General features: G+C 44.7%; 2 protein-coding genes across 10 annotated transcripts; both read left to right on the top strand.

Moving 5' to 3' along the window:
• Positions 1-1,138: 1,138 nt before the first annotated feature.
• Positions 1,139-71,973, top strand: SYT17 (synaptotagmin 17). Of its 9 annotated transcripts, none has more exons than XM_044978696.1 (9): positions 1,139-1,662; positions 5,703-5,780; positions 10,531-10,548; positions 12,116-12,264; positions 19,616-19,764; positions 20,196-20,815; positions 39,500-39,620; positions 40,436-40,591; positions 70,698-71,973. In XM_044978696.1, the coding sequence occupies exons 2-9, from the start codon at positions 5,766-5,768 to the stop codon at positions 70,892-70,894; spliced, it is 1,425 nt and encodes a 474-aa protein (XP_044834631.1). In that variant the 5' UTR covers positions 1,139-1,662; positions 5,703-5,765; the 3' UTR covers positions 70,895-71,973. The 9 variants fall into 9 exon arrangements, 8 of the variants coding, with proteins under 8 accessions (XP_044834631.1, XP_044834632.1, XP_044834634.1 ...); XR_006572278.1 differs by lacking the exon at positions 5,703-5,780 and adding an exon at positions 45,357-45,470 and having other exon boundaries at positions 70,698-70,828; XM_044978697.1 differs by lacking the exon at positions 5,703-5,780.
• A 2,045-nt stretch (positions 71,974-74,018) lies between these two features.
• On the top strand, positions 74,019-87,860 carry CLEC19A (C-type lectin domain containing 19A). Its single transcript, XM_044981136.1, has 5 exons — positions 74,019-74,173; positions 82,143-82,308; positions 84,647-84,740; positions 85,920-86,052; positions 87,004-87,860. The coding sequence occupies exons 1-5, from the start codon at positions 74,059-74,061 to the stop codon at positions 87,081-87,083; spliced, it is 588 nt and encodes a 195-aa protein (XP_044837071.1). The 5' UTR covers positions 74,019-74,058; the 3' UTR covers positions 87,084-87,860.
• Positions 87,861-121,896: the final 34,036 nt, after the last annotated feature.

Below are 121,896 nucleotides of genomic sequence, written 5' to 3'. Positions count from 1 at the left end.
AAAATTATCCAGTTCTTTTAAAGATCCAGTCACAGCACCTGGCTTGGATGTTTCTGTTACAATGAATTCTACAGCTTAGGACTTGTTGATTCAATCCTTGTTTTTTGAGGGGGGAGAGCAATAATAATGCAGGTTGCTGGTGTGAAATAGTACACCTGTGACAATAACTGCTAATGATAAAAACCTGATATTTAGCTACCTTCGCTTCTCCTAAGACCTGTTAGTTAATTGCCCCAGATAAGGTTTTACTAGCACTGTAGTGTACTGCACTCTACCAGCATTTGTGATATGGGTGTGCTATGAAGCCAGTCTAATCCAGATGTAGGGTTGTGTCCTCTCAGTTGATTCATAAGCCTGGGAAATATTTTCCAGTTCCCTGAAGTTCTGCATTTCGTCCTCTGGATGTCGCTGTTCTGCTTTTCTGCACAAGACCTGTTGCAATTGCAGCTTTGACACTTGCTTTCCGCTTCAAAAGGAACCTGCGCTCCGCCTCGTAATGCAAACACATACAATCCACAGACTAGTCTTCTTCATTTATTAATGAATTCTTTCCATTAGCTCTACCGATTAACAATACCACTTTCCCCCAATTACAAAATGCAATCACCCTATTGCAGAACAGCTGTAGTGAAATACTTTTTCTAACCCTTTGTAAGAGGGAAAAGGGGGTAGGTATAATTATATTGCAAGCTAAAAATAGAAGTGAGAGGTGTGTGCTGGCAAATCAAATGGCTATTAAGGTGATAGTTCTTTCAAAACCTTACACTGAAAAATGTGCATTACACTGCAGTGTTCTCTACTCATATTGACATCAGCTTCCTTGTGTACATGAAATGAGTTTGCACTGCACATGGTGACAGCATTCTCTATAGTTTTGGTAGGTTCCCTAGGTATAATTTATTGCAGGTCCTTCCGTAAACTCATAATGAAAGAGTTTCCTTCAGTACACCATTCCCTTTCAATATATAAATATCTAATCTGGTCACATATAATTTGAAATAAGAGCGAGGTTTTTGGTTTGCTGATGGAAAATCATCACCAATAGGTTTCAGACACGTTTTGCTTCTTGTTCTGTGACAAAAAGGACCCTCCTACATGCTGCTGTTTCAAAGTCTCTTGTCCATCTGGTTGCTGCAGACAGATGGATGATGCTGTTTGCAGAAGACACTTCCCCCGGATTCATCCTCCGGCTTTAAGTTGGAAAAACAAATTCAAGCAGAGATGCACTGAGAGAGGGGAATCCAGATCTCTGGAAGTGCAAAGGCTGCTGCAGCTGCTGCCCAAGAAGGGGAAATTCACCACCAGCCTAGCATAGGGAAGAAGGAAAAGAGGGAAATCAATCATGCAGCAAGTGACAGGCTGACAGAACACATCCCTCCCAGCCCAACGCAGCACAGAGAGCCTGGGAACCCAGAAAACCATACAAGAAATATTAGAAACAAACAAAATAATCAACGCCTCTGTGCTCAAGAAATACTGTGAAGGAAACAGTGATCATTACGGAGAGTCAGTGAGCAGCAAGGGGGAAAAGGAATGAACAGTGCTCATCAAGCAAGCAAGTCATGTCTTTTTTTTGTTGTTGAGGGCAAAGTGGAGAGAGACGCCATGCTCAGGCTGTGCTGGGAACTAATGTGATACCTATTGAAGATGGCGTATATACAGGTAGGTCTGAACAGCACTGGGGAGGAAATGTCCTCTTTATCTGGGGAGGGGGACCACAGGGACACTGGGTCTGCTCTAACCAGGTTTAGACTCAAGTGAATTTACTAGCTGCATGTTCATCCAGCCCAGGCTAGTGATTCCCTCTCCCACTTAATGGGAAACTTGAGAGTTAGTTACAGAAAAGGTTAAGTTCTTTAGTGACAGATGCAACCTGGAGCATTATTATTTGTTCTGATTTTTGCATTCAATAGTAATATTTGCTTCTAATGTATTTAGAAACAAGAACTGTGGTTTACTGGCGGTTGACAATACTAAGTAGGGTTACAAAACAATCTCTTCCAAGATAAGTTTGGGGAAATCGTACTTGTGACTGGACCTTAATTAAAAAAAGTAAATAAAAGAAATTGAATGCAACCCTTCTAGCTATGTGTTGGGTGCATGTTCTTTTAAGGTTGTGTTGGTACAAATCAGTAAAACAAAAGGAAACTAACATAGAGTGTGTGTGTGTGTGTGTGTGTGTGTGTGTGTGTGTGTGTGTGTGCTAGTGAGATTCTGTGGGTATAAGAGACTTACATTCATTCAGACATACACACTGTGTATGTACAAAAACAACAAGGAGTCTGATGGCACCTTAAAGACTAACAGATTTATTTGGGCATTAGCTTTCGTGGGTAAAAAACCTCCCTTTTTCAGATGCCCAAATAAATCTGTTAGTCTTTAAGGTGCCACTGGGCTCCTTGTTTTTGTGGATACAGACTAACACGGCTACCCCCTGACACTTGACATTGTATATGTGTGATGTTGGTATCTCTGTGCGATTATCTTTGTGTGTAGCTATTATTTATGTGTATGAATGTCTGCATATATATGTGTGTGTGGCTGAGACAAATGTTCGATGCCTTATTGCGCGGTGTGTGCAACTGTGCCCTGAGTGAAACAGAACAACAGTTTTCGCAGACGCCTCTGCTGCACTATGTGCCATGATCCGTCTGTTAACTCCAGGGTTCTGTTTCTGGGTCTGGAGTTTGGCATGTGAGCAAGAGCAGGCTGGGAGATAGGAGTCAGAGCAGCCAGGAGTGCTTTAGCATCGACTCCAGCCCCCATCCATAGTGTTACTTACCATGGATGCATCTCCTAATTGCTGAGCTGAGGGGAGCTTGCTGCTGCTGGACAGCAGGTGGATATCCAGGCAGAGCAGCCCCCGGGGATGCAAATGGAGGGGGCCTGGGACTCAGCCAGAGGGGCATGAAAGGGCAGAGCTTCCTAATATTGTTGGCTAACCATGGGACTCGTAGCCTGCAATCCTGTGAAATGCCAGCATGGAAGTGCCCCTCAGGTCACGTAGGGCCTTGAGAACCACACTTATATAGCCCCCTTAATCTGTGAACACAGAAAGGAGGACTGTCCCCCAGCATGCATTCAGTGAGCTCTGTGAATCCAAAACCCAGCCGTCTACACACACTCACTGGGATCTTGTGGATACACAGACAGAGGGGCCCAAATACCCACATGGGAGTCCCCATGCAAAGGTTAAAACAGGGCTAGCTTAACACAGAGGAGGCTGAAAATGGGGTCCTAACTTGCATATGTGATACCCTCCCATTCGGGTACCCCTGCAAACAGAGTATATATGCCCCTGCCCCCTACACACTGGGTACATTTCCTAGAGTACATTCTGCATTGCAATAATGGGTATGGCTAACCCAAGTGTTTAAAAATCATGAGTCAGATCCCCTAGACAATTGAGAGATTATAAATATAATAAACGTTGGGTTCTTTTTATTTGCCTTCTGGCATTTAGGAGTCACATTTTCAAGCATTTCTGGACAGCCCCTAGGGCTAGAAACTTACTTTAAAACAACAAAAATGAAAGCAGTGATTCTCAGGGACTAACAGGAGAGCAGCAGCTGGAGCTGGAACAGGAGTGAGGGGCTGAAGGAAGCTGAGGTGAGCGATGGGGTGGGGATCCCCCAGCACCTAACATGCAGCAGAGCCGATGGAACTACCTGCCACCAACACGTGCTAGGGGCTGGGGGCAAGACAGCTAATGTGTGAAACCCTGGAGTTAGCAGCACTGGCTTAAGGTCTTTTTTCTATTATGTGACAGGCTCCTGGTGAGTTCCCTAGTGGCATTTCAGGCTGGATTCCCTCCCTGGGTGCCACATGGAGAGTGACACAAGTCCCACCAGTGCATACGTTCTGGGGATTCCCATCTCTTCCCCCCTCCCTCCATCGCACACATTAGCTGACTGGTCCCCAGCCCGTGGCACATGTTGGTGGCAGGCAGTTCCATCGGCTCTGTTGGACATGGAGGTGCCGTGGGGGGGATCCCCCCCATCGCCCAGCATCAGCTTCCTTCAGCCCCTCACTCCTTTTCCACCCTGAGCTCCCATCCTGTGCAGCAGGCAGAGCCACAGCCCAGATTTACAGGGCCCTCCTGGGGGCCTGCCCCCCACCCAAGAGCGCCCCCGCTCCCACCAGACGCAGGGCTCTCACCATGCCCTGAGCCTACCCAGGCTCCACGGCCTCTGCGAACCCACTAGGAGCCTCCGCGGCAGCCTCCCTCCACCCCCTGGCGGCTCCTCAGGGCGGCAGCACCAGCCGCTGCCGCTTGGCCGGGCGATCCCCTCTGGGCTCCGGCTGCCCAGAGCGCAGGGGGCGCCGCTGCTGGGGCCGGGGCTAAGCCCCAGTTGCTCTCCCTGGCGGCCCCGGCGAAAGGCGTCGGGCCCTGGCTGGGTCTTGTTCTGCGCCACGTGTTGCTCGCTGCAGGCGGCGGCGGGCGGAGGGGGTGACGGTCCCGGGCGCGGGCGGAGGCGGGCGGAGGGGGTGACGGTCCCGGGCGCAGGCGGAGGCGGGCGGAGGGGGTGACGGTCCCGGGCGCGGGCGGAGGGGGTGACGGTCCCGGGCGCAGGCGAGCGGAGGGAGTGAGGGTCCCAGGCGCAGGCGGGCGGAGGGGGTGACGGTCCCGGGCGCGGGCTGCGGCGGGCGGTGGGTGTGAGGGTCCCGGGCGCAGGCGGGCGGTGGGAGGGACGGTCCCGGGCGCAGGCGAGCGGAGGGTGTGAGGGTCCCGGCTGCAGGCGGGCGCAGGCGGGCGGAGGGAGTGACGGTCCCGGGCGCAGGCGCGCGGAGGGTGTGAGGGTCCCGGCTGCAGGCGGGCGCAGGCGGGCGGAGGGTGTGACGGTCCCGGGCGCAGGCGGGCGGAGGGAGTGACGGTCCCGGGCGCAGGCGAGCGGAGGGTGTGAGGGTCCCGGCTGCAGGCGGGCGCAGGCGGGCGGAGGGAGTGACGGTCCCGGGCGCAGGCGGCCGGAGGGGGTGACGGTCCCGGGCGCAGGCGGGCGGAGGGAGTGACGGTCCCGGGCGCAGGCGGGCGGAGGGGGTGACGGTCCCGGGCGCAGGCGGGCGGAGGCGGGCGAAGGGGGTGACGGTCCCGGGCGCAGGCGGGCGAAGGGGGTGACGGTCCCGGGCGCAGGCGGGCGGAGGGTGTGAGGGTCCCGGGCGCAGGCGGGCGGAGGGAGTGACGGTCCCGGCTGCAGGCGGGCGCAGGCGGGCGGAGTGGGTGACGGTCCCGGGCGCAGGCGAGCGGAGGGAGTGAGGGTCCCGGGCGCAGGCGGGCGAAGGGGGTGACGGTCCCGGGCGCAGGCGAGCGGAGGGTGTGAGGGTCCCGGGCGCAGGCGGGCGGAGCGGGTGACAGTGCCGGGCTGGGAGGTTGGGGCTCAGGGAGGCTGCCCCGAGAGACGCGAATGGCGACCCCGGGAAGAGGGAGGGCTGCGGCCGCGGCAGCCCGAGCCGGGGAAATCCCCCCCGAGCCATGCCCAGGAGGGTGCAGCGGGTGACGGGCTGCCAGAGCACAGACCTCCCCGCCCAGCGCGGCACAGAGAGCCTGGGGCCCCCGACGAAACCTGCCCGAAATACCAGAGAAACAGACAGCGCCGGGCTAGAGCCCGCTGGGGAGGAGACGCTGATCCGCAGCGAGCAGCCAGGGGGAGCGGGGAGGTCAGTGCTCATCTAGCAAACAAGTCACGTCTTTTTTTGTTGTTGAGGGCAAAGGGGAGAGAGACGCCATGCTCAGGCTGTGCTGGGAACTAATGTGATACCCAGTGAAGATGGCGTATATACAGGTAGGTCTGACCAGCACTGGGGAGGTAATGGTCTCTTTGCCGGGGTGGGGACCACAGGGAAACCTGGTCTGCGCTAACCTGGGGTTGCACTCAGCTCAATTTGCTACCTGCATGTTCATCCAGCCCCCCTCCTGCTTAACGGTAAACTTGGGTGTGCGAGTTAGTTAGCTGGCGAAAAGGTGAAGCTCTCTAGTTACATACCCAACCTGACACATTAGTGATTCGGCTTTTTGCATTTGTTTAATAGCAGCAGTCAGCCAATGCATCTTGATTCAGACCAGAACTGTGGGTTGGAGAAGGGTTTGGGGGAATGGTACGTGTGATTGGAACTCACCTCCTTCTTAAGAATGAATCTGAACATCCCCGTTTGTGTGAACTTGTGTGTTTGTGCATCTGACTGATGGTGTATGTATGGGATGGACTGTGTGTCTATGGGGGGTGTTTGTACATAGGCGTGCTTATGTTTGTATGTGTGCATGGGATTGTGCACGGTCTGTGCGTGTGAATGTCAGCATATATGTGAGTTCTTGTGTGAGTGTGTGTGTGTGTGTGAGAGAGAGGTTTGTGATGCCTTCGTGCAGAGTTGCATATACCGGGCACAAAGAGAAGCAGAGCAACAGTTTTTGCAGCTGCCTCTGCTGCTGTTCTGTTGCAGTTCAGGGATCCAGCTGTTGACTGCGTGTTCCATGTCTAGGACTGAATTCAGAGTGGGAGCAAGAGCGGGCAGGGAGACGGGAGTAGGAGCAGCCAGGTGTGCTTTACCAAATCCTCCCTTATTCATCCAGCTGGCGTTACCATGGATGCTGCTCCCGAGCTGAGCTTAGGTGGCTGCTGCTGAGGGAAGAAGACTAGGCAGGGCAGCCTGTGAAAGGGGTCTGAGAGGCTTAGGAATCAGCCAGCCAGAAGGTCATGAAAGGACACAGAACTTCCCCCAGGGCGTGAGATGACCTTGCTACTCACACCCTGCAGTCCTGTGAACCACCAGCAGGGATAGGAAGTGCCCCTCACACTGTCACATGGACCCTTGAGAACGCAGGCTCAGGAACCCCACCTACATGAGACACCCCCCTCCCCACCGTGGAAGCCTAGAAATGGGGGCTTCCACACATATGGGAATCCCTGCAGAGATTGAAACTGGGGCCCCTCTCACCAATAAAGGGACCTGCTGTGGGCACAGACACAGAGACCCTTATCTCAATGTGGTATACTGACATATTACCACCAACTATGAACCCCAAAACAGGGGCCCACTCAACTTGCCCCAGGCCATGAAAACAGTACTCACTTACAGCTGTCCTTACTTTGAGGGGCTCTTGGAAGCTAGATGGGCAGGGGGCTGTGAACCCCTAGGTTTGTAACTACTCTCAGCCTGGTCTGTCCCTTGTGTAATTGTGCCAGGGTAGAAGGAGCTCTTTGGTGGATAGGCTGTTGTATACGAGACCCTAATGCTGTAAACTGGGTCCCTGGTGCATAATTCAAAATGTAATTTGACCTGCTCCCCTGAATGAGTTTTGATACCCATGGTTTTATGGTTTAAAAACTCCTGGAAGGTGTTAGCCAGGAAATCTGGCTTCTTATCTGAGCCCTGACAATGACTCGGTTTGGTTCTCCACTGCCTTGCACAGTCACTAACAATGGCATCTGTGCACAGTGGATGTAAAATGCTGTTGGGTAAGTCATCCTCTCTGTGACTCAGTTTCTCATCTCTGAAATGACAATAGTGACCTACTTCCCAGGGGTGTACTGACTGCAAATTAGTTAGTATTTAAAAAGTGCTTTGAGATCCTGGGATGAAACATACTATGATGATCCAAAGCCCAGTGAAGTCAGTAGGGATCTTTGCATTGATTTCACTGGGCTTTAGGTCAGGCTTTGTGTGTGTGAAGTATTACCATTTATTGTTTAAAAAGTACATAAGTGATTTAGGAGCACAAGGCTCATTGGCTTTCACCTTTGAAAATTCCACCCTTAATGTTAAGTATCAGAGGGGTAGCCGTGTTAGTCTGGATCTGTAAAAGCAGCAAAGAATCCTGTGGCACCTTATAGACTAACAGACGTTTTGGAGCATGAGCTTTCGTGGGTAAATACCCGCTTCGTCGGATGCAAGTCTTGCATCCGACGAAGTGGGTATTCACCCACGAAAGCTCATGCTCCAAAACGTCTGCCACAGGATTCTTTGCTACCCTTAATGTTCTTTGCCCCATATCTGTAATATCAGTGGTGTAGTACTGGACCCCATCATCCCCAAGTGACCAAAGTGTACAGAAGCAGAGGGGACATGTATATGTCCATACATGCATGTATGTACATATATTCATGCTAGAAAAAGCGAGCCCCAGCTGGGCAATATCACCCACCTAAAAAATGCTGGTTACACTTGATTTGGAGGATGCAGGGAACTGCTAAGCACAGCAGCATATGGGGCACAGGGAGTGTAAAGGCAAAGATAGCAAAACAGCCCCACGTATGGCAGATTCTGGAAACCAAGGTATCAAGGAACAGCTGTCAGCCAGGTCATCAAGCAGCAATGACTATGCAGGGGCCCTAGGCCACAATACACATACTATGTGTTGTTTTGTGATGGGGGGTTGTTCATGGCACCAGGACTCCCAAATGGATTATGCCCAAATTGAAGAGTTGATCTTGAATTTGCAGATCTGGTACAATAAGCCTAGGCTCAGCAGCAGTGACTTGAGCGGTATTCCTTTTGCATTCCCAGTGGAGTAGGCCAATCTCATGGTAGACCCAGTCTGCCTGTATGTGCTGGGTTTGTTATAGTGTCTGTGGTCTTAAACTCCAACTGAGCTTACCCAGCACCTGCTGGCGATCATTTGTACTCTATAAACCTTTGTCATTCCCACAGAGCTAGCCTGCCTGCTGCATGTGACTAGCATGGACACAGACAGCTGTTCGTGTTTGCTTTTATTTCATGGATCTGTGCATTTATGTATTTTATGGCACTGGCTGTTCATTTGCTTCTGCTGTGCTATGGTGATTAGTTCCTGCCTGTTGTCTCTGTCATCACTCCTGTGTACCTGGCTAGGGTTTCTGGGGGAGTTTGATTGAGCACACAGACAGGATGGAACTCCACTTGCTTTATGATGGAGTCTGTGGGGAGCATTGCTCATGTTCCTGGGGTGCTGGCTGCCCAAGGTCCTATTTTATTTTAAAGCAGATCTAGCTTGTTTTACTTGATGCCTCTCTTCCACAACTGATACATTTTAGCCAGGAGGATTGTCTGATGCAGGCCTGCCTGGAGTTACCACACCCCACTCCCTGACGCCACATAGCCTTTTCTCACAGGACATGCTGGGTTGTTTGGCTGCAGGGCATAAATCCAATGAACTCATTTTAATGCAGTGTAGGCATTTTAGTGCAGGCTTGGAATAAGCCACACCAGTTTTGGGTGGAATTTATTGTGTAAATTGAGGGATGACAACCCTGGGGTTTTTAAAAATGATTTTTGGGTGTAGCCATATCAAAATACAGTGCTTTTGTCCTTGCAATCCTTACCTCAGACAGGTGGCGGTATTTTCACTAAGCAATGGTCTGTGAGAATGTGACGATGGATGTTTGTGCTAAAATGCTTTCTGTGGAAGCCTTTGTAGAGCTAAATTTCATCTAATCTAATCTAGTTCCTTTTAAAAAAGTTGTATTGTTTATGTTTTCCGTAGAGAATTTAGCCAATAGAAGCAGTATACTTTTGGGAGAGCAAGCCCCTTAAGGAAACCATCTTTAAAGGAAGGCACATGAGATAGAAAACTACTAGATATGATCAGGGGTTAAAGATAGTGAAACAACCACAGCAGAGATCCAAACTTTTTAAAATAAGGTTTTTTAATGAATTTCGGTGAATTTGGTGCTCATGAAAGTAAAGGTGCTAATAGTGCTAGTTACAGCAGGAATAGTGCAAACAAAGTGAATAAGAGTGGAAGGATGGTGCGATTAAAGTACTAGATTGGAACTTGGGAGATTTGGGTTCTCTTCCTGGCTCTGTCACATACTTCTTGTGTGACCTTGGGCAAGTCACTTCAGCTCAAAGGGCAGTGACCTTGGGTGACTCAAGTTTTGAGCACTCACCTGGGGACACTTTGGGACTGATTTTTCCAATACTGAGGACCCACCACCCCAGTGGAAGACAATGGGAGTTAAAGGTGCTCAGTATCTCTGAAAAATCAGGCACAGAGTGTCTTGAGTTGGGCACACAGAAATGGGAGTACTCAAATTTAGTGTCCACTTCTGAAAGTGTTGGTCTTAATATCTCTGGAGTTGCAACCATTTTTGCCAGAACTGAATTGAGACCAAGGTCTCTATTATCAGGAGCTTGTAGCGTATCTATGACCTGGATGTGGTTTGTTACTGATGCAGTAAATAGTTGTATAAATCAAGTAATTTCCTAGGGACACATGAGGAGTGTGGTTGCACATGATGTCTCCTGGGAGGAGGATGGTAGCAAAAGCAATACATACGTTTCTCTTGCTGTAAACAGGGGTGAGAGTGGAGGGATCCTCCTAGGGAAGGGTGAGCAGCAGGAAGGGAAGGGGAAAAGAAGATATTGTTGCTCCCTCAGGAGATTCTTCCCCCTCCCCTAAAATTAGGTAGGACAAGCTTGGGAAATAGCATGTCCTGAGAAATTAAAGAAATTGTTCTCTGGCCGGTGCTAATTTAGAGTTATTTGAGCATTGCTAAACTGGTTTTGTCTCTTTCATTTTATTCCCCTTTGCTTCATCATGGATATCTAAAAGGACAGTTGGAACCGATAAATGAGGTGAGTTAATCAGATGATTCATTCGCTATTCTGTCTCATCTCGTCATCCAGAGGAGATTGTCCTGCATTTTCTGAATCTTTTCTAATGCCGTAGGTATAGATGGTACGCCAGATTCCTTGCTTTATGGCTTTTCTGATTTCTGGGGTTCATTTATAGAAAAACTAATTTTTTTGAATAGCAGGAAAATTCAGTTTTTTTACAGGTGTGGAATAAAAATTTGTTTTACTATCAATCTGCTACTGTCCTTCTCTGCAGCCCTGTGCTCCCTGGGAAGGCCTCCCAATGAGTGCCGACTGTCTCCCTATAAAGACAGTGTTGAACACTGCAAACATGATACAGTTCAAGAATTTCTGGTACAATTATAAAAAGCCTAATTTTGACTTTGTGAGGCTTTCATAATGCAGTCTGGGTTTTCACCTACCACTGAAAACAGATAGCTAGAATTTGTCTGTGTGTGTCCTATGTACTGCTCTGCGAGCCTTCTTACGACCACTTTCTTCTCTCACCCCCCCCCCCCCAACCTGGGAAAGGTGGGTAGGGGTGGATGGGGAATGAGCGGAACCCTGGCTTCATGCCTCCTCCCTCTCTCTCCAGTGCACCAGCAAGCTGAGCTTAGAGGGTGTGGTGGGAATAGGGTAGTTATTTGTTGTTGGTATAAGCCACCTGCAAGTTTATACCCTCTTGGAGTCAGGGGAGATTAGGAAGGGAACTGTGGCTTCTTCAGACACAGTTCCTTTCTTGTGATGCACTCCCCCTTGCTATAAATGTATACACCTAGCCTGTGTATATTTGTTTATAACATTATAACATAACATATAATATAATAAATATACACATTAGCCTGTGTACATTATTACATATAATGTGTGTACATGTAGTAAATGTAATAGCACTGTTAGATAGTTACTACTGCCACCATACAAAATTCTGTTCTCGAGGGCACTTCTGTACTTACTGAGGGCAAATAATGGGTTTTTTTAAAAATCATTAGCTTTTTCATAAATTAGTCAACATAGTAAGAGCCATGGAAATATTTTGTACCTAGGCTGATACATTTTGCTGACAAACTTGAGGCTGTAATACTGCATGTATGGAGCATATGGTTACATGCATACACTATTAAAATACATTCGTATTGTTGCATTAGGTTTTTTCAGCTGTGCAACAACTTGTGAATTAAATTGAGGTTTTCACTAATCTTTAGTTTTTTCTTCTCTCTGCCATGCATTTGTTGATATATTAGTTTGTTAATGTGAGTGAAATAATGGGCATGTTTCTGCTCTAGCATATTGTTATGCCACAGTGTTTTGTAAATCGCTCTCTCGCCCACGTACATAATAATTCTATAAAAGAAAATACCTGCAGTGAATGTTTATTTCCCTGCCTAGTTATGGCTTCAGTGCGATTGTGCCAGTAACTGCACGGCACTTGTCTGTTTATATAAATGAAATAAATAGAGTTCCAAATGTTCTGCTGCAGAGACACAAACATAAATACAGCTGAGTGTTATTTCTCACCAATGATCTACTGGTTGTAATCTTATTCTTTGGTTTCCAATGGCCCTAGGGTCTGCTCTCTAGACTCTCGGATCTCTTGCTGTGCAGATGGACTTGTAGAAATTGTTGTCAGAAGTGTTTTGACTGTAGCTGTTGTCAGTCGAGCGAAGATGAAGTTGAAATCCTGGGACCTTTTCCTGCACAGACGCCAGCCTGGCTGTAAGTTTAGATGTGCATATTAAGCAAATGTTATCTCCAGTGTATAGCAGCGTGACAAAGGTAATGTTATTTTGGCTGTGGTGAGGGCATAAACATGAGGCCATAAGAATCCAAAAATGCCACACACCTGGCTAATGGCATACATACAATAAGAGACTGGTGGGAAGAGTCAGTGTTAGGAGTGGAAACAGTGTATATAACTATATAAACAGTGCATATAACTGCAGTAAAGCTAAACAACATGTCCTGCTAATTCAGGTAGCTGGAGTCTTTGAAATATAGCTACCCCAGTGCTGAAGTCAGAAACTATCCTGCAAGCCAACACAGCAAGTTGGTAATTGGCCTAGCTTTGTATTCCATGCTGAGAACAATACATTTCATTTGAATTCTTGCTGAATCTCTAAATTGGACTATGTTATTTTGAGCACTTTAGCCCTCCGATTGCTGTAATTTTCCAGACTGCCATTCAAGTGACTATGTAGGAGGATCTATATTTATTAATTATTATTATTACTTAGAGCATGCACTGTATTTTCTGAACACATAACATACAAGGTTCCTACCAGAGGATCTACCTTAACCATAGACAAATGCAATACACCAGATAACTGTTCAGACAAATAGGGATTCAGGCACAGGCCCCAATTCAGCAATTTGTTGCATGTTGGTGGACCCCTGCACCCATGCAGAGCCCGACGGAAAATGGCTGAAATAAGCCTTAACATTAGCTATTTCCAGGATAAATCTTAGGGCTTAGGGTTGGCTGTAAGATATTATTCTAGACAGAAAGATAGCATACAAGCAGCACTTAGTGAAACTAAACAATATCTACTAGAATGTTTTGAGGTTTATAAGAGTAAGAAATAGATACTGATCTTATTAATGTTATTTTAATTTAACCGGGCTAAAGGGGGGGAACTTACAAAAACACCAAGGTGATTTACGAGAACATATCCCCTAGAAAAACAGAATTTCTAACAGGACTTGTGTTCCTGTGTCACTTAAGTGCTTTTAAAATCTGATCCTAAAACAACAACAACATCAAAGCAGTTTACTAGGGAGGCCAGTATTGTTATCCCCATTTTGCAGCTGGGAAAACTGAGGCGCCGGGCGGCAAAGTGACTTATCCAAGGTTACTCAGGAGACCACTGGCAGAGCAGGAGCCTTAGTGCCAGTCCAGTGCTTTATCTGCAAGGCCACACTGCCTCCCATAGAAGCAGAGTACTTGACACTCAAGGGTTAAATGTGCAATGTGTTTCTGAAACCACAACAGGTGAGGTGCCTCCTTAATTGCTTCCCTAATGCATCACATTTCGCTGTGTTGCTGGAGGATAGATAGGAAGACACATGATCAGTATCATCCTTCCCTGGGAGCTTCCTTGCTTTCATTTTTTCCCCTGCCAGATCTATCAGGTTTGTGTGTAAATGGTATATAAAATTCATCCTTTTCTGTTTGAATTACAGCATCTTGTTTATTGTTTTGAATTAGTGTAGAAAGACAGTGCAGAGAGATTAGCAGTAGAGCTTTATAGTGGTTCTTAAGCAGGGAGCAGTTTTTTAAGGGTCAGAATTATGCTTAGAAACTCATTTATCTGCAGCTAATGGGAATTGGAAATAAAATCAATGCTAAATAAGGAAACATCGTCTGCAGGTGAACAAAATGATGAGACAGCTTTATTGGACTTAGAAAGATACGCTGCAGAAATGATCAAGTACTTGGGGACAAGCGGCTAGGAAGGGATGAGGTAGAAGAAATCTTCACCTGATCTGTGGAGTGGCAGGCCCTGAGTAAGGTTGCCAGGCATCCAGTTTTCGACTGGAACCCAACTGAAAAGGGACACTGGTGGTTCTAGTCAGCATTGCCGACCGGGCTGTTAAAAATCTGTTCAGTGGTGCTGCAGGTCTAAGGCAGGCTAGTCCCTTCATGTCCTGACACTGCGCTGCACCCTGGAAACAGCCAGCAGGTCCGGCCTGTAGGCAGGGGGGCCATCGCGCTCTGCATGCTGCCCCCGCCCCGAGCACCGGCTCTGCACTCCCATTGGCTGGGAACTGCGGCCAGTGGGAGTTGAGGAGGCAGTGCCTGTGGGCGAGAGCAGTGTGCGGAGCCTCTTGGCCCCCTGCTTAGGAGCCAGACCTGCTGTTCTCTTCCGGGGTGCAGTGCGGAGCTTGGACAGGCAGGGAGCCTGCTTAGCTGCTTAGCCCAGCTGCACCCCTGACTGGAAGTCACCCGAGGTAAGCCCATGCCCCAACCCCGAGTCCCAACTTCCTGCCCCAGCCCTGAGTCTCCCCCCCCCCGCCCCAAACCCGGAGCAAACATAATGTTGGGGATCATTAAGAAAGGGATAGATCAGTGGTTCCCAAACTTGTTCCACTGCTTGTGCAGGGAAAGCCCGTTTACCTGTCGTGTCCGCACGTCCAGCCAATTGTGGCTCCCAGTGGCCATGGTTCGCTGCTCCAGGCCAATGGGAGCTGCTGGAAGCGGCACGGGCCGATGGACGTACTGGCCGCTGCTTCCAGTAGCTCCCATTGACCTGGAGCAGCGAACCGCAGCCACTGGGAGCCATGATCGGCCAAACCTGCAGACGCGGCAGGTAAACAAACCGTCCTTGCCCGCCAGGGGCTTTCCCTGCACAAATGGCGGAATGAGTTTGGGAACCAATGGGATAGCTAATAAGACAGAAAATATCATATTGCCTCTATAGAAATCCATGGTACTCCCACATCTTGAATACTGGGTGCACATGTGGTTGCCTCATCTCAAGAAAGATATATTGGACTTGAAAAAGGTTCAGAAAAGTGCAAAAAAATGATTAGGGCTATGGAATGGCTGCCATATGAGGAGAAATTAATAAGACTGGGACTTTTCAGCTTGGAAAAGAGATGACTAAGGGGAATATGATTGAAGTCTATAAAATCATGACTGTTGTGGAGAAAGTAAATAAGGAAGTGTTATTTACTCCTTCTCATAACACAAGAACTAGGGGTCACCAAATGAAATTAATAGGCAGCAGGTATAAAACAAACAAAAGGAAGTATTTCTTCACACAACGCACAGTCAACCTGTGGAATTCCTTGCCAGAGGATGTTGTGAAGGCCAAGACTATAACAGGGTTCAAAAAAGAACTAGATAAATTCATGGAGGATAGGTCCATCAATGGCTATTAACCAGGATGGGCAGGGATGGTGTGCCTAGCCTCTGTTTGCCAGAAGCTGGGAATGGACAATAGGGGATGGATCACTTGATGATTACCTGTTCTGTTCATTCCCTCTGGGGCACTTGGCATTGGCCACAGTCGAAAGACAGGATACTTGGCTAGATGGACCTTTGGTCTGACCCAGTGTGGCCATTCTTATGTTCTCCTGCACCCTAAACCCCTCATCCCCAGCCCACCCCAGAGCTTGTACCCCCAGCCGGAGCCCTCACCCTCCCCTGCACCCTAAACCACTGCCCCCCCCAGAGTCTCCTCTCACACCCTGAACCTCTCATTTCTGGCCCCACCCTGGAGCCCACACCCCCAGTTATAACCCAACCCCCTGCCCCAGCCCAGTGATAGTGAGTGAGGGTGGGGGAGACTAAGCCACCAAGGGAAGGGGAATGTAGTGAGTGAGGGGGTGGGGCTTTGGGGAAGGGGCAGGGCTAGGGTTTTCCGTTTTGTGTGATTAGAAAGTTGGCAACCCTAGCCCTGAGGCAGTAATTCCAACGATCTCTGATTCTCCCCTGTGGCCACTGGGGCTGTGTAGTGGTAGATCACCACCTTTGGGCCCCTGTTTCTTCTCTGCCTTCCCCCCCGCCACCCGCTAACCCACCTGTGTGGTGATTCTCCAGTTCCTTTGGGAGCTGGACTTTGCAATGTGCAGCTGATGTGGCCCCCCTTTGTGGGCTCCAGAAGTACTCCCTGTCCCTTCCACCTGAGTCTTGGATCCGCTCCAGTTCCACTGCCTCTAGGATCCCTCCTGGTTAATTTTTGCAAAAAATAATAATGAAAAAGTTATATTAAAGGACCCTGTTCTGCAATCCTTTCTTATGCTGTGTTACATATACTCAGACCAGCAGCCCTCTAGGGACTATCAAAGTCATCAGCTCCCATGATATTTCTACAAATCTTACAAGTTTAGGGTTTGTTTTGTTTCTTTAAAGATTTTTGTCTCTAGAAGCTGGGCAGCAAACTGCTTCAAAATGGCTGCTGTCTCCTATTACTTTTCATATGATTGAATCCAAGATGCCCTCAGCTAAAATGGCAGCTTTTGTATCCTGTATGTAGCCCAGGCAAGAGACAGTGAGGAGCTATGGGAATGTATGGTGGTGGCAGCTGAGGAATATGGAGGGGGTGAGGAGGGAGGGAGGCTGAGAGATAGACTGTAAAGGAAAATGGGCATAGGGAAGGAGATTTGGGGGTGTGCTAATATGGAGGATATGCTGGGAGAATATGGGTGACTGAGGGGAAAGGGAGAGAATATATGTATAGGAGGTAAGGAGACTGAGAGAGGAGGGCTGGAAAGATGGAGAGGAGAATGGAGAGGTACAGAATGACACCTCAGGAGATAGAAGAGAGAAGTAGTGCCCTTTGCCTGGTCTTGTTGTTTTGGGTGCAGGGACGTGGGGAGGTTTCTAAATGTTTGGAGTTTGCATTACTGCACTCATCATGTGAGTAAGTGCTACTTGGCATGAGTAAAAGTTGCAGAATTGGGCTGTGAGTGAGCTATTTTAATGCGTATGTGTATTTCAAAACTGCTCCGAGGTCTGGTTACACTAATTGTTTTTGCATGGTAGATGTTCCCACACTATAGTGCTGGGCAGCAGTATAACACCCTGAATTAGGACCTGGATTTAAAAAGATCCACATTCTGCCTCAATGCATTGAGTTTGGGGAACAAGTAAATTTCTTGAGTTGCCCCTTCTCCCCCTGAAAAGTATCTAAAAATTCCTAAGGGCTCACAACTAAGATCACCCAATCCTCTGCTCCTTGTCCACCTGACACGGCCATAGCTGTCATATGGGGTGTGCTTTCTCCCCCACCCAGTCCTTCTCATGGTCTCTCGATGAATGGGAGCAATCTTGTTAATGTCTGCATCGATCCTCCATTCTGTGTATCTGCAGCATTCCCACAGTCCGTAGTAGAAGCTCTGGGTATGCTCGGAAGGCAGGATTGGGCCCAACTGATGTGAAATTAAGTAATTTCTTACAGTAGATGTTGACTTTTCACACTTCCTGAATTTTTACAGCACCCTACAATGTCAATGTTAAAAGAAGTATGTTTATGTTGCTGAAGCAAATCTAATTGTATTGACTTGCACACACGGCAAATCCTTATTGTTATTTCATCATGACTGTTTGCTTCCTAGCCTTAGCAAAAAAATTGGCAGGGAATTGGGGTGCTTGTCAGCTCTGCATATTTTGAAATCTCCTATATAAAAACTCGAAGATAAATACTGTGTGTTCTGCAAGGTTAAACTGAAATTAGAGCTCAATTCTCCTTATCAGAGGTTCTGATTAAATATGAACAGAGCTATTCCAAACACAGCCAAAGTTTATTTGAGGAAAAATTATTGTGGTTCAGTAGCAATTTCCCTGCAAAGGGTCACCTGCTTGTTACTTAATTAATTCACTGTTATGTTTAGCATGTGTAGAATATCCTTAATGATTTTTTTTCTGATTCTTTTTGCCCCTGCTTTGCCCCCATTCTGTAGGCTTAATTTGCAGGCATGTGAATCATAAGAAGTATGTTCAGATCCTCAAATCTGTGTCTTGGGATGAAAAGCAGACTTTTATGCTCCAAAGTATTGATTTTTATACTAGTTGAAGGATTTAAGCAACTGCATTTGAAAGCTGGGTATTGTCTGTCCATTTAATGTATGTTTTTAATTTGCTATCAAAAATCTATTAAATGTCAATGGACTGTGAAGCTCAGGTGGATTCAGATCTCTAAGCACCACAAGATCCAGCTTTGAACTTCTTCCCCCAAACTTGGGGGAGAGGTAGTTTCAGATCTGGAATTCCATTTTTAGTCTATTCCTAAGTTCTGGTTTTAGATTTTTGAGTTTACTACTTGCTACAGAATATTGTTAACAGCCTAGTTTCATCAGTGGTTTGTGAGGGAAATGATTCAACCTATTCATTTTATACCTGACATAGCCAGAAATATAGAAAGAATGAGTGAGGAGCAAAACTCAAGCACTGCTCCTATCTGATTTGCTTATTTCATGCTGAACTTTGCTGTGCCCAATTTCTATTTTCTGAGTGTTCTTTTGTCTTGTGGCTTAACCAGAAAAGTGTATTTTATCTTGGTACACTACAAAGAATGAAATACTGTTTAAAAAAAAAGTGAGATTCTGATCTCAATTATGTCAGTATAAAATTGTTCTTCCATTGACTTCACTGGATTTATTCCAGACTATCACCAGTGCAACTGACATCAGAATCTTGAACCATAGATTTTTGTTCCTGTCTGCTCTTGCTCTTCTTTGAGGGGAACTTAAGAGGTTCTGATTTGTTCTGTTTAATGTGAGTTGCTCCAATTTGTGGGAGGCCAAGATTTTCACTGAACTTACTTTATGTAGAAGATTTAAATTGACAAGGGGATTGCATGTGGACTTTTGTATGAGCCCATTCTTATAATCACTTTGTGCATTTTAAACCTTCACGAAGTTTCAGTGAGGGGTGTGTAACCTTTCTTGCTTATTTAAATTCTCCCACAAATAAAACAAGATATAGCAGAATTATTGTCCTATCCAGTTATGCAAAAGAGTGAATAAAAAGGGGACAGGAACTGCTTAAAAGGTATGTCAACAAATCGTGCTTTACAGGGCCACATTTCCAAACTTTATGGCTCATTTACCACCATATATTAATATTAAACATGGTGTGAAAAGATTGATCATGGTTATTTCCTATGCTATTCATAGTGTGACAATCCAATCCTAATGAAAGCCGTAATTCCAGCACTATACCCTAAATATACAGCAGTAAGTAATGGTATAAATATTTTCACTACATATATCAATAATGCCGCAAGGTCCATATCGCCTGGATGTATTCAAAACATGAGCATATTTATATAGATGTGTGTTAAAGTGCATACTGGTGTATATCCTTGCTGTTGCTAGTAAGCTTCATTACATTTTAAGAAGTCTGAAAGACAAAATAAAGGATAGAGAATCCATGCTTTGTACGGCCCTGAAACCACAGAGTTCAGCACTCTTCTGTTTTCCAACTAGATCTGCAGATCAGCTCTAGCATCCATGATATTCATCCAGGGTTTAAAGTATCAGAGAAGAGGGCTTTTTATCCTGTTTGTTACGTGTACAGTACACTTACTGGATTCAGACATCCAGAGGTCTTTCATTTTCACAGGATAAACAATCAAAATGAGGACAAGGATGGAGATTCTGATAACACAGCCAGTGAGCCGCCTCCAACTCCTCAAGACTCTTCTCCTGACAGAAGGCGATCATCTTCAGATACATCACGGTCTGCTTACAGCCTCACAAGGCGGATTTCAAGTAAGGCTGTCAGCCATACAAAATTAATGTAATTTCCCAAAGCTTAGGTTAGTGCCTGCTTTTAGAGAGAGATCCAAGTCAAGCCCAAGGTATGTTGATTGAAATCTTAAACTGTTCCACAAAGAGACTGTGAAAGGGGCCAAACTTATATTTTTGCTAAAGGATGAATGTGACAGAATCACAGAGTTAGACGGGGGCAGGGGAGAGAAATCTGTTTGATGTTTTCACTTAATGATTAACTAGTTATGATATTATTATTTGTGTTGCGATAGCCCCAAAGACCCCAATCATGGGCCAGGACCTCATTGTGCTGGGTTTTGTACGAACAGAACAAAGTCTCTGCCCCACAGCTCTTACAGTCTGTCTAAGTTGGGATGTAATAAAATCTTTCCAGTTACTGACCTTGCTATTTGTATGTTTCTTTTGCCTAGGTCTAGAATCAAGAAGGCCAAGTTCTCCACTAATTGACATTAAACCTATTGAGTTTGGAATTATAGGAGCTAAAAAAGAAATAGTTCAGCCAACTATCCTGAGAAAAACATATACCCCAGATGACTATTTTAGAAAATTCGAACCAAGACTCTACTCTCTTGATTCTAATAGTGATGACATGGACTCCTTGACAGATGAGGAAATCTTGTCGAAGTATCAACTGGGCATGCTGCATTTTAGCACACAGTATGATCTGTTGCATAATTATCTAATAGTGAGGGTAATTGAGGCTAGAGATCTGCCTCCTCCAATTTCATATGATGGTTCAAGACAAGATATGGCTCATTCCAACCCTTATGTCAAGATCTGCCTCCTTCCAGATCAGAAGAACTCCAAGCAGACAGGAGTAAAACGCAAAACCCAGAACCCAGTGTTTGAGGAGAGATACACCTTTGAAATCCCATTTTTAGAAGCCCAAAGAAGAACTCTACTTTTAACCATAGTGGATTTTGACAAATTCTCACGCCACTGTGTCATAGGCAAAGTGTCAATGCCATTAAGTGAAGTTGACCTTGTGAAGGGTGGACATTGGTGGAAGGCCCTTGTTCCCAGTTCACAGGTAATAGAATTTATCAGACAGTTATATAATATTTCTACTTTGTTTTTGTGGTTCCTTTGCTTGTTTGGGGTTAATGAGAGGTTTTTAAATAGCCATGATCATATATGCACAAGGAAGTAGAGAATCAGGCCCTTGATTTCTCAATATTATTTATTTATTATGATGCAGATGACTAAGTTGTTTTTTTTATAATAAAGCTAGTAGCATGATGAGATTAACAAGAACACTTTTTGTAAACACATAGGGAAAAATTCTTTCACCAACCAAAGTGAGTGGCTCTGTGGGTGAAAATGAGACCAGCGTTTAGCTCCACTGATTAGAGTCTGATAGTGGAAGGGGTGGTAGAACAGGTAAAGGGCTCTGTGTTTAAATGCGCAAGCATTTAACCAGCCTTACAAGGTTTACCTTGCATCCTATCCCTTGTTCTCCCAAGTCTGTATTTACAAATATGCCCTCAGATACATGTATGCAGTTCCCATTGATGGCAGTGGACATCACATTGGTGTATCTGAGGGCAGAAGGCCAATTTTTGTTCTCATTTATAGCTGTGCAAACCCATTGCAGCCCTGCATTTTTTTCCAACTTGCCTTTTTGTGTATGATTAATGCTTGTCAGCACATTCTGACACAATGATGTATATCGGGGTAGGCAACCTATGGCACATGTGCCGAAGGCGGCACTCAGGCTGATTTTCAGCGGCACTCTCACTGCCCAGATCCTGGCCACCAGTCCGGGGGGCTCTACATTTTAATTTAATTTTAAATGAAGCTTCTTAAACATTTTAAAAATCTTATTTACTTTACATACAACAATAGTTTAGTTATATATTATAGACTTATAGAAAGAGACCTTCTAAAAACGTTAAAATGTATTACTGGCACACGAAACCTTAAATTAGGGTGAATAAATGAATACTCGGCACACCACTTCTGAAAGGTTGCCGACCCCTGATGTATATGATATAACAGTGTCATGTTAATGCAAGTTAGGGGTCTGAGTATGCAAGATGTTCACTGCCTTCATGTTAAACCCCTTACAGGATCTGGTCCTAACATGTCTGGTGATAAGAAAGTAATAGTATCTACTTCATGCTGGCCTGCATGCTATGGGATCATATCCGCTGCTGATGTAAGTGGGTGTAGCTCCATTGGCTTCAGCTGACTTGTGCCAATTTATGCCAGCTGAGGATCTGATCCATAGGGTGCAATACCACAAGTGTTTCACATTAGTGAAGAAAAGTTGATGGATTCTGATTAATTACAAGATACATAGTGCTGTGAGGTGCATTTCAGACTACAGTGTGTTAGAATTTAGCCCAGTATATGCATGCATGGCTAGTCTGTGTGGGGATGATGGAAGGAGCCTCTTCCACCCATGGATTCCTGGGCAATGGCTGATCCTTGTGCACGAGAACCTCTTGAGCTTAGTTCTCTCAACATGCAGTCTTGCCCAAAAGAGGGTGAGGTAGGGCAGGGCATGCTCGGGATCATGGCCCTCCTCCCTCTGCCCTTCCAGGAGTGTGGAAAGATCTCTTCTGGTCTGGGCTGTCCTGGGGATTCCAGAGGTATTAGGCCCAATTCACTCTATGGTGTTGTTTTCACTAGTGCAAAGTGATTCTAAAACGCCACCGTTCTGGTTTGGCAGCTATTTGTGTCCGCTTTGCACTGATGTGTGTGCCAGCACGAAGTACAGGGTAATGGTGAATCAGGCTCACTGTGCCTACATCAGGCGGAGCTCCTGCTGGGGCAGTCTGCCTCCCTACCAGAGAGCATCGGCTTTATACAGTCTTCTAGTCCACATGTATTGCATTAAAGTAAGTCAGTCCAATTCTGCTCTCACCAGGCCAATTGAATTTAATGACGTTGCATAGATGTAAGCAAGAGCAGAAGTTGGCCTAGTGTCTGGAAACCTCTGTGATAATCAAGTATTAATTAATCATTACGTTAATGGACAAGGAGAGTTTTGCTGATACATGCTATCTCTGAGTTGGCAGACAGAAGGCTGTATAAAAAACCAAGCTACAAGCAGACTGATATATTTCTATTAGCGTAGCAACTGAAATGTCATGTGGTACATGCATGTTATGTGAAGAGCTGCACTTGTGCATCTTACTCTTCATTTGCTAATTTAGGGCCTGATCCTCAGAGGTGCAGAGCACCCCAAACTCTACATCATAATCCTGTGGGCCAGATTCTCCTCTCTGTTACACTATCATTGTAACAGAGGAGAATTTGGCCCCCAGTATCTGAATATGACTTTTAAAAGACCAGCTATGCTTAGAATTTCTGCTGAGTTTAAAATTCAGGAGTACTTGAACCAGAAGATTTGAGCCCCAGTGGACCAATAAAATACTGATTGTGTTCCTGAATGGAAAATTGAAGTTAATGGGCTAAATTCTGCCCTCATTTACCACTCAGCGACCCCATTGACTTCTCTGGATGCTTCTCCTTTGATAGTCAGACCATGCTGTGATTCTGTAGTTCACTTTTCACAGAGAGAGCCATTCCAGCTTGGATTTTGCGAGGCCTTTGAAGCTAGAGTGGTTCCTTTTCTTTAGTTGGGAAGTAGTTTTTGTTTTGCATCTTTCCTCCATCAAGCCTGGCTTTCATTTTAAAGGACAGTAGCCTAATCCTTCTCTTACTGAGACCAACTGGTGTTCCGGGTGCTCAGTACCTTTGGAAATCAGGCCCCCAAGGCAGCCAAAACTTTGGCCCTTGGGATTTAATCTAAAATGTTAAACCTCAAGAGATACTGAACCCCTGCACTACTGTAGCCATCAGTGGACTGATGAGGGAGGGAATGTAGCCATACCACTTAGTGTTCCAGAAAGTCTGGGCTGCAGTGCATCCCTTAAGCATCCCTAAGAAGGCCATTGTAAGCCAGAGGATTACCCAAGGGGAACAAACATCCTCAGGTCAGATTAACTTTCAGTCCTTTGGAACCTGGGACAGTCCTAGTGCTACTGTGTCTGCATGTCAGGTTGATGAATGAGAGTTGTTTTCTTTAAAAATTAAAATGTAAGGACAGTTTAAAATGTGTTTCGAGCTAAACAGGAGTCATCACCTGGTCCATACTACGTGCAGCCTAAGCTGGAATGGAGTTGTCAAAAGCACTGGGAAGTTGAGGCCATGGATTTTTTTTAGATCATTAAGTTCAATAAGTCTTAGTGGTATCAATATTCCTGCAAGAAACGTAATGTCCATCAGAGTCCATATGCCCTAGCAGTTCCACAGAATTCTTTTTGTGACCGGAGGAGGGTGAGGGATCAGGGAACAGCTGTTATAGGAGATACACGCTGTGTTGGTCCCAGGATATTAGAGAGACAAGGTGGGTGAGGTAATATCTTCTGTTTGTGAGAGAGACAAGCTTTTGAGCTACACAGAGCTCTTCCCCAGGTCTGGGAAAGGTCCTTATACTGTCACAGCTAAATACAAGATGGAACAGATAGTTGAGCATAAGTCAGTGGTCCCCAAACTGTGGGGCATGCCACTCTAGGAGGGGCATGATGGAAAAAGTTTGGGGACCACTGTCATAAGTAGTTAGCACATATTCTAAAGGATCATTCAAGGTGAAGTGGCCTGTTAACGCCCTTGTAGTCAGGACAAAAAGGGGGGTTAGTGGGTTTAAGATTGTTGTAATGAGGCATAAATCCAGTATATTTATTAAAACCGTGATTTTTAGCATCTAGCAAAATTACGATTTTAAGCCCCCAGGCTCGTGTGCAGGGTTCCTTTGAGGATGAGGACTGATAGGTCTGATATAAAGTGATTGCTCTGTGAAAAGTGTTCACCCACAGGCGACAGGGTGTTTTTGTCTTTTATCATTTTCCTGTATGAACTCATTTGAGAGAGTAGTGATTGTCTGGCTTCACCCACATAGTTGTTATTGGGGCATTTCATGTACTGGGTGAGGTACTCCACATGTTGTTGTGATAGCACTTGAAAGGTGTGTTTGAGGAGTGGGGTTGATCAATGAAGCAGTGGAGATGCAGGTTTTGCATCTGTTGTTCTGATGATACCCTGTCTGGGTTCCTGTGTGGGGTGGTAGGTGACAACTCAAATACCACAGAATATGCTCAAAGGAAAAAGTCCAGGATATACACCTTAATACACTCAAAACTGCCTTCACCAAACAAGAACAGTCCACCAGAGAAGTAGATCGCATCATGGAATGGACCACCCTAATGCCACGAGAGAACGTGCTTCAATACAGAAATAAAAACCCCTCTGACTGCACACCCCTCGTTGTCACCTACCACCCCACACTGGAACCCATGTGAGGTATCATCAAACAAGTACAACCCATACTCGAAGGGGACCCCATCCTGAAAGAAATCTTTCCTGAACCCTCTCTTCTTGCCTTCAAACACCCCCCACCTCTCCAAGCTCATCATTTGAAGCACTACCCCACACACCAACTCAGAGCACCACCAGGTCCTTCCAGAACAACAGATGCAAAATCTGCAGACTCGTGATAACGAGTGTTTTGTGCATGAATCAAGGGAAACAGATATTTAAATAAGTAAAATATTAATTCATATTAATTTAAAGTACGGTCTTAATATTTTGTAGTGAAAGGGTAAGGCGTATGCTTGCAATTTGTATCTATTATTTTTATAAACAGAACGTTCCATCTGCAGGATGACAAAAATGGAAATGAAAAAAAAAATAGTGTTGCTTATACCTGTGCTAAGGAAGCCTTTTCTGCTCATCTTATTTTTTAAAAGTGCTGAGTTTGACGCCGAGAGGAAGTTTCCTGTAAGATTGATGAAGAAGAAAGTTCACTGTCAGCCTTTTAAAATTTCTTGTTAACTACATTTAAATTGAATTTGCTCCAATTGTATCTTCCAAACGAATTCTAGGAATCTTAATACATTGGGAGAAAAAAAATCTGCTTACAATGGAGCGAAACTTGATTTTGCATAAAGGTATCCGCAGACACTTACAGAATTAAGTAGTGATACAAAACAGGTGTGGATTCTTAGTTGCAGTTAGTGGAGCAATGATAGTTTACACCAGCTGAGGATCTGCCAAAGTATGAGAGAGAAAGCAACGAATGTGGTGAAACTTGTGTGGTGAAAATTGCTGAAACAGTTAGTCATAAGACCATTAACAGAAGGAGAGAAAAATGAAAAGGCATAGACGAGGAATGTAAAGATAGAAGGCAAGATGTCTGTTTTATGGTGACATTTAAAAATAGACGGAAATTTCATGAGCTGGAAAGATACAGGAAGGCTGGTCCAGATGGCAAGAGCTACAGAGAAGAGAAGTGAGTAGTGGTGAGAAAGAAAAAGCAAAGAGGACAAGGGTTTTAGAAGTGGATCAGAATGGCAACTACTTTGTGCTTACTGTGGCCAAGTGTAAAGTAATGGAGAAGCAGGACCAACGGCTGTGAGGCAGTGTAGAGTGAAGCAAGTCCAGGGAGGGTTCCTTTAAAAAAGGAGCGCATCTTTAGAACGGGGTCTGGAAATGAGCAGAGCCAAGGGAGTGTGGGCACACATTTTGTTGCAAGTGAGAAGGTGGATAGAAGCAAATGCATGTTTTCTCTAAGTTAAAGGCATGATCCATCTCCTATTGAAGCTGATAGGAGTCTTTCTACTGATTTCACTTGGGTTTGGATCAGGCAAGCTCTTTAGCCCTCACAAGATTCAGAATGGAATATACAGCTTTTAATTTCTAGGGAGCTGGTTCAAATCCAGCCCAGATCAATAGTGGTCAACATTTCTTACCGTTTGGCTGCTTGTTAGTCAACAGCATGTACAATTATTTTGGCTCAGTTCCCAGGCCAGTGAGCAGGAGTCCACATCCAAGAAACCACCATCCCAGCAGACATTTTTGTTATCTGAGATGCTCAGGATTGAAAGTGCATGAGCACTGTTCTGTCTCCTCGGCCCATAGGGGAGATCCCTCCAGCTCAGCGTTGGGGCACGTTGGCAGGGCATCACTCATATGCCGTCCCAGGATCAATAGAGGGCTTCATATTCACCCAGGCTGTTGACCCAGTGCCTTTCACAGACACTACATTCACAAGGAAGATAGAGGGCTTGATCCTGTAAGGAGTGGAGCACTCTGGCGCCAGTCCGGTGAAGCACTTACACCGGTGCTTAACTTCGGTGGGGCTATTGAGATGCGTAAAACTGAGCATGTGCTTCAGTGCTCGACTGAATTGGGGCCAGAGTGCCAGCACCTTGCAGGATTGAGTCCAGAAAGAGGGCCAGTGATCTGCCAGTTCAAATAGTACCAGAGCCAGAAAATATGAAATATTTTACCCTCCTTACATAACTTCATACAATGGAATTGCCTGACTATTGTAAAGTAGGTTGAAAGTACTTGCTATATCTATGCTCAGAGTCTCACATTTCTCTGTAAAGATTGATTAAAATAGAGTGTGGTGCACCCCTAGTTTTATCAACACATTATTATTTGTTGAGGGGTGTGTGTGTGTGTGTGTTTATGAATAGGTGAGTTGAAATGTTTTGGACCAGTGTTGATCAGAGCTGAGAGATCATTATTCTGCATGTGAAAATCCATGTCTTGCTGGTGTATGAAAATTCATAAGAACTCCTTTTCCCCTCCCCAGAGATTGTCATGGAGCTACGTCTGATAAAAGACAGGCGGTACTTGCTGTACCTTTCCTTTGAACCTTCATACTGCTAGTACATTTGAGTGGCATTCACTTTTTGGGAACATAGGTTCATAAGTACAGGGCTCAGTGGGAGTCTAATGGGCTTCTTGCTTGAATGTTGCACTCAGCCTTAAAGAAATTGCTTACAAGAGATTCAAGCTTCCAACAGCTCTCTGAAGCTCTAGTTTTGATTCCTGACTCAAGAGTAAACACAAAATATGTGTCCTCATTGCTCCTCTCTGACCTTAACAGAGATATTGATTGGTAAAGAAGAGGGGTAGAGAAGTTAAAGACTCAGTTTATAGGTCATTTATGAGCATTTCTTTAGCAACTTATAATGAACTCTCCACCGTTTATGTCATGTGTTTTGGAAGTCTTCTCTTGTGAATCTACTGAATTCATTCTTGGCTGCAGAATTCCCAGACTTTTCAGTTTTGGGTCTATCGAGCTGCAAGTGCCATTCTGTGGAAATGTGCACATCATGTGCACTTGGCTGTAATATCCATCATTTTAAAAAAAAAGCAGGTTTCCATAATGCCCTTCACAGATAGACGAAAGAAGTTGGACGGAAAATTAAAAACCAGTAAAACTGATCATCGGACAGCTGTTTCTTTGGCAAAAGTTTTGAAACAGCAGTTGGTTCAGAGATTTGTGCATCTGCATAGAAACTAATTCCACAAACTTGGCTGAAAGCCACTGAGCATGCCAGAGACTCCAGTCAGTATTTTGAACATGACCCAAACCATAGCAGCTGTTGAACTAAACAAGTGATGCAGCACTTCCAGTGAGGGAGGGAAACCAGGGTTCTGTTGCTGAGTCCTTCGCTCACTAGACAGTGAGGAGATGGGAGAATTGAATGCTGGGGTTAGCTAAACTCTCCTCAGCCAGGGTGAGGGAGAGGAAGGGGAGTTCTTTTTCTGCCTTTTAGCAATGCTGTCCCTTATTTAACCCCTGGGAGCATATGCTGTAAGTGGCCTGCCCTCTGAAGACAGAGCTAATGGGATTAGATACATGTAGTTGAGACAAGGCTCCAGTGTGTGTTGTGGTATGGGGATTGGGCTCCAATGTGGTGGATTGCAGTAGGAGAAAAGGTCCTGTGAAGAGCTGTGGGCTCACTTTCTACCTGAACTTTTCCTCCTGTACAACTCTGACCCACCTATGCTGGAGGAGGCCTCCCAACCTCATCCTGGGACCACGAGGAGGCATCACAGAACAGCTGCTTCACTTTCTCTGTGATGATAGGGGGAGTAACTGAAACTCCCTGTAAGGAGGGAGGATTACAGGGCCACTGCTAGTTGGTATGTGACCTGAGGGATATATATACAGCTAGCCTGGGAGAAGGTCCCCCCCCCCATGAGGTGGAAGTGGAGCTGAACAAATGCTCCTTCTGTCTAATATTGGTTATATGTGTTGCCTGATCCTATTTAATGGTTAATAATGATAGTATTGATTGCCAATTGATCCTGATTAATGAGCTGAGGGTAAAGAGTTCTTGTCCCAGAATCTTGTCCCAGTATTCTCTCCAAGTAAGGCTGGGGAGAATAAGTGACTTGTACAAATTCTAGAGGGATTCACTGGCAAAGCTAGTGGGACCGCAACCCAGATCTCGTGTCTGTGTTTTAACCAGGCATTGTGCTCAGTACCCCTAACCATAGGTGGGTAAATTGTTGCCAAGGCATACTATATAGCAGCTCAGACCTGCAAAAATCTTTAGTCATTTACTGTAGGAAGCTGCAGGAAGCCTGTGGGAACAGGGTGTACTAAAGCAGCAGTGTCCTTATATACCCAAGCAGGTAATGCCAGGGATAACCTTGAGGAGGAAAATCAATTTGAACCTTCATTAGAAGCACAGTATAGATCTGCACACTGATGTAATGCACTATGTACCTCTGGAGCCTTTAAGCTGTAGAACCCTGGGCATGTTGTAGTGATCTGAAACCGTCCGGAAGGCCTGTGAACAGTGCACTGTACTGATCCAAACACGATGTGCTAATGGCAAAATTAAACTCGGCTTCCCTCGAGACAGCCTTGCTGTGTTCCAAAGATGGCAGAAAAAAGTAGTCTTTTCTGTGAGGGTTAGATTCAACCCCAATGATAGTTACAGAAAGCTCTGCATCAAAGACAACCCCAAGGTTACAGACTCTAGTAACAGGCTGCATAATGCACCCATAAAAAGGAACTGTGAAGGATGAAGCAATAATCAGAACTTCAGGAAAATAATGGGCATCCAAGATTGGATGTCACTTAGCTACCTAATCTAACAGGAAATTGCTTTCCCAGGGTCATCTGGGATCAAAACACAAACCGGTATTCATCAGCATTACAATTGTAACTGAAATTATGCCTTTAAATGATGGTGCCTAAGGGAGACATATACAGCAAACAGCATAGGTTCAAAAACTCATGGCCTGCGGTATTCTCTAGTATCTCTTAAACAGAACTGGAAACATACCCACCTGTAATACTGAACGATATACCTGCCTTGTATCTGAAAAAAACGAACATTCATTTAAAGGGGGTAGTAAAGATTGCCACATACTGGTTTTGTTTGTGGTTTTAAGGTGTAATCTCTTTTCCTTATGCATCAAGTTAGGCATTTAAATTTACAAACTTTGGGATGTAAATGTATCCCTGGATCCCATAGTGGGGAAATATTAGAGGTTTTGCCATAACTACTACGAGCAAAATATAAAGTGGACCTATACAAGCAAAACCCACAGCACTTTAAAAGCACCATTAAAAGGTCTTTGACAAACACAATTTAGACTCTTCTCTTCCTTGAGCACCAATAAAATAAATATGGCACCTAATACATAAGCTTCCCCCTTCCTTTGTTCAAACCCTGCACTTATGTGGAAGAGAGAGAGATGTCTTTATCAAACCTTCTCTATCCTGCCTGAAAAGGCTTCAGTGTTGTAACAAAAAGATGCTTAAGTGCACAGAGTCACTAGGGAAAAAATATTGTAACATTTCCTCTATATATGATATATATTTATATAATAAAAGCAAGGAAACCAAAGGGCTGATGATTATGGAATCATGCCATATTTATGCAGAGCATTGAGAGGGAGCCCTCCCAAATTTGACAGGCACACAGAAGTGAGAAACATTCCTCTCCAACCAGTTATGCCAACCTGAATTGGCCTGAGGCTTCTAATTTGCTTCCCACCAAACTAAGAAAGAACCCCTCCACCAATCTCGTCTGACTCGGTCAACTCTCCCAGCTGACCTGTTGTAGTAAAAATAGCCATCTCACATCAACTGCTGACTTTTCCCAGTTGTCTCCATTTTACTGGCTGAACAAATGACTCGATACAGCACCCATTCTTCCTAGTGCTTGGGATTTCATCACCGACACAAACCCTTCCATTGGCTTCTCTAGTTCAGTGGTTCTCAACCAGGGGTACACGTAGGTCTTCCAGGGGATGCATCAACTCATTTAGATATTTGCCTCGTTTTACAACAGACTACATAAAAAGCACAAGCGAAGTCAGCACAAACTAAAATTTCAAACAGACAAAATGAGCAAGTAAGCAATTTTTCAGTAATAGTGCACTGTGACACTGGTATTTTTATGTCTGATTTTTGTAAGCAAGTAATTTTTAAGTGAGGTGAAACCTGGGGTCCGCAAGACAAATCAGACTTCCGAAAGGGGTACAGTAGTCTGGAAAGGTTGAGAACCACTGCTCTAATTAGACAGAGTGTCAGATATCAATGCTCAGATTCAGCAGTGTGGACTTGTCTTGCAGAGAGTATAGGAGAGGCAGGAACTAAACCTTGAGCAGTTTTAACTCTTGCCAGGGTTTTTCTGGAGCAACTGATCCATTTGTAACTCCGTTGTTAATTGGACGCCATGTGGAGCTATTGAGGACTGTGAATGACAGGTGACCAACAACAAGAATAAAGTTAGCAAGCATGGTTCAGCATATGAAGCTGATTAATGAACAATGGGTTGATCAAATCTAAGGCAGCAGGAGAGAAGTGCAAGGTTACAAATAAATTCAAAGAAAAATTTTCAGTGCTGAAGTGTAGTCATCTGGTCCACCTCCCTGCATTGTGGCAGGATTTGAACAATCCAGCATTCATATTCCTACAGCGGAGCTGAAAATATACATGGATAAGATCAGATATAGTTCACTGCTGAAGTTAAATGCCTTTTCAAGTCCCTGAGTCATTTGTATGGTAGGCTGTTCAGTGACCTGCATTCTGTTTTGAAAATGCTGCTTGTCATTCTGGAAAGCACATTACCAGCTGTGCTGAACAATGAGACAGTTAAGACTATTACTTTTTGCCATTTTCCAGCAAACCCATCCTGATGTGGTCTTTGTGGGTTGGATTGCACATTATTTCCTTCACGGGAATGAATGAAAACATGCAGTGTTTGGACATTGCTGACAGTAAGTTGGAAAGCAGTGTGACACAAAAAGGCCTCAAAGGAAATTTAGGCAGATGATGCCTGATCCCAAGCCCATTGAAGTTAGTGGGAGTCTTTCTGTTCAATTCCATGGGCTTTGGATTGGACCATAATGCACAGTAGTTTGTAACTCATCACCTTCTGTCTAAATATTGCATGCAAGACTATTAGTAAAATATAGACCCAGTTCTTCACGGGGGCTTTGCCCCATGAACAAGTCAGGCATGTGCAAAAGGGCACGACTGAAAATCAGGACCTTACATTATCTTTGTGCTAAGCGAATCCGGGATCATACAGTAGGCAGCATTGTGTGTAGTTCACTATAGACCAAGTTTTTTAAAAAAAATTCAGAAGTGTTTTGGTTAGCCGCACCTGCAAAACCTGCATTTTCATACATTTGTGTGGGTAGATACCTGACTGCCTCATCTGTGTGCACAAATCTGAGCTTTACACTCACACACCAATTTTGTGTGTGCACAAAATGAAACAATGCTTAAAGAAGTTCCATTTTTGAATATGCAAATTTAATTTTATTTAAAGCTTACCATGAATACATGGAGTCCCTACCCTGTCTTTGACAGAGCGCCAGGCCCTGTTCCATGCCCACACTCACCGCCCTCTCCCTTCTACTTCCTGGCTATAATGGTGACTCAAAAACAATAAAACCACATAAACTTTAGCATAAGGATAGCTATTCCTAGGAGTTTCGTTTGGGCCAATGAGATACTTTAAACTCTTGTAGATCCTGATTGAAACTAAATGGGTCCACCTATTACCAGGACCCAGCAGTAATTCCCCTGAATCTTGGTGCAGATATTTAGTAGCTGAGCCTAGGGTGACTTGAAGAGCCCTGCATTTCTGTACAGCAGTGGTTCTCAACCTGCAGGCCTCTTGCGGCCCAATCAGCACACAGCTGCAGCCCATGTGACATCCTCAGGGCCATAAGGGCAGTATATGTATTGTGTGGACGCGGCCCACATAACACAATGGTAAATAGGTGGAGAACCACTCCTGTACACAGTCTTAGTGTCTGCCCTGCATCTTATATTTATGCTTTGATGGATATTTACAAAATTAATTGTTTGGTGTTACTGATTGTTAGTTACGCTACTGAGAAAAGTTATAGGTATCTTACATTATGTAACACAGTTTTCCAGTTTGTGTTTTCCAAACATACTGGAATTTGCAAAAGCTGAACTCTGCAATGAATCAGATTAAACAATGACTGCAAGTGACAAATAAGAATGGATATGTTACAAAAACCCCAAAGCAAAGTAGGGTTGCCAGTTTTTGAGTGGAATGCCCAGTCAAAAAGGGACCCTGGTGGCTCTGGTCAGCACCGCTGACCGGGCTGTTAAAAGTCCGGTCAGTGGGGCAGTGGGGCTAAGACAGGCTTCCTGCCTGCCGTGGCTCCCGGAAGCAGCGGCATGTCCCTACTCTGGCTCCTATGCGTCGGGGCAGCCAAGGGGCTCTGCGTGCAGCCCCCGCCCCAAGCGCTGGCTCTGCAGCTCCCATTGGCTGGGGACCGCGGCCAATGGGAGCTGCAGGGGCAGCGCCTATGGACGGGGCCTCACGCAGATCCTCCTGGCCATTCCTCAACATAGGAGCCGATCTCAGCCTTGAGCCCCCTCCTGCACCCCAAATCCCTCATCCCTGGCCCCACCCTAGAGCTCACACCCCCAGCCAGAGCCCTCACCCCCCTGCACTCCAACTCCCTGCCTCAGGCCGGCACCCCTCCCGCATGCTGAACCCCTCATTTCTGGCCCTACCATGGAACCCAGACCCCCAGCCTAAAGCCCGTACCCTCTCCCATACGCTAACCCCTTTCCTCAGCTGAGAACCCCCTCCCATACTCCGAACCCCTCGGCTCCACCCCTCCAGCCTGGAGCCCCTTCCTGTGCCCCAAACCCCCTCATCCCTGACCCTGGCCCTACCCCAGAGCCCACACCCCCAGCCAGAGCCCTCACCCCCTCCAGCATCTCAACCCACTGCCTCAGGCTGGAGCCCCCTCCTGAACTCCTCATTTCTGGCCCACCCCAGAGCCCATACCCCCAGCCAGGGCCCTCACCCCCTCCTGCACCGCAACCTCCTGAGCCAGCTCGATGAAAATGAGTGAGTGAGGGAGGGTGGGGAGAGCAAGTGACAGAGGGAGGGGGGATGGAGGGAGCAGGGGGTGGAACTTTAGAGAAGGGGCGGGGCTTTGGAGGAGGGGTAGGCAGGGTCAGGGCAAGGGTGTTTGGTTTTGTGTGAGTAGAAAGCTGGCAACCCTAAACCAATGGCATGTTATAACAGTGTTGATAGGGATGGAAGAATATCTGATTCAGATTAAATTTGTACATGAAATCACTGGTAGTGACAGGATTCAGAATTATGCAGATGGTCTCATAGACAGCATGGAACTTTTACACCAGTGGCAGGCAACCTGCCGCCCAGGGGCTGCACGCGGCCCGTCAGGGTAATCCGCTGGGAGGCCACAAGACAGTTTGTTTACATTTGCACGGCTGCCCACAGCTCCCAGTGGCTGCAGTTCGCCGTTCCTGACCAATGGGAGCTGCGGGAAGCAGTGGCAAGCACGTCCTTGCAGCCTGCACCACTTCCCGCAGCTCCCATTGGCCGGGAATGACGAACCATGGCCACTGGGAGCTGCGGGCGGCCGTGCAAATGGAAACAAACTGTATCATGACCCACCAGAGGATTACCCTGACGGGCCACAGGCTGGCACCGCTGTTTTACACCCTACATGCCAACCTGTGACTGGTCTTTCAGGATTCAGAATCAGCCGTTCAATAGGCTTTGTCCTGAGTGGCAGCAGCCTGTTTTGTGGTGCAGTGATCGGATGAGGTGCAGTGATGTCTGGGAAATTTTTTCTGTCTGTGAGACTAATCCAGAACTGATTTCATAGAGTGTAAAGACCCACGTTGGGAGCGACCCGGTGTCGAGCTACTGTCTACATCAGCCATGTGTGAGCAAGTAGATAATCAGCTACCCTAAGGGTTTCTGTGGTACTAGGAAAGGGTTAGGGATCAGGATATTACAATTGTCTAGGTGCCCCACAAGCAATGATGCTTTTTGAGCAAGGTCCTAGACAGTATTTGTTGAAGGATGGATCGTGTGTTGCTCTCCAAAAGGAAGGCATTAACTATCCTTGACAATATGCCTAAGGCTTTTCTGCTAGCTTAAGCCAGCTATTAAGGGCTTGGGCTCATCTCACAGGTGGTTGGAAGTCGTTCCTCAAGCACATGCACAGTCTCAATAAGAAACTGGCTGGGAAAAATCATCTGGTAAAGACAGTACATTTCCACTTATTTTTCTAAACACTTCTATCATAACACCCACTCAGCTGCCTGTTCAGTGCTGAGACTGGGCACAGTCGTGTGCTTAGGTAGGGTTTGGACCTACCCTTGGGGCAGAGTACAGTGTGTATATTTTCAGACTTAGATCTCCCCTGGGCAGTGCCTTCCTGACCAGAGGGAATTACCTGTATAATGAAGATTCAGAATACAATGTTACTCTCTTAGGGTATGTCTTCACTACCAGCCCGATTGGCGGGCAGTGATCGATCCAGCGGGGATCGATTTATCGTATTTAGTCTAGACGCGATAAATCGATCCCCAAGCGCTCTCCCGTCGACTTCTGTACTCCAGCGCCACGAGCGGTGCAGACAAGAGTCGATGGGAGAGTGGCAGCAGTGGACTTCCTGCAGTGAAGACACCACGGTAAGTCAGTCTAAGTATGTCAACTTCAGCTATTCACATAGCTGAAGTTGCGTAACTTAGATCGATTCTCCCTCCCCCACCCAGTGTAGACCAGGGCTTAGTATCACAGTTATGATGTGTAAATTCCTTAATGCCGACAAGAAGAAATGTGTGGGTGGGGTGAGGTGAGGTGAGGGGCTTTCTTCATCTTTTTTTTAGGTAAAAGAAGAATGAAGTTCACTGTGGGAAGAAATGGAGAGTGCTGAATGGTTAATTTGGAGTGTATGTGTGCTGCATCTATTTATATTGCCATCTGTTGTAACCAGGATAAGGAAGTAATGATGAGGGTTCAGGATCAGGACATCCATTCAGGGAGACTCATAAAGGCTGATGCTTTCCATTGCCTCAGATTTTAGGTTTGACTTATCCCCCTGCTTGATTTCTCTGACCTGCTTGACCATCCCCGGTGGGGCAATCCCCAAGTTTATCTCCTTGACCTATGCAATGGGCAGGGTCTTCCCAGATGGACTGTCACTCAGCAACTCCAGTTGCCTAGCTAGGTCTGTTATGTAGTGCAGCACGCTCATCTTGCGTAGCCCATTGACTGAACCTGGCTCTGTGACCGGAAACTCCCTTTTGTATTTCTTTTAGCACGGATTCCAAGGTCAGAAGGGACCACTGTAATTACATAGCCTGACCTCCTGTCTAACACGGGGCATAGAACTTCCCCAAAATAATTCCTAGAGCAGATCTTTTTTTTTTTTAATCCAATCTTGATTTAAAAATTGCCAGCGATGGAGAATCCGTCACAACCCTTGGTAAATTGTTCCATTGGCTAATTACTGTTAAAAATTTACACCTTTAATCCAGACTGCATTTGTCTGTCTTCGACTTCCAGCCATTGGATCTTGTTATCCCTTTGTGTGCTAGATTGAAGAGCCCATTATCAAATGTTTGTTTGTTTGCTTGCCATGTAAGTACTCATAGACTGTGATCGTCACCCCATAACCTTCTGTGTTAGGCTAAATAGATTGAACTCCTTGAGTCTGTTATTAAAAGGCACTAAAAATAATAATTTAATCATTCTTGTGGCTCTTCTCTAACCCTCTCCAACCTATCAACAGCCTTCTTCTGGTGGACACCAAAGAGATAGCCACAGTATGCCAGCAGCAGTTAGCCAGTTACTGATCTGTTTCATGTGTGCCTTGTTAATTTTGTATGTTCTAGTTGTTTTAATGAAAATGAGCAGTGCCACGTCATGTAATGTTTTGTCTGCCTAAATCTTCTGGGTTAACCTTTTGTCCCTCACCCTATTCATAAAGCAGGGCTGTGTGCATTGCCAGAAAGTCCCTCCGCCATAGGCGCTGCTACCATAGTCTTCCTGTTGGTTGCTGCTCCAAATACTGACTGTTGTCCCCCCATGAAGGAGTTTATGCAGGTTTGAGAGGAGATGATGTCATCAACCCGTCTTCTCCCTCCCAGGCCAGGCAGTCCCGCTCCCAGCCTTGACCCACAGACATACAGTGGAAAGGTCACTGTGCAATCAGGGGGCTGAGGCAAATACTCCCACACCACCTGGCTTGTTCCCGCTGTGGTCACTAATTCGGCTTGCGTTAGCAGAATGGAGAATGTGGGGTTAAATACATAGGAATTATTTTACTCACTACTGAAATATAGCCACCTCTAAGGTGGAACCAGATAGTTATTTAATTAACCCACAGTGACGCTACACATCAATTTAGGACATAAAATGGAAAATAATGCCATATTCAATTCACATCTGAAGTGTAGAGCTTTGCTCAATCTACCATGTGTTCCCCTGTGTACCAAATGCATCTCTGTCATGTAGTCCTGAAAAGTCAATAAGAACAATATAGAAGAGAAACTACTGCAGGGGAATCTGGGTGGATAGAATGTAATTACCAGAGTTGGGATTGGACCAGGATACCAGATTTAATGGCACCTATCATCTTGTGCCCTAGGATCTTTAATGAGGGAAGTAAAAAAGGGCCTGTACTAAGAAGCAGCAGCCACCTCTGTGATGTCCTGCCACAGGTGGGATCAGAGTTTCCAAGCTGAGGATGGAGGAGGGTGGCAGGAAATGGACGGTCCTTCCCAAACATAGAAGGAATCCTGAGATTTTATTTACTTCTGAAGAGAGCTCTCCTGCTCAAGTTTCATTCTGGGTGTTATGGTTCATTTCACCCAAAATGCAGAGCCACACTCATCTGGAACTGCCACATTTTGCCTAGTTTCCCCCTGAAAAATGATTAACTGGCCAGTTTCACTGGAATCTAAGCCCCAGTTTGTTCAGTGCCCAGCCTGGGTTTACCTGAAACTTGACCTGGGTTTGTATACTTTGGTAAACTTGCTCCTAGGTTCAGGTTTGTGACAGACATTCCCCACAATACTAATTGCTGTTGTCATTCGTGTCCACTTGTGGTTTATAACATCTCATGCTGTGGGTGCCATTAAAAGTTCTTGTCCTTTCTGTAGTGATTGTGGTACCATTGTTTCTCCTATTCCTTGCTGAGATGGGCCACACAGATCAGATCTGGACCTGGGTCTGAACTTCTCCAGTGCTTGGATGGGGGAGTTTTTGGAGTGGGCTCAGCTCTGGTGGTGAGAATAGAAAGATACTATGGTTATTGCAGGTATTGGAAAGGTGAATGTAAAACCAACAATGGTGCTCACTGGATATGTATTTTCATCACACTCCTATAACAACAGCATCAGGAAGCTTCAAAGGCAGTGCATGTCAATCATTAGTATTTTAAGCCATCGCTTTTATGCATCTTTTAGTAATATCAGCTCTCAGACACTTTTTCTTTTACTTGTTTCAATTAAGTCACTGAAAGGGGGATTAATGGATAAACAGCTATATTTATATATAGCTAAGGTCAGGACACAGTTTGCTGAATAGCAAGGACACTGGTAAGCCTGGCTCACAGATAACTGCATGACATGCTGCAATATCAGGGAATAAGGGCACAAGTTCGTTAAGTGAATGCCACCTCTGAATGTCCTCCCTGTTGTCAGTTTATACCACAAAGGAAATGCTACTTAATCCTGTGGAGTCTGGTTCTCTAAGCATTCAGTGCCCAGAATTTCCAGAGTTGTCAGTGGCAGGTCTGTGTGCGGCTGTTTTTTCAGGATCAGGCCCATATTTTGTATGTTAACAGCAGATCAGTCATGTTAAACTATTAAGATTAGAACTAGACGGAAAAACTTCAAATGCAAGCAAGGAAAATTACAGATCTTGAGATTCCTCCTCGTGCATCCTGTTGAAACGGTTCTGACAGGGTGACAACCTGTTCCTGTCTTCTGCCCTCTCTATTCAGACGAGGGCCCTTCAGCTCCTAAACACCCCAGTGCAGTTTATTCACATTTGTTCTTCCCATCACATTACTGTTCAACACATCATATTAGATACAGTTTCAGTTTCTCCTCCTCAGATCTCTGCTGAGGAGAACGCATTCTCTCTCCAGAGATTGGTTGTCATTGTCCCTCCTGCACTGCCTTCCTGTGCTTTCTTATACCTCCTGGGTTAACGGGCCAATTTCCTCATTGGTCCTCCTCCAGCCCATTTTAATCCACTAATTAGGCCCTGAGAAGAATTAATTGGTGTTTAAGTGACCAGAGTGCTGGCTCAGCTCTTGGTTCCCAGCACTCTGTCACAAGCTCACTACAGAGTAATGATGGCAGTTTTAAAATGGAACCATGTTCATTGATTGAAGTGTAATATAGTGAAGCAAACCTACTAGCAGGGGATACTATTCTTATTTTTACTTTATTCAGTGCAAAGCTCCAAATGGTTCTTGAAGATGAAAATGGAATGTGACTTTAAATATTTTTCTGCCATTTCAATCAGTTAGTTTTGTTGGTTGAATTGCAGTTGTCTCTCTAGCTGACTTTGCAGTTGTATAGTCTCATATTTCCTTTTCCCTGTAGAATGAAGTCGAGTTGGGAGAGCTGCTGCTATCACTAAATTACCTTCCCAGTGCAGGACGACTGAATGTAGACATTATTCGAGCGAAACAACTTCTTCAGACCGATATGAGCCAAGGTTCAGGTAAAGGGCAGTGTATTTCTCAGATCATTCCTGCATGTTTGTGTGTGCTCTAAAGTTGTTCTGTATAGTTAGGCTGCCATTTTTGATTCCACCTAAGTGATTTGGACACTCGGTTCCTTTAAAAATAATGCATGGCTTTGAATAGCTCTAATATATATATATATTTATATATATATAAAAATCAAACATTGAGAGTCCAAGTCTACTGGCCGAAGCATAGGCTTGGGAACCAGGAATTTCCAAATGCTGTCCCTGCCTCTGCTTTTGTGGTTTAGGATTATTTCTCAATATTTGTGCTGTGCTTTGCAGACACAAAGTGCTGCGTGAGTGTTAAATATAAAGGCGGTTTAATTCTGCAAAACTTGTTATGCTGTGTGATTTTTGACAATGTCAACTCACCCCTCACCTGCTTTACCTGAGTATGGAGAAAGGTCTATTTCATCATTCTAGCAGCTGGTGATTCTCTGTCTCTCCCTCACGATATATTTCCCTGACTCCCTACTCCAGCTGCCGCTGTTGTCGGACTATTGACATCTGTCAGTGAGACCAACATACCTGGCTTCTGTCAAGGTTGCCATTCGTTGTGCTCCATGCAGAATCTACAGAAACATTCTGAATTCTGCTGCCTGAGACTTGTACATCTTCACTGCAAGTCACCTGGTACCTTGACATAAGAGTCCAGATCCCACCCAAGAGCTCTTTTCCTGCACCGTGCCACTCCACACTCTGGTCCCCACTGTGCAGAACCTTTCTGGGGGCAGGAACATTGACTGGCTGCAACTGTAAAGCTGGAATTGTGTTTGTGTTTCTTTCAGATCCCTTTGTGAAAATTCAGCTGGTTCATGGATTAAAATTAGCCAAAACCAAGAAAACCTCTTGCATGAAGGGTACAATAGATCCTTTCTACAACGAGTCCTTCAGTTTCAAGGTTCCGCAAGAAGAACTGGAAAATGCCAGCTTAGTATTTACAGGTAAAAGCATTCTTGCTATTGAATTGATGCTATCTTGGCTGTCTCAGAGGTAAACATGCATGCACTTTAGCCTACGCAGTATCTTCCTCTTTTTCAGCAAGCTAACATTTATTGGATAATCAGCTCTGTCATTTCTAGAGGAGCTTAATTAGCATCACGCTTCTCTGCACAGAAGCTTTCCTGGTGTTGTCACCTGTAGTATGGAACTGTCTAGGAACTCGCCTTGTCAGTTTCACTCTTAATTGGTGCTACTGGGAAAGCATTTCACTGAGGAGAGAGGCAGGCTAATTGAAATGGGTTCTGAAGTTCTTCATGGAGAAGTCAGAGGAATGAGAGGCAGGCGGAAAGAAGTATCTGACGCTCAACCTAGGACTTAAAACAATACTCATTTTGGGACTCAACATAATTTTTACTTTGAGGATTGAGCACATGTCTTGTGCTAGCCCATTGTAGCGCTGTGATTTAAATTGATTTGTTTATGCCTGTATTTTTAAAGGGACACTATTAAGGTACTGAGCTTCCAAAGTAAGTGCTGAGATTTATTGTTGACTGTTTGGATTTTGTAACACTCTGAAAAGAGATTGATGACAAATGTCGAGGTGGTGTTTTGATGATTTTTTTGCCTTCTTTAATTTGATATTTTCTTACTTCAGTTATGGAAACAGGCAATGGAAATTGACACACAGAAAAGTTTCTCAGAGCAGGGTTAGATAACTAAGGGCTTGGCTACACTTGCAAGTTGCAGCGCTGGTAGAGGCTTTCCAGCGCTGCAATTAGTAACCGTCCACACCTGCAAGGCACATCCAGCGCTGCATCTCCCTGGCTGCAGCGCTGGCTGTACACCTGGTCAGGTTGGGGTGTAGCGATTGCAGCGCTGGTGATCCAGCGCTGCTCATCAAGTGTGGACACACACCAACGCTTTTATTGGCCTCCAGGGAATAAGGAGATATCCCAGAATGCTTTTAACTAAATTACTCTCTTTGTTTTGTTATGCTTCCTCTCTTTGTTTTGTTGTGAACTCCGATCGGAGCTCCGTTGAACTGCTTATCTAAAAAAACAAACACTGATCACAGCAAACAGGAGCTATCTGTACCTGGCTGTGAACGATCAAATGAGAGGCAGGGAGTGAATGTTTGCTTGACAGAGAAACAGCGTTGAATGCAGGCTGTTTGCAATTAAGACTAAGGGTTCGCGAACATTTTGTGATTTTTCAATCCAGGAAGCTAACACACAGTGTTGGCTCCAAAAATCCACTCTCTCTCTCTTCCCCGCTCCCTGTCACAGTACACCACAGGGAGTGAGTGAAACAGCGGGGAGTCCGTGTTGGAGGCAGGCTGTTTGCAATTAAGAGTTAAGACTAAGGGTTCGCGAACATTTTGTGATTTTTCAATCCAGGAAGCTAACACACAGTGTTGGCTCCAAAAATCCACTCTCTCTATCTTCCCCGCTCCCTGTCATATCTTCCCCGCTCCCTGTCATAGTACACCACCCTCCACCCCCCTCTTTTGAAAAGCACGTTGTTGCCACTTGAATGCTGGGATAGCTGCCCATAATGCAGCACTCCCAACAGCGCTGCAAATACTGCAATTGTGGCCACACACCAGCGCTGGTAGCTGTGAGTGTGGCCACACACCAGCGCTGTTCCTGCACAGCTGCATGACCAGCGCTGTAACTCCCAGCGCTGCAACTTTCAAGTGTAGCCAAGCCCATAGTGGTAAAAATGACTGCTCCTGGTCTGTGCTGTGGCTTACATGGTTGATAGCACCGGAAAAGATGCATTATTGCAGAAAAACATTTAAGAAGTTTCTAGGGGCAGACACAGGGTAACTGGAAACTGAAGCCTTCTTAGTAGTGGCACAATACATGCAGCACAAGTAGTGGCAGTGCAGGCTTCTACACGCTACCTTTCGAAGTGGCTTAACCCAGACCTGAAGCATCTGCTTTTATGGGTTTTCTGTTGCAGCAAGAGGAATGAAGAGGGTAGTTTGTATTTTCATGCCTTTTCAACCCTTGGCTTGTTGCTGAGACTTCCAGCAAAGGGTATGTCTAGACTTCAAAAAAAACACCCGCACCTGGTCTGTGTCAGCTGCCCCAGGCTTGGGCTGCAGGGCTATGAAATGGTCATGAAGATGTCTGGGCTTGGGCTCTAGACTGAGCCCTGGGACCCCACAACGGGGCCTCCAGCCTGAGCCTGGATGTCTACACTGCAATTTTATAGCTCCACAAGCCCAAGGAGGCTGGTTCCTGGTGCCTGTTGTGATGATTTTATGTATGGACGTCTGTTCACTGAGAATCGGGCAGAGACCACTAGCTCATCTCAGTGGGCCACTGATGGTGGGAATTTTGGTCTCTGCTGACCTTAGTCAAATTTGAACTAGTAACCTAGAAGTGAAAGGCTGCATAGCTCACTGGTCATCTACTGAGCAGTCCACTCTCCCCTTTGTTTTCACTAGTAGGGGTTGTAATGATATTTCTGTGGGCAAACAAATTGTAGAAAAGTATGGAGTTGTATAAAGACCATTTCTGTTGTTCATATTTTAATACATGCTTTTGTTACCAGGAGGAGAAAATATCAATTTCAAAAATACAACCCCCCCCCGATGTCGTTTTGACTTGCATTTTAACTTTCATTTCCACTTTTTAATGCCATGCTCAGAAGCATTAAAAATGATGCAGAGGGCAGTGTGGAGCCAAACGGTCCCCAGAGGAGCACTGTCTCAGGCAGGCACAATCTCTCCCAGTGCTCTATAGGGGGTGCATTTTGCCCCAGACATTGGGATGCAGTTGAGTGCTCCCTCCATGGCCATGAGTCCATCTGCTCTTCATCCCACTGCCCCTCTTTTGGTATTGTGGTCTCTGGGAGGAGCAGGAGTGAGCAGGCCCCAGAGCTGAGGGGGCACAGGGGCTGCCACTGTGGACAGCCTCTTCTGCAGCCTTGTAGAGACCCTGAAACTTGATGTGCCTCAGTTCTGCAGCCAAGCAAGGGCCATGAGCGGAGTTTATGCTTCCGTGAGTTAAAGGAAAAGAGGGAAGGATTTTTTTTTCTTTTTTTGTAATGTTCCAACAATGTTTCTGAGCCATTAGAAAGAGAATCTGCACCCAAAAGACAATGTTATTGTAAAGCTCTGTATTTCTTACATGGCAGAAACGGCTGTCAAATCAGTATAAACTAGGGTGACCAGACAGGAAGTGTGAAAAATTGGGATGGGGGTGGGGGGTAATAGGAGTCTATATACGAAAAAGACCCCAAAATCGGGACTGTCCCTATAAAATCGGGACATCTGGTCACCCTAATATAAACAGCTGAAATTCAATCCATTACCTTGTTTCCAAACATTTCATAACAAAAGTGATGCTGATCAGCATTTTAAATCTTGCCCTTCATGCACAGAAATTTCCACAGCTAAAAGGCTATATTTAAGCATGACTTTACATGCACACCATCTTGAATGTTCCCTTTCATGTGTAATGATGAATTTGTTCCTGGAATCTTCAGCCAGGTGTTTTCTTTCTGCAGGAGTGAAATACTCCAGTGCTTACCTACAAAATATCAGCTCTCTATAATCAGGAACAGTGAATGAAATACAACACAATTCATTAGCGCAAATGAAGTTGGTGTCAGATGGTTGGATGGCTGACCTTTTATTATGGATAATTTTTTTTAAATGAGTCAATCAGAAGCTAACTGATTCATAAAAATAAACTATCACATGTTGTTATGTAGCAGTCAGATTTAACTGATGATATGTGAAATGATCATATCACAGGGTTGTTTGTACCAGACGGCACAAAATATTCATTGTTGAAATCACTGACCTGTGATTATCTACTGCATCATCAAAACACGGTGGCATGGAGTACACAATACTTGGTGAGATCGATAGGGCCAGATTCTGATAACCTTCCTCATGTTGAGTAGTATATCACTCTGAGTAGCCCTGTTGCTGTTGATATTGCAGTAATGCCTAGAGGTTCCAGCCAAGATCAGGGCCCCATTGTGCTATATGAACCCATGGTGAGAGACGGCATCTTCCCTGCAGAGCTTACAGTCTATAGCTGAGACAGACAAAGGGTGGAAAGGGAAGCAGAGGTACAGAGGGTGAACTGACTTGCCCAAGGTTACACCACAGGTCAGTTACGGAACCAGTATTAGAATCTGCTCTCATCCCCTGGTCACAAGATTATGCTGCCTTTCCATTGTCCTACTCCGTGCTAACAAGGGGTATCAAAACCTATTATAAAGGGTGGGGAAGAAGGAATCCTATATGGCCACGTAGAAGCAAATGGAGAACAGATATCCAGAAGCAATATCATGGAAATAACATAGTCCAGTGGACTTGGTGATGGTAAGGGCTCTGGGCCAAATTCTTTGCTGGTGTACACTGGCAAAACTCTATTGACGTCAATGCAGTTGCATCCATTTAAACCAGTAGAAAATTTAGCCCAATTTCATGTCATGTCAGTGTGTGCTTTTAAATAAATAAAGTTAAGCAGCTGTGACTACTCCAAGGGTGGCTGCGTTTTTGTGTTGGGTGAGTGTTCCCTACATTGCCTTTCCTGGATCACTGGGGTATTGTGTGGTTTAACTGGTTCGTACTTGCGAAGTGCTTTGAGATCCTCAAGTGGAAGATGATCTAGAAGTGCAGATTATCATTATCAGAGCTGAATTTCTGTCTGAAAATGAGAGGAGCGGAACCCCAATCTTTTGGTTATTTTGCATGTATGCGTAACAGGAACTAAAGCCACCTCCTTTTTTTTCTTTTAGGTCTTGCTTGCTCTAGCATCCCTTAAGTCAGTTAATTAAATTTGCTGATGAGAAAAGAGCCAATTAAAAAGGAAAGTAATCATGCTGCGAAGGGTGGCTAGTGATACCATGAAGGTATGTAGATCTGTAAAAGCACCCAGGCCAGCCAGTAGCTAGATCATCTTCAATAATTTAAAATAAACCATGTCAGTGGCTTCAGATATTGGACGAGATCCATAGCTGTCTTAAGCTGGCATAGTTTCATTGAATTCAGTGGAGCAACGCCAGCTTATGCCAGCTGAGGATCCTGGCACACTCTGTGTAGTCGGTGATAAATTCAGAAGTGACACACTATTTGATTAGGATACACCTATGCTGTAGCTGGGAGGTGTAATGGATGTCCCAGTGCTAGGTTTGATTGAGTTAGCCCGCTAAAATTAGCTGCATAGCTGCAGCTGTGTGGATGGCAGAACAAGCTAGCCCCCACAATACAATCCCATCTGAAACCCTAGGTATGTGCTCGAGGTGGCTAGCCATGGATATACTTCTATCTCTAATATGTTAGCTTGCTCAGTGCTAGCGCAGATATATCTGCCCAAACTGGAAATTACAACTCCAGCTCCAGTGCAGATATAGCCTTAGAGCAATAAGCCTTTTGTGTATATTTTGCTTGTGTACATTTATTTAAACCTCATAGTTTTCAGTGTACTATGGTGGGACGTTCATACAGTTCCCATTACTTTTAATGAGAGCTGAGTGTGCAACATTGCACAGACAGCGCTGACAAATGAATGTCTCTTTCCCTTTATGCAAGTCTCATTTCTGCAAATTCCCCCTCCATGCATACACTCCCCCCCCACAACTATCATATGATTCTCTCTAGCTTTGGATTGAAAATATGAATTGTAGCCATCATGTTTAAGCACAGCATTGGATCTACCTATACATAAATGAACCATAAGTTTGAACCCTAGTATGGTTGACTTACAACATAGCACTCTATTTCTGATTGACTGTTATATGCCAGGTTGAGACATTGCCATGGACAGCTGTCCATCAATGTAGCGTATGCTCCCACTGAGGAAGCTACAGATGCTAATGAAGATGAATTTTATTAGCAGCTAGCAGCTGTGACGCAATCTGTTCCACTGCACGATGAACTTATTATACTCATAAATATGAACGCTGCACCAAGTTGTCCCAGAAATGGCTTCAAAACTATTCTTGGGCCATTTTCCTCTGGAACTATAAATGACAACTCTGAGATTACTCTGCTTTTGTGCTTTTCATAACATTACAAACACTGGCAGTTGGTTCAGTCACTTAGATATCTGTCAGGAAACCTTGATATTCAACGATGGGTGGACGAGGGAGAAACTGGACCACATATTGATCATAATCGTAGCGTAGTAAGGTCATACTGGGTCTACAGTGGTGCATAAGCCCTAGCAAATGCTCACCATCATCACTTTTTTGCTAAAATGCCAGTTACTCCTCTATTTTAACATAAAAATGTGCCCCTCATGAGACATAAAGCACAACGTATCAGTTAAAATTCAGCACTTGCTAATAAGTAGTCTGTCTCAGTGGAAAAACAAATTAGATACACTTGGCACTTTCCTGGATGACGTAGAATTAGCTTGAACAGTCATAAGCACAATCATCTGAACAGCAGTAGATGCCATCCCAGAACTGAAATGCTACAATGCTCCAGATGTACAGTGGGACGTTTCAAATATTACAAAATAAATAGACAGTGCCATGATGACACTGATCAGAAATGTTTACAAGGTATTTTTTGAGTGTGAGCAAAAGTGACTCCTGAAGCTTATTTTGAGAACTTGACAAAAGAGTCAGAAGAGGGAAGGAAACCTAATAAATTTCAGCAGGCATTCAAAGCTATTCAGTCACTTTGATCCCAAAATGAACTTTTCGCGGGATCTTTGCTGACAAACAAGGCTGAGGGTAAAACATGCTTTATCCAAGAAGAAGTCCGGCAACATTTGTAAATGTACCTACATTGGAAGAGGTTCACTCTAAAGAAACCACGAAGCAGGCATGCTGCCGGACCTGACAGCATAATGCCTGAATTTCTCAGGTGTGCCATAGAGTCTATAGCTGTATCATTACACCAACTTTTTGTCTGGGCTCGGACTACTGGGAAGTTACTAGCAGAGTGGAAGGAAGGGATCATTATTCTACTCTGTAAGGGAGGAACAGTCCCTGCATTGAATGTGGTAACTGAAGGTCAATTAACTCTGCCCTCTGTTCTTGGATAAGTCTTCACATGTCCTACTCACCTGGCTCCAGCCTTGCCTTCTGAAACTCCATCTCCCAGAGCAATTGGGCTTCACTGCCCGGCAATCCACAGTGGATGCTATATTTGCTCTTCATCTTTTATCTGAGATCCATCGTGAATTTAACTGGCCTTTGACAGTAGCATCCATAGACCTAAAGGCAACCCAGTAGTGCAGATAAATTGAGCTCTGTATAGCTCATGGTATTGGGTATTTTTGAGTAAGACCTTAAAAGCTGAGATTCTATTTGCTCCTTGTAAATATTATATATCCCATGATGGAAATCCTTGGCATTTACAAGCCAAAATATTCCTCCTCCTGCTTCTGTGAAATGTGTTCTGTATTGGTCGTCTGTCTGCTACACTGCCTCCAGTGGTTGGTGAAATGATATAAGAATATACAGTTATATGTAATGTGCTCCACTGGAGACATTTTGTGCCTAATTTTCAGAGATGATAAGGAATGGGAGAAGGAAGGGGTCCCAGGCACTAGGACCCAGATCCACAAAGGTATTTGGGCTCCTAACTTCCATTGATTTTGTTGTGTATTTGGTTGTCATGGTTTTGTTGCTATGGCAACTGAGTTAGATTATTATGGGTTAGCTCAACCGGTTTCAACCGGCTGAGGAGCTCTCTGTATATATGTAAATAAAATGGAGGTTTTGGTTAGCTGCTTGCTCTCTGGCCTCAAGTGATTGCTTCCTACACCGGCTGCCCCAAGGATATAACAGATTTCAATTTCAATTCAGTTGGGGCCTAAATACCTTTGTGGATCTGGGCCTACATGTGTGGAGACTTTCATTTTTGGGTGCTGCATTTGAAAGTCAGTCAAAACTTATAAAATGTTGGCTGTAGTTTGTAAAGTGCTTTGGGTTAAAAGGTGCTATGTGCATAGCAGCCGTTGATACTAATACATTCCACTACCCTTAAATATTCGTACAACTAAAAAAATAACATGTCAACAGCTAGTGGAGAATATTGTTTTTATTTTGGTGCCTCAAACCTATTGACTAGGAGGTGTGCATTTGTATGCAAAGCGCGGTAGAAATGCACTGTGCTTTTATTCTCTTAGCCTTTTGTGCACTTGATAGACAGCCCCCAGTGCTATCAACTGGTTAATTCCACACAGACCATGGATTGGCTCTATGCAGACAAACACAGCAGCTATTAAAGAATGGTCCGTGTTAATTGTCATGTGTCTCTTACTAAAGGAAAGATGGAATTTGGCCTGGACACCAGAATTATAGTCAGTTAATTTCAAGTGGAGCCATAGGGTCATTGCCTGCCAAGTACACAAGCAAGCAAAAAGGGAGCTTTAAACCCTAGAGATTAATACCTCCAAGTGTTGGGGATGTAAAGATACCTACTCACCTCCGTCAAGAGCGATGCTGGAACTTGCCGGGCTATACTTTTTAATCTGAGTTTTGATCATTTTCCAAAAGACACTTCATTATAAAGTGGAAAGAAACTTCTTGGAATCCAAGAAATGTGGTTGTTCATGTCTGTAAGCTAGTTAATAAGTATTAATGTTGTTAATATTAATAATATTTGCATTGCAGTATTGTCCAGATGGCCCCCAAAGCACTAGTCCCTCCCAGGCAAATGGCCTGTTAGTAACTCATTAACATCTATTCTTCACTTGCCTGATATAAAACAATAATCCTTTGATACCCCCTCCACTAAGGGAATAAATGCAACCATGTGATCCTACTGCTGTCACACTTCTCTTCCTCCTCTGACACATCTGTGTTGTGCCTATTTAGATTGTAAGCTGTTGGAGCAAGAAACGTCTTCTTCTTTATGGCTGTACAACACCGAGCCCAGTGGGGTCCTGCTTCTGACTGAGGCATCAGAACACTGTTATAATGTAAATAATAGCTAGTAATTGCTTTGTGCTAGGCACTGTGCAAGCACATAGAGAATCAGAAACCTGGGCCCCACCCCAAGGAGTTTACATTCTAAACATGAGTCTGTGTAACAAACAATAGGAGGTGAAGCGGGGAGATTGCTCTTAAAATGGAGGCATAGCAGGTATCCTCTTGCTGCACCCTAAAATGTAAAATACAGCAGAGCGCTCTTAAAGGGATGTGCTGTAAAGCGGGCGGCGGAGGGGTGGGGCAGGGAGCTTGTGCCATTTTTGCTTGTCGGCACTGTATAATTGCGGATTGCAGGATCTGGCTATAACTTTTGGTATGTCTATGTGACAGTCAGTGAAATCCTTTACTTCTAAATTGTTTGTAGGTTTCAGTCTGGCTAGCTCCACTTCTCATGGTGCCATTTCTCAATACAGTCTGAGGGGACAGCTTTTAAAGTGCCCAAGTCCCATTTTTAATAGGGATTTAGGGCCAGATTTTCCAAGATATTTAGCTGCATAAAGGTTCAGGTGGGTGCCTGATTTCAATGGAAATTAGGTACCTAGGTGCTTATGAAAACTCCAGTAGGTGCCTAGCTGTATCTGCATCTTTAGATGCCTAACTGCCTATGACACCTGGTCCTTAGGCTCCTAAATCACTTTTGAAAATTTTACCCCAGGGCTCTAATTAACTTCTGCTCGATAGAAACTGCTTTGGCTAAAATAATAATCAAATTGCACTGCCCAGTAGTAAAACAAACCTGTTTCGCCTCTCTTTTCCCCATCCTCCCCAAGGAAGATTCAAGGGAGATTTAATTGCATCTGAATTTTTGCAGAGTATTTCTGGTTTGGGTTTTGTTGTTGTTGGTTTGGTTTTGAACATCCACATATTATTGAAAAAGATTCCTTCTGTTTGTGTTTAAGGGTATTTATTCCTTTTTTAAGCCATTACAACTTGATGAGAAGAACTAGCGCTTCCATGAAATTCTGTGTTGCTGTTGGTGATAGATGCTTGTTTTAGGCATAGGTGCTGAGGGTGCAGTGCCCTCCCCTCCCCACCCCCGCCACCCCTGGCTTGAAGTGGTTTCCATCATATACAGGGTTTGCAGTTTGGTTCAATGACTGTCAGCATCCCCACTGTAAAAATTGTTCCAGCACCCCTTGTTTTAGGCACCATTTTGTGACACAAAATACATGGACAGGAATGGCTAGTCAAGTGTAACAGTGAAGTAGTGTAATCTGTCACTGTTCTAACACTATGCTACATCTGGTCACCTGTTCTGCTGAGCTCACCACGCTGACCAAACAGGAAATAGAATTCAGTCTTGTCCCTGCCTCATAGCAATCACAGTTAATGGAGTAGGCCTTCTGCCTCCAGTACCTCTGGCCATATTAGAGTGGTGATTATGATGTGTATTGCAAAAAAATAAATCACACGATCAAGACACTGAGATATTGGTGCTTTTCACTGGTATTGTAATGATAAGGAGCCAAATCTTTAAATTTTCCAATTAGCTTCATATGTTGAAGCATGAAATTGGCCTCAGCTGCAGGCATGACCAGAAATGCACCTGAATTTTGAGCTGCCTGAATATGTGGAAACTTGACCTTCAAACATCTAAGTAGTTAAATGTCAACATCCCCTTTAACTGCCAGTTTGCAGGGGTTGCAAACTGTGTTAGGTGTGGGGCCAGAACATGACCCAGCTCTCAATGTGCATAGCTCATTTCCAAAGCATAGTTTTCTGTCAAAAATTTCTTCACACATTTAGACACACAGGGAGCCTCTTGCTTTCATACCCAAACAAAATAAACACCCCCCTCTACCTGTAAGCAAATCAAGCTATTTCTCTTCCAGGCTGGGAAATAAGAAAATGAGATTATTTCTATTTTAAAATACATGCAAGGCGCTCTGATACTGTGGTGATGGGAGCTGTATAAGTATCTAGCTACAGACAGGGATAGCTATCTTGCTGCTAAGCAACCGCCATTAAAAATTACGTTTCAGTGCTGTCACAGGGCACGCCCTTCCTCTCCAGCTCTAGTGTGGTGCTGCAGGCACTCTCTGCCTGAGATTCTTTTCTCTCAGGACCCCTTAAGGACTCCATACAGTCCAAAATGGTGTGAGACAAAATTCCCTTCCTGGGATTATACTTTAGTAAACACAAATAAACTTGACATGAAATCTCCCCCCCTTGGCTCAGGGTTTGCACAGCTTCCTCTTCTTGGGGCCTGTGGACTTTGGGAGTTCTGCTCCCTCAGGAGAGACTCCGTGAGCACCTCCCTGGAGCTGAGCCTTGGTGTCTGTCTACACTGCAATAAAACAGCCTTGGCTGGCTCAGGCTGTGGGGCTATAAAAGAGCAGTGTAGAGGTTTGGGGTTGGGCTGGAGCCTGGGCTTTGGAACCTTCCCCCCTTGTGGGGTCCTGGAGCTCAGGCTCCAGCCTCACGTTTACAGTGCAATTTTATAGACTTCATCGCAGGCTGTTTTGTTGCTGTGTAGACATACTCTTGATGGCCTTTTATCAGGGCCAGGCTTTCATTATTGAACTCCCTACCTTGATGGGCTCATTCCCCTTAAATTAGCTCATCACAGGTAGCCTGGGTCCAGTGGAGGGTGCTGTTTCTGAAACATCTGAGTTCCATTAAATCTGTGTAGTTCAATCACAGGCAAAGAAAACTCCATTGATGTAAGTGGGGTCACTTAGGATTTGCACTCGTTGCATTTAGATCATAATTTGGCCTTTTATGTCAGGATTTTTAAAATATCCTTAACTCAGCATTCATGAATTTGTGCATCACACACCCTATGGCCCTTGATCTGGAGGTCTAACAAGAGCACATAGTTGCTGTCAGCACCTCCCGTGTTCCTGGCTGGTCATTCTTCCAGGTCCCTGAGGCTTCAGAATGTGATCCTAATGGTATTACTAGAACATGTAGGGAAAGCGAACAGTGGTCCTGGGGGCACAGTGTTGGTTGTTCAGGGACACATAGACAATAAATGGGAAACATATGAGGAAGTGACTCTGCCTTCTGTTGAGCTCTGTAATAATTATAGCCTTGTTTCTAGGATGTAAAGTGTGTTTTGAAAAGGAATCCTCTTAGTCTGTCCACCTGTCTGGTATTATACTGTTGGATAAGCACTGAAATGATGGAGAAACAACCACAGTATCCCATGACTTATCATTCACGGCATAACTTTCTCCATGACGGCCAGCCTGCAGTGCATCTGGCATTTTAGCAAAGGATGCTTGCTCAGGGGGCTTCCTTTTTAAATGTTACGGTACTTCATCACTTTTCAGGACAAAGCTGTATCCTCTGTTCATAGGACTGTACTGTAGCAGGGCAAGAGTCTCAACTGATTTGCTTGACTCTTGTAATGTACCAGTACAGCAGCCCACCACACTGCTTTCTGGTAGCGCTGACTTTCAGCCACTAACGGTTCTATACTGATTTTGAAACGGTGTCCTAGAGGAGGAAGAATCTGCCTCTTGTTACCAGCCCCCAAGCCGTCCTGTTGAATCCAGTCTTCGTGTGTGTTAGCAGCACTGGCACCCTTCACAAGCTGGCGATTGGCAAGCCATTAGGGAAGAGGTGAAGGTAACGGCATGTTTTTTTGGCTAGCGTGGAGCAGGTAACCCCGTCAAAATTTTGTTTCCCTGAAAGTTATGGCCTGTGGGCCATAGTCCTGCAGGGGTGACAGGCAGGGGTGCCATCGACTTAAATGGAAGTTACGCCTAAGTAAGGACGAAAGGGCTTGATCCTGCAGAGTGGGGTAGTGAGGCTTGAGAGAGCTGGCTGAGTGTGGTCATGAGGCTCACTTCATGGAGAAAAAGAACAGGAGTACTTGTGGCACCTTAAAGACTAACAAATTTATTTGAGCATAAGCTTCCATGGGCTACAGCCCACTTCATCGGATGCATGCAGTGGAAAATACAGTAGGAAGATATATATATACACACAGAGAACATGAAACAATGGTAACACCCATTTGTTAGTCTCTAAGGTGCCACAAGTACTCCTGTTCTTTTTGTGGATACAGACTGACACGGCTGCTACTCTGAAACCGGTCATTATTCCTGGGGAAAGTTAGCTGAGGGGAGCAGGCACTGCTGGCTGTTGGGCCCCCGGTGACAGTGAGGCAGTGCTTTGGAAGCAGTTCTGACAGCGGCTGGCCCTTAGTTTTGCCATACTCAGTCTCATCGAAGTAGCCACTACTGGCTGGCAAAGAGAGTAATTGAAAATCCCCCAAACGGCAGCTGTGCTCATTGTTTGCGTTCACTGGATTATACCTAAACAAGAATGCCCTGATCTCGTTCTATCCTCGGCATGTCCCTCACAAGCCCCTTACTCCCCAGCGAGTGCAATAGACGCTCGCTCATGCTGCTGAGCTCTGCCTGCACTTTTTCACACCCTGCACAAGCCTCCCTGCACAAGTGCTGAGCAGCCTTGGGATGTAGAGTTCTAGCCCTGCGGCTCTCTATGCTTCACTCAGCAGCCTCTAGGATCCAGCCCTCAGTAAGTACTTCAGGATGTGGCCAATGAAGTTAAGTGCACAGCAGGCAGTCCGGGTCTTAGGGTGACCAGATAGCAAGTGTGAAAAATCGGGAAAGGGGGTGGGGAGTAATAGGAATCTATATAAGAAAAAGACCCCAAAATTGGGATTGTACCTATAAAATTGGGACATCTGGTCACCCTACGGGGTCTAGACAACTTGACCAGATTGATCCTTGCTATAACTCCACTAAGTAAGTGGAGTTACTCCAGGGATAAATTTGGCTCCTTATATCATGCTGAATGGTTTAATAAGTTAAATAAGGGAGTGAAAGAACATTAATATTCTTTCAAATTAATACCTCTGAAAACAAGAAGTCCTTGTGGAGCAGCACAGTTGCAGTACCTTGGTCAGTGTGGCATCATCTCATCAGAAGGTAAAATTAGACTCTCAAATTCAATTGAATGTGTTAATAAGGTGTGCAATGTCAGAGTATATACAACTTTTGCCATCAGGGGCGTCTCCAGGCCCCAGCACGCCAAGCGCGTGCTTGGGGTGGCAAGCCGCGGGGGGCGCTCTGCCGCCGAGGGCAGCCTGCGTGCCGTGCTTGGGGCGGCAAAATGCCTAGAGCCACCCCCGTTTGCCATAGTACAAAATAAACTGTTTTTGCCTATATTTAATATTCCTTTGTTGAGTCTGGCATAATAAAAAGAACTTAGTAAAACTCCTATTTACAAGCTGATTTACTAGCCAATTTTGCAAGTGCATTTATTTGTACTGTGTTATGCCTCTCTGCCTCTTTGGCTTATCTGTCTTGTGTTTGTTTGTTATGGTGAAAGGATTCATTACAGTTTATTAGGCTGTATCTGTTCTATGCTCTGTGCCCTAAAACTCTCTAAGTATCAGTAGCTAGAATACTGAGTGTGGAAAGCATTGTCATTCAATCTGATATTTATCTTTGCTTCCATAATTGTCACATAATATATGTGAATGTGGTGGCAGAGTCTGTCTCTGTAACCCAGAGACCATTGACTTTAAGATGCCACATAGCAATGGCGCTACTGTATTGAAGGATTCGCTCTATTATCCAATTTGCCTCCAAAGGAAGGCTAGGCAATAATGGATTACATTCAAGACTCTTCATATGTAAATATGGCTTTTACATTTCTCTTTCCCATCAGATTCCTTTATCTCCTTAGTTTGTTTTCAGTGCTGCTTCTCTCCTAATAAAACTGTCTGCAGTGAAATTGATAACATAATTACCTTTCCTGCGATGGTTTTAAAATTAGCACAGATATTCTATCTGGAACTGGGTTTCAATGTGATCCCTGACATTTTCTGGTACTAGGAACAATTTTTGGAGTTAAAGGCTTCTCTTTTTGCAATGTCAATTTGTACCTGCAAAAATGCACCCACAGTTCCGTTCTGAGTGTGGATCTGAGGCATGGCACCCCAAAGGGAGTTTGTAAATCCAGAAGTTAGAGGAGTAACTACTCATATTGATGCCTGTGATTCACTGGTAGGGTTGTCAGGTGTCCAGTTTTCAGCCGGTAAGTCCGGTTGAAAGGGGACCTGTACAGTGTCCAGTCACATGTACTGACCGGACACCAAAAGTCCAGTTACCACAGATGGGAGAGGGGCGGCAATGGAGGAGCCGTTGGGTCATTAGCCCATGCCAGCCCCTGCTTAGGTTAGGCCACCTCCTACCTGCATCTTGTGGGTGGGCAGGCTCCGGAGCAGAGGGAGCCCAGCTGGTTGCGGGGAGGTAGGTGGACAGGACCGAGGGAGGAGGAAACAGGATGGGGGAGAGCTGAGAGTGATGGGGGCGGGGGTTGGGGGATGAGGTACAGCAGGGGCAGGGCCCCGGGGGAAGAGATGGGGAGGTTCTGGCTCTCCTGCTGTACTGTCCAGTTTTCAGAAATTAGAAACTTGGCAACCCTAGTCACTGTGCAGGTGACAAAATGCAGGCATAAGCCCTGGCCTCATAACTGCCTGAAAATATGCCCCTTCAAGTTTAGCTTATTCTGCTAGACATGCAGATGGCTGGAGGCTACGCTGTGCTGTGTGTTTGCATGCTCAGGCTTACCATATACAGCCCTACTGCTGGGTCCTCAGAGCCAGATCACATCTGTAAACAAAGCCACTGGTTGTGTTTGGAAGCCGGGCAAAGATGCCTGAAGCACGCGGGTCTGATCCTGCATTCTTTCACCCAACTTCAGGGGGAGTTTTGCCTGAAATAGGAATGCAGGATTTGGCCCTAAAATGTCAGGTGAGGTGTAGCCACCCAGAACCAAATTGTCAGCCCATGTAGGGTCCCATTGCGCCTACGGGATGGTGCAAAGGGACCTTAAACCTGAATGCAGGTGGAATCCTCAACTAGCATAAAGCTGATGCTAGCCCCCTTTGCACCAGCTCTCCTGGTGCCTCCACCCTGCTGTATAGAGAGCACTCTGGGGTAGGAGGAGGTGTTCCAGGGGGCAGAAGGAGAAGAGCGGCTGTGCTCCAGGCTCTGGTCATCCTTTCTGGCATCAGAGCCCAGCACCAGTTCAATCCCAACCACCCCTAGGATTTGGGGAGGTAGAAAGGTGGCTTTGAACAGTCTTTGCCTCCTTGCCCATCTGCTGCAAACATGAGCTCTGTGCAGCTCAGGATTAATCCCAAGGGCCCTGTTTCTGCTCTTGCTTTCACCTGTATAAGTCAGGACTAACTTTGGGTGAAATCAGTGGATTTGTCCCAGTATAAAACCAGTGCAAGCGAAAGGAGAATCTGGTCACGCTCATCTGTTTTATTCAAATCGATTTAGAAATAGAGGGGAAAGAAAATACAAAGAACTGATACAGCAGCTGAATTCTGTGTGAATGCAGTGGAATAGATTCCAAACTCTTCTGCACAGCATCCTTTTGATTTTTATTTCACACTATATAAGCCTCTTTGTTCTCTACACCTGTGTTTGTAACAAACACCCTGTTTCTAATCTGTAGTGCACGGATAGTTTTACAGAGCATGATGTTTGCACAACCCCAATAGTTGAAAGGTTTATCTGGTCATTAGGTAAATTCCTGTGAATTCCAATATTATTTGCCTGCTTGATTAGAAAACAAACAATAGGGCCCAGAGAAAAAAACATCCCCTCTTGGATAATTGTTTTGCTGCTGTGAATGCCATGAAGTGCTACTTAACAGGAAAGTGTCAAGTAGCATTTCATAGAGATTTTCCCCCCTCTCTGTTGTTTGTAATACACACAGGAATGACTGCAAATAAAGCATCTTTCACTGTTAATTTTGTCCCCGTCCATTTGATTAACACTGGTGTCATGCAATGTTTCTAAAGAATTGGAGGTTAGCATGGATTTATTCTGTCTTTATTCTGTCAAGGTTTACAAATTGTAACATCACCACAGACAACAATTCTTTCAGTTTGGTCTCATAGGTGGCTGGGTGGGGTGGGGAGAGTGGGCTGCATATGCAGCCAGGTCTTGATCCAGAAAAGCACTTAAGCAGATGGTACCTTTAGACATATGAGTAATCCCTTTGAAATATAGAAATATGCTTAAAGTCACTCACATGCTTAAGTGCTTAGCTGGGCTCAGGTCCAATGGCGCAGGGAATAGATGGTAAGAAAAGGAAATGATTGGGCCTACTCTCATGTGAAGTTGCATGTATTCCCTTTACCAGCTTCTTTTTTAAACTGGAAAAATGATACATTGGTATAGCTAGTATTTTGTTCTGATTCATCCTGGGATCATATTCCCTGTGGTGTCATTTCTGGCTGTATTCAAGATCTTGTAAGCACAGATACCTGTCACTTTTCTTGCTACTTAGGGGTCCAGCACTGTGCTATAAGGGTGCCTTGTTCTCCCTCCCAAGAATACGTAATAGCGAATATGTATGGGAGAACCTTCTAGGGTTTGTGTAGCATTATCAGCATTACCATGAGTAGATGACATTGAATGTGAACTGGAGGTGGACATGCCAGAATATAATCACTGCACTTGTAGAGGCTGCCTCTTTGACATAGAATATTATTGCCCCATTTGACCCAAATGGCTAGGCAAAAATTCAGGGTCTAGTAAGTTGTTCCAGTTAGGAGGAGAAATTGGTGACAGATATTTCTTTGGTGTGATTTTATTTGTTTGCAAAGAATGTACAAAACCCTGTGTCTCTGAACGCACAAGGAATCAAATAGCAGGAAATACTGTCTTTTGGTGGCAGCACTAAGAGCGTTCGTTTCAGCCTGCACTACTGTTCCAAAAACCTCTCCCCATATTTCTTCCAGAGTCAGCCATGTGCTTTCAGCTGTTCCTTCAGGCGCTCGCTCTCTCTCTCTCGCCCCCAGATTTTTTATCTGTTCTGTCTACGCATCCCTCACCGAAAACAATATTCAGCAAAACTCCTGGGTGGGTTCACACACTCTTTGTCTTAGGTGAGGACTCTCATAGGTTCCAAGGCCAGAAAAGACCATTCTGATAATCTAGTCTTATCTCCTATATGGCACAGCCCAGAGAACTTTCCCAAAATAATTCCTAGAGCAGATCTTTTAGAAAAACATCCAATCTGGATTTAACAATTGCCACTGATGGAGAATCCACCACAACCTTTGGTAAATGATTCCAATGGTTAATTAGCCTCACTGTTAAAAATTCACGCCTTATTTCCAGTCTGAATTTGCCTAGCTTCAACTTCCAGCCATTGGATTGTGTTACACCTCTCTCTGCTAGATTGATGAGCCCATTATCATATATTTGTTGCCCTAATAGGTACTTAAAGACTATAATCAAGTCACCCTTTAACCTTCTCTTTGTTCCTTGCGTCTATCGCTATAAAGCATGTTTTCAATCCTTTAATCATTCTTGCGGCTCTTCTCTGAACCCTCTCCAATTTTTCAACATCCTTGAATTGTTGACACTAGAACTGGATGCAGTATTCCACCAGTGCCAAATACAGAGGTAAAATAACATCTCTATTCCTACTCAAGATTCCCCGGTTTATGCATCCAAGGATCACATTAGTCCTTTTGACCACAGTATCATGGTGGGAGCTCATGTTTGCTAATTATTCACCCTCCACCCCCCAAAATCTTTTTCAGAGTCACTGCTTCCCAAGGATAGAGTCTCCCATCCTGTAAATATATCCTACGTTCTTTGTTCCGAGATTCCTCTGCCTCCTGGAACTGCACCTCTCTGAGCCTTCAGCATAGGTGCCAACTTCCCCTCTGCCCAGTGGGTTCTCGACCCCGACCTGCCCTGCCTCCTCCCGCCCCTGTACCTCCTCACCCCGCTCCCATTCCACTCCCTTCCCCCAAGTCCCTGCCCCACCCCACCTCTTCTCCGCCTCCTCCCCTGAGCACGCTACGTCCCCACTCCTCCCTCCCTCCCCCCCGAAAGTCCTAAGCGCCGCCAAACAGCTGTTAGGCAGCGGGGGGGCGGGAAGCGCTGGGAGGGAGGGGAAGGAGCGGGGACATGGTGCACTTGTGGGGGGAATGAGGGGGAAGCTTGGCTGCCGGTGGGTGTGGAGCACTCGCTAATTTTTCACCGTGGATGTTCCAGCCCCAGAGCACCCACGGAGTCGGCGCCTATGGCCATCAGTACACCTGTCTCTCGCCGTGGGCCCCCTCAGGGAGTCCACTCACTCTGGACCCCTGGGGCCTCCACCCCTAGAGGGAATAATGCCTCTCTGATCTCTAGACTGGAGTGGTTCTCAGCCAGTGTAAAACAGAAAGATTTCTTGAGCATCTGAACCCAGCACAGGAAACTTTCGGGGCTCTCAAGCCTAGCATCCCTCAGCACAGTACATCTAGGTCTGTTCTGCATCCAGCTGGGCTACAGCTGCTCTTCCTAGTCCAGCAGCCCCCTCCTTCCAGCTGAGGCATCCTGTATCACCGACCCCAACAGCTCTTCCTTCTCTGGCTGGAACTGGTTGGTCAGGTCACTGGGGTCCTCTCTCCTCAGACCAGTGTCCTCCCATTGGCCAGAACTGGCTGCCTTCCAAGCTGGGCTGGGCCTCTTGTTGTTCGGGAACCCAGCTGCTAGGCAAGGGTCACGCCTGGTCATCTGCAACAACAGACCCTCTCCCACCACCTTGTTAAACATGCAGCACACAGGGAAACTGCGGCGTGCACACACTATTTATGTAAAACACTACAAAATTCCCAAACTCTGTCAAACTCTGTATTAGTGAGCTGTCCTCTTCATTATTTACCACTCCCTCAATTTTTGTGTCATCTGCAAACTTCGTCAATGATGATTTTGTATTTCTTCCAGGTCATTGATAAAAATGTTAAATAGCACAGGGCCAAGAACTGATCCCTGTGGAACCCCACTAGAAGCACACCCACTCGATGATGATTCCCCATTTACTATTATATTTTTAGACATATCTGTTAGCCAGCTTTAATCCATTTAATCTGTGCCATGTTAATTTTATATTGTTCTAATTTTTTAATAAAAATATCCTGTGGTGACAAAATACCTTACAGAAGTATAAACATATTACATCAACACTATTGCCTTTATCAATCAAATTGTAATCTCATAAAAAAAAATCCTGTCAAATTAACTTGATATTTTCCATAACCTCATGTTCATTAGCTTTAATTATATTACCCTTTTTACTTCTTTATTAATTGAGTCCTGTATCAGCCTTATGCTTAGTTATGTTAATTGACTGGGGAATTCACACCTATCAGTCTCAGTTGGGTTTTAACTTAACCCATACCGAGGTTTCACTGAGCTCATAACAATATCATGGTAGTCTATGTTGCCCATAAAATCCGGTGCAGTACTTTTATAGGCTCAGTAAGGGAATTCCCAGGGCCAGGCCTGACTTTCACATTCCAAATATGCAGTGTTGTTGTAGTGATGTTGGTCCCAGGATATGAGAGAGACAAGGTTGGTGAGGTAGGATCTTTTACTGGACCAACTTCATGCACCAGCAGCCAAACCTTTTTTTTTTTTCTCAAAGCCCATGGGCAATCTCATATTTTGGGTTTTCTTTTGTCCAGATGCTGTGCAGGCCAACATATGGGGCTGTCTTTGCAACAGGACTAGGAGCGGGAAATAATTTTGCCAAGGCAGTTTCCTTAAGCTGGTTAATATTGTTATCCTGTGGGAGGCAGCAGCTGGATGATAGAGACATTTGCCCCATCAGTCCCAGCAACCCAACATTAGCACAAGGCTTAAATAACTAGCTATAGTGATTAAAATTCCATCTGCAGTTTAACATTAGCAGATGTTGCAGAGAGTAGCTTAATGAAGGAAAATTCTGAGAAATGAATTTTACATTCAATTCACAGACTCGCTTAGACCAAATTCATAAATGTCAAACCACTGCCTCTTGTCTCTGATTTTCTTTTTTCTCTGATAAATGATATAGGCTGAATTCTAGTTATACTGAAGTTGTTGACTTCAACAGAGCTGCCTCAGCATATCTGAAGGCAGAATTTGCTCCATATCTGTGAACCAGTTGTTGGCACCATAAGGTGGGAAACGGAATCATGAGTCCACCCTATTCAGGCTTAAATTTTCATCTTTATTTATAAAATGCAGACTGAATCCTTGTCCGTTGTAGTGTCTGAACATATATTTATGCCAGATGATAAATAGTTAAGATGGAATAGGTAGGGGCCCATGTCACTGAATTCTGGGATACTGGGAAGTTCTCCTGTACTTCACGATGGTCATTGATGCATCCGATCCCAGTCTGGTCCTTCTGTCTCATTTCTTCAGTTTCTAGTCTGTTATTTCTCCAGTTAGGGCCCCTCCTTTGTTTGGATTTGCATATGCTTCCACATTTACATATTCATTAGCTTTTCTCCAATTAGCATTAAGGATTTGTCTTAACCATACTGTACATATGAGCAAGCATCAATTTACACAGCTTTTGCTTTTTATACCATTTTCATTGTGTTATGTATTCATGTCATCTTGCCCTTATTTTTCCCAGGAAAAGGACTTTGAGCATTACAGGTTTGTATATTTATCAGGCTAATTAATTTTGCTTTTGACCTAAAACACAGCATATGCCATGAACAAACCATCCCCTTTGTCCTGCCAGCAATAGCATTATTTAAGAAAATCTATGTAAAAGGGAAAAAATGGCAAAATAACATTCAAGCCAGACAAAGTAAGATTGAGGCATTGGCTGAGACAAGTGTTACCTCATCTAAACTCATTCACTGTCCATAATTATACGTTATTAAAGTATAACTAATTAAGCTCTTAATTTTACCATTTAGCAGTTCTTAATCTTTATATTTCAGTATCATAATTTAATATATGTATATCAACATAACCCTTAATTTATTTGGCCAATACTGAAACCACAGAGCTATTTAAAGGCTTTTAAAATATGTAATGTGAAAGCAAATACATTAAACAAAACTTTGGTAAAATTTGTTAGGAAATGAATTACGTATGGTAGAGGTAAATTAATGAGGAATTCAGAATAACTGAGGGAAAATGTTCCATTTGAAGCCAGGAGGGACTCCTGAAGCTACTGAAATTATATCGTGGATTATAAAGTCATAAGGATTCATTCATTTAATTATTTTCTCTTGTTGTTTTCCTTTGGAGTTAAACAGTTTAGTACAGCATCTCTTTATGTAATTGATTTAGGGCTTGATCCTGAGAGAAGTTGACTAGAACCTGAAAGTCCCATTGATTTCAGTAAGAGTTGTGGGTTCTCAGCACCTTTTGAGATCAGGTGCTTAATAAATAATTCCATTTATTAATTTTAAATTATTTTGTTACTTGGGTATTGAACCTGTTTGCCTGCAGGGGGCAGCAGAGTTCCTGCTTGTTTATACCTAACACTTGATACAGTATTTGCTAAATAACTCAGTTTGACATATTTTTCAGGATATCTATATGTTTACGGCCCCAGCTCAACCAGGTACTTAAGCCTCTGCCTGACTGTAAGTATGTAAATAGCCCCACTGACTTTAGTGGCCCCATTGACTTCAGTGGAACTGCTCATTTGCTTAAAGTTAGGCACATGCTTAAGTACCTTGCTGAATGAGGACCTCTGTGCAGATTATTTCATAACTATAATGATCATTCAAAGGAGGAATCTATATTTTAATACCAACTTAATAAAATCTGTGCTTGCTGATGCTTTCCAATCCAACTTTTCAATAAGACTTGCTTAAATTGAAAGTCTTGTTTGAGAAGCAAAATGATACCACATGCAAGTCAGTGGAAGTTCTGTGCAAGAATGGCAGGACCATGCCCTTAGATCTGTACTGTATAGGCAAAATATTCAGGATGCAAAAGCCAGAGTAATGTTACATAGTGGCAAACGTGCTGAGCCCAGTAGATTTGATTTTTATGTTAATGCAAACTGAAGAGGTCTCTAATGAGTTACATACTGTTTCCATTGGTTTTCTAGGGAGCCTGGAGTGCATAATCAGTTAATTCGCTAATCCTATCTGCTTTCTACCCTATCCCCACATACAGTCGATTCATTTTCCATTATGCACACTATGTATTTTCAAAATGAGAGGGAGCCAAAAAAGAGCCGTCTCTCCTCTAGAAGAGCAAAGTACTGTAGTGTTTTAAACAACCATTTATTTTAGTTGTATTGGATCTAAAGACACTATATGCAGCTGGCTGGGGGACTGTTATTATAAATATGTCATTTGGGTCTTCTCCTTAAAGTTGTTTTACTGCTTCCCTTTTATTGCACTTCTCAATTAGGTCTTGCCTACATTGTTGGGTTCTTTTTGCACCATTGTAGTTTGAAACCCGGATAAACTGCACCCTTGCAAGTCATCTTTTACACCGGCACAGCCTATGCACAAGTTTGAGTTACATCTGTGTAGCTAGAGGAGGCTGGAATGAGTCACTTTGCCCACAGGCTAACTGGCCTTGTAAGAAAGAAACCTCCTTAAACTATTAGCAATATTTACCAAATGAAAAGCAATTGCAAGTGATCAGGAGACACGATTGTCTGCATGTGACCAGTGAGATCATGGAGAAGACTTTGAAGAGGGCAGTGGGCACACAAAACCAGATCTGCACCCACCAGCTCCCATTGTGACAGTAGGTGCAGATTTTCAGAAGAGCTCAGCCAACCCCAGCCATCCCCGCGGTGTGTGTGTGTCATGCTGAGCTCTCTTGAGAATGTGGCCTACAGGGTCTGAGAATGCCACAGGAGAGAGTTTACTTCCGGAGGGGGGGGGGGGGGAAATGGGTGCACAGGTCCCATTAAATGCTCTGTGCCATATGGAGTTGTGACCTTAGTGAAATGTTCCTATTCACTAAGGCAAACACACTGCCCTGTCCCCTGTATGCACTGAGGCCTTCTTAGCAGTGAAGCTGTATGGTTCCAATGCGAAGGGGACAAGAGATGTCACATAGAGGATGCTTAACCTTTCTGCTCCCCAGCACATGGCTTTGTAGGGACCCCTGTGTCACAGCATGCAGAGAGAGGACTGGTGGGGGCAATGCATGGGCTGCCTAGGAGAGGAACATTGCTGGGAATGTGCTGCTGCTTGAATCTCCCAATGGCCAGTACCATGGGTCTCTGCATTAGGAACATGCACAGCATTGAGGGAGCCTATTAGAGCCATTCAGCAGTTACTCTGCAGGCTTGGAAGGAGGTGTCTCTCCACACATCTGCCCAGTGCCTAGCCTGGCTACTCAGACCGGACACTGGGTGTAGGAGGTGGGCCTAAGGCAGGGGTTCTCAAATTGGGGGCCAGGACCCCTCAGGGAGTCACGAGTTTATTACATGGGGGGTCGCAAACTGTCAACTTCCACCCCAACTCCGCTTTGCCTCCAGCATTTATAATGGTGTTAAATATATTAAAAAGTGTTTTTACTTTATATGGGGGGGAGTCACACTCAGAGGCTTGCTATGTGAAAGGGGTCACCAGTACAAAAGTTTGAGAACCACTGGCCTAAGGGCATGATCCAGCAACCCCTTACTCATGCAATGTCATCAGGAGTACTTACAGGACGCTCGTGGGAGGAAGGAGTTACGTGGCTGGATCCGTTGGTCCCCATCCGTCACAACTGAATTTGGAGAAAACCTCATCACAGTAGACAAAGTCCAATCAGTACTTTAGCTAGGAAAAAAGCATTTAGGAAGAACACAGGTAGCTACATCATATACAAATATGTTATTTGCACCATATTGTTCATCCTTCAAAATGCAGCTCTTTTAGTGCACATAAATGAACCCAATTTTCATGTATATTTCAACATTTCCATTAAAAGGATAAAGAGGAACCTTTTTGTTTCAGAATGGATCTCTTCAATGACCGGCTGCCGTATGTGCAGATACAGAAGGAATTAGTTTCATTAGCACAGTATGTCCAGTCACCTGATCTCTTCTTTTTTAATTGCTTTTTGCTCTATCTTGGCCTCAAAATGGATGTTGTTGTCACAGCAATGACTACTATCGTGCAGAAATACCTCATGAGATCTGGTTGTGCAATTTCTGTTAGGAAGAGAGATTACAAAATGGAAAATAAGTGTCCACCTGGTCATAACCAGAGCTTGGCTGAGTTTGGGGAAATCCAGATGATGAGGAAAGTACTGTATTTTATGCTTTAAAAAGCCCTGCTAGGTTATCAGGTTTGCGGACCTAGGACCAGTTTAATTGAAGTCTTTAAATCAAGTGTTGAGGACAGAGGTTAGTGGCCTACAACAGGAATGGGTGGGTGAGGTTCTGTAGCCGACTGTGTGCAGAAGATCAGACTAGATGATCATGATGGCCCCTTCTGGCCTTAAAAGTCTATGGGTTAACCCATCTTCTAGGGCTGCAGTGACCTCCCTGAAGCAAGCCTTGTGTTATTTAACAAATGAATGTGCACTACTTGGACACTGCCTTCTTTTAGAGCTGCCTCATCTGAAGCAATCCCAATTATGAGTGCTTATGTTCTTCACTCTGGTGCATAAGGGAGGCAGAAAGAGGGCATCTGGAGCCTCTTCCCCAGGCCTGAGGGCAGGTAGGCTGGATATATCCATAGTACACAGGGCAGTTGGCTCACTCAGAACTTCCCAAAGATGTGTGGTCTGTGTGTCTGGGGCATTTCTATCTCAGCTTGCGCGGATGTGGCCATTAGAAGCAATTGCTAATTGTCTGATAGTGGATGCACACATTGCTGGTGGTCAGCTTCTCTCATCTCTCCCTATGGAATCTTGCCTGGCCAGAGTAATTCCTGTCACAGAGGTGCTAAGTAGCAACTCTGGTCTCCTCACTGTGCCAGCTAGGGTTGCTTGTGTCGTAATTCTATAATTCTCTTAATAATAACTATAATTCTCTTAATGTGAATAAGTAGGTCAGAGACTTGTATAATGGGACAAACCTAGCAATGGCCATGTCTGAAGCAACTGAGTGTCTTCACCAGCACTCTGAGTATATATACACCTTGGGAAAGGAGAACATGTGCTGTTTCCCTTTTAAAGCAACCCTCTGTGTGTGCAATTACTAAGAGAGCATAAATAGTGTAGAGAAGGGAGAATGGCCAGCACACCCTTATCAGTGCACCAGGCAGTGCTTAATTGGCATGCTGATAAAGGAAGTTCTACTTTGAAAGCAGGTAATGAACAAGAGTTTCTTCCTCTGTAGTTGAGAGATGAAGCACATTATAACATACACCCAGTGAGGGAAACGTATAACACATCTGACTGGTACAATCTGCTGGACGACTGGTGCAGTCTACAAAGATCCCATTTTTATTTTGAGCTTCTCTTACCCCTGTGTATGGAGTCTTCCAGTTTCTCTTCCCAAGCTGTTCTTGTAAGAAACAAAATTAGCAGGAAAAGAAATTCAGCGCTTGGATCTGATTAAAAAGAGGCTTAATTTCACAGCTGTATCTTTAGAGCCTTCTGATTGGTGGTGCCTGTTAAGCAGTTCTGCTCCTCTGAGCCATTACAGATGGTTTACCAAGCAAATGCTGACAGTTTTAACAGTAGAATAAAACAATTAGCTCCCAATGATGAACTGCCTAGAATTTTAAAATGAGCTCATGGACTGATAAATGGAGCTGAATTTTTGGCAGACAAAGATGTTTTATCTTAGCAAGCAGCAGCCTTTATTATCTCAAGATGTGAATTCATTGAGACTGTTTGTAGACATGATAGTAGAGGAGAGGGCTATCTGTTGCAGTCCTAAAATGCCACCTAATTGAAGTAAGTCTAACATCCATTCTGGAGGTGAACACCAGGAAATTTCTTTTCCCTTTTTTCAGAAATCGCGAAACCGCACCAGTGCTACCAGTGATAGCAGTACTAATAATGGTAGTAGTAAGCTGTAGTATAATTAGCATATTGCTACCCTAACGATTCAATATGCTAATTATCTGACACTACCAGATAAGGACTGGAATTCTCCTTTTGGTAGTTAGGCTGGGAGATGAGTGCTATACCCTCAGGTAGTTCTCTTGGAATTAAAGAAAATGGTTTGAAGTGTATATACTTTAAAAGGCAAGGTTTCAACTTGGGCACATAAAATCACTGCAATCCAATCTGCCTAGCTTCACCAGAACAATACTCAGCTACTCAGTTTACAGTCCACATTAACTGATTGTTAAGGAACCTTTTATTGCCTGGAACACTTTGCATTTGCTAGTCTGTGCTTTGATTAATTAGTGTAGAACATCCTATCCCTGATGGTTTAAATTACATGGTATTGTGTCTCAGGGTTCTGCTTCCTCTTTTGTTGTTGAAACAAAGAGAAAAAAAATACCGTTATAGAAGTTGGGCGAGGGTGTGTTTTGGGGGGCTTTTTGTTGTTGTTTTTTGCATAATGTTTGTTTACTGTCAGATAATAAATCCCCCTTGAGATCTTTCAGGCATTTCTCATAGTCCTGCTGGGCATGTTTGAGATGCATTGCCTTCTATGAGAACTCATTAATAACTCCGACAGGCTGTGTACTAGTTAAAGAGATGGATAGTCTGAAATTCTGCCTTGCATGCATGGCCATTCCACAGAAAACAGGGCTGATTTTCATCACACCATCCTTTCCTTTGCAGTAGCTCCCTTAGAGCGAATCAAGTTACTCCAGATCTCCATTGGTGTAGCTGAGACCAGAATCTGACCTCCTGTATTGGTGTATAAATCAAATTAAAATATTGATTGTAGTTTAAAGACACACACGGCATTCAGAGTTTTAAAGTGGAATTTTCAGACACTGCCCTCCATGCTTGGAGCTCATATTGTTTTTATAGCACAGGCTCAGCAAAATGATATTAACTGTTTCTAAACTAGGACTGTCAAGTATTTGAGAGACAAAACTTTTATGCATTTTAGTAGTGTCAACTAGAAATATTCCAGAATAGTTTGATAGAACATCAGGTACATCTGGATATACCATAAGTATCAGAGAAAATGGGAGCTGGCATTATAGACAGGCATTATTCTCTGTTTCTCCCTAGGGAACATCATGCCTTCGGAGAGCTGCAGGTTTAGAGGGAATGGCTTGTTGGTTGGGGCAGAGCTCCACTGGGAATTGCTGTGGGAGTTCATGTTGATAGTTGCAGCTGTATCTCCTGCTCCACGGATGTCAGGGTCTGGTATGTAAGCTGTGCTTACCTGTGCCGTGAGGGGAGAAGGCCCCAGGGAACAGTGCAAAGGTTCAGGTCTATGCCCTGTCCTTGCAAAACCCTGTTCCCCAGGTGATGACGAGTCAGGAATTTTGTCTGGAGATTCCTGAGTAAACTTCCCCCTTCTGCAGATGGCACTTTGTGTATGCAACCCTTTGTCTGGCACTACCTCAGTCCAATCCCCTACTGACTTTGATGGGAGCCAGATCGGGCCCTGAGTTAGCAGCCTGAGGCAGCATGATGTATTAGCCAACAGGACAAAAGGGGAAGCCCAGGGCTTCAGGCCTTTACAAGCCAAAGGCCATCCCTGCTGCATGCTAAGAATAGTACATCATACATAGTTAATTAGCATATTTACCGAGTGGTGTTAGTATAATAGCAAATATAGAATCATAAAAAGACACTTGTACGGAATAGGGATAGAGCATCCAGTGCTTGGTAACTTGCCTCCATTAATCCCCTGGAAGAGTTACATTCTGTATCACTTTATACTGGAAGTCTAGAAATCCATCCAGTTTTAAAGGTTTTTTGTTGGTCCTTCTGATTCTAGCCAGTGCCTGGGAACCCTCTGACTTTGGCTATGCCTACACTATGGAGCTGTACCGCTGCAGCTGCACCGCTGTAAAGTCTCCTGTGTAGCCGCTCTGTGCCGGCGGAAGGGAGCGTCTCCCACCAACATAGCGCTGTCCACACTGGCGCTTTTGTCGGTGAAACTTATGTCATTCAGGGGTGTGTTTTTTTCACACCTCTGACCAACAAAAGTGTTAGTGTAGACAAAGCCTTTGGCTTTCTCAAACCCTTTCATCCACCTTCCTACTGCACTGATGGAGGACTTTGTCCTGCAAGCTGCTGGGTGCCCTCAATCCAATCTCACGGGAGTGCTCCCTGCTTTCCAGGGTCATGCCTTTATATTGCATAATTATGATTTCTGTTGCTGTGGGTGGCCATTTGTTCCACTATGGGAGGTTAATAGAAGGAACAGGATATTAGGTTTATTCCTCCCTTTTTGTTGCTTAGCTGGACTTTTAACAAGTAGCTCTAGTGATAATTACTGAAAATTGGCCCTTTATAGACATCACACTGGACAGCCTTGTCATGTCTGATTGTTTTCTATAGATCGAGATCTCTGGTAATTTTTATTAGCACATTTGCAACTAGAAAATGAAAGGAGTATACATAGCATCCATTCACTTAAAATCCTTCACTATATTTACCTGTTTCATCCTTAGAGTGGGTTTGTACCAAAATCTCAACCTCTTTTTACATTAAAAAATTCTACTATAATTGTGTATGAGCTAGTTGTTTTTCCCTTTACTTTTTCTGTTTTCTAAATATCACTGTAACAAGCTCCAATTTGTTCCCCGCCAAGGTATCCATCTCAGATTAGAATCTTATTTTAATCTATAAAATAACATTTATTTTTTCCAAGCAGCTAACCAGGTCTGCATAACCTTTTTTGTAGGCCAAAATGCTGAGGTATTTTGCTTACAATTTTTGCAAAGTCTTTTCTATACAATAACCAGAATTTTACATACCATTTTCCATGCCCTGTCCATGTCCTCTATGTGGCATATGGTCTAATACAAAAATACATTTGATCACCACAGACGTTTACTGCAGGAAGATTCCTTCTTTCCTTCTGCCAAAGGTGCTGCTAATCTTAGGACCTCATCCAAAACTCATCAAAGTCAGGAGGAGTCTTTTTCCATTGATTTCAGTGGCCTCTGGGTTGTTCCCTTGCATTATTCTGATGTTATTCTCTAGTGATGAAATCCTGGCCCTATTGAAGTCAATGGCAAAACTCCCCAATCTGTGAGGCCAGGATCTCACTCTTGAGGACCGTTTGCTACTCAGCTCCTTTTTTTGACTGCTCTAGATTCCCTGTGAATCATTCCCTTCCTTTGCTGCATTATTCTGCTCCGAGCTGTGCTGTGGGGATATGAGGATTTCTTGGTTTGTACATAAGTTCTGCAATTTACCTGGATTCATTCCTGTACAATTCCAACTGCGAAATGGTTCTTCGGCTCTTAAAATGGTCCCAGCTGCCTGGTGGGAGTTCTGCACTCACCGAAGGTGGTGTTAGTAACCGAGAGAAAGGCGGCTTTCTGTAGATGCGATGGGGATGTTTGTTGTAGGTGTTGATCTTGATCCGCTTTCGTTTCTGTTTCTTCAGTTTACGGCCACAACGTGAAAAGCAGCAATGACTTTGTTGGAAGGATTGTGATCGGTCAGTATTCGACAGGCTCACCAGAGTCAAACCATTGGCGTCGAATGCTCAGTTCCCATCGGACAGCCGTGGAGCAATGGCACAGCCTGCGGTCCAGGGCGGAGTGCGATCGCGTCTCGCCAGCATCTCTTGAGGTGACGTGAGAATGGTCCTTCATCACCAACACAAGCAAACAACTGAGGGGGAAAAAAATCAAACCCACACGCGCTCCCATGTGATTGCCATGGAATTGAAAGTAACTGTTACAGCTGCTGGTAACAAACTGGCTGCGTTAGCCTACGTGCCTCAGTGGACCTTCATAATGCAAACCATGTATCATTTGTTCCTGTGCCCATTGTTTTTGCAGGGTCACTACTAATGTGGCCTGTTGGACCTGTTACTATTTGCATCATCTGCTGCATCCACACCACTGTTTTTAATCCATGTACATTGTAATGGAGATTATTCAAAAGGTCACTATTAACGCAGAAGCGTTCTTTACCTGCTCCAGCGTATTGCAGAGCAGATTATAGGCTGATCTGCCATGGAGATTCTGAGTTAACTGGAAACTTTTTGAGTTGCCTCCGCTACCCTTACAGTACCGATCAATGACTCATTTTATTGGAGATGTAAGTATTTGTGTGTTCTCTTTGGTGAATGTGGTAAATAGGTTAGAGTATTTATTTTTTAAATGATAGAACATGTGGTAAAATCACTTCTAACTCCAGTTTTGTCTTTGTACTCGTTCAACAAAATTAAACTCCTGTTAGTATGTATGTGTGCCTTTGTGCATCTGGGTGTGTGTATGTGTTTGTGTGTGTGCATGTGCAGTGTTACACACACAGACCCTCACATACAACCATGTATAACATGGAGCTAATGTTATGTCAGTAATGAGACCCTGCCGCTCTAATATAGCAATCTCTGTATGTAAAGTAGATAGAGTATGATATAGCAAAATAAACCTTTTCAATCAAGTGTATTCTGAAAAAGCCATGGCAAGTTTTAAAGACCTTTCTTATGTTGTGCAAAAGATCCTGCTTTGGGAGCTTTTGCAGTAAGAACACCCAAAACAACACCCGGTTTTCATTCCCTTCTTAGCAGGCTGCAGTGGGTCTTTCTGTGTTTTATGTACTAAACAAGGTAGTTTTTCAAACCACTGAGTGAGTTTTAGCTACAATCAAGCTGTCTGTTCTGTTGGATGCTTCTGTACATTTTTTCATGGCATATTGTCTGGTATGATGGAGAGTGTATATTTATTGAAAATAAAGATCTATTTATTTGTGCCATGTATACTGAGGTGGTACTTATTAGCCCGACTCAGGTGTGTGTCCAATTCGGTCAGTTACGTTCATCGCACAACAAAAAGAAAAGCCAAGTTGTTGGTCCTGATTTTCTTCTCACTTATCCTGGATAAATCATGAGTAATTCCAGTGAAGTCGATGGAGTTACACTGGTGTAAATCTGCTGCGGGAGGAGAATTTGAACTGCATATAGGTTCTGAGCCAACACCCATTAGGAATCAAACTCCAAAGGGCTTCCGATCAGGCCCACAGAGCTCAACCCTTTGCAGGATCAGGCCCATGGACTGACATTTTCATCTCTTTGGCTATCAAAATGGCCACGTCAGCCCAAAATACTCATGAATCTCACCACTTTGTTTACAGAGTCCATATAAAAATAAATAAATAATGGAATTAAAGGAAGCGTGACCTGATGGTTGGTTTTTGTTTTTTCTCTGTATTTCCATTTTAGAGGGAGAAATATCCCTCTTGTCTTCTGAAGTGTTTACCCATGTTGTGATGGGAAGCCTGGGCCTCGAAGTGTGAGTTTGCTATGCTGCCATATCAATGCGTATGGCCAATTAGAATGGTCAGAGACAGCCCCTGGGGCTCTTAGCCTGCCCTTCACTCTGAAAGTAATTCCTTAATAACCAGCAGGCTCTTGCATTCACTGCTCAAGCCTTTCAGTCTGGAGGTCAAACAAAGGTGGAGGGTTTGGCCATCCTATGGCTTCGTGCACAGCTGTATGCATTGCTGCAGGCAGATACAGGTTCCGGCTCTAGTGTCTTGATCTATGTGGAGCTGAAAGCATTCAGAAAAGTTGCATAAAATTCAGGAATAATGGAGTTAAAAAAAAAATTCAATACACCAAATAAGGCCCCAATCCTGCAAGCTGGTCCATGCAGGCAGCCCCACTGTACGCATGCAGAAATCCATTAACTTCAATAAGGTTGGACTTCAGAGGGGGTCCATATGAGTGCAGGGGTCCACCCATTTGGGAGAACTTGCAGTGTCAAGGCTTAAATTAGCACGCCTGTATCTCCAGGGCTGCTTGTCAGGTACATCTTTTGCTGACATTAACACAGACTTCCCCCACCATTGATATATTATCTGTTTGAAGTTGTGACTTTTCTGTACACCATGTGAAATCTACAAATCTTTCCAGCACCAAACCGTAAGGTCTAAGCCAGGGGTAGGCAACCTATGGCACGAGTGCCAAAGGCGGCATGCGAGCTGATTTTCAGTGGCACTCTCGCTGCCCAGGTCCTGGCCACTGGTCCGGGGGGCTCTGCATTTTAATTTAATTTTAAATGAAGCTTCTTAAACATTTTTAAAACCTTATTTACTTTACATACAACAATAGTTTAGTTCTATATTATAGACTTATAGAAAGAGACCTTCTAAAAATGTTAAAATGTATTACTGGCACGCGAAACCTTAAATCAGAGTGAATAAATGAAGACTCGGCACACCACTTCTGAAAGGTTGCCGACCCCTGGTCTAAGCAATTAGGTCCCATTCTGAGTGCTGCTGCTCCAGAATGTAGGGCTGTATTGCCAGTAAGTACCTCTCACACATCTGCTGTGCAGTGCTTAGAGTGGCATAAAACATTGATAAGTCAATAGACACAAACAAAATCTCTCAAGAAGCAGCCATGGAAGCAGAAAGGGGATGTGGTTTGCTTGAATAGAGAACATTTGAATGCTCACGACTAGGAGGTGTGCATGCCTGCTTTCTAAAACCTCACCAGAACTTTTGGGGGAAAAAATGGTTTAAAGTAACTAACTTCTGCCAGTGAAATGGGATGTAGCAGCTTCTCTGCAATGTCTCAGCTGGGAAGCTCTTGGTTGTTGTGTGGAGTGTGATATGACACTGGAGGGAGCTTGGCCAGCCTTCCTAGCATGTCATTGTGAAAGTTTGGAGTTTCGGGGGAGGGTGCAGTGTACAAAGTATATTCACATCTGCTCCAGGAATCTCAGCAGCAGAGCAAGGCGATACCGAACTAAGGAAAGGCTTCATGTCATTGGCTCTCTGCACACCTGGAAATGAAATTTTGTCCTCAGTCAGAGATGGTGATCAGATGGGATTTCTGTGTGCTCCTCTCAATGGTTTTGCTCGCTACCCAGGCTTTCCCACAGACAAACATTAAAATCAGTCAAGGTGAGTGCAAATTACTGACTGTGGCTTGGGTGAGTAAACTTTAGGTTATTGATGGCTTAAAATCAGGCACTTTTACAAATGCATCCTGTAATGTATGCAATTCTCCTTACCAGTTTTGCTAACTTCTCCATAAAACCCAAACTTGTAAATTCAATAATCTGCTTAGTGTGGGAAGATGTATTACCAAGTAATGCTGATCTTTTCTGTTCCAGTGTGTTGAAGCATTCTCACTGTTGACTTTATTTCTTTGTTTTGGGGGCATGTTGAGTTTAATCTTATAAACAATATATGGTCCTGTACAATGGTGCCACGAAGTTTACATTATGTTTACAAGCTAAAAGAATGCTCTTAATCTGATTTTAGTCCAAACAATAGTAATTGCATTCAATGATAATTAATAAAGCAATTGTAAGTTGTAAAGGATTGTGACTCTGGATATTCAGCTTTCTGTGGAAGTGCAAATAGCAGAGAACAGTGATTTGTAAAGTTTCTTTTATTCACCCTAACATAAAGTGAAGTTAGCATATGTGAGAACTGTCCCTCTCTCTACATATTAGATCACATAACACATATACAACTGGCTGAAGAGTGTATCTACAGTTAATCACGAAGTGTACTTTTTTAGGGGATAGAAGTTATTTTAATAACATTTTAACTGGCTTTGTGATTTCATTGTATTATCCAGGTTTGCGGTACATTTTTACTTGGCTAGAATAAGCCAAATTCTGTTCTCATTTACACCAATGTAATTCGAGAGTAACTACACTCACTTTGATAGTGTTCTTCTAAATTTACATGGGACTGAGAGCAGAATTTCACCCAATAAGTATTGTTCAATGAACTAGTGAGAAATATAATTACCACAAGCTTGGCTTTAGTGCCAGGCAACAAATCAATGGGTGCTTCCTCAAAAACTAATTGAGGAGAGAAAAATCAAAGATGCTTCCTATCCGGTTGCAGCTAGAAGTATAGTATTTCTGTGCTCCAGGAGATCTACAGAATTGACTATAGTATTTTTACATCTTGAAATACAAATACCATAGAATTTTATTCCATAAAAATAACTTCATTTTGATAAAAAATATTTACAAAAAATATTCTTATGTGTCTGAGATTGTGACACTTTTGCAGCACAATTAAAGTTTCATTCCGTTGCCTGGATAATCTCTAATCTCCACACTCACCATTGGTCACCGCTCCCTTCCAACTCTGCCCTGCCGTTCTGCAGAAGAGAGGAGCAGCTGGCTTCAAAGACACTTTCAGAGTACAATATGTGAGCACACACCCACTTAAGATAAAGCCTTGTCACGACCTGCTTGTTTTGAAAGCAGTTATGTAATGAAAGGAGGCAAATAATCATACGAATGAAATATTTTGCATTATGATAATATTGAAGACACCCTATGTAATTTTTGGTGTCTGTATTTAATGACCTGAACCTGCAGCCCTTCTTCACATCCAATCTCTCAGTAATACTTAATGACATTGGCTTATTTTTTTCTATCCATCATAAACTCCTCTTTTGGTGCTTATCCTTTGGCAGTGTGTTTTATTCAACAACAGGGAGAGGTTAAAACGAGTGTAGTGTAAGAGGAATGTAGAAAAGTTACTCTGGTGAGGTATTACAGATCTATCCTAGGGTGGCACTTTGTATCCTCACTGGGAATGTATAGTTATTGTTAGGTTACGTCTGTAGAAGATGGTGCCAAAGTCTTACATATGAATTGTTTTGTGGAGCTTGTAAAGTGTGTCCCATTCCCTGCATACTCACACCTTTCATAACTGTGCACATTTTCTGTGACCCTGCTTAACATCATCTAGAGCACCAAGACGTGATGTTGCGTCCCCAACCCTTTCCAAAATGACAGACCAGAATAAATTAACGCATGACTGATGTGTTGCTTGAATTGGGAGAATTGCCGAAAGCATGTATGTGGCTCAGTTCTGCAGGCCATTGCAGATGAGGCAATGAGTAAGCATTCTCAGACTGGGATTTTCTTCTGGGAAAACAATTTCAGTTCCTTACTCCAAACACTTTTAAATTCTCATTTCTCTGATTTTGTCCATACTCTGGGGGAAATCCTGTCCCCGCTGTAGCTGATAGAAAATCTCCCATTGACTTCACTGAGGTCAGGATTTTACCCTCTCTATATATAGAACATGGCACTGGAGGGGCATTGATGGAACATCAGGTCCTTCTATGCTTTCATGTTGTATTTACAGGTATTCCGGTGGCTGAAGGTAAGCGGTAAACTAAATGAGATGAAAAATGAACTACATTAGAGGAAGGAAGAAATATTAACATCCCTTTCCCCAAAAATGTACTTACCCCTTGATCCTGACAACACTAACTGCATGTACAAGAAGTATGAGAGAACGCAGACTTGCTGGCATCTAGTCCCAGCAGAGGTCCAGGAATGGTTTCCATAGCAGAAGGTCAGTTGATCATTACATGTAAAGGGAGTTTTCTCTCATTCAATCTACTCTATGGCCCTAATCCTGTGAGGTGCTCAGTGCCTCCTGAGTATTGGTGGGGACCCTTGAAGCCTAGCAACTTGAAGTTGCTCAGCACCTCTGAGGATTGGACCCCAGAAGAGCATTAATCTCATGAAGGCTAGGTATGCTATTTGCAATATAGCATGGTTCATTGAAGTCTCTCAATCTCTGTAGCAGGCACAGTCAAAGCCGTATAACTAGGGCCCTACCAAATTCATTGTCATGGTCATAGTATTTTTAAAATAGTAAATTTCATGATTTCAGCTATTTAAATCTGAAATTTCACCGTGATGTAATTGTAGGGGTCCTGACCCAAAAAGGAGTTGTGGTGGGGGTCACAAGATTATTGTAGGGGTGGGTTGCGGGTACTGCTCCCCTTACTTCTGCGCTACTGCTGGCGGCGGTGCTGTCTTCAGAGCTGAGCAGCTGGAGAGCAGCGGCTGCTGGCCAGGAGCCCAGCTCTGAAGGCAGCGCAGAAGTAAGGGTGGCAATACCGCGACCCCCCTGCAACTCCCTTTTGGGTCAGGACCGCCAACCTGAGAAACGCTGGTCTCCCCCATGAAATCTGTATAGCATAGGGTAAAAGCACATACACATAAGACCAGATTTCACCGTCCGTGATGCGTTTTTCATGGCCGTGAATTTGGTAGGAGCCTACACATACATTCTGGTAGCCACAGGGGTCCCTTTGGCTGAACCCTCTTTTCTGAGTTGCTAAGTCGTCTTTTTAAGGGCATTAATGGCTTGTTTACAGTTTAGACTCTTACTGATAAATCCATAGCCTATGATGAAATCAAGCCCTTTAATAGTCTCCAGCAAGAATATGATTTGCTTCCAGCACAAGACTGGTAATAGCTGCTGTTGAAAAGATGCCGTGAGAATGCTTTGAAGTGCCAGGAATGCTACCAGAATGGATATCACTTGTCAGTCTTGCCCTAGACCCAGGCTCTACATTGCAGAACTACAAACTTTTGTCATAGAAACATCCTCCAATCTTAAATTTGAAGCTGTTATGAAAAAAATGACTTGAGAAGCAGATTTCTGTAGGGCTCAGGTGGTTGGTGGTTTTCCTTTCTCAACAGCATCATGGGAAAATATTGGTTGGAAATATTGAGCACCTAGAAACTTCAATCACAATGGGACCTCTGTTGTGCTAGGTGCTGTAAATATACGGAGTAAAAGGCCATTCCTGCCTCATAGAGTGTGCAGTCGAAGCACAAAGGAAGGATTGTTAGCCTCATTTTACAGATGGAGAATCAAGGTACAGAGATTGTGACTTGCCCAAGGTCACTCAGAAAGAGCCAGGAATTGCACCCCAGTATCCTGAGTCCCAGCCCACAGCCTTAACCACGGGTGATCCTTCTGCTCTCACTGAAAGAGTTAATGATGATAAAAATAATAAAGGATTAGCTCTTATAAAGCTCTTTGCGGCAGGAGATCTCAAAGCATTTTACCAAGGAGGTCAGACAGTGGTTACTGTGGTGTTCTGCTGACGTAGTTTCACATGTAGAAAATTGATATGACTGACCCAATGGCACTGCCCTTGTTTTCCATACTAGTAAATACCCTTCTGATGGGCTGGGCTTGGCTGAAGTTTTCCTGCTGAGAAGTGGGCTTGTCTGCCATACTATGTCTGACAGATTTGAAAATAAAAATAGACCTAAGTGTTCTAGAATGAAAGTGGTTCCTTGGTTATTTCCTGTGAATTTAAGAATAACAACCCCTCTTCTAAAGAGAGTGCAAAGGCTTCCTACATTGACCTAACAGAAAGATGCTAATTAAGCACTGACCTACCTTTCTTCTCTTTTCTGCTATATTTAACCTTAAATTCCTCCAGGCACCTCTTGTTCACTGAAGCTAAGCAAATTAATGACACCTTGTCGGGAAAATGGTGTAGAAGATCAAAAGCCTCTATAAACACCTCGGTCTGATGATTTAGTTTCAACCATTTCTATCAAGGGGAACAATTTTCTCATGAAATTTCAGGGAAGCCAAAACCACCCTAATTGAAATTTCAACCCAGCACACAACAAATGCCCATAACGCTTCAGCCTGAAAAGGCGAAACACTGAGACAGCTGCTGGTTTTGGCTTGTCCATTGTGCCGTCATGCAACGAAAGGTGAAGAGTTCGCAGCCATTTTTAACAAGCGTTCCAAAAATATCCATGACCAGGCTGCCCGTGAAGCTCACGGTGTCTCCAGTCACCCCAGACAATAATTTAGTACCCCCAGGCATTCTAGAGGCTTGGTGGGCCGGGCTGAGTCCTTCCAGGTGCTGAGTCTTCCTGAGACGCTGGGGGTGCCCTCAACCCACAGGCGTCCTCACCACCTTGCTGTACTGAACCCACAGCGAGCAGGAAGAAGCATGTATCAAGCCAATGTTACTGCATCTGGAATTGGCAATAAATTACATCAGCAGCATAATATATATATATAAAATCAGAATATGGGGCCCACTCAGATCTAATTCAAGACCCAGTAAAATTAATGGGAGATTTCCTCTTGCTCTCCAAGGGCTTTGGATTTGGTCCTCAAGCTAAAATGCCCATGGACATCAATGGTTTCCCTGGCTGAGGACTCTGTAGTGAGGTGTGATGGGGAGAAAAGAGAAGTAAAATGAGTGGGTGGAAGAGCCAGGCATAGAACCAGCGAAGCTGGTGTGCCATGTTCCCTATCACTCACTGAGGCCTCTCCTGGCAATTCCATCCTCCATGGGATCTGAGGGGCTCTGGGAGTAAGGAGGGAGGCTAGGGACCCTGTGGACAGCCAGGCTGAGATGCACAGACGTTATAAGCAGCACTAACCTATACTCCGTGACTGACCCCTCAGTACATGTGAGGAAAGGCGGAGCCCAGGGTGCATTGCAGCTATTTGGTGATTCCTGTCCTGGGATCTCTGGAGGCCAATCCCTCACTTCCATTATTGGTGTTTGATCCTTCTGTCCCTCTCTCGCTTGGGTTTTGTTCTAACAGGATGTGAGGTAGCCCTGAGAACTGTTTTCTCTGTGAGACGATGGCAGGATGTGGCCCATGGGAATAAACACTGCATCTTGCTGTTAACTGAATACAAATTTGCTACAATTTTTAAAAAGCTGCTTCCATTTTTCAAGGTATTGATCTGATTTTCGACTAGAGCTCTTTTGCATAGCCCATCACGAACACAGTCAGATCTGAAAGCAACTCGGTCATCTCTACAACCTTACTTGGTTCTTGAGGTCCGAGTTGCTCACTGACCCTAGTTATCTAGGCATGGCACTTCTCAGGGCTGATAATGACTGGAACTGGCTCCAAGAGCACTTGTATCAGGATACAGCCACTAAAGAGCTCTGGAGGGGAAAGGGGAAGGGTCACCACAAGGAAAGAATAATTATCTTTTATCTGAGCTCAAGGGACAGAAGAGCGTGCTGGTGGAGGCTTGGGGCTGTCAGAGAAAGGCAATGAAAAAGTAGCTGTTTATATTAGCCACAAAATAGCTCCTGTTTTGCAGTACTTGAAATAACTGGGCTCAGCATATTTTACATTATGAAGGCATATAATACCCTGGGTCAGCAGGAGAGACTGACTCAGCCCGCCAGTTCCCCTGAATGCCTGCTGTTTGGTTCACAGTGCTATTGTGAGCGCTGAAATGCTGGGAACAGTCAATTCCAGGTATCTGAGTCATTCTTCTGCCACAGACTGTGACAAGTCTCCCAGTTTCTGGGGAGCTGATCTATAACCCAGAGCTAGTTTTACGTTCTGTACTCAGGAATGGTGATGTAATGGTTAACGGACAGTCCGTGGAGCAAAAGAGCTGGGTTCCAGTGCTGGCTGTGGCTCCAACTTCCTGTGTTATCACCAATGAGCACCTTTGCCTCTGAGGTGTTCTTTATTTGAAAACTGAGTGTAATGCTTGTATCAGGGGGCTTCTGTGAGGCTTCATCGGCTGATGTTTGTAAAATGCTTTGAGGACCCTGGGTGGAAGGACCTAAAGAAATGTGGTGCAAAATGGCTGCCAAAGGAAGCTTCACGTAGTGACATTTGGGGATGGAGGGAGTTCAGCCCAGCTAGTTCTAGCATTTATACCCTGTGATGATTTGGACTTGGCTAATTCCCCCCTTTTTTAATATGCTCATACTTGCCGCGTCAGTTGCTGCCTTTAGCAGAGTTTGTTCTACAGGTTAATTATGGTCATTGTAAAGATGATTCCCCTTGAAGTCCCTGAATACCAGATCCTTTCCTAGCTTCAGTTTGAACTCTTTGGGTTTTGAGCCTGTTACTTGCTTGGGTAGTTTTGTGGCATCCACCTTTGCTGGACCTCTCAGGATTTCATACACATCAGTTGTGCTTCCTCTTTTCTAAAGAACATCAGCAGCATTTTCCTCCCCCTTTTTCCAAAACCTGAAACATTTAATCCTTGCTGCTCTCAGCTCTCCCTTTTCCAAGTCTTCAGTGGTCACTCCAGCTGGGGGCTCACTCATCCTTCGTGAAGTACCAAAGACAATTTTGATGACTAGTGCTCCATGAGTCCATTGATTTAAACCAAACGGACAGCACTAAAGAATGAATTTAGTGCAGGAAACAATCCTGGCAAGGAGATAGACTGGATGGAGATGACTGAGCTTTCTCAAATTCTGTGATCTGTCCTGGTGATTAAAGCCCCAGTCCAGCAGGATGCATAAGCACACATCTAACTTTAAGCGCATAGATCATTCCATTGATTTCAGCAAGACCAGTCATGTACTTAAAGTTAAGCATGTACTTAAATATTTTGCTGAATCAGGGCCCTATTTACCTTCTTACCTACCTCCCAGAAATGTGACTGATGGATTTAAATTTCTGCTCACTATTTCTCCCTCAGTGTCTTGTATCTCGTGACCATTTAGAGTATAATGTTTCTTGGCATCTTTCTACACTGTTTTCAATGCTTTTACTGCATTAAGTTGCACGTGTCCCTTTCCCACACTGCCTCCATTTTTTTCCTGGTCCCTTTGATTGGAGTCTTTTCCCTCCTCCCTGTGTTATCTGCAATGGTGGTGCAACCTCTCCTACAAGTTTGCTCTTTCCAGGCATTGATGTGAATGAGAAAGGGCCCAGACCTAATCCGTACAGAACTTCATAGTGTCACTTCCATCCTACTTGGAAAATGTACAATAGGGTTACTAAATATTTATATTAGCTTAGCATCCAAAAGTATTTTTCTTCCCTGCTCAGACTACTCAAAAATGGCAAATTCTGCTCAGACGTTCCAAAGTGCTGAGCTCCCATCCTCTGAAATTCAGATATTTTGAGGAGATATCCAAGAATGGAGGCACCCAAAGTCCCCAGTTGCTCGTGAAAATCTAAAGCCCTTGGGGGAATTTTTTGTTTTTGTTTTTTTGTGTTTTGCAAAGCCAACAAGGAGACTGGTCCTAAACAACAGAAATATTCACCATTTCGGGGTCCCCGCAGCTGTTTTGTATTAAATGCACTTCCAGTTTTCTTTCCTTTCTCCCCAGCTATGCCAGAGCCAATTGAGTCCTACTCCTGCCCACTGTTTTGGACAGAATATGAAGGGTACTGTTACAGATACTTTCCCATCAATAAAACATGGGCTGAAGCCGATCTCTATTGTGCGGAATTTTCCATTGGCATAAAATCAGCCAAATTAGCATCGATTCACAGGTAAGAATCAAAGAAATCTGTTTCTGAAACATTGTCAAAGTCCAGCTAAACGATGTCTGCTGCAATAAATAAATATATAAATAATTCCTCAGCTGGAGTTTAACCTTCCTATGAGAAAAGAAACCCATTCAAGCCAAATTTACCACTGTCGTAAATTCTGTGTATCTGTATTGAAATGCATTAGCTAGTGTGGATGTGTATCTCTGCCCTCTAATGGACAGAATCAAAACTCCTCAACTGTATTAATTAGATGTCTATCAGAGAGTCTCCTTTAGCTCAAATGGTAGAACCAATAATTCTGAAGCAGACCTATCACTATTGCGCCCAGAGGCGCTTGTGAAATGGCTGTGGTCTGTAGCATTACATTAACATAAATAACAAGTTGTCACCTTATGCTCCGTGTTACAACAAAGCGATTTGTATCACCCTAGGTTTGGCTGTGGTTGTACAATATAATAACTTAAAGGGCCATGTTTTCAAGAGCCAGTGTGAATGTGCATGCAAACCCCATGCATTTGCTGATGTGCATGAGCAAAGGTGAAGCTTTGTGTTCACAAACAGATGCTTGAGCCAATTTTATGGTCATATTTTTCTAGAGACTGAAAATTTGCCCCTCAATTACAACAGACGCCACTCTGACAGCTGCAGTCACATTGTACCCATTAATCAGTCCCTGGCCAGAGGAGGGTGGCTTTGCTTTCCAGGGAACAATTTTAGTTACAATTTTGTCTGACTCAGAACTTTCAAAATAGAAAGGTTTTTCCACTCCATGTTTCATGGAACAGTTCACAAACCCAGATTAGAAATGGGGCCCAAAGCAAAATGCTGGACCTAAACATCCAGGTATCAGAGGAAGACTTTGCTACATGGGCACATCTATAATTCATCATGGTTTTTTCCTCCATCCAAGGCCCAGCCACTCCTGATGGTTTAAGACAGTGTTCTTCACTGCAAGGCCTGTGAGCCAGTGGTGACTCCCATGGACCCTAAGTGCATCTCCCTGTCGATCGCGCTCTCTGGCACCAGTTGGGCTGCAGCTAAGGCAGGCTCCCTGCCTGCCCCGGCCCCACGCTGCTCCTGAAAGTGGCCAGCACACCCCCGCGGCTCTGCCTGCAAGCACCACCGCTGCAGATCTCATTGGCCAGGAACAGGGAACCAATGGGAGCTGTGGGGGCGGTGCCTGCAGAGAGGGGCAGCATGCAGAGCCACCTTGGCCCCTTCCAGAAGCGGCGTGAGGCCAGGGCTGCCCAAAGTAAGTGCTGCCCCCTTCAAGGGGCAGGTTCTGAATAGCTCTTCCACCACCCAACCTGAAGCTTCCCGGAGCCAGCCCCCCAAACCCCTGCCCCAGCCTTGAGCCCCTCCCAGAGCCAGCCCCCCATGCCCCCTCCTACATCCCAAACCTCTGCCCCAGAGTCATAACCCCACATCCCCTCCTGCACCCCAAGCCTGAGCCCCCTCTAAGAGTCAGCTCCCCCATACCCCCTCCTGCATTCCAAGCCTCTGCCCCATCCCTGAGCCCCCTTCCAGAGCCAGCCCCCCATACTCCCTCCTGCACTCCAAGCCTGAGCTCTGAGCCCCCTCCCAGAGTCACAACCCCACACCCCCTCCTGCATCCCAAGCCTCTGACCCAGCCCTGAGCCCCCTCCCAGAGCCCGCACCCCATACTCCCGTCTGCACCCAAACTCCCTCCCAGAGCTTGTACCCCTCACCTTCTCCTGCACCCCAAGCCCCTGTCCCAGCCCTGAGCCCCCTCCCAGAACCAGCCCCCCACTCCCACACCTTCACCCCAAGCAATATTGCCAATAGCAGTAAGATTACCATATCAACCAACAAAGAACTCAGAGTGTTCCACCATCTGTGTCAGGTTGATGTGGCTCTCACACTGAAGGTTTTTTTTTGCCAAAGTGGCCCCCACTTCAGAAATAGTGAAGAGCACTGGTTTAAGATGTGGCAGCTCATTGACCTGCTTGAGTTCATTTCACACCATTCCAGCAGAGCATAGGCAGTAGATGCTTTATGTTACCACACCTCCTGCTTGCTGTTACAGATGCTGAAATGATTTTGAATTTTTGAAAGTTAGAATTTTTTAATTTTGAAGGGGGACAGGGATTTGAAATCACTGTCATATATTTTTCCCTGCATTTCCAACCAGCTCTGGGTGTTGCCATACTAAGCCATCCTCTTACACAGACTAAGAAAATGAATCCAAAATTTCCATGGACAATTTCAAAGATGGGGTCCCATTTGCCAAAGTGCAGTCTGAATGCCTAGGGATAGTGTTTGCTTAATTTCACTAATACCAACCTCCTAACTATTTCATATTATGGTACTTTACCAGCTGGGAAGAGAATGTCTTTGTATATGACCTGGTAAACAGCAGAGTGCCTGGAATACCCACCGATATCTGGATGGGACTTCATGACCTAAGACAGGTGAGAAACCGCTACAGCATTAGCTACCGCCTGCTTTTTCTCTTGATCATCATACAAGCAGGTTTTCTCATAAAAAGAACTGGAAATCTATTCGTTGAGATGTGACCCTTGGCCAGTTTCATCAGACTCACATAAAAGACAAAATTATATTTTCTGTTTTCCCTCTACACCTTTCAATTTTTTCCCTCTGACTATAATACAAAGTGCTGGGCTGACAGCCCTGGAGAGCAAGATTTTCTGCTTATCCATATTGCCCTTCCAATGCTTCAGCTGTGACCTATGAACATTAGAGGATAATTCAATCTCCACAACTACTGAGGTAGCCAGTAAATGTGATGTTTAAAAAAAAAAGGGGGTGGGGACAATTTAATGATAAATGTTGAAATTTCAAAGTTGTTTCCATGTGGCATGGTTTGAAACAGAACTATTTGTGTGTGTGTGTGTGTGTGTGTGTGTGAATTTTCTGCAAAATATTTTCCTCCTTTCTCCACGTTTTGGAGGGGGGGTGTACGGGTAGGGGACAAGGACAGTGAGTACTGGGAGTCCAGCACCCCCTGGCTTGAAGTAATAGAAACTGAACGCATGGCTTCCATCACATTCAGGGTTTGCAGTTTGGTTCAATGGCTTTCAGCACCCATGTTGAGTGCAATACAATAAATGATGTCTACCCCCCCGACACACACTTTTTCATTTTTCTTTGTCTTACTCTGTAACTTTTGAAATCTTCTTTTGAAAAATTACCCAGTAACAAAAGGAAACCCAATGAAGTGGAGCCTGGGCTCTCAAACCTGCCGAGGGGGAGGCTCTCGAAGCTCGGGCTCCAGCCCAAGGGGGAATGTCTACACTGCTATTTTTAGCCCCACAGCCCAAGCCCCATGAGGGGGAATCAATGGAGACTCGACGCTGAATGTTTTTCTTTGCAGTGTAGTCGTACTCTATGATCTCAAACAATATGCTAGCAGAGCGCAAAACTCATAGAAGAAGGGCCTCTGTTCAGCATGGACCTAGTTTTTGTCATCTAGACATAGGAATGAGGTCAGATTGATGACGGCACTCTCTACAGGGGAGAAGAGAAATGTTCTGTTGGCCAATCCTGAAGTCCACACTTCCACAGAGGTTCAGTTGAAATCACGGCACTTCTCCATTCTCCCCCCCTAATTTCCGGATGATGTTTAATAGGAAGGTCACTTTGAATGGACAGATGGTTCTTCCTATGACTATAACTACTGGGATGGCAACCAGCCAGATGATGGGATCCACTCCATTCCAGAGGAGGAGGACTGTGTGCAGATCTGGTACAGATATAACAGTGGTAGGTACTTCACTGTTGAGCCTCAGGCTGTACACCACGCTTTCCAGGCAGCACGTGTAAATAAACTCAGGGAAATGCAGGCTCACCCTTTTCTATGCATAACAAAAAGATGCTAGCAGTGGGAGTATTTTAACGTATTGTTTTTGCAGAGGAGGAAATTTGGCCCCTCCCCAAGAAGCAAGGAGGTAAAGAACTGTCAATCAAAGGCAGTATAAAGACACCAGCTTGCCTGCTTCCCCCTCAACTGAAGCCAGGTCTACACTACCTATATCAGTATAACTACATCGCTCAGGGGAGTGAAAAATCCACACCCCGGAGCGATGTAGTTATGCCTACCTAAACCCCCATGAAGACAGCACTGTGTTGGCAGGAGAGCTTCTCCCTTCAACATAGCTACCGCCTCTTGGGGAGATGGATTAACTACGCTGACTGGAGAAGCGCTGCTGTAGCACTGTATGTGAAGACAAAGTCCTGAGACATTTCCAGACCAAGGAAATAATGGAAGGGATATATTATTGGAAAGAGACACCAGCAGAGACAACAGGATTGGGGAAAGGGTAGGCTAGGACAAGGAACATTACAAATATGTCTTTTTCTTTTGTCATATGGGAATCTGCACAGGAATAAGCACAACATACATGCATGACTAATTGTATCCAGGGCTGGGTCTGGTAAGACTGTAATAGTCTCTATATCTAGCCAGCAGGTTCTTGTGTCTATGCAAAAGTATATTGTCAGAATTGTGTCTGTATTACAAAATCTTTTGACAAGACTTTTCTTCAGAGCTAGGGATTGGGGGTGAAACAAACTCCTTTGTGTAGGAAATTCTGTGTTTCTGTATCCATTGTATGTTATTTCTTCATGGTGGCATGTAGAGTTGAATTTTGTCCATCATGTGATCACGCCTTCATTTAAAACCTTAACTAACTCCTTATTCTTACTCCCCTATAGCTTTACGCTCATGGAATGACAACAGCTGCAACAGAGAATTCCCATTTGTCTGCAAGATTCCATCACTGGCAATTGATTAGCTCGCTCCCACAGTAGCAAACAGCAGCAGTCAACCTACTAAACTACTGGAATAAAGTCAGTCTGACCAAAGGCATATTTTATATCAGAGACAATTTTAGTGGTTCAAATAACTAGTTATATGTCTGAAAATACCTTACCTGCCTCTTGCTTTTGTCCATGCTATGGCTGACCAAAGAGCATTGGTGAACAGTCAAGCCAGTACATTTATCATGGTCTAGGAACAATTTCAGCGTTGCGTCTCCACCCAGACCTCTGTGACTGAAAATATGATTTCTTAACCTATATGTATAATTAAACAGGTGAAACGATTCAAGACAGTGAGAAAGTCTGATTCTATGGTCCTCATTCCCATAAAATGAATCCTACTGCCCTCAGTGGGTGTTTTGTGTGACAAAGGACTGCCAAACTGGTCCTAGGATTTGGAAATCTCTCCAGCATTCTGAGGAGCAAAACAATAACCCTTTTGCAGTGAAAAACTAGAGTTCATTACTACAGAAGACACATTCGGCATCATTTCTGAACTTTGATGTCAGAATGAAGTAAAACTAACAGCCTGAATCAGATCTCACTTATACTGGATGACTTCAATTGAATTATTATTCATAACATATCAGTGTGAGCTCAGAATAAGATGCTAACAAATCGATACTGTTATTGTACAAATAAAGCAGCTTCAGCCAAATATTGAAGTCCATGCTCAGGTCATAGTCACGCTTTACTCAGACCAAATGTGATGAGAGTTATACCTGAGTAAAAGCTGAGTAAGGACCTCTAGTTTTGAGCCCATATTTAGATTTTAAATATATCAGCCTGTCACATAACAAGAAATCAATTATTTTACTACAAACACTCAGACTGCAATCATAAAGTAACAGGTGACTGTACTAAATAATTTAGCCTGTGGGAATTAGGAGGGACTGTCATTTTCTGCTAAGTTATGCAAAATACCATGTGTTGCTAAAGTTGCTTTCTCACAACTAAAATACATAGTAAACAGCACGATGAAGTTCCTTCTTCTTTCTAACACTGCTGAAATATGCATGTTCATTAGCTTATACAGGTTGTTTTACACTGGTGCAAACCCAAACCAGCTTTTATACTCAGTTTTGGCAATTGACTATTGAAGAAATCAAAAGGGGGAAAAAAAGCTTTCATGCAGTATACAAAGCAGGAACTTTTTATATTGGAACAAATATTTCCATGAACACCATTCCTTCAGGATTACAGGGTTTTTTTTTGTTGTTTTTTGTTTCTTTCTATCTCAGAATAACCAAGGTTCCTATATGAGATGTACAAAGCACATCTCGGTAATTGGTAACTGCTGTTTTACTATAAAAAGCAAGATTATTATTTTATTATTCTATTGGGCTGGGGATTGCAAAAATAATTGCAGTGGGAACTATTTTTCTTTTTAAATTGGGAGTTTTTAAAAGAAATTATTATTAACAAATACAAAACAAATTGGACTAAAACCATGTGCAGCTGGGCACGTTTCTGTTACTTTTTTATAATTTGTTCGCTCCTTTCAGATGTGGATAATGAGTAAATATAAATCACATCCTCTGTCTCCACTTCTTTCCTCTGTGGAGTAAGAGGGCTCCTAGAATGAAGGGGTGCAAGAGTAGATTTACAGATTTGGGGCCAGATCCTCAGCTGGTATAAATTGGCATAGTCCCATTAAAGTCAATGGTACTACACTAATTTGCATAGGTAGATGGAGATTGTTTCTACTCACTGCTGTTTTTGATATCAGATGTTTGCACCCCAGTGATGGGTGGTGCGAGACTGGTATATCTGCAACTTACTATTGGTCCAGTTTGCTCTGTTTGGATAACAGGAGCAGACACTGCTGAAAGGAGGAGGCAAGAAGTACCAGTTTTTATTTATACTAGCCGTGGTGCAAACTTCCGAGAGCATGACAGGACAAGGGATGAACTAAAACCCCTCCCCAACAAACTCTGGGGAACAAGGCTCTGGATCTGAGTTTTGCAGTTCAGCCCTAGCTGTAGCAGATTCATATGCCAAGGATGTGCTTTACAAGGGAAGGTAGGGATCTGCTATGTAGGTCAATCCAATCAACGTCCTTGGGATTTTGGGCACCTTTTCATCCATGGCTGACAGTTCACCTCTGTGTTCTGCGGCCTCTGTTCTCAAAGCTGCACTCACAAGACATTTCTACCATCAGATGCTCCTGCTGAGGAGGAACAGATTAATCCCTTGGGAGGTCCTGTCCCTGCTGTTCTTCTCCTATTGGCTTCATTATGGGAGAAGAAGAGTTATCACTACGATTCTACCTTTATTTTTTACCGCTATAGCACCTTGGGGCCCTTAAATCAGGGTCATGTTGTGCCAGGTGCTATGCTACATTCCTTGCCTCAAAGAGCTTACAATCTAAACAGACATGACAGAAAAGATCCACCATTTTACAGAAGGGAAATTGGGATCTAGTTACTCAGCCAAGGTCACACAGGAAGGCTGGGGCACAGCAAGGAATTGAATCCAGGTCTCTGGAGTCATGCTGTAACCACAGGATCATCCTTCCAGCACCATGAGGTGGACATGCCTTGAGTGCAGGGGACTGGACTAGATGACCTCTTAAGGTCCCTGCAAGTCCTACACTTCTATGATTCTGTGACTTTAAGTGGTTTTCAGGGCATTGTGTGTGTGTGTGCATGCACACATGATAGAGAGACGCAGAGAGAACGGCGTGTGTTCCAGAACTGGTCCAACTAGCATTGCAAGGTCTTGCTTGAGATGGCTGCCCCACACAGTCCCAGGGTTTCATTCTTTTGCCTTTTGTCTCACACAAAGCCTGTTTGATTCACAGCAGGTATCCTCTCATCCTATTGGGTTTTTACACTGCCACTGTCTTACATACTATCTGTCATTCTGAGCATCAGGTGAAAACAAATCATTGACTGTAAAACACTCAGCCTCTATTGTGTCTCTGAACTTTCCTGTCTTGAACTGGTGTCATTTGGCACCTTACTGTGAATGCCTGTTAAATTTAAAAGGCAGCAGGGAATCATCACAATGATGTATTAAGTAGGGTCAATGGACAGCTGAGTTGTGGGGTGATAGATGTGTTAGCTGGAGCCAATACCACGAGACACATGGAGCCAATTATATTTTTATCCAAAGGAGGAATCATCTCAGTAGCAGATTTCTTCTGGAAGGCCCCATTTTTCTGGGACATCCCTTGTTTTTTTTACCTTTACAAGGTGTGCCATCTGTATGCAAAATCTGAGGTCATATTGTCTTTGAAACAGATAAATGAACCTCTCCCCATCTCCTACCATGTATCAGCTGCCCAAAGCCTTGTGCTAGTCACTACTTGTCTAGAACTGAATGAGTATTAATGATCTTCTCATCCAGCTAAGGCTTCAGTAGCTCCCTTTGTACAACAACCACCGGGTTCCTGCAAGGTGCGGCGCTCTCTGGCCTCCAGCCAACAATCATGTAAGCAACTTCTTAACTTTAAGCAGCTGTAGTATGCGAGCATTTCACACACTGTTTCTCTTTCCTTCTTCCAGTCGAAGGGAATCGTTCTGCTAGAGTGTGTGGTTATTAAAAGAAAGCTGCCAACAGTAGAAGCAGCGGTCCAGGGTTTAGTATGGTTGCTTGGGACTTAGGAGACTCTGCATCCTGTTCCCTGTTCTGCCACAGGTATCCTGTGTCACCCTGGGCAAGTCACTTAAGCTCCCTCTACTCTGTAAAACTGGGATAACGGGGTGTTGTGAGCAGGGGCAGCTCCAGGCCCCAGCACGCCAAGCTCATGCTTGGGGCAGCAAGCCACGGGGGCGCTCTGCCGGCGCCGCGAGGGCAGCAGGCAGGCTGCCTTCGGTGGCTTGCCTGGGGAGGGTCCGCTGGTCCCGCGGCTTTGGTGGACCTCCCGCAGGGGCGGGATTTCTCCCGTGCTTGGGGCGGCAAAATCCCTAGAGCCGCCCCCTGGTTGTGAGGATGGATACACAAAAGACAGTGAGGTGCTCGGATACTGTGTTGACAGAGGCCATGGAAAAGAGAAGTGTGATTTACCTTTCATTCTGCAGGTGGTGAAGTCTATGGCCATTCTGTGTAGCTTTGTAGCCTCTGGTGCTTTGGGATGTATTTCTTTTTAATGCTCAGTGTTATACTATCGCACTAGATGCACTGATTAAAAGAAACAAATCATTCTATCCAGGGGATAAATTACAAAACCAGCCAGACAGAAAGAATCACTAGTGGTCAATACTTTGTGGAAGGATACGTGATTCAGTTCTTCGGGCTGAGGACTAGCTTCATGACTAAGGGCTGGACTGTGATTCCGTCCCTCATGCTGAGGTGTACAAAACTGGTCTGGAATTTTCTCCCCCCTTCCATGAAAATATTAGATGAAAACACATTGGTTTTGTCAAAAATTTTCTTTGAAAAAAAACAAAGCCCTAAAAAATGGAAATTTTTGTTTAAAACTGACAAGTGTTCATTTTTTTTGGACAAAAACTGAAAAAGCCAGTTTTTAATTTAAAATTTCTTCCCCTGAAGCCAGCAGGGCTATTTGTGGAGTACAGTGCTACTCATTATGAGCAAAGGGGTCACAATCTGGCCTTAATGGAGAAAACCATAGAACATTTCAGTCAGATAGGTACAAACTGGCACACTGATTAGAGTGACTAGATCTCAACTTCAAAATAAGGCCAGGAAAATAAATGTAACCACTGGAGTGGGATAAAGAGAGCCAAGGAAAAGAAAGGTGGCAAAGTAACTAAGCTCCATAATATCCAATCTATTCTCAGCACAAGATCTAATGCATTGCAATGTGGTTCATATGTGCACTTATCAATAGCTGTGATCATTCTCTAATTTTCATTATAGAGAAGTTTGCCTTTGCCTTGAGGAAAGTAGTTAGAGCAGGGGGAAGGGAGTTAGGATATGTGGTTTATATTTTCATTGCTGCCACCACCTCACTTACTAACCTTGGGCAAGCCACTTTCTGTGCTCCAGTGTACTCATCTGCAAAATGGATCTGATACCTCATGGGGTGCTGCAGTGGTTAATTAACTGATATTTGTAAAGCACATGACCTCCACAAATCACTGTAGCTGACTTTTCACACACACACACACACACACACACACACACACACACACACACACACACACACTCTCTCTCTCTCTCTCTCTCTCTCTCTCTCTCTCTCTCGCTGCAGTGCAGCAGCGGTCTGCAAACTACTAGGAAGCAACTCCTGATGTTCAGAAAAATGGTTGAGTGTCAAGCCACTGAGGTTAACTTCCTCCCTGAAATTTTTTTTCTGCTTGTATCCATGGAAACAAGGCAGCTTTCCAATGCTTCTTAGAAATCTGACAGCTGCTCACCTTAACACAAGGCAATGCGGCAGACATAGCTTCCTGGCAACATTTTTTTCCATGAAGGGAGTGTAATTCATTAGATGTAATTTTCCAGGTGATCTTGGGCTACTTAGTTAAGTTTACCTTTGAAATGCTTTGTACTGCTGAGTTCTTGGTGCAATTAGCTTGCTAATCCATTATGCAGATACTGAACAACTCCATTTTTTCCCAAGGTCTTTGGCAATGCCACAAGTCTTTTGGGAAATTGGGTTTTGTATAAGCAGGAGATCAGAGCATGAGACACACCACTGTTGGGGTCATAACTAAGTCACAGATAACTTATTTCTATTACTCTTGCTCCCTAAAAACAGTAGCCATCTGAGACAGGGTGGACTAGGCCCCAAGGCCCCCCTGCTGGAGGCCTTGTGGTCCTGCCACACCCTACCCCAGAAAAGGGCAGTGGAGAGAATCCTCCAAGCTGCAGTGTGGGATCCAGCCAATCAGAGGGGTTGCAGGTGGTAGCCAATCCAGGCCCAGCAGGCCCATATAAAAGGAGCTGCAGTGCAAAGCAGAGTTCAGTTCCTTGCTGGAGCTGGAGGAGTGTGAATGGTGTGTCTGGCTGAGGAAGCTACAGGACCTCAGACAGAGCAGTGCTGGCAGAGACCAGTGGGCACGAGAAGGTGATCTGGGCTGGTGGCTGGGACTCAACCAGTGCAAGGCCCTGAGGTAAGGGTGAAGAATGTCCTGGGGTTGCGGGGAAGTGGCTCAGGGAATCATAGCAGCAACACAACTTAGTTAAAGGGACACAGTGGATGGCTGCTATTGTTAGGGTCCCTGGGCTGGGACCCGGAGTAAAGAGTGGGTCCAGGTCTTCCCCACCAATCACTGACAAAGTGGCCTGGACTTTGATGCAGCCCCAGAAGGGGAATTGAACTGTTTAGTGGCCTGGCTGGGGCCCAAAAGGCCCAGAGAGGCAAAGAGTCTCTAGGGAGGGAGTCCTGGGGGATGTGGCCCCACACCAGGCTTCAAGAGCAGGGACAATTTGAGAGAACCCAGAAAGGGCTGAGAGACCGTCCAAACCAGGGTACTAGGATTGGCCCTGCAGGGCAGATTGAGACTCAAGCCTAGGGATAAGTCTGCAGATAAAGGGACTTTACAGAGGGCGGTGAGATGGGCCCCATGTTGGACTTGTACCCTGGAAGAGGTTTGGTTTTTAATCTCACAGACAGTGCGTGACTTGGCTGGAGGGCTGAGTCGCTGAAGAACCCACCGCAAGCCAGAGAGAAAGTGCAGGCACATGCACTTGCTCATGAGATGTGAGTGCCACCTGGTTACACCATCCAAAGTAATAATTCTTTAAATATAGGGCCAAATTCTGGGCTGATTTCTATCCTATATCACTCCATTGACTTCAGTGAGTCTGCACAATGCTGGAACAAGGGCAGAATTTGGCTTATGTTGTATAAAAATTCTTCTCCCCTGTATACAAATTAAATTTTTCATTAGTGCTCTGATGTGAGCCCATCAGCCTATACACACAGTTTTGGGGATGCTAAAGGCAGAACAAGGCTGTCTGCAGTATCCAGAGGTTTATTTATAAAGACAAGTAAATGCTCACGCCAGGATTTTGGCCGGAGCATCACATAGGAGGTCATGTTCAGCTGATTAGCCACCCTTCACCAACCAAAAAAATCTTTTTCAGAGTCACTGCTTCCCAGGGATAGAGTCCCCTATCCTGTAAATGACCTACATTCTTTCTTCCTAGATGTATATCTGCATTTAGCCATATCAAGACGCACATTGTTTGTTTGTGCCCAACTTATCAAACGATCTATATAGTTATGTATTAGTGACCTGTCCTCTTCATTATTTACCAATCCCCCAATTTTTGTGTCATCTACAAACTTGGTCAGTGATGACTTTGTTTTCTTCCATGTTATTGATAAAAATGTTAAATAGCAGAGGCAAGAGCCAATCCTGTGGGACCCCCTGAGAAACATACCCACTAGATAATGATCCCCTATTTACGATATTTTGAGACCTGTCAGCTAGCCAGCTTTTAATCCATTCAGAGTGTACCATGTTAATTTTATATTCTAGATTTTTAATAAAAATGTTGTATGATACCAAGATAAACTCCTTAGAGAAGTCTAAATATATTACTTTAACACTATTACCTTTTTATCAACCAAATTTTTAATCTCATCAATACAATATATCAAATTAGTTTGACAGGATCTCTTTTTCCATAAACCCATGTGGATTAGCATTAATTATATTACCTGCCTTTAATACTTAATTAATCAAGTTTTTATTATCTGAGAGCAGAATCAGGCCTAATGGCTATGTCTTGAATAGTTTACAATTGAGTGATTCACAACTAGTTACCTCACTAGTGAAGATGCTGCTTAAGAGCCTAGTCCTACAAGCACATGTGCCTGTACTTAACTCTGCACAAGTGTGTGATCCCAGTGATAGGGTTGCCAGTCTTTGTTGGCTGTATTCCTGGAGGTTTCATCATTACATAATCTTTCATGAAAAATTAATCTTTAATTCCTGGGGACTCCAGGACAATCCTGAAGGGTTGGCAACCCCACCCCATGAAGCTATTGGACTATTCACATGCATAAATGTATATGGTTGGATATGAAGCGCCCAGCTTGGAAACACTAGGGGTGTAATGATGATTGCAGCTGATAGTAATTGTAAGCTCTTTGGAGCAGGGACATAATCTTTCACTTGACATATACTGCCATAGGTGCCGGAACTAGAGGTGCTGGGGGTGCTAGTGGCAGTAATAATCCAAATAGATGGTTTCCACATTCAGCACTACTGTATACTGCCAAGGCTGTGTAGCACTATGCATTATGAAAATATTAATAACTTGTAAGAGTTAAGTTAATCCCCTCTGCATGCTGCAGTATCTCATCTTCATCCCCATTATCCTGCAACCCTGGCAAAGTAACAGGACTCTTTTTTTTTTTTTTTAGCCCCAGCAAAGCCTTGAGGTGTTGAGAGCAGCCAAAACAGTTGGAATGATCTCTGGGTTTCATTATCTCAACTGCAGGTTACGATAGTGAGTTCCAGAAATAGCAACGGCAAATGAATAAGAGAGAAATACTACAGTACTGAAGAGTTAGCTTCATAGCTGAAAGGACAAGGAAATAAATGGGAGTTATGTTGTCAAGTTAAAATAACCCAGTGCTGGAAAAAGTAACTTTGTGAGCATCAGCAAGAAGTAATGAAGACTTGCTATACACAGTTATAAATGCCCTCGGTCACCTTTTGTTTGCTCAGCTGGCAAGATCATATTTTTTGTATTATCCGAGTGCTTTTGATCCAACCAAACCAATGAAAATCAAACAGAATTCTTTCTGTTTCTAAGAAATAGCATAGTTTCCTGCAGAAAGACCAAGCAACTCCATCTCCCTTTGAAAAAGCTGTCTAAGACTCTGGGCTGGCAATAAGGATGGGAAAAGATCAAACAAATCCATCACATGTTTTTGTTAAACACTTTATTGCAGTTCTAAAAATGTATCTAGTTTAAACATAAACAATAAACTAGAGCAACAAGAGGTTCTAATCAACCAGTGATGAGAGTGATTCACTATGATATAATAATAAATAGTAAAAATAAACAGCTAGAGATGGTAATAAACCAAGCACACATCTGTAGTATTTGTTTAGGGCTAGACTGTGAGTTGGACTACGTGCTATGCAAGAAGCTGAAACACCTAACAAGGGCTACCTAGACCTTGAGTCTGGACTCAGAGGAGCAAGCAAGGTGGTTGGACAGCTGCCAAGGAGGGGTGGGGAATGATCGGAGTCTTGGTTCCAGCTCGGCTCACTGGCCAGAGTAACTGAGCCTGGGTGGCGCAGCTAGTCATTGACTGTTGTCTAGGCCGGCAGTAAATCACTGATGCCCTGGGAATGGGACCAAGGAGTAAACAGAAGAGCAGCTCTGCTTTGGAGGAGTGTGCCTGAAGCACAATCCTTCCTGGGGCTGCTCTTGCGGTGGGGCAGTTTACACCGCAATCCTTGCTCAGGGCAGTGCATCCACTATACGCAAACCCAACTTCTCAGCTGCCAACTGTGGCGGGCTCCTCAGAGAGGCCAAGGACTCTATGGGCATAGAGACTAAAACACTCTCTCACCGTGGGAGTTGGTCAGGTTTGAGGCCTGTTGGCAGGGCAGCGTGGAGAAGCATATGCAGTGCTGGGAAATGTTTCCTGTTCAGTGAATCACTGTCCGGACATAATCTGGAAAGTGTCACAAGCTTTGATTTCACATTGTTGTTTTTTTTCCCCATAGAGAGGGACAGGAATAGTTCTCCAGCTTATTCTGAACATATTGGCCATCTATTGAGTGAGCTATTTAGCTAGAGGCTTCCAGACTTTCAGGAATGGCTCATGACAAGATTTCTAAAAGCTATTGGAGCTTGAAATGTGACAAGCAAAGACCTATAAGCCTAAATCCTGGGAAGTGCGCATATGGAAGTGTGCATGTATCCTATCCTACACAAGGGTGCCTTGACATCAGATTCACACACGTGTGCAGAGCTCTGTTGTGTACAGCCAGGCTGGGAGTGTTGGAATCTATCTGGTGTGCAGCTGGAGAGATATTGACGGGTCCATTGTTAAAGAAAAATGTAAAATTAAAATATTCATCATTGCTTTCTCTAAACATGTCACAGGAATATAAAGTAACATAGATCATATGTTCTTTGGTTAGCTGTTTGATTTCTAGATAAAAATAAGCTTTATTTTCTCCTTGATTTCTTTCAGGCAGTGCTGTTGCTGCTGCTTGATCCAAAAAATGACTTTTCTTGGCTTTATAATGCTAGTTATAGTACTCTCTTTATTTTTACACATACCTATGTCTAGTCCCTTTCTGAGGCAATTAAAAGCTCAGGTCCATATCACAATGAAATTGCTTGGTCTCCCTTGATATCGCTATCTTGGAAACACAATGGGATGGGGGGGAAAGGGTTTAAAAGCTGATACTTTTTTGGAGTGATTACATTAAATAAAATGAGCCAAAGGCCATTAGAAGGTTGTAGAAACTTGACATTTTGTTTGGAGTAAATACATTTAACCTCTACTAAAAGTTTGCAGTTAAATTTCAAACTGAGTTTGCATAAATCTTTGCCATCCAGATGGAAACCATTGGGTTTTAGCAGATGTTGTTAACTGAGACAAGCCTTTAATTCCTGCCCCTAGAACTGATGAAGGAAAAGATGATAAAAGCAAGTTACATCATTTTTAGTGTTGGAAAAACAGGAAGATGCAACGTTTAAGGCCTGTTGCATGAATCCTGGCTACCCTGTTTTTGCACTGGAATAATTATTATTTGTATTGTGATATTATTTAGGAACCTCAGTCACAGACCAAGCCGCCATTGTGCGGCTGTGCAGACACAACAACAAATACGGTGCCCCAGAGATCTTACAATCTGGGGGCAAAAACACTTGCAGACATAACTGAATTCACTGAGCAGCCTAACAACTGGATTTCATTTGCAAATCAGGAAGTTGGATATCTACATCTGTAAAACTGTATTTTATTTATTTGCAAATGCAAAATTGTGAGTGCACAGGGGAAGGCTAGGTTGAGGACACTATAAAAATCAGGCCCTTAAAATCTATGAAAAATGTACTGAAATATTGAGATTATCTTTTTGGAATAGAGGTGGACTTTGTATGTTTAGGGCCTGATTGATAGCCCACTGAAGTATTTCTATTAACGCTAATAGCCTTTAGACTTGGTCCTTAGAGCCCAATGCTGCCTCATACTAAACAACACCCTGTTCATTTATTAATCATAATAGGCATGTTTATAGTACCAGCAGTTTTCATGGTGGTGTGCTTGTTGAAATGGATATAGATGTGATCTAAGGTTATGTAGCATACATTGTTTCATTATTTGATCAAAAACACTACCACCACAAAAAGGCACTTGAAATCCACACTGAAATATTCACTCATGGTGTATGAAACAACACCCCCATGAAAGAGAAATTACCACTGCGCAATGCATATAATTTCACAGAGAAGGTCACCTTTCCTAGTGATATTTTGAACATGGTATTTTCTAAAGTGTTGTTTCCTGAGTGAAACTTAAGGAGAACATGGTAAAGAAGCAGTTGTGTGAAGAGGACACTTCATCTCGTCCACCTTCTTCAACTGAATCGCCATCAATGAATCTGTTTGTTCGTTCATTTTGCAAAACACAAGAAGTACAAATCTGCAATGGCATTTTACTGGTCCAGAATGTCAAATCTTCAAATTTTGGGAAAATCCGCTGCAGAGCCAAAACCAAATTCCTCTTTAAGATAGATCCAAATTGGAATTCTCTTCAACTTTAGGTTAGTTCAGATCCAACCTTCACATCTCAGGTCATTTTCCCCTAAATGCAAAACTCTGCTCAAGTTCAGAGCTTGTTAATCAGTAAATGGAGGAAGAAAGAGCTTATTGCTGCATTATCTATTTTCATACTCTTCATTGAGGAACCAAATCTTTACCCAACCAAGTGTTGTGGACACAATGAATCTGCATCAAATCCAGCCAGCTGTTGTCCTTCAATGCGGATGTGCAATCTGTACAAATGGTAGAGCATAACATGCTGGACTCTAACTGCTCTGAGTGAGCGCAGCTGGCTGTACTGTAAGTCCAGGGGACACAAAGAACAAGCTTTAAATAGGGCTTTCCACACATGTATCAGAGGGGTAGTCATGTTAGTCTGGATCTGTAAAGCGGCAACGAGTTCTGTGGCACCTTATAGACTAACAAACGTATTGGAGCATGAGCTTTCGTGGGTGCATCTGACGAAGTATAGTTGCCGCTCACACATGTATAGTGGTTTAAGGTGCAAACATATGGGTTTTGTTCCTGGCTTTTTCACAGCCTTGGTGAGAGATCATGGCAAGTTGCTTAGCCCAACGTTTTTCATCCACAACTCCAGCTGAAGTCAGGAGCCATGAGGACAGCTCAGCAATTCTGAAACTCAGGCCCAAGGTGTCTCGAGCTGGGCCTCTGAATAATGAGGCACCCAAAATTAGAGGTCACTTTTGAAGATGTTCATCTTAAACTTTTTGAGCCTCTGTTTCCCCATTTATAAAATGGAGATAATACAAATAGGATGACCGCACTCAGTAGATTATAAGCTTTGTAATAGCAGCAAAGAGTCCTGTGGCACCTTATAGACTAACAGACGTACTGGAGCATGAGCTTTCGTGGGTGAATACCCACTTCGTCAGATGCATGTAGTGGAAACTTCCAGAGGCAAGTATATATATGCAAGCAAGATTCTACATGCATCCAACGAAGTGGGTATTCACCTACGAAAGCTCATGCTCCAATATTTCTGTTAGTCTATAAGGTGCCACAGGACTCTTTGCTGCTTTTACTGATCCAGACTAACATGGCTACCCCTCTGAAGCTTTGTAATGATACCTTTTGAATAAAGCATATTCCAGTTACATTATATTTACACTCATAAACATATTTCCATAAACATATGGAGTGCAGCGTCACAAGGTGCACTAAGAAGAAACTTCCCAGAGAGTTGAAGAATGGTTTAGGGCCAGGACGGCGTGGGGAGTCCTGGAGAAGAGTGATGATTCAGAAAAGCTGAGAACACAGGAGCAGGAAGTGCCCTTGGGAAGTCTCTGGTTTAAGGCAGATTGCTGCTCGTGGTTTAATATCCTAAGGGCCTGCAATATTGGGAGGGCATGGGCTCTTCTCTGGTGCCACCAAGTGCTTGTAAGCAGGACGCTACAACACAATGCAAAACTGTTTTGCCCTGGGGAAAGGGTGACGGAAGGATGCATTCAGAGGGTCAATATCTGTTACAACAGCCCTTCATCAACTGGAGTGAAGTCTGCCTGGGTGGGGCAAAGGCGTGTATTGTTTTAGACTCTATTTGTTGCCTGGGAAGGGGAGGCCTCATTGGTCTGGCTAGGAGGCCAAATCCCCAATTTAGCAAAGGCTCAAAGCACCCTACCAGCCAGAAGGTGACTGCTGACACATGGCCCTGAGCCAGAAAACGGAATCAGAGACCACCTGATTTCAGACCAGCTATGCAACCCTGTCACAGTCAAAAAGCTGGCTGTAAGAGCTAGCCGCTCACCTCTAGAGACCCGTGGATAAATTATATTTTAGGGATATTTCCTGCTCCATTTGAATCCATGAGAGTTTTGCCACTGCTGTCCATAGGAGTAGGATCCAATTGTTAGACAATTAATTGGGATGACTTTGATGGTCTCTTTCCAGCCTCCATTTGTACACGTTGCTATCCCTCTTCCATCCCGCTCTCAGGCATGCATGCTTGCAGTTTGGCCGAGTTAACTGCAGGTCAGGACTGAGGTGCGGTAGCAGAGCAGCCTTGGGAGGCTTGTACAGCATCTGCCCACACCATGCCGCCCCCAGTGCTATTTAGCTCTCGCTTTTCTGAGCACTGAACTCAGTCCCAGGCTGCCAGACAGCTAGAGGTAATTCTTCTGGCAGCAATGCAGCCAAAACAGAAGCAGCATGAAGTGCAGATTGGCGAGTTTAGTATATAAAGCACTGACACGTTCTTCCTGGGATCTTGATTCAATGGAGCGTGAAAGGTATGTGACATAAATGCAGCAGGCTCAGTCTGGATGCTCATGCACAGCAGTACTCAAAGTAATAACCTCACCGTGCAATAATCTCCTGCTTTGGTGCTGTTCAAGACTGCTCTGTACAAGCCAAATCACAGGCTGGAGCTATCACTTCCGGTGAACTCTCTCGCTCTCCTGATCCTGTGCTGTACTGAACACGCTCCTCTTCCAACTGGCTGCAATGGGAGCTCAGCAGCCGCTTGCAGGAACCAAACCTTTTGCTAGCTCCTGTTGGTCACTCCCTGAAGTGACAATGCAGGTTTTTACCATAGCTGTCTCTTCAGGGGTACCGGAACGGGGGAGGCCGGAGGAGCCCCCCCCCACTTTTTACTGGCTGTCAGTGCAAGCAATGGGGGAAGGGCTTTAGGGAGAAGGGGTGGTGTGGGGGTGAGGCTTTGGGGGAGGGGTGGGGCCACCATTCAGGTGCCAAGGGGTCCCCCCACTTTTAGGAAGTTTCTACAGCTCCTGCCTCTGTTCCATCGCTCGCCCACTTCCACAGTCTCAACAAAACACACACGCCTTTAAGCAATTAAAAGATGCTACAGTTCATGTCCTGACAGCTCTGTTTGTGGGTGCTGAGCTGCCGTTTGTTTATAAAGCATTCCCTCCAGGTGGTGGCTTGTGTGCCTTTGGCTTCTTTGTACTTTACTTTCCACTTTAACCCGTCTAAAAATTAGGGGGTGTAGTTTATTACGGGTAATTCGTATCTTTCTGCTGACGGTCACCCACCTACGCTAGCCCATTTTAGTCTGCTCCTCCCAGAAATGGAGCTGTGGATTTCCTGGCTGTAGTTCTGGTAGATGAAACCAGCACCAGATTTATTTCAGTGAGAGAAATAAAACCCAGATCTTCAAAGGTATTGAAATAAATTGGAGTTAAGTTCCTAAGTGCCTCTGAGGACCTGGGGCTAGGAGACTTAGGCTCCCTTCAAGCTCTATAAACCTACCAGCTCTAGCAAGGCCCACATCTTGGCCCTAAGAGCTACAAGGACTAAGAAACAAAGGACGATATTCTCTGGTCCAGCTGAACTGTACTTCTAGCTGGCCAGGTACTTAAACAGATTTCATCTCCAGGGCATCTGAGCACCTCAGAATCATTAATAATAAATGTTACCCACACAATATCACCTGTGAGGTAGGGATGTATTAGCCTAGTTCACAGATGGCACACTGAGGCACAGGCAGTGGTCAATGAAGGTAAACTGGGTTTGCACCAATATAGCCAACTAGTTCCAAGGCTGACAGTAAAATGTGAGAGGGTAAAATAAAATTAAGGGGCAATTGGCCATTGAGCTAGGGAACGAATGTGTGGGTTCTTCCTGGCAGTTAACCCATGATATTGTTTAGTGCTGGTCTGCATTGCAGTCATTTACCCCTGTGCAAACTGGGTATAAAATGCTATCAAAACAAAATGTTATACACCCACTTTGCACAGGATGTAGCATAATGGAGAATTACACTCTTTTTTTACAAATAGCCTATCTTTACCCAACAGGAAAGCAGCCGATGAACAATCTTCCACCTACTGGCTAACATTCATAAGATGAGTAGGAACTTTCTTGCATCTGTTTTCACTTTGCCTTTCTTAAACGTATATCACCATCAAAAGAAAAGTCTGCTGGAGCAATGTATGTTTCAGTTCATTCTGCATGAGTCCCCATAGCTTCTATGCTTCCTTTGTTTACATTTTTTGATGATATTGCAATGAATTAATGAAAAAAAAAAAGTCAAAACGCATTGCTGGCTTGATGGCTAAGCGCTGTCTCATGCTGCTAGGGGAAACCAGGATACCTCTGGCAGTTCCTGAGTGGTGGAAATATTTACAAGGTCTTATTCACCTTGAAAATGTTCCATATAAAGCCAGAGAGAAAGCTGAGGATTTTGACAACCGTCTATTTAATCTCTAAAGAGCTGGTATAATTAGAGGACCCAGAACTTATTCCATTCTACTTTGAGTCATGGTACAAGTGTGATAAAACAATTAACACTCATTCCTTGATTTGTGAAATCTGGTATCTGTTTATCTGACGGGATGACAAGCAGTGATAATATGTTAGTACATTAATTAGGTTCTGGGTTTACTCAGTTATTGCAGATACATAGCTTACTGTACAGCTTGCAGGGATTAATACTGCCGAGCCCTCTGATTCTGTTGTTAGTACATTTCTTTACTGCATTCTAATTCTGAAGGGTTTTCCTTCCTATCCAAAACTACAAACTCAATGTGGGGGAGGGGAAGAGCAGGAAAGGATTTAAAGGGTACGTCTACAGTGCACACTCCTTAAAGTGGCATGCAGTGTACATCTACTGCAAGCTCCCCTCCCCCCTTCCCAGTATGGGTATAAATAGCAGTGTAGACAGTGAGGCACTGCTTAGGCAAGTAGAGTAAAGATGTGCCTGAACCCTGTGGGTATGTACCCTACCTGGCTCTCTGCACACCCAAGCAGTGCCTCCCACATCTGCACTGCTATTTTTAGTAGTGTAGTGTCCCACAGCCCTCTCCTCCCAGAGCCTTTCACTGACAAGTGTAGTTACATCCTGCAGTGTGGACACAGCTTGCTTTTCACTGCACCAAGTACCTACACATACAGTACACAGCACCGCCTGTGGTGTGCAGTGTAGACATTGCCAAAAACTACCTATTGCAGCATCTTTAGGGTAAAGTAATGGGATGGCTGTTGAAATACTTCACAGTGGGCTAGATTGTCACAGTCCTGACTCAGCCTAGAGTAGAGTAAAGTTCCCTGTTTACTCCACTCCTTGGCCCTGCTGGATCGTGACTGGCTGCAGTGGGGAGAATGGGAGTTACTGGAACGTAACTCCCAGCTTTCTCAATGCTTTGTGAAAACCATCCCCCGGTGATCAAAATCATCATCAGCTGGCTGAAAAGGAACCCAGCCATGTCTAAGGTGTGGCTGGTTGGAAGAGGGAAGCATTTCAAAGAACTAGCCACCTCCATAACATCTGCCACTAGGCAAGGCATCTGCCTGCCATTAAATTATTCTGCAGCTTACTGTTGTCAGATGCCCAAATAACCTTGGGGCAAAAAGTGTCCCCTTCCATCTGGTTACAGAGATCCATGCACTAGTGACTTCCAGGCATGTGCCCTGAAGAATTTCTATAGAACCCTATTCAATTTCTAGAACATTCTGGTGGATTCAATCCTGATTCAGTGAGTCCCATTCATTGGGACTCCACATAAGCATGTATAGACAAGCCCAAATCCCATTGACTTTCAAAAGCGTTTAGGCCCAGATCCTCAAAGGTATTTAGGGGCCAGACTCCTATTGAAATCAATGGGGGTTATGCACCTATTCACCTAAGTCACTAAGGTGCTTTTGAATATTTTACCTTTTTACATTTTCTAGGACAGTTTCATAAAAACACCTAAAAGAGCATGCTCTGTCTCCTGTATCTGCAGCATCAGGCAATATCCATGCAAGTTCACTTTTAGTTCTATGAAACAGCCACAGAGGACGACTCTGTCTCCAAAATGCAAAGTCTTCTGTGAGCTCATATATAATTAATTTTAGCAAATTAGGCTTATTGTTTCTATAGTCATAGAGCCGGGCGGTCCACTTGATGGTCTGCAGCACCTTGCAGTTTTGCAGCAACAAGCATGGTTTCCTCTCTACTCATTTTGTTAAAGAAAGTACATTTCTAAGTGCCAGGAGTTAACAAACCAATTTAAGTGTCTATGTTCAAATGTATCTAATAATGAAGTGACAAGCTGCAGTGACCCCCATAAAAACTGGGCGAGTGGGTTATTGCTTATTTGACCTGACTGGAGCAAGCATTATTGTATCTGACAAGGCAAGCCCCAGGCGAATATGAGTTCATTTCACATTGTCATTTTGATTGCAGAATCAGACCTCTGAAAACTTTATTTCTCATGGATTAAAGCCAGACTTCAACTCCCGCACTTGTGGTGTGGAATAGTCTCCTCTACTTATTTAAGCAGGCAGACAAATAGATCAATTAAACAGTTAATTTTGTTAGTCATCCCTTTCCTTCAGAGACTTGTAATTATAATAGTTATAATTAGGTATAAGACTTCTCACCATTAGGAAATCCTCTGAACTAATACACAAGACAAAAAAAAAAGTGTTTCCAGAGTCTAGTCAGCCTTTGTGAAAATGAAATTTCAAAAGGTAAAATCCTATTTCTCCATGAAAAACAGCCTTTTTTTTGCTGTGGAAATGGCAAAACTGAACCAATTCAAGAAAACTCAGTGTTGCCTGTGAGAACTTCATCATGATCACAGAAAGTAACTGCGTTTATAGGCCAGAGTAGTGACCTGGAACAAACTCCTGACAAAAAGGGAGCAACATCAAATGAGACTCCAGAGACAAGTCAGAAAAATACGTGTGTGGGAGTTTAACGTAGCTGTACGTTAGGGAAAGGTCATTAGCTTGAGCCATGTCTACACTACAAAGTTTTGGCGGCATCGGTTTGTCTGCCAGGGGTGAGATGGGGTATAAAGTGTGACAGACATACCTGTGCCAGCGAAAGCCCCTCGTGTAGATGCAGTTATACTAGCAAAACTGCATTTGCTGGCATAGTTTATCTCACTCAGGGGATTAGAATAAGCCATACGGCATAAGTGCGAGCTTTGCTGGTATAAACTGTATATACTAGGAGCCTGTTGCCAGTATGGTATACCAGTGTAGCTATATCAACATAGCCTTCCAAAGCTAGACCTGGCCTAGGTTTCCCTTCCTCAGTAAAGGCCCGATCCAAAGCCCATTGAATTTAGGGGAATATTAGTATTGACTTCAATGTGGGCTTTGGATCTAGTTCAAAGGTGTTCATGTAGAGGCTGGATGAGCTAAATCCTAATTTTACAATTAATGAGGGGTGGTGTCCTGTGGTGGAAAAGGGCTATGGACATGGTATCTTATAAACATTTTGTTTTCATTTAGGTTTGTCTCCTGACAATTCTGACTTTCTAGTATTTCAGACTTCAAGTCTCTCAACTGTCATTTTTCTGACACGTTTTTATTGTCCTTTGTACAAACACTCACATTATTTATTGTATGGCCCTGCATTAGCTTGCACTGAGCACAGATCCTCAGAGGAATTCAGTAGAAGTTAGGAGCCTAAATACCTTTGAGGATCTGAACTGAAGGCAGCAGCTTCAAGGAGAACACCTAGCAGAGTCCCTGATGTTTATTGCACCTTTGTACCTCCCCAAAAGCAGGGCTTTGTCTGTGTGCCACAACTGAGTCTGCCATGTTCAGGCTTCTGTGCCAGGATATGCTTATCCTGGGGGGAGGGATAGCTCAATGGTTTGAGCATTGGCCTGCTAAACCCAGGGTTGTGAATTCAATCCTTGAGGGGGCCACTTAGGGATCTGAGGCAAAAATTGGTCCTGCTAGTGAAAGCAGGGGGCTGGACTCAATGACCTTTCAAGGTCCCTTCCAGTTCTAGGAGATTGGTATATCTCCAATTATTTAAAAAAAAATTATAAAGTCTTGGCATCAAATCATGATCCAGCTTCTGCCTGCAAAGCCCTGCTCATAATGAGTCAAATTGCTGCTCTAACTCACAGTAAGTAGACTCTTACTCCACATCCATTTTACTGGGGTTACTTCTGGAGTACGGTGCCAGTCAGCATATGTAGGAGTATTAGTCTGGCTCATAGAGACAGATTCTCCTCTCATTTACACTAGACTAACCTGATTGTCTTCACAGGAGTTTCTCTGGATTTATACTGGTGCTAACAAGAGCAGAAGCTGGTCCAGGCTTAGCCACATGAAAAGTATCATGTGGCAAAGCCATACCTGTTTATATCACACGTCAGGTTACCTTAACCAGACTGTTAATCGTCCTTGACATTTGCAAGGAAAGGGAACAGATGTGTAATAGGTAAAGCAATCAGGCAATAAATAACATGTTTTTGTCTGGTTCCCTATCCCCCTCTATTCTGCTATAATGTACAGCCTCACCATGAACTTTTTTTCTGTTATATTGCACTTATAATACTGTGCTTTTGTATCTTGTCTTATCATGAAAACTCAGATAGGAGCTCAGATACTATGCTGATGGAGGCATGTTGTGTTTCATGTTCCCCAAATTACCATGAATTCAGAGCCATACGGGGCTAGTTCTGTGTAGAGATCTGATAATACTGTATATGGTTTCTCTAAACAAAAGCTTACTATTGGAATAATTGTTTTGTTGCCGATATTTACGTGGCAATAATATGTAAACCTGTTAAAACTTCCAGAATAAAGGACCTTAGGTGACAGATTAATAATAAATAATAATAATAATAAATATCAGTAATAAAATAGCTCTGGAGGAGAGGATCACCATGTTTTGTTGATGTAGCAGATGTGTTTTCTTGCTCATCTATTTTACCTAGTCCTTTCTTTTCCACATAATGGGGAGGTTTTTTTTAGGACTGTACAGCTAATATCTGGGATGATTACAAGGACAGTACAGGCAGCTCACAGTCAAAGGGATTATATAGTGCTTTTCATCAGTAGATCTTGAAACAAAGGAGGTCAGTATTATTATCTCCAGTTTATATATAAGGAAATTGAGGCACAGAAAAGGAAAGTGACTTGCCCAAGGTCACCCAGCAGGCTAGTACTAGTAGAGCCAGGACTAGAAAAACAGATCAGCTGAGTCCCAGTCCAGTATTCTATCCACTAGGTTATACAATCTCATTGTAGCTTATTTATACCTAGATGTCAATGGGTTAAAAGTAATCTGTGGCTTAAGGTTTGTTTGGATTTATTTCTAGAATTAGTCAGAGTGGAATTTAAATGCTGGTACATTATGTGATGAATATGATTGTTCAGAGCCTTTTCTTTGTATATGATATGGAAACTATGTTATATATAACCGATAAAATTATGTATACAAATCAGTAATCACAGCTGTGGGAACAACCCATACTTGGAGCCAACAAGTTAGCAAAATATCAACACTTAGGGGCCCAATCTGTGGCAATAGAGTATTTAAGCAACCGCCCTGGCTGAGAGTTCCAGGGGTCGTTTAGCTGAAGAGCAGCAGCTTAGAGAATTCTCTACACCAGCAAATTCCTATTGACCTTTGCAGAACCATGATGTCATTGGGAGCTGTGGGCATATGAGGAGAGCTGGGTTGAAGCACCAGGAAGAAGTGTCCCTGTCAGCTGTGGCACAAGCTTCCTGTTAAGCCCACTGCCACCATCAAATGAAGTGTATTTGTAGTTGTGTCTATCCCAGGATATTAGAGAGACAAGGTGGGTGAGATAATATCTTTTATAGGACCAACTTCTGTTGGTGAGAGAGAGAAGCTTTTGAGTCAGAAGAAGAGCTCTGTGTGGCTCGAAAGCTTGTCTCTCTCACCAACAGAAGTTGGTCCAGTAAAAGATATAATAATCTCACCCACCTTGTCTCTCTACTCTCAAATGAGCAGTTATTTTGCAAAGAGGCCTTTCCAAACCCTGTGTTATAATTTCTGGTAATGCTAAGTAGAACCCTCTTAGCTATTTGCATCACAGTACAAATATTTTGCCACTAACATCAGCACTTCAAATCCACAAACCCCCTAAACATTAGGTATCATTTGTGACAATAGAAATCAAAATGGAACCTGAGCAGCTGTTGAAGGAATTCTAGGCCATGCATGTGGGGAAGCCTTGAGGTGGCTAAGTGTGTTTATACATCTTCACTTTTTGATCATGTAAGTGTGTTTTATAGCACTATAACTTAAAACAATACATTTTGTGCAACTGCTAGTGTCAGACTATAGGGGAAAAATCAATGTAATCAATACTTTATGATAGCAGGGGAGCATGCAACACACAGAAGCAGCAGCTTCCCGAACTGCATCTGCACCACTTGTAGTCGGCTGCCTCTCCCCACTGGGAGGTTGCTCTTTGATAGGAGATTTTGCCCCTACCATGGCTTTCTGGGGCTGGCCCTTTAAATATGGCAGAGCCAAGCAGCTGCAACCCTAAAGCGTCCATTTTGTAACTGGCTGTTGCTTGCTACATTTCCCTTTCTTCCAGCTGGTAAGTGCTTTTAAATCCTGTTATATTGGCCAAAGTTTTCCTTTTCTTATTCCTGTGCTCTCCTGTTGTGATGGGTTGTTCACATGTGCAATTAATATCCTGGTAGCAAATGTTACTGCTGTAAATGGGTCAGTGGCGCCTAGGTTATAGAGATGTCTCATTGCTGGGGTTGACAAAACAAAAGTCCCAAGAATAGGGCAAAGACCATCTTCCAGTTCAGACTCTGTGAAGAAAGCACTCCCCTCCCAGTTCTTCTTTGATTCTATAGGGTGGTGGCAGCATTTAATGCTTATGGCATCTACCTGTTTTGTTCAGCCCATTCTAGTGATAAGGGCCAGTCACCATATTTGTATCCAGTTATGTGTTCAGGCTTCCACCTCCCCACGGTCAGATTTGGGCTTCAGGCTCATCATTGGTTCATGGCTGGGTAGATGAAACAAACTAGTAGCCTGCCAGTATTCATAGCACCTCAGACCTCTGTAAGGTCAGAAGAAGAGCCTGGCTGGAATTAATAACTGCCTGTGCTTGATAGATGTTAAATCAATAGGGCTGTTTTCCCTGCAAGTGGCATCAAACATTTCAAAAGAAAGGTTAAAAAGTTCCCTCGGGAAAGCGTTTGAAGTAATGGAAGAATTGGGCCCCACTGTGGAATGACTTTACTAAAAATATTGTTAGTGGGGGGAAACCTGTGAAAACTGTCAGCTCCAATTAATATCTTCATTTCCAGGAGAAAATAAGAAAATATGCATGGGTAGTAAAGCTGAAAGTCACCCCTTAAAATTAATAGGGTCTTTGTTTTACAAACATGCCTGCCCTCTCTCCAAACTCCAGGATCCCTTACTTCAAAACAATGATCTCTCCTTCTGCAAGAGGGCTCAGAAGTAAGAGAAATTGCAATAGCAAACCAGTTTGCTACAGGCATGATGCCAAGATTGCTACTCTAGGCCTAAAACATGAGCTGCCAGTTTTGTTTGCTCTCATGGACTCATTTGTGTGTGTCATGGTGTCTAGTGATAGGTGAACAGCAAAAGGCTTAGAAGAGGCTGGTTTGGGTCAGTGACATGCCCATAAGTCAGGTGCTTTCCTGAACTTTATCCAAACTACCCACAGGTCTTGGATCTGGAGTACTTAGCTAGAAATCAAGAACAGGCTCTGAGATTTATGAGATTTGCTGCTTCTAGTTGGGCCAGAAATTTTCTCCATCTTTTGGCTGGACCCAGGAAACGCAAAGGCATGGGATGATTGTTTTTAAAAAGGTGGGGGACCAGAGTCTACTCTAAACATCAATTACTTCCTACCTCAAAAAAAAATTGTTGGGGATAAGCCTGAGTCCAGGATGAAGGCCCAGGTTAATTCTTTATCTCAAGTGGATTGGCCATCCGTAACATCACCCTGCTCTTCCAGCCTTCTCTGGCCTTGGAGCATCCAGGATGTTTACATGCTGCTCAGAAGTGCCGAGCCCTATGCTGGGTGCCCCCCTAATGGTATAGTGGGTCCAGTCAGATAAGCCTTGCCAGGTTCACATGCTGCTCCAAAGCTCTTGAGAAGACTCTCTGCTTCTTGTGACCCCACCATGATTGTGTCTGACCAGCAGCTTGCTCTGGGCCTGACTGTGAAACCTTTATTCTTATGGGAGAGCACGTAATCAGCAAACCTGCCCAGGGATGGAGCCATTCAGCCGCGGTGTGGCCTTCCCCATGGCCAAGGACGACTCCTCAGAGTCCTGACTAGGGGTCTCTGTTCTGCCATGCCCCACAGGGACCACACCCTTCCCCACACCTTGTGCCAGCAGGGACTGGGTGTCATTGGCTCTTTGGCTTTGCAGGGAGCCTCTGCAGCCCCTCTGTCATGGCCCCCTTCCCTCACTCCCCAGCTAGGGGTGTGGGAGCTGTCTTCAGCTTGGAACTGTTCAGCAGTACTCCATGGCCGGGGTTTCGTCCTCCATGCAGTCCTGGCTGGGGGTCTCTGCTCTGCCAGGACCCCAGGACTTACTTGTATCCCGGTGTCTTAGGCCTGTTGGCTGTATAGGTGGCCATCAACAGCCCTGCTGCCAGCACTAATCCCAACCCCGGCCCTACCCACTCTGGATTTCCAGCAACTGTAAAAATAAACGTAGTTAACAATAAAAAAATCTTCAAAATAGAAATTGCTATTAATCACTGAGTTTGGAAAAGTAAAAATTGAATGCTGCTGAGCCTAAGCTTGGATACACTCCTCTAGTCAGCATCTCCCATTGGCTAGCTTAGGTGGATCTCTCCTCAGGGGCTGGCTTTTGTGGCCCGCATTCTTAGGCACCTCTCCCCAGGCCTTGCGGAGGGAGCCTGGGCACCTAACTCGGGGCTGTGGATTTGTCTGGCTGGCAAGGCACCTATGTCCCTTTCTGGATCTAGCCCCATGTCCACATGGCATGGGTATATTTCAGGAAGCATGCAGCTAGAAGATACAAGATTCTTACATGACATAAAAGTCAGGCAGCGGTGTAGAGAACACACAACCTAGAACACTGAGCTGGGAGGCAGGAAGTCCTGGGTTCTATTCCTACCTGTGTCTCTGGTCATGGTAACACTTTGCACTTTATAATTTACAAGCAACACACCACCCCTATGTGGCATAAGAATCCCAAGGTCAACCATAGGATTCGAACTAATTTGGGGATCATTCTTAGAACAAAGCAGCAGTCTGCTAATGGTCTATCAGGGCTATTTCCTGTGTCAGCTTTCCACTGATATAAACCTATAAAAGAAACCTACTCAGAAGCTGATGCCAGTGATTGTGGAATAGTAACAAATCACTGGCATAATGAACTTGATTGGGAGCTGGCAAATCTTCACTTTAGGCAAGGTCTTTGTTCAATTAAATATCAGACCTGCTGTTTATCTTTGAGGACTAACAGCCATTTTCTCCAGCTGTGTAACTTGGGACCCTCTGACAGATTTTTAAATTATAAAGGAAATGAAAGACTGTGGCATGGTGCTATGAGCCAATGTACCAACCGACCCTGTGCTTGAGAAATTTCACATCATGTGAACAGAATGTACACCGCAGACAATATTTTGTCTTTAAATCTGCTTTGCTGTAGGACTCCCTTCTGAATTCAAGTATCAGAGGGGTAGCTGGGTTAGTCTGGATCTGTAAAAAGCAACAGAGAGTCCTGTGGCACCTTTAAGACTAACAGATGTATTGGAGCATCTGTCAGACATGCATCTGACAAAGTGGGTATTCACCCACGAAAGCTTTTGCTCCAATACAAAGGTGCCACAGGACTCTCTGTTGCTTCTGAATTCAGTGTCTGCATCGCACTTTGAATGTGCATTTTTGCACTACCTGGGTTGCATTCTCGTCCTGCTCATTCATCATGCACCATTCAACTCCTTGAGTTTTCTTTATGTGCTTAAAGACTGCCAGCTTAAGTTTCTGGGGCAAAACATCCTCCAGGGAATGATCTTATTCCTGGGTGGAGCATGATACACTAGACATCCTGATTTAGTATCCTTCCCTTGCTGTATAATGTCGATTTCTAACTTTTCTGTGAGGTTTATGTTAAATTTCACAATGGTGACATGCCATATGGCTCAATCAGCATCTCTCCAAAGGAACCTATCACAGAAATCTCACACCCGAAGGATTCACCCACACATCTTCAGTAAATCATTTTAAGATGACCTATCCAGCTGGATTTTTTTCCTCCTAGTGTTTCTTAGGAACTAAGCATCTTCCTCTGTGAAGTATCGAAATCAAGATAAGGTTAAGTAGCATATGGACCAAGTTGGTAGTGAATAAAAATAATTATCCTCTGGTAACGGCTGTTGTTCTCAGTTTGCTTCCTGGTGAACAGATGTGTCCATATCCCAAAACCCCACATTACAATCTGCATTCATTTGCTGCTTGCTCCCAATCTGAGCAGAGAAGCCACAGGCTGAATGAACGTGGAATATAAAGGACATATTGCAACCTTCCTGGTCAGGTCTGAAGCATTAGCTAGGCTATGTGGGGAAGCTTCCATTGCTGCTGCCCATGCTGTAATCCTTTCTGAGGATACACTGAGGTTACCGTCTGCAGTTCTGTGGGATTCCCAGCACTGAATTCACATTAGCAAAGAAGAATAAAGGAAAAAACTACGCACCGCTAAATGTTTGGTCACAGCTCTGATACAATCGCAATTCTAATGCTGGAATCACCCTAGTACCACAGTAATGAGATGATGGATTTCTTTTCTCTGTCTGCAGCATAGAGAATTGGTGTTCCCTGTTAATTTGGTATGTTATTACAGAGTATCAAAATGTCAGTGCTTCATCTTTCATTGATATTCATGTCCCAGGCTTTCGGGGTAGGTACAGACTTGGAGCAGTGCACATGGCTTAACACTGTGTCATTTCCCTTAGTATCCATAGGCACTTTGCAGATGAATCCCTGTGCACTGTGGTGAGGGCATGTGGACCCTTGTAGAGCACCACTTAATGCACTGATCTGAAACGTCCTAATACCAGTGCCCAACAGCACAGTGTTTGGCACCAGACTTAATGCTATTTGAGCAGAGTCTCTTGGTTTGTGTTTAGCTCTTTGATATAATAGAGTTTAATTTTCTGCAAGATTAGATTAATTAGAAACAACAGATTTTTTTTTCCCTCGGTCTGCCTTATCCTGCTTACACAGATTGAAACCGAGTCAGCTCTGGGACCTGTTGGCTTCAGCTGGCATCTTGCAGGACATGAGGCCTCTCGCAGCAGAAAGCCTGTCTGGAGGTGGTTAGTGGTAATACAATGCTCCTCAAAAGACGTGTGTGGGGTGCCCTCCAATTTCCCATTGAAGTCTATGGAAAGACTCTCAGTAACTGTAGTGGGAGTTAGACAAGGCTCTGAGTCAGTGCATCCCAGGGTAACCTCTTTGGGTGCAGTAATTTCAGTGACAGGTTTGTATGTAGTAGACCAGCCCTTGGACTATATTTTGCAGCATAAAAACGTGGGGCAGGGACTGCCCTTGTGTAGGGAATGCTAGAGTCAATTAGGGAGCCAATTAGCATTTTTTTTCCAGCAGTGCTGGGCAACCACCGCCCTCATTGGATTTGTTGGTGCTCAGCCATTCTGAGAATCAGGCCCTGAATTACTAAGCTTATATACACACGTTAACCAAGGAAAAGACAAATTATAAACAATAATAATTTCTAGCTTGATGCAATCATCATTTAGTCACTGGCTGCTTTAGCAATATCAGCGATGGTTTGATTCTTAGACTTGCCAGTCAGAAACGGTCACAGGGGCGTGGTTTGGAAATCAGTGTGGTAAATACCTGAATCAGTGTGAGTCTGCAAACTAACCAAAGGAGATCAGACATTACGAATAGCACAAGTGAGTGCCAAGGGAAGAGGTGGAGATGTGGAGCAGATGGAATAACTTTGGCTCATATAGATAGAGGTGAAAAAAGGGCCAGTCTAGGGCAGTGGTTCTCCAAGCCGGTCCGTCCACTGCTTGTTCAGGGAAAGCCCCTGGCAGACTGGGACGGTTTGTTTACCTGCCGCGTCCACAGGTTCGGCTGATCGCGGCTCCCACTGGCCACAGTTGGCCGTCCCAGGCCAATGGGGGCTGCGGGAAGCAGCGCAGGCTGACGGGTGTGCTGGCCGCCCTTTCTGCAGCCCCCATTGGCCTGGAGCGGCAAACAGTGGCCAGTGGGAGCCACGATCAGCCGGACCTGTGGACCTGGAAGTTAAACAACCGGCCTGGCCCGCCAGGGGCTTTCCCTGAACAAGCGGCAGCCCAAGTTTGAGAACTACTGGTCTAGGGGAAGTGAGAAGGTCTGTGTGAAAAAAGAGATGACTGAAGTAGAGCTTAAGAGGTAGCAAGGGGGAAGGTAGTGAGGTCCAGGGGACAGGGCACTGGACTGGCAGTCGTGAATCCTGGGTAGTGTTCCTGGCTCGACTACTGCCTGGCTGTGAAACCTTGGGCAATTCACTTTGTTTCTCTGTGCTTGTTTGTCAGTTAGACTGTAAGCTCTTGTCTCTTCCTGTATGTTTGTACAGCACCTAGCACAAAAGGGCCCTGATCTTGGAGTGGGTTGTTAGGTGCCATATTATATAACTGATCATGTAAGAAGTCCTAGGACAGTGGGGAGAGGCTGGAGTGATGCTGGTGAAGGAGAAAGAGGGAGATGATTGGAATGATAGTAGGGAAGCTGAGGAGAGGACGAGAGCTGCCCTTAGGGTATGTCTACACTACAAGACTATTTCGAATCAACTTAAGTCGAATTTGTGGAATCGACCTTATGAAGTCGAATTTGTGTATCCACACTAAATACACTAATTCGACTGTGTGAGTCCACAGTAACAGGGCCAGCGTCGACTTTGGAAGCGGTGCACTGTGGGAAGCTATCCCACAGTTCCCGCATTCCCCGCTGCCCATTGGAATTCTGGGATTTCCCCCCAATGCATGCTGGGGGAAAAAATGTGTCGAGGGTGGTTTTGGGTAACTGTCATCATTGAACCGTCAATCACGCCCTCCCTCCCTCCCTTCCTCCCTCCCCGAAAGCGCCTGCGGGCAATCTGTTCGTGCACTTTTCTGCTCAGTGACAGCGCGGGCGCCACAGCACTGCGAGCATGGAGCCCGCTGCAGTTATGGCCGTTGTCAACTCCTCGCACCTTATCGTCCACCTCTTCCACAGTCAGCTACTTTTCAATGGTGCTGCGAGCACTGGTGGACCATGGGGGACGTTTTACCAACATCAACGTCGGGTGGCCAGGCACAGTTCATGATGCGCGTGTTTTCAGGAACTCTGCTCTGTTTAGACGCCTGCAGGAAGGTAGTTTCTTCCCGGACCACAAAATAACTCTTGGGGATGTGCAGATGCCTACAGTGATCCTCGGGGACCCAGCCTACCCGCTAAAGCCCTGGCTCGTGAAGCCCTATGCAGGTGCCTTGCACAGCGACAAGGAACTCTTCAAGTACCAGCGAGCAGCGTGACCTGTGACTGTTCAGTTTCTTTACAGATAAGCTGAACCTGCCCCTGTTTCTTTACCAAGTTACTGTTGACTAGCATCTGCAGTTACATACCCCGTCCACCCCGCTTCCCCCACTTTCAACACACGTTTAAAAATAAAATACATGTTCCACTGTAACTTTACAAAGGTTTCTTTATTGATGACTTTGCATTAAAGGGTTGAAACTGGGACGCAGACTGTGCTGGGTAGGGTGTGCGGTGATGTAAAGACCGCCTCTAAACTCGAGGAATGACAGGCTCCTGCTCCCAGAGCGGTCTGCAGTGCCGGACTGGTTGTTTCAACAGAGCCTGCCATCCCTCCTTTTTGGGACTCTGTGTGCGGGGGCTATGTGACCTTGTGGCGGGGGAGGACGGATACAGATTCCTCTGCTGCGTGGCTCTGTGGTCCAGGACAGGGACCGTTGCATGAGATCTGTAACCACCCTCCCCCGCTACAAAGTCACATACCCCCCCACCCACACAGAACCTGCAAACCACCTCCCATACCAACCAGGGTGCCTACTGACTGCACTGTGTGTGTGACCTGCTGCTGATCCTGCCCCCGTCTCTGTACCCTGCTAAAGGTGACTGTCCTATGCAATACCCTACCCCCTTCCCCACCCACCCACCCACCCCTTCAAACGCAGCGTTGTGTAAAAAAGCATGATGGAAACAGTAATTAACAGCAAAGTATTTTTAATAATTAACCAGACAGTCAGGGGATGAAACTGGGATTGGGGCTAAGGTGAGTCAGGAAGGGAAGGAATTCTCAAAAATTAGGGTATGAGAGCTTTTGTGTACTTGAGCACTCTGCTGGGGTGCAGTGACAGTTTTCACGGCCCCTGGCGCCACTCCTTCTGGTTACTTTGGGTGACGAGAGGTATGGGACTTTGTGGCGGGGGAGGGCGGTTGCAGATACACTGCGGGGGGGCTCTGTCCTCCTGGCTGCGGTCCTGCAGAACATCCACAAGGCGCTGGAGAGTGTCCGTTTGCTCCCTCATTAGTCCAAGCAGCGTTTGAGTCGCCTGCTTGGCTTCCTCACGCCACCTCTCCTCCCGTTCGCTGTGTGAGCGCTGGTACAGAGAGAGGGTCTCCCTCCACTGGCTCTGCTGGTCCGCCTCGGCTCGGGAGCACCCCATAACTTCAGCGATCATCTCGTCCCGTGTCTTTCTTTTTCGCCGCCTAATCTTTGCCAGCCTCTGTGAGGGGGATGCTGTGGCAGGTCTGGAGACAGTCGAAGCTGTGTGATGGGAAAAAGGTAGTGAATTCCTTGCAAAGATACATTTTTCCTAACAATGAACACAGTCTAGTCTGTGTCTGTGAACAACACCATGCACAGCACCTATCACGTCCGCACTCCTGCAGCAGGCAATCCTGAAAGCATAAACTCTGCCCCTGTTCCACCCCATCGCAGTGTCCCCCGACCCTTGCACTTCTGGGTTGAGATCCCAGTGCCTGATGGTGCAAATTTCATTGTCGCGGGTGGTTCTGGGTAAATGTAGTCAGTCATTCCTTCCTCCGGGAAAGCAATGCCAGACAATCATTTCGAGCCCGTTTTCCCTGGATTGCCCTGGCATACGCCATAGCGTGGCAGCCATGGAGCATGTTTTGCCTTTTGTCACTGTCACCATATGTGTACTAGATGCCGCGGACAGAGGCGATTCAGCAGCGCTACACAGCAGCATTCATTTGCGTTTGCATGACAGCAGAGATGGTTATCAGCCATATTGCACCATCAACCACGCCAATGTAAATTGGCAAGGTGATGACGGGTAGCTGTCCTATTGCGCTACACCTTCTGCTGCTGTCATAGGTGCCCCTGGCCGAGATCAGCTGGGGGCGCAAAAGACAAAACTGGGAATGACTCCCCAAGTCAATCCCTCCTTTATGGTATCTAAAAATAGAAACAGTCCCGCCTAGAATATGGGGCAACTGTACTAGGGTTGCAGTGTATCAGAGAACTACAGAGCACAGCCGCTCTGTGTCAGATCCCGCAGGAATGACGAGCTGCATGCCATTCACAGGGGGTGCCCCTGCAACAACCCTACCTGTTGCTTCCCTCCTCCTCCAACCTTCCTGGGCTACTGTTGTAGTGTCCCCCCATTTGTATGCTGAAGTAATAAGGAATGCCGGAATAAGAAACAGTGACTTGTTAGGGAAATGAAATGAGGGTAAGGCAGCCTCCAGCTGCTATGATAGTCCAGGCAGTACAGAATCTTTTCTTTACACATGAAGGGCGGGGGCTGATGGAGTTCAGCCCCCTGTTGCTATGATGAAGACGGTTAGCAGGCCGTCTACTTATGGGCTGATGACGAGGACAGGTAGCGGTCCTATTGCACTACACCATCTATCGCAAGGCTGATGATGAGGACGGGTACCAGTCATTTTGCACCGTCAGTCACCCATGAGGCGGGGGAGGGGGGGCGAGGATGCTACCGTAGCGTGCTGCAGCATCGCGTCTAACAGCAGCATTCAGTACACATAGGGTGACATTTACAAGAGTCAAGAGACGATTTCTTTCCCTTTTCCTTCTGGGGGTGGGGGGTGGCTGTACATTGACGAGCTATGCCCTGAACCACCGCGGACACTGTGTTTGACCCTAGAAGCATTTGGAGCTCAGCCAAGAATGCAAATGATTTTCGGACACAGCGGGAACTGTGGGATAGCTTGCGTCCTCATTCCCCCCCCTCCCTCCCTCCATGAGCATCCATTTGATTCTTTGGCTTTCCGTTACGCTTGTCACGCAGCAGCGTGCCGACTCTCTGCTACGCCGTCTGTCCAAAGATTTTTTTAAAAATACTTTGGACCAGGCATAACATTATGGTAATTTTCCTAATTAGATGCAGGAGTCACCGAGCGAGATCGCCCTGAGGAGGGTCACTGAAGGAGATAGAGAGCGCATGCTGCGTGAAAGCCAGCACAAACCAGGGGCCTATGCAGCCGTGCTCGGGGAGGCAATGCTCCCTGAGTACCTCATGAAAGCCTGGCGCGGAAAGGTGTGCTACCACGGAGCACCCAATAAGGCAGCTCTCCCCAGGAACCTCCTGCGGAGGCTTTTCGGTTACCTCCAGGAGAGCTTCGTGGAGATCTCCCAGGAGGATTTCTGTTCTATCCCCATATATATAGAGACCTCCTTTACACATAGTTCAGATTCCTGTTCCATTAAGAATAAAAGTTAACATGGTTAAAGCACTTACCGACTGCTCCTTCCCCTGATTCAGGGTCCAGGTTAACGGCTGGGGAGGGTTGTTGGGGGATCTCCATGAGGGTGCTGAAGAGATCCTGGCTGTCGGGGAAACCAGCGTTGTAAGCGCTGTCGCCTGCCTCGTCCTCCACAAACCCTTCCTCATCTTCCCCGTCCGCGAACATCGCCGAGGAACTGGCCGTTGACACTGTCCCATCGTCAGAGTCCACGGTCACTGGTGGGGCAGTGGTGGCAGGCTCTGTAGCGTCCGTTTGCCGCTTTGATTTTTTGGTAGCCTTGTCTGGGATCCTTGATTTTCACGCGGCACTGCGTTGCATCCCGCCTGTATCCTCTGTCTCTCATGGCTTTGGAGACCTTCTCGTAGGTCTTTGCATTCCGTTTGTTGGAGCGCAGCTCCGAAAGCACAGACTCCTCGCCCCACACACCGATCAGATCCAAGACTTCCCGGTCAGTCTATGCTGGGTCCCTCTTTCTATTCAGAGATTACATGAACTCCTCTGCTGGAGAGCTCTGCATTGCTGCCAGTGCTGCTGAGCTCGCCCCGATGTCCAACCACGAAATGAGATTCTAACTGTCCAGACAGGAAAAGGAATTCAAATTTTCCCGGGACTTTTCCTGTGTGGCTGGTCAGAGCATCCAAGCTCGGACTGCTGTCCAGAGCGTCAACAGAGTGGTGCAGTGTGGGATAGCTCCCGGAGCTACTAAATTCGATTTGCATCCACACCTAGCCTAATTCGACATAGCCATGTCGAATTTAGCGCTACTCCCCTCGTCGGGGAGGAGTACAGAATTCGAACTAAAGAGCCCTCTATGTCGAATTAAATGGCTTCCTGGTGTGGACGGGTGTGCGGTTAATTCGAATTAACGCTGCTAAATTCGAATTAAAGTGCTAGTGTAGACCAGGCCTTAGATACATGATGGAAGGGAGGGCACTGGAAGAGGACCAAGACAGCACAGCTCATGTTCAGTTTTAATTTTATTTTCTTTTATTTCCTGACTTGCAATGGCCAGGACCTGCAAAGACGAGTTACTTTTTCTATTAGCCCCTTCCTAACATGCACTGGAGTTAATGGCAAGCAGCAGGCCTGCCCTGGGAGCAATCTGTACATGATTTTCCTCTCCGATTTCTAATTGTGACTTTTCAGGCAGGCTGGGCTGAATTTTCCATCTCTCTCAAAGTTTTGTCATTTTCTTTCTTTCTTCACTGTTACTGGGAATGTAAAGACTGTGCAGCTGCTTTGGTCCTCGTTCTTTTGCATTGCTGTCCCTTTAGTTATTAAACAGATAAAGGTAATAATTGGAGATATACCAATCTCCTAGAGCTGGAAGGGACCGAAAGGTCATTGAGTCCAGCCCCCTGCCTTCACTAGCAGGACCAAGTACTGATTTTGCCCTAGATCCCTAAGTGACCCCCTCAAGGATTGAGCTCACAATCCTGTGTTTAGCAGGCCAATGCTCAAACCACTGAGCTATTTCTCCCCTTAGAGATTCTCAACCTTGCGCAGAAAATACTTTGTTTTCTGGGATGAGGAAAGCTGCAGGCCTGGTTTCCCCAGTTGTCCAGACTGCTCATCAGAGCTCTTTGTTCCATGAGCTTTTGCCTTCATTAATAACCTGCTTTATTTCATAAGCCTTTAGTTTTGGAATGTGAGAAAATATTTTGCGGGACAAACAGTTTCTTGCAGTTCAGAAGGTAGGTTACATTTATTCCTTTACTGTGGCAGTGAGGCTCTTTGTAAAAACAAATCTAAAGATAAATTACATCAGCTACCCACACTAGGGTTAGCATTCGATAAAAACCCATCACTGCAGCCACCCATAAACAAGATAGCCGGGTAATAAAATAACCAAGGAATAAAATAAACTGAGCAATCAAAAATGAAACAGCACAAGACACTTGCACAGATCAAACACAAACTGAACAAAATGAATCCGCTCCCTGCCATGGCCGGTGCTGGCTGCCAGACATGGATGCTGACAAACCAGAGATATTCCCCCCATGTATTCTTAGGCCTTGGCTACACTTACAAATTTGCAGCGCTGCAGCAGGGTGTGAAAACACACCCTCTGCAGCGCTGCAAATTGCGGCGCTACAAAGCGCCAGTGTAGTCAAAGCCCCAGCGCTGGGAGCCGCGCTCCCAGCGCTGTCCGTTATTCCCCACAGGGAGGTGGAGTACGGACAGCGCTGGGAGAGATTTCTCCCAGCGCTGGCGCTTTGACTACACTTAGCGCTTCAAAGCGCTGCCGCGGCAGCGCTTTGAAGTGTAAGTGTAGCCAAGCCCTTAGTCACTAATATCAACACTTCGACCCTGTTTAGCAAGATACTTAAGCACATGCACTTAAAATCAATTGGGACTATTCACATGCTTAAAGTGAAGTATGTGCTTAAGTATGTTGCTGAAATAGGACCTTAGGGCCTAAGAGAAGAAGGATGGCTTAGCAGTGCTTAAGGGACTAGCCTGGGAAATAGGGGAGCCAAGTTCATTTTCTTGCTCTGCCAAAGACTTTCTATGTAACATTGGGCACATCACTTAGCCTTTTTGTGCCTCCGTTCCCTATCTGTAAAACAGTGCTGCCCTACCTGATGGAGGTGTTGAGGATAAAGATTGTAAGGCGTTCAGACGGTACTGTAATATAAGTACCTAAAATAGGTAGATTAGCATTTTGTAA

The sequence above is a fragment of the Mauremys mutica genome, chromosome 11 (assembly GCF_020497125.1).
Source record: "Mauremys mutica isolate MM-2020 ecotype Southern chromosome 11, ASM2049712v1, whole genome shotgun sequence".
NCBI lineage: Eukaryota > Metazoa > Chordata > Testudines > Geoemydidae > Mauremys > Mauremys mutica.
Note: the sequence above shows the minus strand (reverse complement) of the source record. Positions and strands in the feature narration are given on the sequence as shown.

What these genes read in the sequence shown, in the direction of transcription:
- SYT17 (XM_044978697.1), top strand. An exon ending in CCTCACAAGGCGGATTTCAA is followed by an intron (nt 19,765 to 20,195) that starts GTAAGGCTGTCA and finishes TCTTTTGCCTAG; the next exon opens with GTCTAGAATCAAGAAGGCCA. An exon ending in CGATATGAGCCAAGGTTCAG is followed by an intron (nt 39,621 to 40,435) that starts GTAAAGGGCAGT and finishes TGTTTCTTTCAG; the next exon opens with ATCCCTTTGTGAAAATTCAG.
- CLEC19A (XM_044981136.1), top strand. Translation starts at nt 74,059, where the DNA reads ATGAAATTTTGTCCTCAGTCAGAGATGGTGATCAGATGGGATTTCTGT. An exon ending in AAATTAGCATCGATTCACAG is followed by an intron (nt 82,309 to 84,646) that starts GTAAGAATCAAA and finishes GTACTTTACCAG; the next exon opens with CTGGGAAGAGAATGTCTTTG. An exon ending in GACTTCATGACCTAAGACAG is followed by an intron (nt 84,741 to 85,919) that starts GTGAGAAACCGC and finishes GATGTTTAATAG; the next exon opens with GAAGGTCACTTTGAATGGAC.